This window comes from Cygnus atratus, chromosome 5 (genome assembly GCF_013377495.2).
Source record: "Cygnus atratus isolate AKBS03 ecotype Queensland, Australia chromosome 5, CAtr_DNAZoo_HiC_assembly, whole genome shotgun sequence".
NCBI classification, from domain to species: domain Eukaryota; kingdom Metazoa; phylum Chordata; class Aves; order Anseriformes; family Anatidae; genus Cygnus; species Cygnus atratus.
In genome coordinates, this window is record NC_066366.1 from 30,828,831 (window position 1) to 30,939,928 (window position 111,098).

Consider the following 111,098-nt stretch of genomic DNA (forward strand, 5'->3'; position numbering starts at 1 on the left):
TTTAAAAATCTAAAACATGATTTTAGTATTATAATAAAAAATGTATTATTTTTCAAAAGGTATTAAAATGTTCTGTGAGAAAGTTATTGTATGTTAAAAAAAATTATTGGATATAAATTTTGAGACTTTTTTCCCCCAGTTCTATTATTTGGGGAGGGAGGAAAAAAGGGTTAAAGCGTAAACCTTAGCAGCTCCCAGTCATCCTGATCTTACAGATTTAATGGGCTGCCTATTTCTTGGAACTTGTATGTAAGAAAAGGGTATTTTGGAAACTTCAAATTTATGCTTTAGAAAAACAGTCTCTAACAGTACTTCATGCTTGATCTGCTAACAAAAAATAATATTGAAAGGTATGCACAAGGAAAGGGAAAGAACATCAGACATGTCCAAAAAAAAGGTCAAAATTAATTTCTTTGAAGCCTATACTCTCTTCCTAAAATCTGTAACAAATATAAAAAACAAGGGAGTCTTGTGACTCCACTGAGACCAAGCTAAAGAGCTAGGTGACTCAAGCTGTGCTGTAAGATTGCACCTCTTTCAAGTAACAGGAAAGAGTATGATGTAGCCCATTTAGTCTTTAGTCCAATAAGACTGGAATAGGCATTAGCCAAAACGTACAGATTTACACTTATTTCTAGTTGTTGCTACTTAGTGGTACACATATGTATTTTGAAGGAATCTGTTTAAATGTAGCAGTCATATTTCATGCTTTATTTACTCAAAGATTTATTATTTTGCATCAATTTGTCAAATTCATTGCACTACACAGTGTATTTATAAGCCTTTTCCCTTCACAAAAATTTGTGAAACTAACAGCATTTGTGGGCTCTCCATTCATGCCTTGTCTTTCTCTTTGGTGTTTGTATGCTTATCACAGAAGCAACAAATGTAATCATTAAATTGTATAGGGCCAAAAAGGTACTTAAAAATACATATTTTTAATTATTACACAAAGCTGCCTTTTGCAGTTTATTACAGACACTGCCATGTTTTTTGTTTTTCCTTAATTTGGCAGATCGTTAAGGATAAGTATGTCGTTGCTCCTGTTTGGGGAACCATTTAGTATGTTTGTTTCTACTATTCTGTAAAAAAAAAGTTACTTGGCACATTTTGCTTGACACTAACTTATTTCATTATTTCTCTTGAAGCTGCTTTCCAGTCCATGATGAATGGAGGCAATATTGGAAAACAGATCGTCTTAGTTTCTAAGTAAAAGTCATTGCTTTGGGAAAAAGAATTTGATTTTATCTCTAGTAGTGAGGTAGTTTTACTTATAGTAATTTCTACTTTATTAAAAGAAATATTAAGTTGTTCTGTACGTACTGAAAGCAGAGATTCTGGGATGCTAAGGCAGAACCCATGGTAATAAACTGAATAGAGCAGGAAACAGGAATGCAATCATTTATACTAGAAGCTAGTAATATATTTGACATGATTTGACAATTGCAAATAATTCCTGGGCATAGTTTTGAATTTAGATCATCTCAGGACTATTTCCAGTAAACATTTTGAATGCAGCCACTTGGTTTTGGACATTAGAAGAATTTACTAGTGTAGATATGTGCCATTCCTATGCTAGTTTGTCTCAGTGCCCAGGAACTTCTCTAGGAATTTTTAATTTACTAGTATAAACTTAGTCTGACAGTCCAGTTAATCTGGCTAATCATCTTAGAATTTAAGTGTTCTCTTTTTTCAGGTAATTGCAATAAAACATTCAGTTTCTAGAATTCAAGCTCTATAATGTCAAAGGTACTTCCATTTTGCCCTCTGGAACAAATATCCACTGATTACCTTTCCCATTTCTCTGTATTGTATCATTATATACCCTATTTTCAGAGTACTTGAAACCTAGTTCATTTACAATTCCATCTGCACACCACCTGAGACTTTCATTGGAGGCAGGTTCAGCTCTAGGGCTAGCTTATTTCGGTGTAACAATGCTCTTTTACCATCTCAATGGGGAAACTTGAAAAAATGAGTCACCATTTCCAAGTTTGATTAACTTAACCTCAAGCCAGATGAGAGTGATTCAACTAAGTATGTCTTCAAGATGAAGGAGCAGAAAAGGGAACAGATAATTATCTCAAGGACATGAGAATATGTACATTTAGAAACATTGACCCATTTATTTAGTGAATAGGATCATGACACATTTTGACTTACAGGTTTTGTTTTTAATGTTTGCCTTTATGAGAAGTGCCTCCAAACAGCAGGGTCAGCTGAGTTGTCTAGAGGATGGATCCTCTAGATCTGCTTGAGTCACTGCCTAGGTTCAAACTAAATGGAATCCAAGAAATAGGAGAGAAATGTTATCCAAGAAGTTTGGCATTAGAAATCCTTTTGCATACTGTGGAAAGTAAGACAACAGATATCAACAGTGCCTAATATAACTGCAAGCAACATGAAAAACACATTTCCCAGTGTCGAAGCTGACCCTGAAGGAAGAAAGCATTCTGTAGTGACTGATGCTATAAACTCTGAAGAAGAGACAGACATCTGCAATACAGCGTTAGATGGTCTAAAACATTCAAGCACATGTTTTTCAACTACGTTACTAGTGAGTGGTTCACTTTCAGCTAGAGTCTGAACCCAGCGTCAACGTAACTAACTCAAGCAGCATTAACAACAGTGTCACACTGGGACAGAAACCAATTTTTTTTGTGGAATAAAATCAGTATAATCATTGTTGGCAAATGAAGACAGACAGCAACAGGTGAATGAAATTCAATGAATTCCTGCTTTTTGACTATTTATAGATGGTAGTCACTCTTGAAATGTGGGCAATGCAAACTTATAAAACCTTATAATTTGTGCATATATTAAACGAGAGACAGGAGAAAATACAATGATTCTGAGCACTCTCTCCAGGCTTGGATTCCTGTCACATCAGCTGGATTTAACTGGAAGAGAGCTAATGGGAATACAGCCTTTTCAAACAGAACCAGCTGCTCTAACGTGTATGTTGGTATGCCACGTCATCTTGTTTTATTGTCACCTTTTCTTCCTTCTCACATGTACATACCTTAGATTGAAACAGCATCACCCTGTAGGCTGTTATGCAATGCACACCCTATTCTGCAGTAAAACGTCTGCCAGGCAGCAGCTTGGCCTTCATGCACTTTAACACACTTATTCTGACTGAATAAACTTCCTACTCCTAAATCCTAGTTCATGCCTGAAGCAAATATCTAAATGTAAAAGAAAACAACCCACTTCGCCACACAGGTGACCAACAGTAAACAGCCCACACCCCAACTGTGAAGCTGGTCCTACCTGTGGATCCATTGCTACTGCTCCTAAAAACTGTATCAATGCAAGAGTATTTTTACAAGTGAGAGTAGCAGCATTGCCATTGCTGCTGAGCTGAAACGGTATCAATTTTAATTAGTAACAAAGTCCTCCACTGATCAGTTGTTTCAGTTGTTGTTTGGTTTTGGTGTGCCTATTGGTACATGAATGCATATGGCTTTTTAGGCGTGTGGTGCTACCACAATGTTTTTCTATTTCCTTCCACTTCTGAAGATTAAGTGCTTTCTATACACAAATTTCAACATCCTCTAACTTGCATTTCCCTATATTTGGCTTCCTCCAATCTATCAATTTTATTTCAGCTTCAACAGCCTGTTTTGAGAGAAATATCTTTTAGTCTTAAAACTGAGAACCCTTCTGTTTTAGTTCAAGCCTGCTTGAAATGAAGTATATCATAGGGTAGTATCCAAAGTATTCCAATTACTTTACATACCCGTGTATTTCAGAAGAGACTTCAACTATGAGCTGTGGTGAACATGTGTTGTATGAATAAGAAAGCTATCATAATAACCACTACTGAAAAGGTGTTAAAATGTTTTCCTTTCATATGCTATGGGTGAAGGTGTAAGTCTGACATATTTGTGTTTCCAGAGTTGTATTTGCTTGTCCAAAGTACAAATTTTGTACTTTTGACCAGTTTGCTAAAGAGCTACTCCAAAGTGTGCTCATATCTGGCACTATATGAGTTGACACACCTTCCAGGAATGACACTCCTCTAGGAGTTTACTTTTCACAACTGAAAATATGAGAAAATATGAAATTCCCAGCACTATTATTTTTACAGCAATTGCTTAGTAATCCACATGTGTTGCAAGCCTAATAAAGTATGATGATGTGAGTGGTGATCTAAAGTGAGATCATGCTGAGATATTGATTCTTACAGAAATAAAGGCAGCTTGATTGCTGCAGCATTCCTGTAGATTAGGTAATCTATAGACAGGAATAGAGGTTCTGTCAGCATTGGTCCAATGACTATAGGGAGGAAAAAAAAGATGGGGAAAAAAAAGATGGGGACAGTCATAGTAGACTTCATCATCACTTCACCCAATATTTAGGATTCTCATAGAAGCTTTTCTGTATTTGTGAATCCTAGCTCATGTTACATTTCCAGGATAAATAAAAATCAAAAGGGAGAAAGTCTTTTAAACTAAGTGCCTGTATTTGTAAATATATATATATATATACACGTATATATTTTTCACCTTAATTTCTTAGTTACTGTAATAGTGCGGCTCTTCAGCAATCAGATATTTTGCACTGTAGGAGAGGTCTCATTTAACAGAAGGTAACAAGTAAGTGCTAAGAAAAATCCCAGCCACATCGGATGTAGCAGATAGTCACAGACTGCAGAAGGACCAGCACCTGTCCCCAAAGCCTTACCTCAGTGATAGCGCATCGTAGGCTATATGATTTTAAGCAAGGGTAAGCATGAAGTCAGAGTGGAAGGCATGTGACCACAGTAAGGTACTAGAAGTTCGACTAAGCAATCTTTATAAATAAGCATTTCTTGTTGCAACTAGCAATAAAATTTAAACAGCATTGAACAGACATCTTTAAAAATATTTCAGTCAATGTTATGCTTGTTTATATTTACTAGTTTTATGCACTCACATTCCATCTCTTTTCCGTTTATACTGTGAAAAATTGCTGTTGGCTGTGCTTTAGTGCTAAGCCATACAGTTTAGCATCAGGATTTCATAGAAAATGTCAGAGACACCATGAAGAGAGCTTACCAGCCCCCACATAGGTGGGTCCCACTACCGTTTCAGTTTATAGTAGCAGTTTTAGCAAAAGTGGAGACAGAAGGCAGATGCCTTTCAAATAGCTTCATCCCTTCCTTGTATATTTTAATGCATTGATAGGGGAAGAAGCAGATGCAGGATTACTTAGTCCCGTTGTTTCTAACATTGCTCTCCTCTATTGCTACACTGCCTTTCTTTTCGCTGGCTTCATTTCAAAGGGGGATATGTTTATACAGTCCATAAACAAGCTGCCGCAGGATGAAAGATCACAGGCAGAAGGCATTATCCTGCAAGGCTAACAACAGCTGGAATAAACTCCGAACCTAAAAAATAATTTGTGACATGCAACTGGAAACTCTTTAGGAAAAGCACAGAATGAAAAACAAGTCAAGACTATTTAGCCACATGAATTTTGCAACCACAAAGATAGATTGGACAGCAAAATTCAGTTGTGCAGCACTCCGCTCTGGGTGAAGTGGCAGTAAGGGGGTGGCTGAACAAGCCAACAGCATTGAAAGAAAACTGAAAGTAGCTAAGTAGTGTTTATGCAATAGGGAGGTGCAATTTATTTTTATAGGAGACTGTCTGAGGGCAAATGGTGAACAAAAGTAGTGAGGTTTTTATAGGACTCCGGTCTACCCTCTGCTCCCACCTTTTCTGGGACTGGCTTCTCCATATCTCTGAGTACAGCACCCTCAGAGACCCTCTCTCCATCCCTACTCCCAGCTCTGGAAGATGGAGCCTTTCCTCTTCACCTCCACCCTGCCCTGCCTGCTTTCCTTGTTTCCCAGGCTGGGGAAGGGGCCAAGGACTCCTGCTGATGGGGGGTAAAGTCTGAACAGATGCCAGCACAGTAGCCTTTTCTTCTCCTGGTTCTGGGGGTGACTGGGAAAGGGCAGGACGCTGTCTACAAATGCTCTTCCTCCTGCGATGGTTCTGCCTTTATGTTCCACTACTACTACAGAGTGGTCATCTACTCAGCAACAGCAATCCCATTAGAAAGCTACATGGGCAGCAAGCAGCACTTCAAACTGGAAGGGCCTGTTCTGTATCCTCAGGGCAGGCAGCCTGAGCAAGCCTTCGGTGCCCTGCAGGCAGCTGTCTCTCACCTCTCTGGATATCTAAGCCACTCCAGAAAGAAGCTGTTTCCTCTTTGATTTTTTTTTTTTTTAAGATATGCCACAGAGATAGTAAGAAAAGCACATGGAAAAAGCCTCTTCCCCCATCCCTGCACTTCACACCGTAGTGACTGCTGAGAGCTTTTTATTGGGATCACTGGATCAGACAGGTCTTCACTAATGACAGTTATAGGAAATTATGCACAGCCATGACATTCCCCTAGGAACTTCCCTCTGAGAGTTTTGCTCAGATCTTAGAGCACTGGTAATGCATGTAAAATAATTGCCTTTCCTTATTTATATTACTCGTTTCACAGCATCTTGCATGTTATTCACTGATGAACAGAATTCCTTCATAAGCAAAGAGTATCATGAAGAACAGTTACATATGCTTTTTCTAAAACTTCAAAACAAAAACACATTACTTCTCAAATACATTTTGTTGTTTGTTTAATCTCAGAACTCTTCCTTCCAAAAAGGAAATCCATTTCAAGTGCACTTTTAGAGTAGTTTCAAATGGGAGTCAAGTATTTCAAGTCATCTTCTCCAAGCAGATTAAAAATCAAAACCAGAAACAAAACAACCCAAACCTGCAGGGTATTTTAATAGAAACCTTTATACTACACTTTATACTACAAAAGTTATTTTTTTTCCACAGATCTTACTAATGTCTGCTGGCAACATATAACATATTTCAGTCTGATTCCACGATCTGTTACTTGCTTTGCTCACTCATTTTGTGTAGCTCTTATTTGTCCCCTTAACGAGCAGTTTGGAAAGAATACTCTTGACTTCAGAAGACCTATGTATTCTTATGGTTAACCCCAACAGCCAAGGAGTACTATTTTAAAAAGAACTATATGCTAGAATTAATAAATGCCAAAGTAATTTTCTTCCATTCAGGTAAGAAAATTAAACTCTTCTCATTCAGAATTCATCCATAAACTGGAATAACATGTCATAAACCATGCAGCGCTATGAAATCTTTCTTACACTACTGCTGATTGATGCAAAAGTTAGAATACATGTTATCTTCTCATGAGAAATGCAGTGTGTCAGGGAGCCAAAGAGCTTAATTTCAATAGAGGACACAAACCAGGCAATTAATTGGGTCAACACAGGGCCAGTTATCCCTGGAATATCTCACTTTAGTCTACAATGTTGATTAGTGCCTTTTGAGCATCACAGGGCAACAGAGGAGCAAAGGCTTTTTTTTTTTTTTTTTAATGGAGTGGCTTGCAGATTTATTATAATAGCATCTGTATATGTGTCAGAGGTTATCACTGTTTCCCTTAAGTGACTGGTGATGTGTTCTGGGAGATGGGCTATTTTATGAAGCCCATATATATATGAAAATATAAATCCATATAAATATAATTTTAAGGGAAAGCTCACATACTTTGTGATTTTTGTTATTCACAGTTAAAAGTGGGCAACCACATGCTTTTATGAATAAGGACAGTGAAATTAGAGGCTAACCCCAAGGCTTGTACTTTAAGAACTTTCAGTATTTAATTTATGCAAATGAGAGCTGTTACTCTTGATCCTATTATATTGTCAATCGCTGAGGAATTGGAATTAAGGAATAGTAAGATTGTCAGATTTTAAAACTAATGAAAGTCTTAGTTGTAAGTAGCATTTCCTTCTAATTCAATTTGCTCTTTTACTATTTTTACTGTTTCTAGTACAGTCGCTGTCTTTTCTAATATACCAAAAATGTTACTCCTTTTTCTTAATAAACCAAAAATAAGTTACTCTAAATTACATGAAGTACTTCTAATGTTCTACTCACAGCAGTCTTGTGAAGCAGGCCAGAGTTCTCCTTACGTTACAGATAGGGAAACTGAGGCAGGAAGCTTAACAATCACCTTAAGGTGTTGTTATATAACAAAGAACTATTGTTAAAATTAGGAACTTCACATTTTACAAGAATATAATATTAAAAAATTGCATTTCCCGGAGGAGCTGAGAAGAGGAGCAGAGGAAATTTGTAATTACTAAAGACACAGCTCTTTTGGCTCTGGGTCATTAAGTTCTTCATAAATGTAACTGTTCTATCACTTTTTGACTTAGGAAAAAACAGAAACAAAGAAATGAGTTTCCTAGGTCACTTGTCCGCATGTTTGACTGAGACCCAGAAATACAGTCCTGAGGCCCTAAATTAGGCATAATATAGCCATTAGATCACAGGATTCCTTCTGTCTCTCCCAGCCTGATAGCTTCCTCTTCATTCTTTGCTTTAAAGCTGAAGTCTGACTACAACTGGGAATCGCAGCAACATTGATCATTCACAGTCCTTTCACTGGTCGAAAGTGGGAAAATTAGCACCTCAGGAGTGGGAAAACAACTATTTCCTCCCAGAGAGGGAGTATGTTAATTAACCAGCACTCTCAGGATAAGGCTAACACCATGGCTCAGGTAAACATACAAATACGCATACACTCACCTAGTGGCCTATAAACTGCTCATAAAAAGCATTATGAACTGAAAAAAGAGTGTGTAAGCATAGGACTTACTGGGAAGGCCACACAGCACCTTTGCAATAAACATTAATTCATGAAGACATCTGGTCTGGTCTTGTAGTTAAGTCTCATAGAAATATATGTAAATCTTGAAATCAAAAGCGAAGTTAAGCATAAATCTTGGAGCTTCTTATCAAGATCTATTCACATTTGTCCCAGCATTATAAAAATCAAGAGTGTAATGAATAAAAGTAAGTATTACAGCAGTAATGAGCAAACAATTCCATTAGTGATCCATACAGATCTATCTAGAGATTATTACACAATCTACTGTATAGTTCTAATGTATAATGTATAACTGTATTATATAACATGTATTATACAGTATACTGCGTATGTATAATACAAGCATATAATACATATTGTTATACATTTACAATTTATTACAGTTCTGTAGCGATGCAGGTGCAGCTTCAAATCTTACCACTTCACAGCTGGGCTGTATGGAATTCCAGCAACACAAAACTATAGGTCGTGTCTTGACAGTTGTAAGTTGACAAACTTGGACTACTTTATTGTATTTCAGGAGCTCTGACAGTTTTTCATTTCTACTATGTAAGTTCTGAGCTCAGATGGTTTAAGTGTCCAGGTTTTATAAATCAGAGCTGAGGTCAGCACCACCAGCCACGTTCTCATTGGGGAGAAGAAGAAAGCCAAGGTCCCATAGGTTCGCTGCAAGAAATAGCAAGAATAGACCTGCCAGGCCAGCAGGAGTGCCATTGCCAGATGAATAAGCACAGCCAAGAGGCGTCGGACGTGATGGATGTGAGAATGGAAACTGTGACCCTGGCACCGCAGCAACAGGCACCAGCACAGATAGGCCATTAATGGCATGTTGAAAAACAACATCTGAAAAGAAGAGTAGAGGAAAATAAGACAATGACCAAGCCAAATCTCCTGGACAACACACATCTGTGCATAGAAAGATACGAGCACATAAAACTGTCCCATTCTAAGGGATAACTGCAGTTTCTATAGCTGGAATCTCAGGATGCACTTCCAGGACTCTGCAGCTGATACAACTGGGTCTGCCTGTGCCTCAGTCCCGGGCCAAGTATTCCTGCTCACTCCTTTGCAGTGTGTGGCACTGACAAGCATCTGACTCTTATTGGAACTGGTTCAGGGAGTTTGACTGAAATACTAGCACAGTAAAAAAGGATGGCTTCTGTGTGAGTTTAGCTCTCTGACCCAGCTCACTGTGGTATAAAACAAGTGTTAGCACTGGCACAAGGGAGGGACCCTGACAGAGGCAACACTGACTTGCTCTGGATTAAATGGTGAGTAACTACACCCTGTCTTTCAGACTAATGGCTGCTGGGAAAACCAGAAGGTAGCCAGGTCAGACTGGTGGGAAAACCAGACTCAAGTCTACTTAGAGAGTGACACCTACTGATCCTAAGAACTATTAAGTGTGTGAGAGCTGCCCAGGACATTGAGTCCCTTTTGCTTAATCACTGCAACTTGTGTGCGAGGACCCAAAAAAAAAAAAAAAAAAAATCAGACAGAGGGGTAAACCTGTAGAGATGGCCTCTAATCCAGGCATCCAGAGAGTCCAAAGCAATATCAAATAGAGGAAAATAGAAGTTTGAGAAACCTATGCAAAACCTCTTTCTGTTCTGCAGTTTAAATCTGAAGAAAGGTTAGAAAGAGCTTGCCATAGTCAGGCATGGCCTAACACTGACTGATCATCTCTATTCTTCCAAAACTCCTTTCTTTATAAAACTATAAAAAACAAATAAACAAAGATTCCAGAAGCAAGCTGTTGGTCACTGTTTATCTCTAAATACATACCTGTAAAATCCCAACCACGTATGTCAGACTGCCCTGTAAGAAGGAACCACCAACAAAGACCCCGAAAGAAAAACAGGCCCCCAGCTGGCCATCTACTAGTTCACCTACAAACCATGGTCCTAAAAGAAAGAAAAAACAAACAGAGCACTATCAGAAAATATAATATAGACATAACTATTTTTCACTAGTCCTTAGTACAAACTGCTTAACTGGGGAAAATTATTTCTCTATTGCTTGTCCGTAGTAATAAGTCTTATCTTTCACCTACAACAATCTGAAGAACATTCTTGATGTGAATGAATCATGGCCTTTTGGTATGGTCCATTAATGAGTTGTGGCATGCAATGAAAATATTTTCGATTTCATCTCAGTGACAACTTGTGACACCACAGATAATGTTTTCCTCATGAGAGAAGTGAAAACAGATCCTTTCAAATGCTGGTCCTTCCCCAGAATTACAATAAAACTTATGAAAGACAGTCAGAAACAGCCCCAGCTTGCCTCAGTTTACAAGTCAAAATGGTCAACCTGCACTTTTATGCATACTATACTCACTTCCATGAAAGTAGCTATTTTACTAACATATTATCAGAGGCGAAACAGGCTAAAATTCTTGATATCAGAGCTGAGATGTATTAGTGACTTGTCACATGAAATGTACATTCCGTATGCTCATTTTATACGAATGTACAGATCCTATTCATTAAATGAAACCCAAACTAAACTTAAAAATACTCACTCTGTTTTCAGGATAGTTTAATAACTTAATTCATTCTAGGATTTTAAGTCCAGCTCTTAATGAGCAAACTTATTTTCCTTGGACATTAACTTCTGAAGTTCCACATCAACTTCATAACTTAAGTAGCTTCTCCCCATTCTCCAAGATGCCAGAAGTCTATTTTTCCATCAAAATCTGATGTGTAATTTAAAAATAGTAATGTTACGTCCTTCAGTACTCTAGGTTACTTACCCAAAATCGTGTATAAATTCAGAAGCAGAATTGAGTAATATAACGTGTTTGTTTTACTGAAGACGTGAAGGGAAAATGAGGTCAGACTCAGTAGTCCTGGCTTTTCTAAACAGAAGCAACGTTTCAGAAAAATAAACTTGATTCAGGTTGCAACACACATATAATATTGGTCTTTCTGAAACAAATCTGCATAAGTCACCCACTCAGTCTACTAACTAAGAAATGTAAAAATTATATTTAATATGTCTACAGAATAAATGCAGGGTAGTGCATTTCTACTATTACTGTGATATTTGGAAATAAGAAATTGATAAATTTAACAATCTATGTTAATAACAGCAGAAAAAGCTGCCATTCTAAATGAGTAGTACAGTTACTGTATGCAAATAAAACTGCATGATGCTTATATACCCAGAAAATAAAGTTAGCTATAATGAAAAACATGCAGAAAGTTCAAATTAAATGAAAAATAAGAATTCAAAACAGTAGCTGTGCAAATGCAAAAAAGGCAGGTCAGCACAGACTAAATTAACTGGATATTTGATTAGATCTGCTTGGTACTTGATGAAATCTGACAGTAACTCAGATAAAATGAAGACTAGATGTTAAAATGTCAACATTTGACAAGCATGTCACACTAGCAAAAGAAATCACAACCAACATTCATCTAACCACAGCATGCAATTCATAGATTGGGGAAGGCTCCAAAGAGCCTTCCAAATGAAGCTAGGTTTTAGAAATTGACCTATTACAGGGCTGCCCTTCCCACAAAGCATTAACTCCCAGATGGCATGCTTGAACTTTGGAAATCAAGAGTTCTAAAGTTTGTTCACTAATCTGTGAAACACTTTTCATGGTCTACAGGGACCTAGTTGATCATAAAGTGCTAGCTCTTTTCATTTTTAGCTGGTAAATCCCATAAATATAACTGAAAACTTTTTCTGTGTGAGAAGTTGCTGTAGTTACCTCAGGATGCTACGTGACTATGGGTGTAAAGGAAGGGAAACATACCGACATGAATAGGAAGGGAGGTGGTTTCCAGAAAAATCTCATTAGTAAGGTGTGGTTCAAACAACTGTTTAAAGGATAAGCACTACCACCTTAACAGTATTAATTTTCAATTATCAGATTTATAATGAACAAAATATCAGGTTATGATAGAACTGATCTTAATTTTCATTTCAGAAAGACACAACCCTGTTCATGTTGTTTGCAAAGATCAGCAGAAATTATTCTTGTAGCAGGAAATCTGTTTCTCCAGTCAGGTGACAGCAATACAGACAGAATTGTGCAACAGCTGTAGTGAAACAAGCACATTCACATAGAACTGATACAAAATAAAACTCCTTTCCCAATGTATCAGATTCTTCAGTGAGAAAATTAAAATGAAAGCTTTAGACTTAAATTGATTGATTTGTTTTTCAGCAGATATCTGAACAAGTTTTTAAACTCTTAATTGACTTTATTTGCTATATCGGAGATTTTCTTAGAAAAAACAGCATCTTCAAAGAACCTAATCAAAACACACAGTACTGGATGTAAAATGCATATGGTGAAAATCTACAATTACTTATATATTGTTAGTGTATGGATAAATACTAAATAGTTTTAGGGAAAATTAGATCCTCTAAAACACAGATAAACATTGATTCATACCTCTGAGTGCTGGTTTTTGGAGGTATCTGAAAGCAACGAGCAAGGCAATCTGAATCAGCACAATCAATCCAAACAGCATACGAGCCTGAAAGAAACAGTTTTTAACTCTTTGCCCACACTGGAGTTTTTCCAGAGTCAACCCATGAGCATGCCTTTTGGACAATAACAGAATGATAGAGATTTCTAATGAAACACATTCAAAACGTCTTGGTACCATTGCACTAAAGAGTAAAAGAAACTTAGGGTTTCTAAAAGTTACTGGACTTGCATTCACTTGCATCTTACTGACTTGGATTGAGTTGGACGCATGACAGCAACATAACTACATCTTTCAAAAATGGTGCTTGTAAAACACATCCATTGAAGGAGTATAAATACAATTCCTATATAAAACATTTTCTGAATACTGTCCTGTATAGAACTGCAGTTAAGACATTGTGGAGAATATTGTTTATCGATTAACAAAACTAATATAGTATTGTAATTGGCTCAGAATTACTACCTACATTAATATAGACTTTACTATGTTATTCTGTAAGTGCACCTTAATTATTATGACATTCCTTCTTTCCATGTACTGAGCTGTAACACGTCTGGATATAGTCTGGAACTTACTGAATTAAGTGGGAATTTTGCCTTCCTCTTTGCTAGCTATAATGTCAGCAGCTGATGTGAGACTTTTTTGGCATTCTTGCCAGTACACATATTACAAAAGATCATAGTGGAGTTTTCTTTGACTTAAATGTTTTTTTTTCCTATTATCTCCACTACCTTGTTTTCCATTTCTTGCTTGCACAAAGTGTGTGTATACCTGTGCCTCAAAATGGACAACTGTTTAAATCACAGAAGGCAACTGCTTGCATGAACCACTGCGGTACATTCACACTTGAAGCATGCACCTTGAGGAAAGCAACTTGAAATACTTGTGAAGTTCCAACAGTGTCACATCTGATAAAAGCAAAGTGCATTCAAATCTAGTAGGAATTTGGAAAATTCTTCCTGAAGTCTCTGGGGGAAACCAGCACAGAATGACAGATGTTTTGCTGAAAATACTTACTAGAACATAGTGGTCAGTAAGAAGAATAACAGATGGCAAAAAGCCAAATTTAAGAGAAAGGTTTTCTTCCATTGAAAATATATGACCCCGTTTGCTAACTCTTCCTGAAGCATCCTAAATTGATATAAAATAAGAAAGCAATTAGGAACTGGTAGTGCCAACATAACGGATTTTAAATAAATAACACGAAAGTCAAGTTAAAGTAGCTAGTCAACATCTACAACTTTTCTGGAAAGATCTGATTAACATGGCAGTATGCCAGGCATGCACATGTCAAATACTTCTACCTGCAAAACACTGATTATTGACAATTTGGTAATTTCAAGCAAATTTGTGATTGTGATATTATACTCTGAAAGTGATGCATATGAGACCATTCAGAGATTCAGCAGTTTGAGGGTGAGGGTTTGTGAGGCACTGGAACAGCTTGCCCAGGAAGCTGTGGATGCCCCATCCCTGGATGGGGACAGGCTGGATGAGGCTTTGGGCAACTTGGTCTGGTGGGAGGTGTCCTGCCCATAGCAGAGGGGCTGGAATCAGGTGACCTTTAAGGTCCTTTCCCACACAAACCATTCTGTGATTTTATGATTCCAGCTTGTGAAAGACAGTGACTATTTTTTAGCCACCACAAACACTTGTTTTCTGAAAGCTCAATTCTAGCTAATAACCTGTCTTAAAACATTTTAAAGCTTTGTTGTACTTAGTTTCAAGCATATTTGCTAGTTACAGTACAACTGACACAGTATCATCAAAAACTCAATCCCCTAGGGCATTTTCATCCCCAGTTCTGCTATATTTCAACAGAATTATTTTATATTTGTGCATGTATAACACTGATACCTCATTTCACAGGACAAAATAAACTGTCTATTTATATTAAAGAATTTGGTATGTTTACTCTGATTACACCCAAAACAACAGCATTTAGACAATCCCAGAAACAATGTATACCAATCAACTGTTCTTATTTTCTCTACAGGTAACCAATACAAGTCAAGACTTCATCCTCCTCTCTTCCACAAAATTATTCAGTAACTGGATGTAATAGTGACTTATGGCTGGAGAGGAAATGAAATTAATTTTTAGAAAATTCCATTCAGTTATCTGAAAACGAGCACACATTTGCAAAGCACATTATTGCTATGCAGGCCTGCATAACAGTCTTCAAAAGTTACTCAGTTTTGCGCATGTTTTCATTGTCATCATCAAAAAAAATTGATTATAAAATCTATCTTTTCCTAGATATAGCATCACAGAAATCAGTAACAAGCAAGGAGACAGAACACTGACAGTACAGAGAGGCCATAGGGGTGGGGAGGGAGAGAAGCATTATTGTCTTTGTCCTGTGCGAAATAATGCCTGGCTTGGTTCCACCAGGCAGGACAAATCTGACTTTCCCATTACTATTGTACAAGTGTGCAGAATGTTAGAACAGTCTGATGGGTTCTTTGACAGCCACTTGAAGGGACAGAAATACAATATGTTCCAGAAGCAGAAGCAGATAGACTAAGAAATGCTTTTTTCCCCAGCAACCTAATATCAGTTAAGTTTGATGTTCTGGGAAACAGAAACCATATTCAGTAGCAGCCTGTAAGGAAACATGAAAAGAAGTTAAACAAACAAACAAAAATAAAAAAAAATTAAGAGACAACATTATCCCAATACTTTATTAATGTTTTAGTGCTCAGTAATCAGTCAATTTCATTTAATAAATCGGCTGGTTTTTGTAATCAATCAGACAAATACAAAAGCAAGTCTGTTACCATGTATTTTGTTCCTGGCTACGTGATGCAGAAGGGTGATGGAGAACACATGACAATGTAGAGATTCAACACACACAATGCCAATGGGTATCTTACCTGGACAATCACATCTATTTGATGGGACCCTTCACTGTAATTTTGCGGGTTCCACTTCCGCACGTAGAGAGGGCCAGATGCCTGATGAGCATTCCCCAAAAGAACTCCATCTATATAGACTTTGACAGAGGTAATGACAGAAGGAGAGAAGGCCAGAATTCTAAGGATTGAACAAACAGCAAAATAAACAGATTTGTTACAGTACTTGCAGATTTGTCATACGTTCCCAAAGAGAAGCCCCTAAAGATAATGGTACCTTATACTTAAGAATCCAAAGGAGATAGAAGTGAAAATGGTATAATATCTGTAGGCAAAAGGCAATATGCTAACTCTTTCTTACAACTAAGAAAAGAAGTTCTATAAGGTATTGTACAAAAACAACAGGATAGAAAACTAGGTTGTTGAACAGACAAAAATGGAGATCCTTGGGTCTCGGCAAAAATAATCTTAGAACTCTTGCTGTTGAAACATTTGCTAATATTAGCCAGATGCATTGCCCTACACACATACAGATGCACACTCAAATAGCTGGAGATATTTTCATTGAAAATCGCCAGTCTCTCTCTGAAATCTTTTGTTGTTGAGTGCAGAGTACCTTTTTTCTTTGTTGTTTTTGATTCTTTGCTAGTCAGAGTACGTTACAAAGACCTTCCAGTCTTTGCAATGGAATTTATGAGAAATGGAGTGGAACGCAAGACTGGTATTACAGATTTGAGATACCAACAAACATGGTATCACTTGACAGCGCTTATAACCAGAGAAACAGTGATACTAACATAATCTCAATATACTGCACACCTGTCTTTCACTTCTGCTAATACAAAAGGTATTGGGGAGCACGTCAGTCAAATGAAGGAGTCTCTTACTGTTATTGTGAGCTATTCTACCAGTTCCTATATTGAATATAATCATGAGAAAATTCAGATAGGATTCTAAATAGTAAACTGGAAAGTAGGCAGCCTTAGTAGGACACTGCTTCCTAAATGGAGAAGTATGACAAAGTTCTTTTGATTGTAATTCTACGTATTCAATATGCACGTATATTTTATACCTATTGGTCTAATAGCAAATATTAGGTATTGAAAAGCGCATAAAGATTTTGCGCACAAAAAGATATAAAAAGATAAGGTAGAAATGAAAAGATGGAGACCTTTAAAACAAACAGGAAAACTGGCAGAGACATAGATTTTAATATATATTAAATATCTAATATAAATATTTGGAATATACCAGGGTTGTAATACTGAAAACAGAAGAAAAGGATAAGAAATCTAAAGTGAACAGAAAAATAGACAAAATCCTGAAATAAAGGAAGGCAATGTGAACATGTGAAATTGATGAAACAGATTAAGTATTAATCAAACTACCAGCTTTGGCCACACAAAAAAGGTTTCAGTGGAAATAACCACATAAACAAAACAAATAACAATTAGTGCTAAATAATCTGCTTTTAATCACAGTTATGATACAAAGTGAGTTCTCAGGAACAATTTTGCAGAGAAAAGCAGTTTCTGAGAATAGTAGATATTTTTTAAGGCGTATGTTATTATATAAATACACATATATACCATGACCACAAAAAGACACCAACTAATAAATATAGTGAAATACTGCCAAATATTGTAAAAAATCAGATTACAGGGTACCTGATATGAGTGGAGTAAAGAATTTTTACTAGTGGTTCATGAGAAGAACTACTGTAAAGGCGGGATTTGGGATTGGTGATGAGAACTGCAGGCCATTCTTCAAAGGTAAGATCTGTGAAACTAAGGAGGTCATGATCAAATGCAAGGATCCGGTACCTAAGAGGGAAGGAAGATAATTTTGTTGATATAAGTATTGCATGCGCAGCAGATTCTCATGCCTCCCAAGTTCCTAAACAGAACTTGTTTGATTTATTTTCCATTTATTCTCTTTTGTACTTGATCATATGTTGTCACAAACAGATTTCTACACAACTTTGATTTAACAGCAATTTAAGATTTATTTTATAATTTTAGAGTAAATCACAACATTAGATTATATAATTCATAAGAGTATGTAATCATCAGCCAATTTAACAAAATGATTCAAAGTAATTTACTACAATTAAAACAGTGACTTAGTTAAAGATTTGAGAAGGGCAAGGTTTGCACGAGAGTTACTACATAGCTGAACAAACTTGAGCTGACTCTGCCACAGTAACTGCACAGATGTTTACCTCTGATGAGGTTTACCTGCTTATAAATCACTGAAGCACTACTCAGAATTGGAAATGCCATGGTCTATTGAATTTTGCATATGAATCAGATGAACGTTATGTTAAAGAATTCAAATATAATGTCCATTTCTGCAGTGTAAGGGCAAGCACACTAGTCATGGACAACGACTTGTGTGCTTTCTCCTGTACACACGAGTATCTTTTGTAGCATTACTGCAGAAAAGCTGATATACTACCATACATTCCACGTAGCATCATATGCTTTTTCATATGCTGCTACAGTAACAGCAGAGGTAGATTGTTTTTATTTCTAGAATTCCAACAGCTAGTCCAGAGCACAGTACTTGGAAGTGTTGATGCTGAATTTTATCACATTTGCCTACTTTGAATACTAAATACGTATTAGATGGTATATTTAGATGCTATCTTTTTAGTTTATAAATATCAAGAATGAATCAAGACATTAGTTTGCATAACTTATTAACACACTGTTGCTATCAGGAAAATGCCCAAAGTTACATAGAGATATATTTCAAAAACATTAATAGTAATAATCAGACAGATCTAATGCTTTCTTCGGATTCTCCAAACAGCATAAAAGGGAATTAAAGTAGGACCAGGTAGGTTCCACACAATAATTTGCTCACACAGGATTTGCTTACCTCCTATTATCCATCCAGTCTCCCAATTCCAGTTCCAGAGTGCCACCATGGTGTTGACTGTGCAAGGCTGGCATCAGTCCACCCATTGTATGGAGATGTCCACATAAATAAGCTGTGGCAGAACTAATAAAAGAACATAAGAATTGTGATTATTTGGGTGGGGAGGAGATGCCAGTGCAGAAAACTATAAAGTGACAGACAAGTATGCGAAGAGAAGCAAGAAACATACTTTACACTGAAAATTTGCAGGAAAAAAAAAAAAATCTTACCTCATTAACGTTCGTATTCCTGGGGCTGGGGAGATGATTGTTGAGGTGGGATAATGGCCAAACCAGATAGTATGATTGCTGTAGAGGCTTTCTGTTGCCATCATAGAGAGCTCTTGCATTTGACTCTGAAAAAGACAGGTGTTTGGAAAAAAAAACAAAAACAGAACAAAAATATAACTGTTTAACTATTTACCATTTAGGTTATTTAGAAAGAACAGCAGAAGAAATGCAGAAAGAAACTAATGAAGAATGCAATTCATCTGTTATCTATAGAGAACACCCACAGTTGCTTCAATGAACTGCACTGTTAACCTAAAAATCTGTTGGAAAAAAATGAAAAGATACTCAAATGTCTTGCAATTGATCAGAAGAAAGGTGGGATATAAAGACCGACTTCAGTAAATTATATTTCTATCCTTTCTACTGCTTGTTTATATAACCATACACTTGAGTTGATTTTACAAATATATTTGCCTTGCAATTACACCCCTATTATCTCCTGACTTGCTTGACAGCCTTTTATAGGCATGACAGATCCCAGAACCATGCACCATACGATTCAGTCATTTAACTGCAGGAACTATGATGCTGAATCTTGAAAATATTACTCAGCCATTGCTGTTAATATTAACCAAAATTTTTCTTTCATTTGTTTGAACTCCAGTCTTTTTGACATCAACCACATGAACCAGTTCAGAGAGACTCCTAATACCAATAGGATCTCAAAGACTTAACAGAGGAGGCAGGAAAACTAAAGCCAGAGATGAATACAAATCTACTTCTTCACCATTTTGGAAATCTTTTAGTATAAAACAGAGAAAAATCAACATACTATTCTCCTTCGTACCTCAAAAGCAATGCTGTAATGCATGGATAAAGTAAACAGAAATAAAAGCTATATTAAAATGGATTCGGTATAGCATTCTGAGTTACTGCAACAGGTTTATGAAGTGAAATTAATATTTCACTTGCCTTTATGAATTTGGGCTTTAAGAATGTTTTTACACGATATATCTATTAGAAACCCAAGCTATACAATCAAATCAATGATATAAATGCTGTTTATTTTTCAAATTCCTCGCAGAGGTTTAATCCTTAACACAGTTCCAAGTACCTACTGCCCCATGGCTACCTTTTCTCTTTACCTTCAGATTTGTGCAAAAATCTGCAAATTATACTCTCTGGACTCCTGCTGCTGGTTAATAAGCAAGCAAACACTTGATTTATTGCAGCCAAGAACTGGAGCTCCAGACTCAACCGCGTTTCTTCTCTCCTTGAGAGTTTGTCTGCAAAGTTACTACACCCTACAGACATGCCTATGAATTACAGTAAACAATGAGAACACTACCGTACTTGGCACTCCTACATCATCTTTTATCTAATTATCACCAAGTACTTTACAAACATTTAATTAAATGTTGAGTCTCCTTTAGACAAGATTAGAAGAACATTCTACTTATCATTGAGGCAGTTACCACAGGTAGAGTATGACATCTGTTTACCAGAACACAATAACTATGCAATGCTTCAGAACAGTATCCCCAGAACAACAAATGTACCAACAAACTACAAAGAAAAATGGAAAGGGGAGCAAAATGTTACCTTAACTGATATTTGATTTAAAGATTGGGATTAGTGTTATTCTTTTAAGAAAAACAGTAATCTTCATGGTCTTGGAACATCAGGATCTCACTTTTGTAAATGACATATTTCTTTTATCAGTGGAATAATGTGAAAGAATGCTATAAATTAGTGCAACTCTCATCTGCAAACATTAATAGAAAACATCTAGCAAAGAGAAAAGGTGTGAAATTGGATTTTTATATTTTTTTGGAAAAAAGCTTCACAGCAGATAAAGAACATATTAATAAACTTGTCTAAATGTTAAGAAACTACTGGCAGAGCCCTAAAAAAAAACCAAACAACTAATTTGACATTTTTATACTGGATTATTTCTTGACAGAAAACACTGATACTCTACATGTTAAGAGAAACATTCATTTTTCTAAACAAAAGCTTCATGTGCATATTAACTTAGAAAAGTAGAATCTTTCAGATGAGCACAAATCTTTCAGACAATTTTTCTTTGTAAAAGACATGGAAAAAAACAAACAAACAAACAGATTCATACACTATAAAAGTACCACAGCCAGCAAAACAGAATGCTAAGATTTCTAAAATACCATATTTAAAATCCCAAAGAAATTATAGGGTCTCTTTGGGCCTGGGCTGAGTGTGGCATCCACGCAGATGAATGAATAGTTCCCAAAAGAGGTGGTGTGGATATAATGGAAAGAGCCATCTTTACGCCAGGCAGAGTATTTCCTGAAAAAATAACACAAAAATATCGCTGTTAGAAAAGCTTGCAGCAATGACAAAGATGATGTGTACGAAACACGCACAACTTCTTGCGTTAGACCTCCATTACTTCAGTACAGTCTCCTCTTAAAAATCAATGGCATTGAAACGCCTGTACTTCAAAGAAGATACATTATATTTCTAATGCCATAAAGACCCTTTCACAAGGTTTATTTTCTCAAATTAATGTTACTTTTAAGAACATCATGAACTTTACGAGAACTGGAAGCTCAGTACCATAATCCTTAGATTTCAGTCTTTAGTCCCACTTAAGTTATGTACAACAGTTGAATTATCCTCTGCTCATGCTGTGGAAGTAAAACAGGAACCAGTGGTTTTGTGTAAAAACATTGTATTCTGATACAACTACTGCCTTCTTTAATTTTAATCCATAATGAACAGCAGGGAGTTGAGTAACTGTTTTCCCTGGCCTATATTTTTACCCGTGCAAGCTACAGTGTTCTAGAGGTGTGCAGCAAAGAAAGAAAAATTTGTTCATGTATCACATAGCGGCAAGCAGACATGGATTTTCTGTGGCTCAGACAAAAAAAAGACATTGTCTTTTTGACTGTTTAACATCATGGGGTAGCGGAGAAGAAAAGGCTTCCACAAGACTCCATTTCACTCTGCCATCTCCCTTCTCTGTCCTTAGTGTGGGGCACATTACCTAGAAATTCTTAATCTTGGTATTTTATTCATCCATAGGATTAAACATGCATTTAAATAAAATTGTTCTTAAGATAGTTCTACCTTTTAGTAACACTTAATAGCTTTTGAAGATTCTTAGAGCCTTTCTTCAGTCCTAGATACTAACTAGGATAAATCTCTAATGAGTTTCTTTATCTTATGATGACTATAGTGAAGTAAAAACCATAATGCGAATACATTTGTTTTGCAACAAATTGGTAATAAATAAGCAAAGACTTGTTAACCTGACATTTGCACTCAAATTCTTAGGGTGAAATTTCCTTTTCACTCTAAGGATAATCTCTTTTGCTAGCACTGCATCTTCAGAGTGGACTAGAGAAAGGTGATCCATAGCTCTTTCCAAACAGTAAACGTGTCTAGGCCAAATCCCAACAGCAACAATTCAGGGATGATCCTGCAGATTTACTAGTGCTACATCTTGCCATGTGATTCACTAGGACTTGTGATAGCAGCCTTAAATTAAATAGACCAGAGTACTGATAAATACTACACTGATATGTTGCCACAACTGCAGCAAAAGATACAGGGACATGCACTGAACTAGCCCATGCAAAAGCCTCATCAGTGCCACACATTCATCCCTTCATGGTAAATCCACATCTGAATTCCATGTTCTGCAAATAAAGCTGTTGTAGGATACCATCTCAGTGAATTTATGGGAAAATAATCTGCTCCTGCTGGGCCATGAAGCAAATTGGTGAACCATCAGAAACTGAAACTCTGTTGTTATTGTAGAATGAATAGGTTAAAAGCCTGAATTCAAGGAGAAATTTGATTTTTAAGTCCTCCCCTAGTTCTAAAGAGTCAAAGCTAAATGCACCACCAAAATTAGGAAACAAGATTTTGTGTAGAGATGTCAAGGGCAAGAAAAACCGAGGAACTGAACTTGAGTCACAGCTGAGGCTACCTCCCCAATGTAAAAGCAAAAGAGACAAATGACAAGGTGAAAGCTTCCTGATCATTTATAATTAAATCTCCAATGAGATATTAAGTATTTAAATTCCTCAGAGAATTTAAATTCCTCAGAAGGTTTGTCCACCCATCATACTTTGTCTGTATTCTTGCATCTCTATTTCTACTTTGGGTTTTCTAAAATCACAAATTACTCAGATGTGAAGAAGTGGCTCAGATAAAATTTAGGCCCATATGAAGTGAAAAGCCCTTGAGCATGCAGAAAGAACCAAAAAACTGTGTTTTGTTACTTTTTCCATCTGAGGATGAAAAGACTCTTAAGAAATATTAGTTTTACATAAACGTCATAAAATTGTACACATAATGCACAGAACATTTCCTAGACACAGGGACGCTTAGAACACATGCGATTACAAAACATATAGGGATAAGAAGTCTGAGAAAAGAATTCTCTATTCTCTGAATTTATCCTACTCTACTAATTGGCAATGGGAACAGCAAATATGGTCTTGGCTGTACAGAAAGTCAGTGAGAAAGCATTTGCGACAACTGAAAACAGAACATTGTTTAGCAATTTTGACCTTCAATAAAACGCCATGTGTGGTAAATAAAATACCTGTAGTAATTCCGAACACTATCCAGGTGTGGAATGTTGAATGAATCTGTAAGGGAGAGAAAAAGGAAGTGAGGACACTTTCAGATCAAATTGAGTAATTTGTATTTTTATGTCCTGATGTTGAGATAAGTGTCTCAGCAGACAACGGCAAGCTATATTTAAAAAAAAAAAAAGCATAATTGGTAAACAGACTATCCAGGTGTGCAGTGAAAACATTACATACTTCATGCAGTTAACCTGGAAGTGTGAATAGTTTTCTCTTTGAAGTTTCACTTCAAAGACAAAATTGTTGTGGAAATGTAAATTGTCATTTAGCGGCTAAAAGCTAGACACATGACTACAGTTTGGCCACAAACCTTTTCAGAAGCTTTTCAAGTTCAGTGGGTTATATAAAGACCTAACTCATCTAGGGAAAATAAGGTTGCAATAGCATCAGAGACTAGTGTATGTTAAAGAACAGTTGTACTACAACTGGGGTCCATGTCTCCACTATGGTTGGTAACAGAAGACTTCTAGGGAAATGTGATTAAGTATTACGGGCTATATATGACAAAGGATGTACTCCTCGCCCACCACCCCAATACTAGGCTTTCTAGTTTTGCCCTTCCTGTATAGAGCAGCTGTTACAAGTTTATTAGTTTGCGCTTGAATGTTTAGAATTACAACTATGACACATATAAACTTCCCTGAGTTCTTTCTACTAAAAAGAAATAGATTTTGTTTCAACTGCTGAGCATGTGCTACTTTTTAAACTGAAACTGTTGGAGGAGGTCTGTGAGAAGTAAATTAAAACCATTTCTTCAGTAGGATAAGGTTACAGGTTGCCCTTGCATTGAAAGATGGGGCATACAAACTAATAACTAACATCTAAAGCTACATTCTACCAGTTGCCATGCAGAAGCAATAAATGAAGAGTCTTACTTCCCTGTTACTAGAACTTCAGTAAGTAAAAAATGTAAACAAATGTGCCCTTAGTAGAGCAGATACTTGGATGGCAAGTCTTTCTACTGACTCATAACCACCACTAATATGCGAGCAACTTCTAACAATTTACCTCTGTATTATAACTTACTTAAATTATCTCTATAATCACAGGAGAGGAAAAGACGTTTCATCTCCTTCTTACCATGATTGCCTTTGATGTCTATCCACTTGGTTTTTTCCATGACCCTTGATCTCTTCAGGATCGACTGGTAAGTTTTCCATTCTACTTCCACCTGCTCAGATCCCAGTTTATCTTTCGTCTTAGCATCTGTCAAGTCACCTGTAAACGTACAACGGTGAGATGTAACTAGAGGTCTACACAGTTCTCACATATGCTGTAACTAGTCAAGAATGCAATCCAAGCTTCCTAGTGTAAGGCCGCAGGCCTCCTGTGTACAGTCTGGACATTCCTGTCATCTGGTTACTGTAAGGGTAAATGCCTTCTAATGAAAGTGCAGGAGGCTATTCAAGTGTCTATCAGACGTGTCACTACAGCACTTTTACCGATGCCATGCTAGAAGAAATTGTTATGCATTCCTTCTACTTGAAAATTCTAGTCATAGAGACATCAACTTCACACCTTCTGTATTCCCTTAAGCTCCAACTAAAGTTCAAACCATTCTCAATTTGTTCGTATAATAACGCCTTCCTGCAGAGTTAGTTAGAAGATGAACGCTATTTCTGAGCTCTTAACTTAAAAAGCAAGCAGCAGATAAGTAACTGTAGAAACATAAGAAGTCTAAACTTAGCACAAAAACTCTAAAACCTCATGTGTAGCAACAGCTCAAAGATCTTTCAATTTGCTTGCCAAAACTTAATCCATTTCAGTAACAGTAGTAAGGTATCAAATGAAATGGCAAGGTTTATTTCACCTGTCTTGGTATGTGTTCAAGCAGAAACCAGCAATAAAAATCTTATGTTAGTTCACAGCACTTTTCTATACACATAAGCAAGAATTGTTCTGATACAGAATACCTGAGAGATAAACTGACTCTTAACAACAAGTCAGAGATACCGCTCACTTCTGTAACTTCACATGCAAAGGATGACATAAAATCACTACTAGGAAAGATGACTACTAATCACAACTAAGGTTTAGTGACAAATACAGGGTGACAATAGCTATATTGCATGATTATGTCTTAGTTATACGTAATATTCTAAATTCACCACCAAATTCAAGATATTAATCAAAAACAAATCCTATTGCATTTACAAGTTAATCTCTTCTGCTGCTAGCAATCTACTTTCACCCACACTTCTACTTCCACTGCTTAAGATACCTTATAGCTTTAAGGCTTTATTTTGAGATCTGAGAATTTTGCTTATTTGCTCTTCATTTGACAGCACATTCAAGAGGAAATTGACACTTCTGAGATGCTTACCTGTTGCTAGAACAAGTGCTGGCTGAATTACATCAATTGTTTCAGAACAGAATTTTTCAAAGTCAGTAGCTCGTTTGGGATCCCGAAATCTACTTATATGAATATCTGACACCTGCAAAAGAGAGAAAAATGAAACCCTGTCCCAAACAGCGGGTTACTGCCGCCCAACACTGTCTAGAATGCCTACTGGGCACTATGTAAGAAAAGCATTTTTCCTACAAGAAAGGTGAAAGAGCCCTTAATACAAGGTTATAGTACAGAGATAGTAATTTAGTTCACTTTCAGAGGAGATGTTCCTGTGGATGAGAGGAAAAACAAGGCAGGAACCACTTGGGGAAGAACTTGATCCCATGGCCTAAGCTAGACCTGTTGAGTCACCAGGGAGCTCGAAGCCTGTTTCCCACAACATAATCTGGCACAACATTGGATTTAGTGCTTGATTAACTTCCAAGTTAGGCCAATGATAAAGCAGCTGTTAAAGGGCATGTCTGAAAGAGAACAGAGCCACTTGAAAGTAAAGGCAAGTCTCAAATTAGCTGTGCTGTGACCTATCCTTGGGAGAACTCCACTGGACATAACATAACCAGAGAGAAGATGGCAAGAGAAGTATGGAGCTGGGCATGCTGCTTGTCAGCATAGCTCTGGAACTGTTATATACTGCTGTAGTCGACTCTCTTAAGATTAAAAACTCAAAACAGAGGCTTTATCTACCTTAATTCAAGCATGCCTCTCATTTTGAAATCCGCTCTGCAGTAAAGATAAGCCCTACGTCATTTAAGGAAAAATTACTGGAAAAAAAATTAGAAAATACACAGCAATTGGAGAGAACAAAAGGACTAATAATACACTGGCTTACATGCTGAGTGGTGCCTGCAGCTAATACATGTAGGGAAAGTGCTCTTGAGTTTTAGAACAGAAGGGAAATAGCAGAAGCAGCCTATTGCAGCTACACAGCACTTCTGTGACATCTCAGCTATCAATTGCCTGCAAATATGTAAAGGCTTATGATTAGTTATACACTAAGTGCTCGAGGAATGCTGTGGGGAGCAGCGTCAGGCAGGAGCCCACAGAAGCACCCAGGTGTGACAGTTCACTTCCAAGACCATGCCAGATTAACAAGTATCTGACATCCAATCTGGAAACAAGGCTACATGTGCGTAAAACCAACCAGGCATCACTCATGTACTAGTCCAGCACGTCCTGACGCTAAAAACAAAAAGCCACGTGTAATATTTTCTCCGTTGCAACTTTCCTGAACTTTGGAAGAGGAGAGTGGCAAGCAGAGGCTGGATTTCCTAGCAGAGCGTTATATAATGCAGGACAGGGTACTGATGCAATATAGGAGATAACGCAGTTATTAGGAGAGCTTTAATTACCACGTACACCTTACCTCTCGGGCAGCCTAGCAGGCTGCCCGGACACCTGTGTGACAGCAGCGGGGAGCGCTCACCGGGGCGGAGGTGCCGCAGCTTCTGGTCAAACCGAACCGAGCCGAGTCAAGCCGAGCCGACCCCTCACAGCTCGGTGGGCTTGGGCAGCGCCCTCCGCCATCACGGAGCCTCCTCAGCGCTGCGCCCCCCGCCCCGTCAGGCCGTTACCCATCCCCGCTCCCCGCTCACCTGCACTGCCCACAGCAAGTTGGCGACCTCCGCCCCGGGGGCCGGCTGAGGGGCTCGGGGACGCCGCCGCCCCGCCGGAACCGGGCGCGGAGACCCCGCGGGCGCGTACCAGTCGAGCAGCAGCGCGGCGACGGCGGCTGCCAGCAGCACGGCGGCCACCCTTAGCATCCCGCCGCCGCCTCAGGCGGCCTCCGCTGCCCGCCGCCGGGCAGCGCCGCTGGCTTCAGCACTTCCGCCGCCCGTCGGGCCGCCCCCGCCGCGCCTCTATGGTTGGCTGGGAGGGCCGGTGCCGGCCCCCTGTGGGGGGGGGGAGCTCCCCGCTCCTTCCCGGGTTTTGCCGGCTCTGGGGTAAGGAAAATTCCGCCCGCCAGCGTCCTGCGCGGGGAGCTGTCGCCGCAGGGACAATAAAAACGCGAGGAGAGGAGATGGGTGGCTCGTCCGGCTGCCCTCCCAGCCCCTCACACCGACACCCCCTCTTGGCTTTCTGTCACTGCTCAGAAAGCTGACTGACTTCTTTTGCTCGTGACATACTTAAAAATTCATTTTAGGGCCTTTAGGACCTATTTTTTTTCTATATACATCATGATAAACCTTGCCAGGGCAACTGCACGGTTTCGTGATTGCTAATTTATTCTTTGCTCTTTCACTAACTGCTGTCTGCATTTGCTGTTTACTTTTTGCTAACAGTCTTAGCCAGGAGTTTAGCTGAAAAAGCTTCTACCACATGAGTTTTCTTTGATATTTAATGTAGCATTATAAAGTTTTCAGCCTTAGAACTTTCTAATTCAGTATTATTTTTCATTGTCCTGACACTCCTCAGATAACTTCTTTTAGGACAAAGACTTAATTTTTAGCATTGATCAAAAAAATAAGATTTATTAACATATTACACCCTTTTCCAGATGCTCTTTTTTTTTCATTTTATTTTTTATTTATTTTTTTGTGGAACCTAATGTGTATGTATATATATATTGTTGTTTTTGTTTGTTGGTAGGTAGCTCCCACCTCGTTTGTCTGCTCAACCCCCCAAACAACAACTTGTAACCCAAGAGTTAGCAATCGCTACTCCTGGTAATCTTCCTACTTTGCTCAGTTTCTTCTTGAAGCTCTAACATTTTATTTTAGCTCTAGCAAACAGGAGTGCCAAGCTTCAGCATTCTGTCTTTATTACAACTTATCTGAATTCCCATTTTGTTCTTATTCTCTCTATTATTTTAGTATCCAAGGAGATTTTACTGTTTTGTGCCATTTCTGCCTGCGTATTAGTGCAAACTTGTTATTTCAAAGGTTTATTGCCACTTAGTTTGCTGTCTCCTACCTAGCATTTGTAGATTCCAAGTCTTTTTTGGGGGGTTTTAACTCCTTTTTTTTGTTTGTTTGTTTAAAAGTCTATAGTCTTGTTCATCTAAAGCAGGTGGTTTACATTAGCATAACTTCTTCTAAAAGTCTCATAGTTAAACAAAATTGTAACAATAGTTCAGCTAAAAGATGCAGCCACGCAAGATGCTTGCCTCACAGCAGAGGGGACTGCAGGCAGTCCTCTCACTGCTTCAGCTTGTTTGTTGCTGTTTTGGCATCACAGCCTTGTTTCTCTTGCAGGACTACATCAGAAACTGGATTATACAATTGCTGCTGTTGATGCTAAAACATGAGGAGGACTCTTCAAAATTCGTAGCAGTTGCAGTCTAAACTTGGCTGTTGTACAAACAGCACTACTGGTTAGCAGTCAGCTGTGCTATTAGATAGGGTTGGGTACAAACTTGCAACACATTCAGATAAAAACAGATGAAGCTCTGTATTGATTTTTAATTGGCTCATTGGCAACGAGTAAAACTACAAAATTCACAGTCAGTTTTTTATATTCTGTGCCTAAAGTTGACGCAGTCGCAATATATACACAGTAATTCTAAGTGACAGATTTCAGTAAGATAAATGTGCAGTGATTTCTCAAAATTACTCCCAAGATTTCTATACACCATGTTAATTCTTCAGCTTACTTTAAATCTGCTCTGTTCAACACATCTAATTCAAATTGGGCACCTCTATTGGCCTTCCACAGGTACAGTAACCTAATTGCTACTAAATTAATATTATGCCATTTTCATGTAAGTTTTCCTAATTGTTTGACTCTTCTTGATATAGAAGACTGACCACCTGATGTGTCACCTGCTTTGTCAGTGGAATGTACAAAGGAGTATTCGTAAGACTGCTTCATCCTTGATTTATATACATATGAATATCTTTGAAATCATAAGTACTTAACAGACTTTCTGGCAAAGATTCAAGGCCATGTTTTCTTGAATCTTTCTCATCTGGTAGCATGATACAATTTTGCTAAAATGTGCCCCAACATATGATTGTTCTCCTCATGCTCCTTTAATCTGCTGCTGACTGTATTTTAGGTCATTAAGTAAAAAATGAGTATGAAGCTACCATGTAAAGGTACAATCGTACGTTCTTAAGGCATAAGAAAAACTTTGGGAGTATCTCTGGCCTGATACACTAAGGAAAATCTAACAAATATACCTGAAATGGTCACCTGCAAATATTATTCCATCTGTACCGGTATTTGAGGAATGTGTGAGTTGCTTGGAGGCTTGAAGCAGTAAGGCTGTAATGAAATAAGGCAGTTTTCTTCACAACAGAAATATTAGAAATTCAATAGTTTGTTAGTATGTATGCCTGCAAGGTCCAAAAGCATGCCTATTTGCCTATATTTTTCCGCAGCCCCAGAAAGGTACAAACAGGGGAACGTGCAACTGAATTGTTTTGCAGCAATTTGGAAAACTTCCAGCAGCGCTTAGGCCAGCTCTGTCATGTATGGGTCAAGTCCCTAAATGCCCTCATCTTCTGTCAGAGAAGCAAATCTGGAATACACCGAACAGTTATAATACACTGTAGCAAGGTGGGGAGGAGAAATTTTAATTTTGGAACAAGGTATGTGTATAAATGTACTGATGTCTCCTATGCTTGTGTGAAAGAGTTCATAAAATTTTGCTTTTCTGTAACCCAAATGGGAGACATATGCCCCTAGTCTGCTGAAGTATGAAGAATCTGCTCCAATGTATTTTAAGGGAATACGAAAATTATTAAAACTGTTATCCATACAGTGCTGACGGACCCAGATCGGCCTCCCGCGGGAGGAAGGAGGCTCACCGCCTTGCCTCGCCTCCCCTCATGGCGCCCCCCGGCTCCCTCCCGCCCTCTACCGCCCGCGGGGCTCCCCCCGCACCCCTCGCCCCGGGGCTCGGCCGGGCTGGGCCCGCTGCCGCGGCGCTTGCGCAGGGAACGGGCGGCGCCTGCGCGGCGCAGCCGTGCCGCGGCGGGGGGCGGGCGGTGGAGCGGGCCCGGGGGCGGCGGAAGCTTCGGTCGGGCGGCGGCGGCGGCGGCGGCGGCCGCGTCTTTCGCTCTCAAAATGGCGGACGGAGGCGACGGAAGGCTGGGAGCGGCGGGCGGCCGGGTCCCTGCGCAGCCCCAGGAGCGGGCCTTGGTGAGGCTGCTGCCCGGCGCGGTTCCCCCTGCCCCCGCTCGGGGGCAGCCCGTGCCCTGCCCGCCCTGCCGCTCGCTCCAGCTGCCCCGGGGGCTTCCGGCCGCGGTGGAGAAGCGGAGCGGGCCGGGCAGGGCAGCGCCATTGTGCGCCGGCACCTGCGGGGGGACAGCCGCGTAACGGCGGCGGGGAGCGGGGCGGGAGGGCCGCGGCCTGCCCCGGCCCGGCCCCGGGGGAGAGGAGGGCTCGCCGCCGGCTCAGGCTGTTGCTGCCTCCCCGGCCCGGGTCGTGGTTTGGCCCAGGGGTGGTTATCCCAGAGCTAACTTTGAGGAAGCCTCAGGCTTTCCTGCATCCCGCAAACGTTTTGGGGTGTGCGTGTGTCTCCTGTCCTTATTCTGATATTGGTTCGTGGTTAAAGGTTATCTTACTGCAGAGCAACTGAATAAACGGTCGTTGTTGTGCGGTGTGAGTAAAGCGACAGAAAGGGAAGCGGAGAAGGGGTGTGGATGCGGACAGCTATCTGTTTCTATGCTGAATAAAATCATCCTCGCTTTTCTCCGCAAATTGCTTTAATCATGGATTTAGTGTTCACTGAGCACTTCTTAGCATTGATTTGTCTAGAGGTAGTAGGTAAAGGGCTATGTGGGCTTTCCTTTACAACCCTGCAAAGTAACTGTAACTGTTGCAAACACTCCTGCTAAAGTAGGTTAAAACCTGCTAGCTGTCAATTTGCTAACAGAAAGTTTGAATTTATATAGGGAATCTTACATTTTGTGTTACTTTCTCCTGTTGTAATAAGAGCAACAAATAACCTGTATATTTAGTACAGTGTTGAAACTTGGGATACTGAAAAGCTGAGCGCAGGGAAGCCTGTAGAATGATGGCATCCTTTAGGTCAAAAAGACCTCTGAGATCGTCTGGGCCAACCTTTAACCTAGCACTGCGCACCGTGAGTGAAAAGAGGAAGATGTAAATAGGAAGATACTCAGGGAACTGTTCATGTGGGCAGCAGTGCTAAGCCACCAACCGTTGCATGTCTTACTTTTCCTCAGAATTGTAAGGATCAAATCCAAGGGATGCAGTCTGTGCCTCCAGAGCCGTTTCTAAAGAGAATTGTATTTTGTGACTGTAACAGACCAACATGTGGATTTTTTTCTGCATTATAAACAGTTTGATTTTAAACTATTAATAATGTAATCTGTTTGAATTATAATGTCAAAAAATGAAACCTGAGTTGAGGAACTTGTTAGCTTGAGAGCCCCATATAGTCAGAGAGGTACTGGGGGCAATTGTCACAATTGGTGGCGAAGCAATAAGCAATCTGCAATATGTAATTGCATTATTTGGGAACATAGGAGGCTGAGTTAGCCCCAGCAACGAGTGAAACTGATAATACTGGTACCATGAAGAGTACAGGGAAAGATGTTGAAGAGCTCCTCAGCTGTTCAGAGTTGATACTGGTCCACTCAGTTGTCTTAGTTTTTATGTTGTTTCAGCTAATTGAGAGTCTCTGTGCCAGAACTATGATTTCAAGTTCCAAGGGAGTTTGTTGGCATTGCAGGTGACTGCCCAGGCTCCATTGTTTGCCACGTGTCCTAGTGAACTGCAGGAATTTTCAGAGTGAGTATGGGGTGGGGGTATTATCTTAAGGGGAAAGCAGAGCTAGGGATTTAGACTTAAATGGGGTCTGACAGCATTTATTAAGTCAGATTGCAGACATGGTTATAGTTGTGCCGGAGACAGCTGCAATCTGGAAGCAGTGTGTCCAGTTTACTGCTGTATTCAAGGTGGTACTAGTTAGATGGAACTAACATATCCTCTCTGACTCATGTTTTCACTGCATAGAGCTGGTCTAAATGTCCTTTTGCTGTGGTGCTAGGATCACAAGCAGACACAGCTGGCTGAATGGAGTGGCTAAAGCCTGACCAAACACATCAAATCTGTCCCAGTGTCAGTACAGTCAGAAAGACTTCTGCTCTTCTTTCTCATCTCCAGCTTTGAGGCAGGTGGTGCTTGTGGTGCTGGGTTACATGTGGCTGTGTGACACTTAGACTAGTAAACCTTCCTGGCACGCTGGGTGCTCAGTGCAGAATTACCCGAATGGTTCTGCAGGAGCCAGCCTGAGGCTGGCATGGATGGGGATGACTCAGGTAACCAGCGCTTCTGCACCCAGCCCAACTCTGTGGTTTAGCCTGTGCACTTAGCTCTGACTCTTCTGGTTGGGTGATGGTAGTCGGGAATACCTGAGCTGGTTTTTCACTGCACTGGCTGCAGTCTTAAAGGTCCCATCTGTGCCTTTTTCTTCTCTGTAGTGGCTGTATTGCTTCTTGAGCTGAGCTGTCCCTGAAAAACATACAGCTGCATTTGCTATACTGGCACTGACCTAGTTGTAAACCCTGTTACCCAAACTTCAGTTCCTTTAGTTTTCTGTTCCTAGCAGCATCCCCAGTTTGGTTGTCTGACTGATGGGCTGGACTTGGCTCGTCTAGTAGCTGGCTAGCAGGCATTGCCGGTGGCCAAATAAAAGCCTGCTCTGCAGGCTGGATCCAGCCCTGTGGTTGTTTGTCCATCTGTATTCCAAGCAAATTCCGGTTTGACTCCTACCTGCTTTGGTGGCTGCTCTCTGGAATATATCACCAGGGTTTAGGTATTAAAATACTTAAAAGATTTCCATTCATACTAAATCTTCAATTTTTGATGTATGAGTACCTTCTCGGTAATACTTGTGAAGAAAAGGGATTTTTTTTTTTTTCAGAAGTCTTTTGTCATCAGTCAATATTTATATATAAAATGTAGCTGTAAGTGGGATAGCGATGTAAAGGAAGAGCAAAGCTTTTTTATTAGGGTATCTCCTTCAAAGTCAGGAAAGTAACCTGATTTTTAATTTTAAATTCATGAAGCAAAGCATGATACAAGCACAGGCACTTGTGTGTTCTAAAGTATTTCAGATCTTTTTATATCGTTCAAAGCTATAATGTAGTTGAGAGAGTGCATGTGAGGAGCCTTGTGTTTGTAGATGTGTTGTACTCAAGTACTAATAGAGGGTGGATGTTCGTATGCAGGTTATTTCTTGAGACTAATAAAGTGTCTGTCAGGTGTCTTATGTTGGAGTTGCAGTGACTTCTTTCAGTTTTAAATCTGACAGAGTTAACAGGGTTAACACTCGATGACGTGTCCATGTAATTTTACATCAATTCATGTAAGGTAAATTAGTTTAAAACATCATCGCTAGGTAAACTGGCGTATCTCCAAATTGCACGTAGTCCAAACCACTGCTTTTAGAACAGTGCAGCGTATTAGCATGCCCACGAAGCAGAGGCTGTGAAGTTGCGACAGGTAACTGGAGCAGCGCCAAGGTCCTGCCCATGTCCTTATGTATTTAGTATTCTATTGAAGTGCTTCCTTTTTGTTGTGGCATTGAGCAACGCTGTGGTTTTTCCTTCCTTGTCTGCTTTCATGTTTGCTCGTATTTCTTGGTAATTTTTGTGCCTTTTGTTAGTGCAGAAGTGAACTGTGATTGTGAAGGTACGTCAGTTTTCCTCAAGTTACAGTTGCTGTATGCTGCTGCGAGAGGTATGTGTCTCGTGGAGAGCGGAGCTGCGAGTGGATGTTGCTGATAGCCTGCGACTGCCTAAGTGGCTTCTGGATCCCAAAGCACTGGAGAAGCTAGGGATAAACAGATTGTTTTGAAAGGTGCTGCGTTATTAGTGCTGAATATTGATGGATTCATCTGAATTCTATAGCACATTAACTCAGTGCAGAATAAAAGTACATATACATTGGATCTTAAAATTCATGATGCTTGGAAAAATCGAATGAATGTATATCACAAGTCTGAGTACACAGGAATTAATACAAAAACCTGGTATAAATAAATCCCCCACCCCAACATAACTATACCAAATGGAATTGCTACTTTATAAATATCCACTGTGGCTATAGTTTTTGAAATTAAGTCTGGTGCTAAGAAATTTGGTAGATATTATGTTCCCCAGAGAATAGGAGACCACAGCATGGATGCTAAGAATCAAACAAGGAAAGGAACAAAGCCTTGTCTTTGTTTCTCTAGAAACAAAGGGATCTCGAGTCTGTTAGATGAAGAGTCAGAACTTAAAGAAAAGGTTCTATTTTAAAGCCTCTTCCAGAATACTACAAATAACTCTGCAAATATGATTTTGCTATTTTTCTAGGGAGAATAATTATTTTTTTCAAAGTATTTGTTGTACATATTGTTTTGCTTTAATATCTAGTATAGAATTCCTGTTTCTTGTCATGTTACTATGTTAATTATCCACTGCTATCAGCCTAAGTCAGGTCTGACGCAAAAATTGGGGATGTGAAAGGTGTTCAGATTCCACGTCTCAAAGACTTGGGAATTATTTCTAGTTTCTTGCTACTTTGTTTTGCCTGTGGAGCCTACTTGGTAGTAGCCTGCTAATTTTGCAGCCTGTTTAAGCTAGCATGTCCAGTTGGCAGGCAGTTTGATAGATAACTACAGGCCATGATTTCACTTGAAATAGCTGCTTGGGTGCCTGTCTGCATCCAAGTGTTTATCGCAGGGAACTGAAGCTGCGCTCATGCGAGTTTGGAAATGAGCGTGATTTAAAAGTGCCACGTGAGAGTCGGGGAGGTTGAACAGACCAAATCTGCAAGGTGACACCCTGAAGGTGACATTGGTTTTAGCTGTCCAGCAGCTGAAACAGTAACCGATCGTGCTGCTGGTTGATTCTGTTTCTCTGGCGGTTCTGCGAATCCGGTAGGTGTTGGATACTACAGGAATCGAGGTAGGTTCTGCTGTAGACCAGGCTTTAGTACTCTGCACTGTTATTAAGAGTCTCGTTCCCAGTGGGTGAACACCTGCATCATTAAAGCATCTTTTAACATTAATTGGCACCCTGCTTTGGCTCAGGGGCCAAAGTTTAAATGAATGTAGAGATCAAACACTTCTATTATGTCTTCAGGTCAGAGTGGATGTTTTATTAGGACAATGTTAAATAATTCTGAATGTTACCCGTGTTGTGCCAATAGAAAGTAACTTTTGAAACCAGACTTGCTGCGTTCAGTGTAATTACTGATATCCAGAGCAGGCCAGGGTTTGGTATGTGGCTGGTTCCCAGCTGTGTTATGTAAAGGAGGCATGTTACTGACTTGTCAGAAAGCAGATGTTTTGTAACTGAGTTCGAAGCAGTCATTTTTTTTTTTGTAGCTTAGATTCTCCGCTAACCCATTGGCTATACTTTGTGAGAGTAGATGAAACACATTGTGAACAACTACATGGTGCTACTATGACAACACTGGTCATCTTCCAGTTTCATTCCCTGAGCAGTGTTGAGTGCCTGTCCGTCCCCCTCCACATTTTTTTAAGAGAAATTTTTCTATTTGGATAGTACGCTGGACAGAACTACAGTTGTGTATGTACAGGCTACTGGAGAAAACAGTATGTTGGCTTGTTTCCAGCAATTGAATATAAGGATTAGGTGCAAATTATTGCAAGATGACATTTGTATAATCTGTTTGGTACTTCAACAGTTTTGTATTGGACACATGGTATGGTGACATGAGATGATTTTGATGTTTTTGTGCTTCATGATGTGTTCAGGGTTGTTTATTGTAATTGTCTTGTTTATCATTACTCATCCCCTATCTTTACGGATCTGCAAAACTGAAATCAGGAAGAACAATCTTTTATTTTTTTCCTGAGATAATAGAACTTTTGCACCTAACAGCTTTTAATTTGACTTGAGGCAGGGAAGAACAAATCTGCTAATTGGTTTCTTGTACTTATTTGAAGCCTCTTTTTTGGAGAATAAGTATCTTTGAAGTTGAAATTGGTTGCCTTGTCTCCTTGTTATTTTTACTAAAAAAGTGCTTAGGTGTTCCACACTGCAGTTGGATCTTATTTTCAGTGTGTTAGAAAACTGATAATTTTAAACTAAAATAAAGAGGAGGAAAAGTTGATCTAAAAATTTAAAACCAGAACCTTACAGGAAAATGTTAGTTAAGAATCTCTTAAAGTTTGCTTTCAAAGGCAATTTTCAGTGGTCTGCACGCTGAAAGAACTTCTGCCTGTTTATCCTTTTGAAGTGTCTTTCATGATTGCTTAATTAGACAGACACTGTCAGATTCGAAGTTTTCTGGGATCTGTTGTTTTGCTAATCTGTTTAGTACCAACTGTTCTATGCATTGAAGTAAAACAGCCTCTTACATTTGGTATTTCTGTTGAATGGCACCTGCTCAAAATTAGCATGTTCCCAACATTTTATACATTTACTTCTGAAATTCTGCTTGAGCCTGCTGTTTTGACAGGCAGCTGGTATTGCCATCTCTTGCTTCACAGACTTATGCTGTGCACAAACTAGGCTTTTTTTTTTTGTCTGCTTCTTTAAGCTGGAATATTGGACCAGGTATGGTTTTTAGTTTGTGCTACTGGCAATGTTTGTTCCTTCAAAATTTGCTATTCAATATTTTTAAGTACTAATATTCCTTTTTTTCACTGATGACATTAATGCATATTTCTAAAAATGTAGTCTTGAAATGTATGCAGTGAAAGACCAGCGTGTCAATCAGCGCAGTTAAAGTAGAGCTGGCTTTTATGGTATTGCCAAATGCAAATGATTAGTTTGAAAAAGACTTGAGAATTCAGAGAGAACTGTGCTCAGAATGGAAAACAAACTGTCATGGAGGTGATGGCTACTGAATTAACTAGGTAGTAAGCCTGTTGCAATGACAGAGACATTCTCTCATAGTGGTGTGAAATCTCATTTGACACTTGATCTATAGGTGAAAAGTGACTTGAAAGAGTTTACCTTTTTTTTCCCCTTTTCACTGCATACTTGGTTAGCTCTCATTCCTGTCATTTGTGGTGTTCACAAACTAATGCATTTGAAATGACAGATATTCTGCTCTTTTTATAGGAGTATTTGTAGGCAAATAGAATTCTTCATCCTCTGACCTTTTCTAACGTGATCCTTCTGTTTGGAAAAAGCTCGCAAACTGCCATTTCAGATGTAGGACAAAACTGCATGTTTGGCTGGAATTGACGTTGGTCAATTCTTTGTGCTTATGCATGTGAAAGGCATATTAGTAGTTTGTCCTCATGGAGGAGGACATGTTTTGATACAGGATAAGGGATGATCTGCTGAAGATTTTTTTTTTTATTGTATTGTAAGGTATCACTTCTGTAATCACAATCTTCTAGAAGGTCGTTTAAGACTACAGATTACTGCTTTTGTTACACAGAGTAGTTCAGTTACTTGGACGTGGACAAAATGGATGTTATCTCTGCTCTTTTGACAAAACTATTCACATTCAAGAAACGTGTTCTTTCAGCTCCTGGTTCCCATCGCTTCCCTGTTTCTCACAGTTTGAGAATTGTCATCCTAAGAAAGGTGGCTGCGACAGGAGCAAGTGAGTAGAGGAGAAGAAGAGACAGGGTTGGGGAAGGTTAGAGATGCAAAGTGGAAGGGAAGAGAGAGGAGGCAAGGAGTGTCTTTGACACATACTTCACTGGTGTCAGGTCCCTGAGTGTGGCATCCGCCCGCTGTTAGCAGCACCTGATGGGCACCATGCAGGTTTGCTGTCTCCCCAGGGATGCTGGTATTGTGTTCCTGCCATGGTTTCTTCCCTAGCTCCTTCTGGTGGTTGGCTTTGGTGGTTTATTTCTGGGTCATATCAGTGCCCCCATGGTTCCATGTTATGGCCTGTCTGTTTTTTCAAGTAGGTTTTCCTAAAAATGAGCAAATGAGAGCACGCGACCTCTCAGGACCCCCCACGCCAGTGCTGGGTGGAGAGCTGCAGGGAGCGCCTGCTTTCTGCCTGCAGATGGCTTGCACGTTTCTTGAGCTTTTAGAGACTTCCAGCCCCCCTCACTCCATATGATGGGAGGAAATTAATTTAAGATGATACAGTATTTTATTTCCTCTTCAACAGCCAATATATGGTCAGTTAAGAAATCATAAAGAATTTACTTCTCCTAGGAGACACAGAAGGAATGGGATAGATTGAAATTTAGTGTGGTGCAGCTTTCAGAAATAAGAAAGAATATTCTTATTTCTCTTTCTGAACATGACGACTATTTATTGGATGATGTACAGGTTGAGTATAAATTAATGTCTTTACCAGAAGGCAACCAGCCCACTTGAGAGAGTTCTCTTCCCTTCTTTCCTCTCGTTCCCTACTTCCTGTCTTCCATTCTCCAAAGAACATTTAAATAGAACTAAAAGCTTTGCGTAGGAATACTTTAAATGTTTTTGGGTTGGGCTGTGAGAACCCACTCTACACTTCTGGCAGATTTTCAGGAAAGCTTAGCCCCATGTTTCTTGGAGCTATTATGTGTTCTGTTCCAGCAACACAGAAGCTAAACTTACAGCATCTCTTGGGAACATCGCTTATTAAGACACAAGAGCAGCAGGCTGGGAGTCTCTTGTGCTTTGGAAAAACAGTGTGCTGAGAGGTCACCATCCCCAGCTCCACTTGGAAGCAGATGCAGTAACCAGGTCATCTCATTGTCTGTGGCTTCTCTCTTCCATCCGTGTCTGCATCTGTTGCAGTTTAATTTATTTTTTCAGTGTTAAAGAACTGTTCTAATGCAGGTAGCAGACCTGAGAGCTGTAGGTCTATACATCTGGTATTTAATCCTTATCTCTGTCGATGCTGGGGGCAATCCATTGATTCGATTGATGTAGGTTTTATGTTAAGTCAGAAATCAGATTTTTATTTTTTGCCTTTTGCATATAATGTCATGCATTTTTGTCCTTTAAAAAAAGTTGAACGGTCAGCTTCTTTGAGGTTTCCCTCCAGTCCAAACTCTTCAATGGTTGCTTTGCTCGTTTTCTACTTGCTGGCCTAGAGGAAGCTCCCCTTAGAGCTATTTGTGAAGTTGCATATATATGTTTTTTTCTTCCAAAAAAAGTCTTTGGGGATAAGTCAAGGTTGTATATGAAAAGAGTTTGTCCTTAGAAGGCCGGATGGGTGAATTTATCTGATTTGAAGGGGGACGGGGGGAAGCACTGTTTCTAAACAATGGGAATAATGTGAAAGAATATTCAGACTTGAAGGATGAATAGATCAGTTGGAGAGAGCTGTTTGGAGAGCTAGAGTAGTTGCATGTGAAATTAGGGTCTTAGATTTTGGCCTGAGGTTTTTAACTTTCCTAATATAAGTACGTTTATTCTCTTAAAATACAATTTCATTTCTTCAGCCTGGTTTCCCAAGGATATTCAGTTTCTAAAATCAATTGTTTCTTTCTCCTTCAGTAGCTTTATAACCCTGATGAGCAGTTCCAACAAAATTTTACTGAAGTGTAACAATTTCAAAGACAATTGGGTATGTTTTGTGGCTATCAGCAGGCTAAGGAACAAATCCCAGATTTATTTCCCAGCTAAGACAGGGAGGCCTCTGCTGCTGCTCTTCCCTTTTGCTGGCAGCTGAACAAACATCAAGATTTGTGTATTGGCTAGGCTGCAGACATCCATGTAGCTGAAAATTAATTAAGTACGCTGGTAGCTCCACAGTAGCATAGCACTTGCCAACTTCTGCCTCATGGTATCCTTAACAGAAGACTTCAAGAAAACAGAGGTTACTGTGGTGGCTAATGAAAGGTGAGCAACAGGCAAATTTTTGGGAAACCATGCTTTCTTGAGTTTTATTGCTCACAGAACTGACGTATGATATGGAAAAGAATTCTGGATTCACAGTAGAACTGCTTAATCCCATTTTCTCTATGTATTTCTTTATGCTTATCCATGGGTGTACTTTTCTTGCAGTGGTGTGACGAAAGATTCGACTTCCAAGCTACGTTTTTACAGTGCTTGGCAAAACATGTGCCAAATATTTACTCAGCTGAGATGGACCCCCTGCTGGAGAAACAAGAAGAAATGGTTCAGGCAGCAATACTCTACCCCCTGGAACGTTACTTGTTTGGGGAAGACCCAGGTACATTTCTAGAGAAACTACAACAGAGTGAAACCTCACAGCTCTGTGGGAAGGTGTTCAAAGGAGGGGAGACAACATATTCTTGCAGGTAGGAATTGAAGGTGTGTTATTATGAATGTTTTCTTGTGGGATAATGCAGTAAGTGGATTTAATAAATTTAGTTGCTTTGCTAACTAATTGTTGCTTGTGTCATGGTAGGTCTTTACTTTTCTGAAGCAAATACCGCCATCAGTTTTCAAAACAGTGAAAAAAGTGAGCAAAATTGTGTATAAAAAGCAGGTTATGGCAGAGAAATGAGAAAGGAAATGGAAAGGATACTAAAGGTACTGAAAGCCATTGATTAAAAAGATTGGATGATAGGGTCTGATAGGGGTCTGTACCTGGGTCTGAGGGATAACAGGCATGAAAATCTGTGCACTATGCAATACTCAACCTTTCAGAGCCTGCATCGGAATCCAGCATTTTTGAGCATCCTCAGTCCTCTGCTCAAGCAATACCTGTGTAAACAATGGTCCTTTCTCTCCTTGTTTCTCACTCTGGATTATGTTAAAAATGGCAACTTATTGATTTGGTATTATTTTATTCATTCACATGTCAGATCTTTGTGGTGGATTTAAAGTTTGCAACTGTTCTGGCTGTTCATTAGTCTTACTATGATGCAATTGTCATAGTTTGTAGTTTTCATTTATTTTAAGCCTAGAAAATTGTAGCAGAAATGCCAGAAGAGTATCAATAAGGATAAAGAATATTATTATGAATAAAAAATAAATAAATAAATAAAATCCAGCCGTTAGAATTTAGGAAATGTCAAAAAGAAGGCTCTCTGTAAAAATAATTTGTGAATTATACTATTGGTTTTTAATCAGTTATGTACTATTATGCTTTTTCTATAAATAAGTTAGGCTTGTACATGAAAGGAAAATGGTCTTTGAGTAAGTTCTTATATTTGCTAGAATGTGTACACTTAACTGGACAGTGGGTTGTTGGACAGAACAAGAAGGACGTTAAAGTATTAGAATGAGTCCAGAGGAGGACCACAAAGATGATCAAAGGGCTGGTGCACCTCTCCTACGAAGACAGGCTGAGGGAGTTGGGTTTGTTCAGACTGGAGAAGAGAAGGCTCTGGGGAGATCTTATAGCGACCTTTCAGGAAAGCTGGGGAGGGACTCTTTGTCAAGGGGTGTTGTGATAGGACAAGGGGGAATGGTTTTACACTAAAAGAGGGTAGATTTAGATTAGATTTAAGGAGGGATACTGTGAGGATGGTGAAGCACTGGAACACGTTGCCCAGAGAAGCTGTGGATGCCCTGTTCCTGGAAGTGTTTAAGGCCAGGCTGGATGGGGCTTTGGGCAACCTGGTCTGGTGGGAGGTGTCCCTGCCTGTGACAGAGGGGTGGGAATGAGGTGACCTTTAAGGTCCCTTCCAACCCAAACCATTCTGTGATTGGGTGAAGGAGAAGGATGGTCAAGGCGTCTGTTTAGTATTGCTGAAACAGAAATAATCCTGTTAGTAGCCATGCAGGGTTCTTGTATGACAACAGGCAAAGTGACAAAGATGTATCTCTTGGGGTTATCTCTTTTTTTTTTTTTTTTTTTACTTCCTGTCTTGCAACAGCGTAGTAGTATTTACGAGATACAGTACTTAATACTGCAACTGAGGTTAAATATGTTTGCTTTAGGCTTTTAAAATGCTAAAAATAATATGCTCTGAAACATTAAAATCTGAATGTATTGAATTGGACATTCAAATACGGCAGGCACTTCTGGCTTAAATTTTCTGTCTTTTAACTCACATTGCAGTAGGTTTATGGTAATGAATGGTAGTGAGCCCTTAAACTGTTATAGTGAAGATAATCATCTGAAGGTTTGAGAGGAAATTCATTCTGTAATCAGAATTATACTATTTTAGTTGTAAGGAAGGCTTGAACTAAATAGTGAAGAATGGCATAAAACGAAGATTGATGTGTTATCAAACACATATTCATATTTTGCTTAGAATGACACGAAATTTAAAGAAAGCATGACCATGTTTGAGGGTGAAAAAAAGCAATATAAAGCTTACATGCATATGGAGCACAGAATTGCACACGTGAATTGTAATTGCTTTTTTCAGATATGAGTGCTTGACTGAAACTGTTAAAATTAAATCTTAGAGTATATATTCTTCAGTTCAATTTGTAAAGGAGTTCTACTTTAGATACTAACTTTTAACTGTTTATAAAAAGTTTCAGAGGTAACCTGGCATAAATGTAGCATAGCAAACTAGCTACAATTGCTGGAAACCATAGTAAAGGGAACTTAAGAGTCAGTCTTGTTTTTTTTTAATAGCTGTTCATTCCTGGTGAAGATATAAATGTTAACAACAAGTTTTAGAAAGTGGAAATAAAGCATGTTTCTAATGGAATTTGAAATGGCAGGTATTTGGTTCAAGCCTAAAAAAAATGGATTTCATACTTCTGTGATGTGGAATAGTCAATGTTTTTCTAATTTGAATCTGTTGTTAATCTCAGTTTTCAGAATAACATTTTCTTTTGTGCGCAAGAGTTGCGTGTTTGTTTTAGAAAGTTTTCCAATTACCATTTTTGTTGCAGAGACTGTGCAGTTGATCCAACTTGTGTACTCTGTATGGACTGCTTTCAGAACAGCATTCACAAGAACCACCGGTACAAGGTAGGAATATCTTAAGAAATTTTACTCGTAGATTTAGAGAAGATTTTACTTGAAGATATAGGAAACTGCATATAAACTAATAATTTTCATTCAAGAAAAAATCTAATTTACTGATCAGTTCAATCTTTCTCACGTTTCTAACTACATAAAGCCTCTTTAAAGAACAGTAAGTTTATAAGTTAAGAAAATCGAAGGGTAGGAAGTGTTTATGAATGCATATGTTGTTGTTCTCTTTGGCAATATCACATAGTATATGCCAGAGCAAAAAGCTGTGACTGAAAATGACAGTCCTATTGCAAGTCCTTTTCAGTACTATATATACAAGAGTACATTCTGTTTGGAAATTTAGAATGGATGTGTATGTACAGAGACCGTTATTTCATTGCTTCTATCACTGATGCAGTCTCCACGTTTCCACTGTTTCTCCATTTTGATATCCATAAACTACTTCAGGCTTAGAGCATGGACTATAAAAGTTAAAAGGAATGTTAAGCATCAGATTTTTAAGGAGTTTGTTGTGGAACTTGATCATCTCTTTCTGATATCCTCTTGATTCTCTTTGAGACAAATCTGTGTTATCTTTGAGAGAGTCCCATGCTTTAACTACAGAAAGATCTTTTAAATAATACTTCACTAAGTCGCTGCCTAAGCTGTTGTCTACTGTTTGCTTTGTAGGCCCATTGTTTGCTTGCCCTCCACACTGATACCTCTAATTTTAATAGTGTTGGAAGCCAAAACAGAGAACAGCAGTGTTATTTTTAAAGCTTATCTAACTCTGCTGCAAGGAGTGAGGAAAATGTACAGAAACATGTATTCAATTATCCTTCACTACTGAAAACTGGGCTAGATTTTATTGCGTTTTTTCATTTTATTAATTGGCATTGTCCCTTTCAGAGATTTGCCCTACTTGTACTATTAATTGGTCATAAATCCCCTCTAAACACGTATGTTTCACTGAGAGTTTGGAAGAACGTCCCAGCAATCCCAAAATTATTGGGGAAGAAATGAAATATTTTACTTCTCTGCATAAGTCTACTGATCTGAAAATGTGTTGTAAATATTTATTCAAAGATGTACAAAGCTGCCTTGCATATGCGAAACTTCCATATACCTGTGTGCACACTCACGGTTTACGGAGGAATAAGATGGTAACCTGGGAAAACAGCCAATAATGATTACAGAGCAATTTGGAATCACAGCTGAGTTGAGATGCCAGTTTGGTATCCTGTTGTATTTTCCATATTTTTCAGTAACTTAAGGCTGTTTTCTTCAGGCAAAACAGCATCCTGGAAATAGTAGCAGTTGTGCTGCATTTTCATTTTAAAGACATGATTTAAAGGATGCAGATTGTATTCTTCAAATGTTTATAGAATAATTTAGGTTGGAAGGGACCTAATGAGGTCACCTAGTCAACCTCCTGCTTGAAGCTTGTCTAATTAGATCAGGTTATTTTAAAACACATCAAGTAAATAATGAATTTTTGAATGTTTTTTATTGGGTCACTTAGTGTTTTTATAATTATTTTAGAATTGGGGTTTTAGAGTAAGCTATGGATAATTATTTTTGCCTGAGTTTCATCTGAACTTTCTGCCAAAATGAAGAGTCAGTATTTCTGCAAGTGTAATTAATGCAAGGTTAAACTTGCAAGAATGTATTTAGATGCTGATTAGGTCTTATTTCCTTTGGTTAGGACTAGAGGTACTACTAAGCTGTAGTACCTGTTTAACACACACATCTTGTAAAATTATTTTTTAACTTTTCTGAGTAATTTGTAAAGATGGTGTTGAGCATCACCCCTATAATTTTGCTAGGAAGCCCAGAAATACTATTTTGCCATTGATGAAATGCTTATTCATTAGTCATATTTTTTCATCTACCTCTTGTTAGATTTGTTGAAGATGCAACAGTAACTGTATTTTCCCATTTATTTCCTGCTCAAAAAGTTTCTATTTTTTTCCTTGCTTCTTTGACAACTTTCCTAGCTAAAAAAAAAAATAAATTAGTTGTGGTAAGTCTGCAGTTTACACAGGCACCCTTGTATTTTGTAGGTAGGTATTTATACTTGTGTTTGACTTAAATGTTGCACATTTTTGTTTGTGTCTCACTGTTCATGTACACAGTTCATGACTGAAATTCATGCCTTTTACAGATGCATAGTTCCACTGGAGGTGGATTTTGTGACTGTGGGGATACGGAGGCATGGAAGGCTGGACCAGTGTGTACTAAACATGAGCCTGGAGCATCAGGTTCTCCAAAAGAAGTAAGAATTTTGCTTAAAGTGAAAGAATAAATATTGTAAATACTAGGAATTCTAGGATTTATACAGGAATAATCTTTGTTTCTTTCTGTAAAAGTACATATTGTATGATTCAAGTGGCAGGTCCAATTGAGTTGAATGAGGATTTCCTTGGTAAAGGTATTTATTGGGGTAAAACATATATTGTCTCCAAATAAAAAGTAAAAAAAACAGAGCAGCTCCAACAGCCTGTCTCGTCCATTTCTGTCTCTGATTCTGAATAAAAATGTCAGTGTCTCACTTTTCTTTGTTATCTGTACTATTCAGCTATTATTTACAAATAGATTTCTATTGGATAGTTTAGTTACAGTACTCGATTTTGATGATACTTTTTTCCCCACATTACTGTGTTACTGAACAATTTTTTTTCTCATTTACTTCTGGTGAGCTTTCTATCACTAGCACTGGAAAATAAGTCTCTTGGTTTAAAACTGACCTCAAGCTAGGATTTCTCATGCTTATTGTACCTCAGAAAGCAGTATGTTAAAAAGAAATGCCCCATCTTGAAAGCCATTTTCAAAAAGAATGTCAGCAAATATGTTGCTTCAGGTATTTTTTTTCCTGAGTTTTGCATTCTGTTCTGACATGATTAGGAGAAAAAATTAGTTATGGTATGAGGTGTGCATTAGTTGAATACAGGTTTAATTAGGATTTTTGTAAGGATGCAAAGTGTTCTCAGTTTTGCACAGCTTGTTGGCATGTATGCAATATGGCCTCAGAAAAACAATCCTTTTAAGAGTCATCTGTTCCCTATTTATTACAAATTGTCTTTGCTAAGCCAGAAATAATAATAATAATTAAGAAACAAATAAACCAACCAAAACAAACAAACAAAACCACTTTTTGCCTGAATATATTCTTGAAAACTGAGGTATTTTAAAAATTCGTCAAAGATGAGATGAAAAAAACCCTACCTTTCTAGGCACGTTTGGTTTAAATAACAAATTGGCCGTGAGTTATTTTAAACCTTGCTATCTGAAACATAAGTTGTTTATTCTTCAACAAACTTGTTTCTTGAAGCATACTTGAAACATGGATTATTATGCATTTTGGGGGCATAATTTGAGCAAATTCTTTCACCCTTTCAATTTACATTAGATGTATCTTAATTTCATTCTATTGTGACATTTATTAATAGAGATTTCATTGGAGATCTCATTTCATCAATTAAATGTTCACCTAAGTGAAAAGTATTTAGCCAAGGTATTTGCAGTCTTAATTACAAAGATCTATCACGAACGTATTCAAAATTATGTACACAGTGATATTTGTATATCATGATTTCACTGGCAGACCTTTTAGATTATATATTTGACCACAAATTTTTATTCTAATGCTTAGCAGGTCTGTTTTTCAGAGCTTTGTAAGCAGTTTTTTATGTTAATGCATTTACACTTCTCTTCTAGTACATTGCATCGTATGGTCACAACAGAATTTTACCTGATTTTTTTTTTAGCAGTCATAAATGGGTAGATGTCACTGCATGGTTGATTCAGGAGTTTTTCAAAAGTGTCATTCTTAGGTATTTCTGAAAGAAACAGTTATGTTTCCTCAGATGATTCTGTTCAAGGAGTATCAAATATTTGGGAGAAAACCTGTAGAAGTAAGCAAAACAGGAAAAAAAAACACTTAGATTTGGACTGCAAACTTTATAATATCATCAGGTGTACAGAAAGCTTTTTATCAGCTTTTTAAGAAATTGAAGTTTACTAAAACATTTGGTGAGGCCTTTCACAGCCTAGATTAAAAATGAATGAAATGAATGATGAAACTCTTGGAATACCAAGGAGAACCCTTGGGATGAAATCATTTTAGAAAGAATTTAGGTGCGATGAATTTGCCTCAAAATCATGAAAAGTATTATTTCCTGAAATTTTTCTAGTAATAAGGTATCCTACCAGCCCTTCTTTAATTTTTAAAATTTCTTTTGCATATTAATGTTATCTCCTGTTTTACAGAACTCTGAATGTCAGTTAAATGAAGAAGTTATGGAACACTCTAGGAGGGTGTTTCCCTCCGTGATAAAATACATTGTAGATATGCTTATATGGGAAGAAGAGAAGGAACTGCCTCCGGAGCTCACAATTAGGTAGGGAGCATTCCAAGCTTTCTCTCTGAGGTGTTAAAAACTTTGATTTTTTTTTTTTTTGGGCCTGTTGGCATTACTACATTCATGCAAACTTATTAGTGCCTAAAGCTCTGTAAACAGAGGATTTTTGACCTACAATTATACTGAGAAAAATGATAGTTTATGGAAAAAATAGTGTGTGTGATTGTGCTTCAAATGGAAAAAAGACTGTTCTGTGTCAGGTTAAAATGACAAATGGGATCATAAAATGGCAGAGGGAACAATAATAGAATATTCAGGTAATGTATCTCTCTTTTGTACTTGGTACGTGGTTTATGCAGATTATTCTGGTACAGACGGTAAGGGAGTTTTGGGATGTGTCTTTAACATGAAGAAAAAGCTTGATTTTTGTTATAGATTTCTCTCAAGCTTTTAAGTAAGATGTTGCTTATATTGGATAGGATGTTATTTACATTTTTATTTTCAGTTGTATGATGAAATATTGGCTTTTTCCCAGTAGAGAGAAGGTAGACAGCTACTACTGTGTCCTTTTCAATGATGAACATCATTCTTATGATCACGTCATCTATAGCCTTCAAAGAGCACTTGGCTGTGAACTCGGTGAAGCCCAGTTGCATACTACTGCCATAGATAAAGAGGTTAGTACATACTGGATGTGTCAAAAGGTCACTTTTTAATTGTTAGGAAGGGCCACTATAATCTTTTGATCATAGAATCTTCCTTTCTGGGACACGGGTGATCACGGAGAGACAAAGTCATGTTGCAGAATAATTGTTAATCAGCACTTGTAGAAGTATGCCATTCTTCAAGAAAGTTTTAAAACTATATTAATTTTTTCTTCTTGAGAAGGGAAAGAGCTGATTTGCCTGAAGTTGTTCCTTTTGTGTTTGCCATATTTTCTTTACTCCTATTCTTTTTCTTTTCAGATAAGAGATGTTCTTTAGACAAATACTGTTAAAACATTAAAGGCAGTAATATGCGTATTCAGTTATATTTAATGAGAACTGTTGATACTAATGAGAATTTTGCGGGGCTTAGTGTTTTTCCTGGCTCAGACTTCATGTGAGAATCTTAAAGCTCCAAATTAAGCAAATAAAACTAAGAAGAATCCATGAAGGAATGTGGGCGAACCTGTCAATTTTATTATTTTGTTTTTCAAAACAGTGTCCCACTTAATGTAAATATTAAGGTTTATTCACACCTCTAGTGGAAGGTGTCCATGCACATGGCAGGGGGGTTGGAATTCGATGATATTTAAGGTCTCTTCCAACCCAAACCTTTCTGTGGTTCTTTAGTATTTTTCCTCCTGCGATGTGGGGGAGAAGCATGTTCAGTGTGTGGCTTAACTGCAGCTGTATTTTTTTTTAACCTCACAAAAAAATAAAACTTAGGTATTTGCACCCACAAACTTTATTTTTCTATAGCTGAATATGTATTTGATGTATATTTACCTATAGAAGATCTTACTAATATTAGAGTTCTTTTTTAGTCTATAAACAGTGTTTTCTTTTCACGTCTTTCTTTGTTTAGGTAATGGAAATCAGTTGCATTCTATTTGTAGTTGCTTTGTCAGTCCTACGTAATTACAAGGTTTGTCTTGTAGTTACAAGGTTTGTAAAATATGTACCAGGTATGTAACCATATATGATTTATAGAGAAACTTTAAAGGTTACATTTGATGTTCTTTGAATTATAAGGGTTTGTTTTGATTGAAGCCTAGAGTTTAGATCCAGTGTTGATCAGACATCTTACGAAGTACCCAATACAGCTTGGGACTGGGTCATATTGTTTAGTTTTTAACAGATCCACAACATACAGCTACTTCCTCACATGTGTAATTCCACTTTGTAGAAAACTTGTTTTGGAAGTCCATACCTCTGATAGCCATTGAGTGGAATGTGAGGACTAAGCTGATGCTGTTCTTGGCTTTATTGAAAGAACTATAAAACCATACTTTTAATTTATCCTCCTATTCTTTAACAGGAATAAGAAATAGTAGGAAAGATTGTAGAAAAGCAATTCAGGATTGAGTGTATTTTGTGTTAGGAAGAAAGTTAATCTGGCTTTTAGTTACAGTATTCTGTGGAAATCCATCTTGTCTGTTTTACTCTGTATATGCATTTTCATTATCAAATAGTATTGATTATATCAAAAGTTCACATTAGGATGTTCCATTGCTAATTCAAATAATTATCTTTAGAAAAAAACCACTGTGTTAATTTTGATTTGCTTCTAGATGTCTAAAAGCACTGTAAGTGATGTTGGCCCCAGTTTCCACAAACAATAAAACATACCCGGGATCAGGCTTGTGATGTTTTGGTTCTGTTTTAAATTGTTCTTGTATTCAATATTTTCTTTAAACAGGGTCGGAGAGCTGTTAAAGCAGGACGTTATGCCTCTTGTCAGGAAGCAAAAGAAGAAATCAAGGTAACTTCCTAAAATACTTACTCATTTAAAAAAAAATCAACCTCATCATTATTACTATCAAAGACTTGTCTGTTGTACAGTCTTAAAGTTGTTATTTTCATGCTTTTATAGCCTGTCTGCGAATTTCTTAAAATTGAACTTATCCTATCACGTTTGGTATGGATACATGTCTTCAGAAAAGAAACATGATAATTTATTTTTTGCTAGGGTTTGCTGTTAACATGTGCTTGGGGGAGGTAATGGATGTTGGAGACAAAAATGGAAATTCATGTTATCTTTTACATCTGCTAATTCTTACCTGATTCCTAGAGGCATTCTGAAAATGTTTCTCAGCGACCACTTCATGTGGAGGTTCTGCATGCTGATGTTATGGCTCACCAGAAGTTTGCCTTGCGCCTTGGCTCTTGGCTGAATAAACTCATGAGCTATTCAAGTAAGTATAACTAACTTTGTTAGAACGATGCCACGTCAGAATTTTAGTGAGTAATTTTTTCAAAAATTTCTCTTCAGCACTGTTATATGTGATACCCCCTTATAAAAATATGAGCCTTCTCATTTCCTCTAGAATTTTTTTCATCCCCAGTTTCAGCATCACATGCCCTATTTTGGTGACTTCTTTTGCTTGAAAGCTGCAGTCCCAGGTACTGGTGTAAAGCTGCAGAACATCTCTGTCAGTGAAAGCATACGTCTTCTACTTGACGCAGGAATTAATTCAGGTCTGATAGCTGTTAATTAGACACTATCAGTTAAAGAAACAACAAGAAAATAAAAAAAGGCTTAGTTTAAAAATTGGTGCAGTAGTGGAAATATTATTTTAAACTCATAGATTGCTCTGGTGCTTGATAACATGTCTGGTTTTAAAGAAGATTACGCTTAATTTCTTGGCTGAATCTGTCTAATTTTGATTAATATTGTGTTTTGTCATATCTGTGTTAAGCCAAACTAAAGCCATTACAAAACTTTTCACCTTACAAGCACGCATAGATTAAGCTCTACTCACTGCCTTGATACGTTAAATCTGTGGGTCTGTTTTAGCCTCTATTGTAAGGTTAGATAATAAAGTAGATTTTTTTATCTTTTTCTGAATGCTTTCTTCCTTTTCAATCTTTCCCTTAAAATACAGATATCAGAATTGTATTTTTTTTCCTCTCACAATATATATATATTACAAATTTTAGTTATTTCCAACTATACGTTTATTTCACTGATTGTTTTGTTGCTGGTTGGAGTTCCCCAACCTGTTCTTTTGATCAGTACAAATTCCTGACTGTGTAATTGTTTATTTCAAGGTGTCTAGTGAAGTACTCTGAAAGCTTGTTTCTTATCTACATTTTTCTTCCTAGATAACTTTTCTTAGTTTTATGAAGTTACTGCATTTAAAATACCAACTGACAGCTGGGTGTTGACTCATCAGTATGAGTGTAGACAAGTCAATGTCGGTGCCCCAGCAAATCCTGAGAATTTTAGTTTTTTTGCTGATGAAATGAGCTAAAATCAAAAAAGTCTCCCATGTTGTATGCAGCATTTTGGCCCAGGAAATTGTTGTAGGTTAACTGGTGCTTTAATATGTTTTATGTGAGTCTTCAAGCACAAACACTGAAGTGTAACGCTCTTCCTGTCCTTGCTCTTCTGGATTGTATATGTAAACGGTTGGAGAACCTGATATTCTGTACTCAGCTGGAACTTTTTGGTAGTCTCATGGTTCCTGTGTCGTTCCTGGTTTTGTTTCATGTGGTAGAACAGCAACTGAAAAACATTCTTTACTATTTGTTTCCATGCTGTCAGAAACTTGTTTCTGATCCTTCTGAAATTTTTAATGTAAGAGCTCATTTCCAAACTTTAGTAACCTGTGGGGACTCTGATGTGTTGATCCAAAAAATTGCTTCATTAAATACTGTATTGACTGATAGGTGAAAAAAGTGCAAAATAATGTCCTGAAATCCTAGAAAAGATTGCATTGCAGGGACCTTGGCCTAGCCTGTGCATTTCTGTGCTGGCATAGTGAGAATCTGCTCTGCAAAGTTGTCTAAATGCTGTTCATTTTAAAATACTCTTCTTCACTGGATCAATTTAATAAAGTGAGCAAAAATAATAGGAGAAAATTAGTAAAGATAGTGTATGTAGGAATATGTCCACTGAGAGGGCCAGTTAAGAACTAATTTATAATTAAGTGCCTTTTTTCCTTTTTTCCCTTCTTAAGAACAGAATTCCATAGTTCTCTTCTCATTGGTTGGTGTCATTTAATTGTCAAAGCATTCTTGTACAAATGACTCGTTTTATCCCTATAGGTGACTTTCGACAGATCTTTTGTCAAATATGTCTCAAAGAAGAAACTGGATCTGGAAAGCCGTGCTCCATAAGCAAGTTGATGCTTTGGGATGCAAAACTTCATAAAGGTTGGTGTATCCATGTTCCTATAAGCTGAAGAGGCAAATTCAAATTCATCTTTTTAGGTATTTAACCAGTGTGTAAAAATAAGTGTTATGCATGTGGCCCTACATTTCTTTATAGTTTTCATATTTCATGCTTTCTGATACAGCCTTTATTTTTAAGGCTGAGATAATTGATATTTTGAGTACTTACTTGCGTTCTAATTTTTTCCTGCTATATGTATTTTGAACAATCTTTTCACAAAATGTAGCTTAAATGTGAGTGACTTGATGCCTGATGTGTTTTAAATAGATACCTTTTAAGTGTTAAAAGTAAGAGATATGATATGAATGACTTTGCCCATATACTTCATAACTATTTCAAGGCTTTTAATGATTTTTAATTACCGTTTCCTTAATCTGTGTTTTCCACAAAAAACTACTATTTTTTTTTCAATAAAGTGAAGTAAGGTGTATTGGTTCTTAACAGGGGCAAGGAAGGTTCTTCATGAACTTATCTTCAGTAGTTTTTTCATGGAAATGGAATACAAAAAACACTTTGCTGTGGAATTTGTAAAGGTAAATTGTTATTTGCTTCTTATGCTATGAGTTTTTATTAGATTTGTAAAGTTTCCCCAAAACCTAATAATTACTTCAATAAAAATAAGTTATGAACAAGAGCTTCAACTACTAGTTCAGTGTTTAAAGAGTATATTAAGTCCTGTGTCATTAGTTTGTTCCTTATGATCATGCAAGATGCATATTATGAATGCAGTATTGTTAGTGTTATCTGTATAGTTTGAAATAGCAGTTAGAGTGCAACCGGTCAGTCTTTTTATGAAATAGATGCAATAGTTAAGAGAGACAGAATGTAAGACCAGGATTTTTTTTTACTGTTATGAGGTTTTAATTAAAATGAAGATGACTGACACTTCATGGTTTTCCCGGGACTGAAACAGAACAAATAAGGACTTAATTATTCATTTTACACTTTTGTAGACAGCTGTTGAGTAACTGTCAGTGCAGTTCACTAGAAAAGGAGGAAGACTTGGTTTATAATAATTTAATGTCTTCATTGATTCTTTTTTCAGATACTTAATTTCTTGGAGAAAATTAGTTGTAGGGGATTAAAAAAACAACTTTGAAGTCTGGCAGAGCAGTTAATTTTGTGTTTATCTTCAGTGCTAAGGGCACATGTTAAATACGCTGTTGCATTGAGAACGTTGTGGCATTTTTGTTTGAGCTGCTTCTGTTAGAAAGGAAGAAGGATACTTGAAATATAATTCTTGCAAATAAAAAGTGAAACACTTAAATTTAACCTTGTTTTATTTATTTAATTTCCCCAATATTCTCTTTTCCTAGTATTACAAAGCATTGCAGAAAGAATACATCAGTGATGATCATGACAGAGTTCTCTCTGTGACAGCACTCTCAGTTCAGATGTTCACTGTACCTACTCTGGTATGTGCAGCCTGTCTACTCTAGGAATGTAAAGTAAATGTAAGAATTGCTAGCAGTGCCACATGCACTGTGTGGTACTGTACTTGACAGAGTCTTTATACATTGCTGAGTTGAAAATGAATGATTTTGACTTTTAAGGTCAATATGAAAGCATGAGCCTGAGTTTATGTGAGAATCTATTACAGAAGATAGAGGGAATGCAAATAAGTGGAAGTTCTAGGCAGCAACATTCTCTGTATTAACTTTGTATGTCGAATTTACTGTTCGTGTTAACCTTCTTAAGTAGCGTTAAAAACTTTTTTGGTGTCAAAAAATGATTAAATGCCTTTTTGTGTGAGTGAAATATGTTAAGCCCTCTGGGGATAAAAGTAGCATACCTGTATTTTTAAAGGTTATATGTTTCTTTCAGTCCTTTTCTATGTGATCTCTCTAGAAAGAATGGTATGTCCATTAGATTGTTGCTGTCAAAGTAAATAAAACGTGCCAAGTTGATACAAATCATTTTCATACATAATAAATACTATGAGAGCTTTTGTAGCTTTTACAAAATTTTTAGCTGACAAATACTGGATTCAAAAGAAAAAAAACCTGACTGTTCTCTCCAACAGAAATAGGGAAGAAAAATGTTTTCATTTTAATTCTTCTAGGCCCGCCATCTTATTGAAGAGCAAAGCGTAATTACCACTATTACAGAGACACTCCTAGAAGTCCTTCCAGAGTATCTAGACAAAAATGACAAGTTCAACTTCCAAGGTTACAGCCTGGACAAACTGAACCGGGTATATGCAGTAATATATGACCTAAGGTACGCATAAAGTCAAGAAGCTTGAACAATTCTTAAAAAACTGGAAGTAGGATGAGGTGTTCCAGTTCAGGAATCTGATGATAAAACTGTTAAAAAAAAAAAAAAAAAAAAAAAAAGAGCAAAACAGTCAACCCCCCAATTCCTCCCCCCTAAAAAATACAATGGAATTCTAAGGTTTTATTTTTAAGTGGAAAGCTGAAAGTTTTTAAATACTAAAACTATATTCTGTATAGAGTTTTTTAATGATTCTCACTGATATTATTTCAATTAACAATCTTGTTAACAAAATACATCTACTGTGAGACAGTATGGGAAATTGGGCTTCTATTCACTATCATTCTGGGAAAGCTGTATAATCTTCATCTGCATGGTGTTTTCCAGCCTTAAAGGTCCCAAGTTACTCTTGCTCAATGAACTGAATAACGTAAAAGCAAAACACCCAAAATATCTTGGACTTCAGAGTCTGTTAATTTGAAATAATGGAGTTGCACCAAGCACCTCTAGTATTTGGTGAAAACTAAAGGAAGAATTCGAGGTGGGGAGAGTGATGTAATTTGATGGTGTTGAATATATTAATACAATTAATACTTTGAATTCAAAAATAAGCAGAAGAGAAATCTGAGCAAAAGAAGATAATGTTTTCTTTGGGGACAGGTATGTCTTAATCAGCAAACCTACAGTATGGACAGACCGTCTGAGAGAGCGATTTTTAGAAGGATTTGTTTCTTTCCTAAGGATTTTAACTTGCATGCAGGTACAAAAATTTACATAATATCTTTCTAATTTGCTCTTATAAAGATACCACAATGCTTTTGTTTGCTCATCTTTTTGTCCGTAGCAATATTGTGGATATAAACATATGATTAAGATAATAAATTCTTCAATCCTGTCTTGGGTGGGTGAAAAAGTAATGTTTACTTTATAAAAGTAATGTTCATTAATTTTAGGTACATCTGAACAATCTGTATTTTACCATTTGCTTATGAGATTTTCTGTTGTTTTAAGCCTGTGATCAGTGATCTAGCTTGAGTATTTTGTGGTATCTCTATTTCAGGGAATGGAGGAGATAAAAAGACAGATTGGTCAGCATATAGAGGTGGACCCTGACTGGGAAGCAGCCATTGCTATACAGATGCAGCTAAAGAACATTCTCTTGATGTTCCAAGAATGGTGTGCCTGTGATGTAAGCAAATTGGTTATCTGGGGTTCTTACCCACATGCCTTTTGTGAATATTACCGAGGAGTTTTTAATTAGTAGCTTTTTAAAGAAGCTCAGTGTTGTACAATACAGGCTTCCACAAAAAAAAAAAAAAGAGGCTGAAAGCATTAATCTGTGTTATGACACTGAGAAAGGGGATCCCAGGATATAATTTGGTTGACAAAACTGTAGAGTATCAGACAAATCACAAAGAGGAAGTACTTCTCACCATTCAGTACTTTCTGTATTAGGTTCATAGTGAACTGTCAGTTTGAAAAATTTGAAAGCACATGGTGTTCATTTTTAATTGCTAAAGTGGAAGGCAGAAGCTTTGCAGTAATTGCGTGATTACCCTGTAAATTGTCTTACTCAGTACTGGAGTTAATCCCTGTGCTGTGGGAAAGGAGACTGTAAAAATCTTTTTTAAGCTGTTTTGGGGTGAGTTGCTATTATTTTTAGTATGGAGAGAAAGGAGGAACGACAACTACAATCAGGAACTTATGATGCAATTTGGAGTACAAACTAGGCAAACTGTTAAAATTGTTGAGCTCAAATAAGTGCATAGATATCAGTGTTTGACAGAGTAGCTCTTTGAACAGAAGCATATTCTTAGTTAGCTTCAGCTGATGCTCCATTGCTCCAGTCCAGTACTTCTCAGTATTAGGAAACAGTAGTAATTATGGTGTGGATTTGTAGTAACTGTTTGCTCCTTCAGAAAAAAACAGGTGAGCAATTTTAGTGCATATTTCATCATTTTTGAATATAACTCAATGCATTTGTTTTAAATTCTAGGAAGAGCTGTTGCTGAGGGCCTACAAAGAATGTCATAAGTCTGTGATGAGGTGCAGCACAAACAGCAGCCGCTTACGGGAAAAGACAGCGTTTCACTTGTGTGGCCATACTCTGGAGAGCAGACCTTACAGAGTGTCCTTAGATCCTGTCAGCATACATTTACCGCTGTCTAGGACTCTTGCAGGTAGGTGGTGTTTCTTTGTTTTGATAGCTATTTGAATTAGGTTTCTCATCCGCCTCATTTCTTTTTTCTAGAAAGCATTTAGATTAAATGCTTCACAGATCAGTTGCTATCTGACTTTCTGACACTTTCACAATCAGGTGACCTTGTTCCCCAGATACCCCATAAGGGAAAATTTTTTCGCAAAAAAGCACTTGCTGTGTAGGTTGGAGGATATTTTTTACACAGGAGAGAGAGAAGAAAGCAGACAAGAAGGAATCATTTTATATTTTAATAATATAACATTACATCTTTAGTTTTCTCTAAACTATTTGAATTTCTGTTTCTAATCCTACTTAAAATGCCTAAATGAACAGTCATCACTTCTGTATCTCAAATTTATTTTCTAGCCGTATATATTTTAAGCCTGTTAGAATGCCCCTTCTAAAAGACATACGTTTGCAGCATTCCAGGACAGATTTCCAGTCAGAATACAAAGGACCACAGCAGTGGGTGATCACCACTTTCTCTACAATACAAACAAAATCATACACTGTTGTTAAGCTGCAGATTCTTCTTCACATCGTTTGCTACCAAGAATATAGCAAAGATGGTAATCTGTTAAGCCTTGTAGTCTAGAAATTCTGTTGTTACTGACATTACGCAATTTAAATGTGAAATTAAAAGCTTGTTAATACTATTTATCTTTTCCGTGTAAATGACTTTAATGAATTCATTAAATGAATAAATTTATTCATAAAAAGGATGAATTCTAAGACTGGTAAGAACTGTTGTGATAATGTAATAGATCTTCTATCTTAAAAAAATAAAATTATAATAATGGAAGTAACAAATCTTTCCTAAATAAACTTTAACTTTTTCTTTTATTTTTCTGAGTTGCACGCAGTTTAGCTAACTTTTGGAATTGGTTGGAAGACAAACTTGAATGAATTTGATATATTTTATATTTTTTTCCTATTTGTTTTGTAGGTCTTCATGTACGATTAAGCAAGACTGGAAGAATATCAAGATTACATGAATTTGTTTCTCCTGTAAGATTTACTTACTTATTCAAATGCTGCTTGTGATTTATACTCCGGGAAGCAGAAAGCTTAAAATTACATCTTATAACTTTCATAACAGGTTATTTTGCAACTTGGAACATGTCTTTGTTTGTTAAGACCTACACTTAAAAATCACTGACTGACTTATTTTTCCTTCCTTTTTTCCTTCCATCTTTCTGTCTGTTTTTATTTTACTTCTAGGAAGAATTTCAGGTGGACCTGCTAGTAGAATATCCTTTGCGATGTCTTGTTTTGGTTGCTCAGGTTGCTGCAGAGATGTGGAGAAGGAATGGACTCTCTCTGATAAGCCAGGTACTCTCTAGGTTATACGGCAGTGACTTGGTCCTAATCATGTATGCAGGTGTATCTCAGTATTGTTTTCAATGGTAGCTTCATTCAGTGTAGAAATAGGTCGTGGGTGTTACTCCTACGAAAATTTACTAAATAAAAGGATTTCTAGATAGTAATTTAGGTAACTTGGTTTTATTTCCAGTTTTATCAATGGCTTTGCCTGCCTGTATTAGAAAACTGTTTTGATCTTTTAGTACTGCTTCTGACTTCTGTGAAATGGTAATAATTTTACTGATGTCTACTATAGACTACTTTCAGATCTGTTAAAGAAATTGTTGTATAAGTACTGTTGCTTCTAACAGAAAAATTTAAATATTTAACTATTTAATCTCATATCAAACTTCTGAGTACTATATAACTCGAAATAACAAACGTTCGATAATACTGGTGGGCTTTTCTGTTGCAGGAGTCTACCCATAAGTACTTGTATTGTGCCTCCTTTGATTTTACTTTTTTTTGTCTTTGGCAGATTTTTTTTAAATTTACCTTTCACAGAGCCCTTTGAAATCAAAGTAAATATTAGTAGCCCCCCGTAGAATTTGTCGGTCAGAACTGGGGTAGGAGAAAGAAAATAAGATTTTTAATGAGTAGAAGGCATTAGAATTATGTTATTTTGGAGTGCGGCTGTGAAAAGGTTAATATGGCATAGATTTTCTCTGAAAAAGTGAAAAACCATTTTTCACTTCTATCAAAGTACATATGTTCTGAAAGAGACACGGGACTTTCCCTTACCTTAATAAAGATGCTTTACAATTTGAAAAAGTCTCAAACAGGCATTAACTGGTACAGATTTGGTAGTGCGTTACTTCAGCATTTACATTACTTCTCTGCTTAAATTTTGTTTTCATATTTCTCAGGTATTCTATTATCAAGATGTTAAATGCAGAGAAGAGATGTATGATAAAGATATCATCATGCTCCAGGTATAATGGTCTGAATCACTTTTTGCTTGACTCACAACATGCTCATGTTTTTAATCTTAATTAAATATGTATTGTTGTAAAATATTTTCTCATTAAAAGGATATTTTTCATAATTAATGAAGAATTGTAATGGTAACCGATATTTATATTTGTTTTTTGTTAGATTGGTGCATCTCTTATGGATCCAAATCATTTCCTGTTGCTCATACTGCAGAGGTATGAGCTTGCTGATGCATTCAGAAGGATCAAACCCACCAAAGATCAGGTAAGTGTCAAGTATATCTGCTAACGAATTTGTTTGCTTTGAGTGCATGGAACATTATTAGAAAAAGTAGCTACTGTTGATCACTGCATTTTTTTGACCACATTAAGTCAGTCAACACAGAACCTAGTGGTTAAACAAATCGCACAAAATCACAAAATGATTTGGGTTGGAAGGGGACCTCTGGAGGCCATATAGTTCGATCCCCAAGCTCAAGCAAGACCGCCTAGAGCAGGTTGCCTGGGACCACATCCAGGTGGCTTTTGGAATATTTCCAAGGAGGGAGAATGGGGAAGCCTTACCTCCAAGGATGAAGACTCCACAACCTCTCTGGGCAACCTGTTCCAGTGCTCACTCACCCGTTCAGTAAAGAAGCATTTCCTGATGATGAGACAGAAATGATTTTATATTCTCAGTGGAGGCTTTCTTACTCAAAATTAGTAAACAGATTTTGCCCTCTTTGGTGTGCTTTGTTCAAAGTAGCAAGGCAGTTCAGAGAACAGCATTACTGGCACAGTGTAAGATTGAATAAAAAGACCAGAGCAATGCCTGTCCCATCTAGTATGTGCCTTCTCTACATATATTTCCTTAGGTTTTCAATTTTTTTAGTGGTAAACTGTTTACTGATTTCCTTGTTAATAACGTTTTCATAGGTCATCTGCTAAAATACAGGCAAATGACTTCTCTACAGAGTTTATATATGTAGTATTTGTCTATTTTTGATGAAACTTGCTTCAATTGTTGTGCTACTTCTTGAGGCTTGAATTTTGATATAACCCTTCCTTTGAGATACATTTTTCTGTTAGTTCTTTTCCTGCATGTGAACCTTGCGCTTCAATTGCATAATAATATCTATAATATCTTTTATATATCTATAATATCTCTCTCCAACTCATTAAGAGGGAGGGTTCTTCTCACAATATAATGCTTCACTGAAGCAGTGCATCTCAATACTAAACTCACGCTCATTTACAGATTTTCCTGTTAATGTTTTTTAACTGATTTCTCTCTTTCTTGTAGGAATTGATTAAACAATGTAACGTACTAATAGAAGAGATGCTTCAGATTCTCATCTATGTTGTGGGTAAGTTTGTTTTTTCTCTCTACTCTGGTAGTAATGGATAATTACAGCTTGGAAGAACAAGCTTGATTACTTCAGCATAGAATCTGATATGGAGAGTATACTGGAAAGTGCCTATTTTAAATAGATGGTTTGTTAATACAAACGTTTATCAGCTGGAAGCAATAGGTTTTACATGGTGAAAAAAGCTAATAAGGTAATTTAATAATTTCCTATTAAGGTGGAACATGAGAACAAACTCTCAGCCCATTTTTTTTAGGAAGCTAGGCTAAAAACAAAAAAACTGTCTTGTCATCTCTCAGACACTTGGAATGTAAACATGTTATCCCCAGATTTTGCTTTGTAACTGTCATATATGCGATTCTTTTCCTTTTGATGTACTTTGGTAGGAGAAAGATATGTACCTGGAGTGAGTAATGTGACAAAGGAAGATGTTGTTATGAGAGAAATCATCCATCTACTATGTATTGAGCCGATGGCGCATAGTGCAATTACCAAGTCCTTGCCTGAAAACGTGAGTCCTGTGTTGCTACTTTTTTTTCCTTAAATTTTTCTATTTTTATGTCCTTGTCCTGTTTATCTTCCATTTCTTTGTATGGAAGTATCTCATTTCTAATAAAAAGTTCAGATGTTGGTTTGAGAATTAAAATATAGCATGACAAATGGTGCTACCTTACTGATGTAATGGTAAACAACATAGATAGAAGCAATGTCTAATCCGAAGGGGTTCATATGGGGATTGTGCATTTTGATGAAAAGATGGATTGATTTTAAAAAACAAAAACAACAAAAAAAAAACCACTATATTTATACATACCTCTTCCAGATTCAAGAACAAAAGTTTTAAAATTTTCTTTTTTGGCGCAGTTAGGGCCGGGCAGAACAGAATCCAGCTGCCCTGTTTGCCATCAATAAACATGATCCTCTTAATTTGATCACTTCAAGTTGTTCATTGAAAAGTCAGGTCAACTTGTCCATTGAAAAGTCATAGCTTTCAAACCCTACCATTCTATTCTAATTGTTGAAAACTTATGCACAAGGGAGAGCTGTGGCTTAGATTTTATAGACCGTGCAAGCTTTCAGGGCCAACAATCAATGCCCAAAACAGATTATTTGAAAATATAATACCCTGGTTTATAATCAGAAACCAATAACACGTGATCCACACTGACTATTTTTAGGGAGTGAAACATTTTTTTCCCCTCCGTTGAGGTTGAGTAAGGCACTGCTCTGTTCAGGGAGATCAGCTTTGTTATAAATCAAATTTTACATGAGCAGATGAAAGTATTTGTTATCTGTCTTTGGTACTTCCTTGTAACTTGCCAGTTGTGAATATCTGCTTTCTCAGTAACAATGGGCAAAATAATTAATGAATTAGAGAATTGTTCTAAATCTGCATGTCTGTTTTTGTTGTTCATAGTATAATACTGAAGATATTTGAATCATTATATACTTATGCGAAACTAAATTTTTTACCAGGAGAACAATGAAACTGGCTTGGAGAATGTAATTGATAAAGTGGCTACATTTAAGTAAGTTCTTAATACTGTTTTATAAGTACCTTGAGCATGAAATTAGATAGCTTATGTGGGCTAAGCAAGCTGTATGACACTCCATTCAGCTAATGTTTTCTGTCTTGAAATATGCACACTTTAGAACATATGTAAGAAAGAAAAGTATATGGAATATCTGAAGCTGCTCCTTCTCTCCTTTTACTCCTCTCTTCAAATTCAGTTTGAGGAGCCTCAGGAGTTTAGTGATCTCATGTCCTAGTGGGAAAATCTTGAAAAGTTCATTTAATTTTAAAGATGGTTGGGAACCTTAACAACTCATTGTACTTATTGATGATCACCTAATCATTGGTTTAATGTCATTTATTTATTAACGTGCTACTTGGTATAGCTTTCAGATGGGAGATGTTTTTTTTAAAAAAAGTACATATGCAAAAAAGGAAAACAAATGTGACAGTTAAGAAAAACCGGTTCAAATGTCTGCTATTTTTTTGTCACAAGAATATCTTGTAATTTTAATTGTTTTAGAATACCTTACTTCAAATCTTACATTGGTTATGTTTAATCAATGGCGTACCTAGAAATTTTGCTGTGGGAATTATATGGATGATTCAACATATATTCAATATATATATTCCATATTGTATGGATATGATAGTCAACAGTCTTCAAAATTAAAGACTCAAAACTGTACCCACTCTATGCTCTTTAAGTTAAAAAAGTAACCGTCACCTATTTCATTGACTATTAGCATTTCCTCAGAAAATAAATCCTGTTACTGGTTTGTGTACATTCAAAGATGTGCTGAACATACATTATTAATCTGTATGTCTTGAAATACTTCTTTTAAGGAAACCAGGAGTGTCTGGCCATGGAGTTTACGAACTGAAAGACGAATGCTTGAAAGAGTTCAATATGTTCTTTTATCACTATACTAAGACCCAGCACAGTAAGGTAGGCAGTGTAAGAATCGCTCTCAAAGGCAAAAATAGCACGTGATTATCACTGTCTAAAGAATTTTGCTGAATCAAAGGAGTTGATGGAATGTAAAGAAACTGATATAGGAAAGAGTGTATACAGCTAACTTGAGAACTAAACTTCTAGTGAAGTTAACATTGATACAAATTGATGTGGTGTGGCTTGTAATATTTTTCCCATGGTGACTTCTGTGTTGACTCAACTGCTAAGAACAGAATGTGCTGAGAATTGTCCTTAAATTTGAAGAAAGCAAATATTGCTTTTATCAATTTTATTAAAGAAGGAAGTATGGGCTGCTATTTATCTTTACTACAAAATGAAATGCAAAATTCAGTATTAAACAGCTTTCATACTGGATTCTAGTTGCATGACCAAGTATTGACTATGTATCTTGCCACATTTGATAGATTAGCATTTCTCATTTTTTCACTGCATACTCCTGTAGACATGATAATAAAACAACACTACCTTTTCTGTAGGCTGAACATACACAAAAGAAAAGAAGAAAACAAGAAAACAGAGATGAAGGTAAACATTAGTTTCAAATGTCTCAAACATAATTCAGTAGTGCATGTAGTTTTTTACATAAAATGAGCTTTGTGAGACGTATTGTGACTTGCAATGGATAGCCGAGTTCATACTACATTTGTTGTGATTTGTGGTAATGGTAATTAATTAGCACCTGACTTTTTTTTGTAATTTAGGAATTTTTGAAATGTTATTTTAATTTCCAGTAGACAAATCAACATGGCATAATAAACATTGATAAATTAAACAACTTAGTCTTTATGGCTCCTATTTATTCACCATAAGTTATTTTTGTGAGTAATTTCTGTAGCACAGACATGATACACAGTAGTGTCCTCTAGAGAAGGTTGCTGCAGGAACTAATGCTCATTACCCATTCTGTAAATAGCTTGTGTTTTATAAACCAAAATTTGCTTATTTAAAAGCTGCAAACTTTTACTAACTACATGCTAACTACAAACAGAATACGTTTCTGTTGCAACACAAACGTTATTTTCCAGTTTACTTTTACCCGCTTAAGGCATGAGCATTAGTTGACTTGATCTGAGGAAGACTTTGTAAACAATTAAGTAAAATAAACAATTTAATAAAAATCGACTATTGACAACTTTTGTTAATCTGAAAAGATAATTTTTCTCTTCCCAGATAGCCATTTCAGTTGAATATCTTAATTTTTGCATCCCATCCTTATTTAAGTGTTAACTACTTAGAAAATGTATCTGATGCAAAACAAACTTCTTGTATGTTAGCGATACATAAATGACAAGAGGCAGTGCAAACTATTAAAGACTTGCATTTAAAGATTGCTTGTGTAGCTTCGTTTGCATGTGTTTATATAAGAACTTATTAGAAGTACTTAATTTTACTAAAGATAAAACCTGACTTAGGCAAACAATTGGATTTGAGCATATTTTTATTAATTGAAAAGATCTAATTGTTCTTTCACTGGTAGTAGTATGCTTCCTGTCTCTACTTTTTGCTTGAATCTTTGATGAGGTGCCAGTACATTTACTAATATTTTCACATATCCACATTTTCTAGCATTGCCACCACCTCCTCCTCCAGACTTCTGTCCTGCATTCAGTAATGTGGTGAGGCTTTTGAACTGTGATGTTATGATGCACATACTGCGGACCATCCTTCAGAGAGCAGTAGAACTTGAAACCCACTTGTGGACTGAAGCTATGATCCAAATGGTATGGTTAACTTTGTTTTTCCCATGATAATTACATTAAAAGCTTATGATCAAAATGTGCAGAGATTAACTTTGAAAGGTAAGAAATGACTTTTTGATCCCCAAACTTCTTTTTATAAATCTTATAGATGTTTATAGGTTTGTATGTATCAGTAAAATAAGATTGATTTTTTTAATATGTGCAAAGTTTATTGTAGTGCAAGAAGTACACAAGAAAGTTAATTACATTGTGTTGTTATATCTCTTTTCATGTATGATCTTTGCACTTATTCTTGTTTCTGTGTTTTATCGTGGATATAATAAGCCTATAGTAGAAACTGTATTAAACATCCTTATTTCATGTACTGGTTTTCCAGCACTCTAACAATGAATGAGAGCTAACATTTTTATCTTTTTAGGTGCTTCATCTCCTTTCTTTAGGGTTACTAGAAGAGAAGCAGCAGCTACAGAAGTCTCCGGAAGAAGAAGTAACCTTTGATTTTTATCACAAAGCGTCAAGTATGTTTTGTTTTCCTTGAAAGAGCAGAGTAAATCAGACTAGCTTGATTTTTCTAAGGACAAAAATAAATTAGAAGAAAGTATTTAGCTATTTTAGTCAGAAAGGATTCACTGTTTACTTTAGAATTGAAAACTGCTGAAATATTTATTTGAAATAATAGAGAGAGAGGTTTGGAGTAGCTTGCTTTGCTACCACTTGACAGATACGTTGAAGAAGAGATTTGTTTATCTTCTTGTGAAGGAAACAAAAAAAGTAATATGGGTGTTAGGTACCACGTGGTGGTTCTTGCACAAAAGTATTATTGAAATAGAAATTAAGAAAAGACAGTGGATTGTAGAGAACTGTCTCCATCTTTCATACACCTGAGCTATGCAGTTATTGATTGACCTGCAAGTTAGTCTTTTGTTATGGTAGTGATAATAGAAGCAAAACTTAATGGCTATACAGTGTGCTTTTGTTCTTTTTCTTTTCAAAGTCCTTAGAGAGCATTTCCAAATCTAACATTCAATTCTAGGGAGTGGGAGTTGGAACATACATTTTCTAAATAGTTTTCCATTGTTTGTTCATCTTACCTAGTTTCTGCTTCATTGTGTAAGAAACAAAAAAATTCCTTTATGAAGGCATAATTGTCACTTGAGAGTTGGAACAGAGATCAGAATTGTGAAGTAAAGCTTCTTGAACTGCCTTTATTTAGTTTTTCAAAAATCTTGTGTAAAGAGGTGTTACTGAGTCTGGAAGATACTCTTACGTCACTTTTTTGTCATTTTTTTTATTGAGCAAGAAGTATTATTATCAAACTGAACGTATTTCTGTTTTAAAAGCTTCATGATCATTATAGAAGTAGACTAAAAGTTTTCATATTTAAGTTGTTAGTGAGAAAATTCTTTGTCAGTTTTAGTTTTGCTTTTGACAACGCTTAGAGCCTGTTCTGGTTTCCTGTGCGTAAATACTAGACTGTGATTTCGTAGGCTTCTTCTGGACTTGAATCAAGGTCCATGGAAGACAGCATGTGCAAGGCTTCAAATATACAAGGCACTACATTTTAATAATACTGTAATAAATTTCTGCCCTGGTAAAAATAATTTATTAAACATAACCAGAAAAAAAAACACACACATTTATACATTTCCATAACTGATATAGAAGTAATCATTTCTTTTTGGTAAGAAAAACCTACTGAAAAGGGAAAAGAGAAGGTTATTTGTAACATTTTTGTCTTACTTCTAAAAATGTCTGACAAATTCAAATGGAAAGTGCTGCAGAGGAAATCTAATTGAAGAGAATGGTCCAAATTTTAAAGCATGCTTATTTTTAAGAACGCCTAAAAAAATCTTATGAAATGTTACCAAGCTGTGAAGAAGAAAATTAAGAAAATTGTACTTTTGTGACAGGAATTAACTTATACATAATGAACTTGTTAGCAAACTAATGTAAAATACAAAAGCTCCACTGATTCTTTTTGAAACTGAAGGCAATTCTGGTTTTTTCCTCTAATTCTACTCTTGGAAATAGGAAAAATTATTAATGTACAATGGAGAAAGATTATATACTACATTTATCTGGAATAAATGGGTGAACTTAAGACAGAACGGTAACTACAGAGGTTGTGTTCATAAATGTGTGCTATATAATTAGCAATGTTTTAAGGCATGTTCATGGTTGTAGATACATTAAGATGTTGTGTCGTCCCTCCACCCCCCCACTCCGAATCCATGCATTTCTGTTTTCTTTCTTTGTAAAGGAATGGGAAGCTCAGCTTTGAATGCTGTAAACATATTAATGCTTCTGGAAAAATTAAAGAGAATTCCTCAATTAGAGGCACAGAAGGACATGATCAACTGGATACTGCAGGTACACAATGGGGAGACAAGCATGATCTCATTTAGTAATTTAGAAAGCTGTTATGAAAGGTGTTATAATTCCTGTATATGTAATCCATTAGTGTTTGCAGTTGCAGCAATTTCTTAAGAAGCTGAAACTGTTGGAACACTTCTACTCCATTTGTGTATTTTTACATACATATATTTTACATACAACTATTTTTTTATTCCTTATATTTCTGTTGTGAAATAATAGCAAGTTATAAGTAAAAGTTTATAAATCAGGAATACATTTTAGGGGCAGCTTGTATTATGTTTTTAGTCAGAATGATCTAACTAATGGCCACATCGTACATTTAATCTATGGTATTCTTCCAACCATCTCACTGCCTTTCCCCAGTAAGAGATGGGAAAAACCTCTAGAGCTATGACACCGTCCCCAACATAGAAAAGTGGGCTGCTGCTTCTTCTTAGCAGTATTAAGGCCCTCATCCATTTGGGGCGTCAGTGGCCTTGGTTTAGTTGGCAAACACAGAACTCTTGAGAAAAAAGTAGAAAAGAAGGTAAAAATCCACAGCAAAATTCCAAAACTACTTTACTACTGAAATTGGTGCAAATTTACTACTGAATAGGGTGGCAAATTTAAAAGATTTTCTCCTGAATTTCTAAGGGCAAAAGTAAATATGTACTTAACATATACTCTTTTTAATGATATACAAATTTAGAGTATTTAAAATTATCAGAATTTCAAGTTTCTTATTAAAGGTAGCTCGAGGAGTAGAAAATAAATTTTTTAGGCTTGGTTTTAACTAATTGGGTATAAGCTGGAAAGCTTTCTGTTCTAGACGTTGATTTTTGCTGACTGCAGACTATTTGCATGGGATGACCATATCTCAGCTACTTGAAATAAGCTAGCAGTCTGTCCATTCTGATGTACAGATGTCTTTCTGATGAAAGAGCTTTATTTGTTTAGCAGTATGAGCGCTGGAGGGCTGGTAAAGTTGGGAGAATTTTACTTCATGCTGAGCACTACTCTTTGGCTGCAGGACCTCTTTTTATAGTTTAAGAGTATGGCAGTTGATTTCATCCATTTGACAATCGGAAAAAGATGTAAAATTAAAAATCAGGGGCTCTGATCTTACCTGTAATAACAGCCAAGTTGCATTTTATTATATTTTTAACCTCTAAGCCTCTCACCCTAGATGTTTGACACAGTGAAGAGAATGAGAGAAAAATCTAGTTTGACAACAGTAGCAGCTACATCAGTCTCAGAAGCTACAAAAGGTGATGAGGTAATAGTAATAATAAAGTTCAATAGAAATCTTGTATGTAATATTTTTAATGGTGTTTTGAAATAGGTACCTAATTTTATTGTTTTATGACAATACCATTGTAGGTATTACTTTAATATATTGCCTACTAATAGCATTTAGACTCTAAGAGGAAGGGACTTTGCTTTTATTTATTTCTGCTTTTATCTTTGTGGTTTGATCACCTTTTCTATTACGTTGTCATTGTACAAATACACTTAAAATGCTATGTTGTAATTTGCATGAGCTAATAAGAGGCTAATCCACTATGCCTTGATTGCCTGATAAAGAAATCAAACTTAGGTGATTACTTTGTCTATGCATCAGTCTCTACCCCCTTCCCTCAAAGTAATCTCTTAAACCCAGTGATCAAGTGAGACAGTGGAGTGGAGATTTTAAAGTTTACTGCAGCACTACCTATTTTTTTTTTTAACAATAGGCAGCTGAACAGAAAAGAATCCATTTACCTTTAGATAGTGTGCGAAGACAGGCCAGTTTGCTCTTACACATTCTGTTTGGCAACAGCTTGCTGCCAAACAGCCCCTTGTCCAGTCATCGCATGTGTAGCTCTAAACCTATCATAGAATATGCCATGTTTCTTTTTTGAGAAAGGTGTCATATGATAGCTAGAAAGGCAAGGGAATGAAACACGAGAGTCCGTAAGAAACCAATTTGTTAGGTCCACTACTTATAAAGCAATTTCTTGTTACTTCATTTTCTCAAAAAATAATGGCATCCTGAACGGAACCTGCATATAATATTGAATTTGTGCCTAAAGTATTTGAATAAGAGGAATTAGGTTTCATATATTTTAATTATATCTACCTGTATTTTCAATTTCCATGTTTCTAAAGTATATAAATACTTTGTTTATAATTTTTGGAAATGTGATAGATGAAGAAATACTGGAGGAAGAATAGTTGTCCATTCTACAATGAAGAAGAGTAGTGGAAAATACTGTCCTCAGATGCATAAAATTTTGCCACAGAAATGAAGGAACCATCTATTTGCTTTGATCTCTGCAAATACTTCAAGATAAAAGTTTCTTAAATTTCCGTAAGGGAGATAAGGAGTACACAGCAGGGGCTTCATTTAAAAGTTTAATTTATGGTGGAAATAACAACACTAGTAAACTTGGTGTTCACTAAAGTTTCCTAAGAATACAGAAGGTAAACAAAATGGATCAGGTGTCATTGATCCTATCTTTCTGCAAGTTACGGTTCTAGTGACATCTTGCAGGTCTGTCAAAATCTCTAAAAAAGAACTTTAAACCAACCAAACAAAAAAAAATGTTATCAGTTAAGGAATTTGATGTTAGTACCATATATATGCTTATAATTGGGGACGGATTCTTCTAATTTTTTATGTTCTGTCTGTGATTTGGTGTACTCAGACACAGAGCACTCAGGATAAAGAGAAAGCTGAGAGGAAGAGAAAGGCAGAAGCAGCTAGGCTACATCGTCAGAAGATAATGGCTCAGATGTCTGCTCTGCAGAGGAATTTCATTGAAACCCATAAACTCCTTTATGAAAACACATTGGAAGCACAAGGGAAAGAAGATGCTATTATGGAGGAAGAAAGGTAAGAAAGAGCAGACATCCAGAGCTCTGGTGGGGAAGAGTTCATTACCTAAAATGTGATACTGCCTTATAAAAATACCTAGTGTACGGTCCAGAAGATAAATTGTCAGCACAGTCAGCAAACTTGTTTCCCTTTTTAGTTTTAAGTCCTCTGTTAAAGAATCGTATTAGAAGTAGTGCATGTTTGCTGATGTTAGAACAGTGGATTTGCTTTTTTGTAGATCAGCATAAATTAAACAGTAAGAACGTTATTTCTTCAAATTGTAGGTACTTATCATGGAACGTTGGAAAATATCATTAGTAATCTGTGTAGTTGACACCACTGTACTTTAGGAGATGACTGTCTTCCTTGTACAAAAACTTAAATGTGTAAAGAATCTGATAACGCATATTGGCTATGGTTAAGTTGCAATGAAGAAAACATGCTTCTCGTAGCTCAAGTTGCTGCTATTTCTATTCACTGTTTTTTAAAATCTGATTTTATACTGAAGATGTTTGGTTTATATTGGTGGAAAGGAAAAATAATTTAAGAGTGAATTGGTGCTTTACAGACTGGATAATTTAGTTCTGCAATATCCTGTAATTACATATGCCATAATAATGGCAAGTGAATCCTTTATTGTCGTGCAGGTCATATACAATTTAGAAATGATTATTTCCTCCTGTGCTGCTTTAGGTGGCTAGGTGTATTATAAGCTTTTTCTTTTTCCTCTGTTGAGGCTTCAAATATGTAACCACATCATTGCTTGTATTGGATAAACCACTTACCTATTATGATAAATCCTAACTTCAAAGTCCTAACTTTAGTGTATATTTACAGCAATTTATGATAATGTGTTTGTAACGTTTGTCTCACTCTCTTCTTAGTTATTGTGCTGAATTTATTTGATTGGGTTTTTAGATAACTACTCTTGCAATGTTAATATTTTTTAAATGAGTCAGTTCTAGAGGAAAGACTGCATTAGCAGGCAGATAATTGGAAATGGAAGCCAATTACAGTTGAAGGAGAGAAGACCTTTTTTTTTTTGACATGAGTGGTGGATAACAAGGGTAGTGTTGCTGCGCATGGTAAAAACAGCCAGGTGCAGAAACGTCTCAATTTTTTATACCATGGACTTTTGTTGATGCGACTATTTCAGTAGGCAAGGTGATAGAGTACAGTTGACAATCGATAACCGCTCTGATGCTCCAAGCAGAGCTTTGAGTTTTGATATGGTTTATCATTTTGGGGGAGAATAGTTTAAGGGTAGCTATGTTTATCTGTTTTAGCAGTGATACTACTTTGGTCATATGGATTGCTTCTGTTCTAGAGATTCTTCAAAAATATACCTAATACAATTACAATTTTGGTCTAATTGAGGCTGCACAAAACTAATCAGAAAAATAGAGAGATCTGAAAAACAGCAACAAGAGGATTCATATCTCTTCTGTGAGCTTCAGTTTTTAAAACAATCTTCAAATCATTGCTGAACTTCTAGAATAAGAAATGTTTTTAAAATAGATGGAAGTTGATTGTGTCACAAAACACTGAATTCAATAAAGTTATAATGCATCTGTAAGATTAAAATATATTTAATTCAATCTGTATTGAATACAGTTGCCTGCATGTACTGCTGTCTGAACCTATATCAACGTGTTATTTAGTGTTAAGTGGCTACCACTTTCTCTTTTTTAAAAAAATACAGCATTTTAGTGAGGATCGAAGTGTTTCTTCATCATTTTGTCATCGCTTGGTTTTGTAAAGCACTTTGGTATAATACTGGAGATGCTAGCAGCATGTTAGGATTTTAGATGCCTGGAAGAGTAAGTCTGTTTCGTTAGAAGAAAAAAATGATTACTTTTGATCCGTTATTTCATGATTTTTCATCTGTTATTGTTATGTTCTTACAGCATGTCTTCAATTGATTACTCCCGAATTGCTTTGGGTCCCAAACGAGGTCCATCTGTTGTTGAGAAAGAAGTTCTGACATGTATTCTTTGTCAGGAGGAGCAGGAAGTAAAGCTGGAAAGTGCTGCTATGGTATTATCTGCCTGTGTCCAGAAATCAACTGCCTTAACTCAGAATAGAAGCAGAATTCTTGAACTCTCAGGGGGTAAGCAATTTTCTTCTTTTAGAACACAAGCAGTTTTGTACCTAGAGCCTTGTCTCCTATGAACCTTTTTAAACTCTGTATTCAGTCAGATGGCTAAATGGCCAGCTCTTACTTGTAACAGTTTAACATTTTTCACTTTCCTAAAATCCATGCTTTAAAAATTAAGGATGAGAAGTGTATGAAAAATTATATTTTTCCTTAGGATATCAGAAAATGCTTTAGTTATTCTCACAAGAAGATATATAAAACTTCAAGACCTAGTGGGAGCAGTCACTTTCGAGGGGGGAAAAAAAGAATATTAACAGTTCCTGTTTATTCAAGTACAACAGTAAAATTCGACAATATGGAAGAAATACATGAACGTTATCAGAGGCCCGTATGGTAGTGTCAGGTGTTTTTTCATGTCCGTAAAGTAATAACTACATTTAAAAACAACAACAACAAAGCATAAGCAAGGATCATGTAACATTGTTCAAGAATGAATATAATGAATCATACACAACTAGAGCTGCATATTGGAAGCAAGAAACACAAAGACCAACCAGAAATTTTTGTAAGTAACAGTTGATTAAGCGTGAGAGAGATTTTAGTCAATTATTTAATAGGAAAGAAAGAAAATAAATAGAAGGAAAAGGGAAAGCTGAAGTATTCACTGACTTTCTTGCTCTCTTTTTTTTTTTTTTGAAAAAGAAAATTCAGGTGTTCTGCTGTTGACTTTAACAAAAAAAAAATAGTTCAGAACAAGATAAAAGGTATTGCAACACTATCTAGATAATTTTGGTGTATTCACCTTAGCAACTATTAAAATAATTTTGAAAGTACTCTCAAAACTTTGTCTTCAGTATAATCTTTGATTATCTTTTAAAATGCATGGAAGATAGTTGAGAGCTCAAAGGGCTAAGAAGAGCAAACAAGTATTTGTCTTAGTGAAAAAAAAGTGAAACAAGGAAGTACTAAAGTTCTGACTTCAGAGAGCTTAGATGCCTAGAAGTACATTGAATGGCAGTAATTATTACAGGTTTATAAAAAGTATAAAGACAAAGGGATAAGAAATATAAGGCATGGATTTGTTGAGAGAAGATCCTAGTAAGCCACCCTAATTCTTTGACTAGGATAACTGATTTTGAAGGTTAGGAAGACGCAGCTAACTTATTCTCATTTTTATTATAACTTATTTTTCTGTCCAATTTAATAACAGTCTAGCCAAATACTTAGGTGAAATCACCCCAGGGTGGATGTACAACAAATCATAAAGCTACAAGTGTGATTCAAGCATACTATAATATTAAATAATAATTTAAGCGGGTTCTGTCTTGTGATTACTTTGTTAGAGTGTTGATCTGGAAAAGCTCATGAAATGCATAATGTGATTGTGAACTGTGGAAAAACAAAATCTGAAGGCTTATGTTCTATGTATACTGTCGTTCATTTCTATTCATATTGATTACAAGTTATGTTGCTGTTCTTTCAATATTTTTTTCTGCTGTGTTTTTCTAGATACACTAGATCCTCTCTTCATGCATCCTGATTTACCATGTGGAACCCATACAGGAAGCTGTGGCCATGTGATGCATGCAGCCTGCTGGCAGAAGTAAGGATAGGTCTTTGCAAGGTCTTTGCAGTTTTTCATATTTATTGATCTATTTTCTGAAACACTTAATTGCACGCTGAGAACACACAATAGTAAGTGGCTATTGAATTAAGAATTCAAACTATGTACTCATCTAAAAATGAAATATGGCACGAGAGAATTTATTAACCGATGAAGAAAAGCATCATCAAAAGGTATCAATTGCCTTCTATGACCCAAAGAAGAATATGTAAGGAGTTACCAATTTACGCAAATAAAACTGATGGGGTAAAAATTGTCAAGAATAAGAAACCCTATCTAGTAGATTTCTTTTTAACAGTCCCATGACGACCATTAGGAGTCGTCCAGATGGGTGTTCTACAACAACACTCCATTGTCTCTGAAAGTCTGTTACCTGCTCAGTGCTTAAAGGATGAAGCTGAGTTACGCCAGTGAGTTTTTAGATGAAAATCTGGCATTTAGACGAGGATATGAATGGTTAAATCTACCAGTGTAGAGGTTCCTCTCCCATGGTGAACAAACTCTTAATAAAAAGAAAGAGAAGAATTGATACAGTGGTTAAAAGCTACACTAGATATAGATTGTTTGCAGGTGCCCTGTATTTAAATCAAGGATGTTGGATTAGAATACAGCCTGAAATATTAAGACCAAGTTACTCAGCCTGCATAATATGGTCATCCTTGTTGCCTCTAGCTATATGCATATGATTACAGACAGTAAAGCTGATGTTCTTTGTGTTTTGAGTACACGTAGATTCAGCAACTCTAAAAAAAAATAAATACTGTGAAATAATACTAGAACTTAAATACCACTGAGGTGTTATAAACAGAGAGTTGGGTCATGCAATGAAGTTACTTCATGCTGTCAAATGATATAAACAATTTGTAGAGGCTGTTTTTTTATACTTGTGCCATTTTACTTTAAAAGCTTGACTAAACTTCAAGTGCTTACTACTTACTTTTCTATATGTACATTTTTATTAAAAAACAAAACACATCAGTACAAAATAAATAGGTGCACACACTTAAAATGATATGGAATTATGTTCCTCGAGTATAATACATCTGCTCTTGGCAGATCCATCCACATCTACGTAGAATCTAAGTAGTGCTACACTGGAGCTCAGTTCCCTTGCTCTTTTTAAGAAAAGATGACTTGCTGTATGGGTAAATGGGATTAAAATGGACAACAGGCTCTTCTCATACGGGATGACACAGAAGGTTTGAGTATAGTCTTTTACTTATTACATAACAGACATTCTAACTTACTAATATTCCTCCAAATGATGCCTGCCACACTGCGCAGAGTATCTGTGCAGCCTAAAAATACTGCAAAAGTACTCTATAAAACAGTACAAGTACAAATGAATGGAATATCTTTGTAGTTGCCATGTATGAGAAAGAAGAGTTGCTTGCAATAAAATAGTTGTTTGAATTTGGGGAAATAAATGTATATTGTGTGTGTATATATATGTAATGAATACTGTCGTAAATATTCTGTAATTATTAGGACTTCTGTTGATCACCTCTGTAAACAAATTTTCTCTTATTAGATAAATAAGATGTTATTTTAAATCTTAAGATGTAATACTCAAAAGCAAAATAATAACTAGTAATTACCTTAGTGTGAAAGTTGAATAATTTAATGTGTCTTAGATCCTACATGTCCAGTCCAGGTATTAGTACTAAATTCAATTGCTTGTATTCAGGCAAGCAGATTCGAATGTTGGATTTTGTTCCTAATAATGTCAATACCACTGAGACATTAATGAAATCTGAAGGATTACTTCATTCACTGAGGGAGCAAAATGTAAACCTGTAAAAAGATCATAGTTACTTCTCAGTTTCCTGTTGAGTTTAAAGTAGATTGTGTGATACTGTAATGCAAATTACCCTCTCTTCTAAAGGAAGGCTGCAGTTTTGTTGTCTAGTCATGAGACTTGGTCATTGCCACAAATAGTTGATTATTCATTCATGAAATGTTACCAGTAGGTTTTCCTAAAATTGAAATGTGTAAAAATGCTATTTCAATTTTTCTCTAATGAGTTTCTTATGAAAGATATTAGATACCGTCCGTGTTTCATTGCTTTGAAGATGTGAGAGAATAGTAGAAAAATTAAAGACTGCCGTGTGTAAAAAAAAAAAAAAAAAAAAAAAAAAAAAAAAAAAATTAACAAAATGCATTTTAAAGGATCTTAAAAGCAAGAAAAAGTTACCATCATTTTGACTAAGTTGGTATACCACACCTTTTTTGAATGAGTTCAAATAGATGATCAAAGGTTTTATTTTACTTTCCTGTATAACCATATGAAATAGTTATAAAAGGAAAAGACTCGTTTGTTGGCTTGGATAAGTACTTGTAGATAATAACACTTTTCATTACTTGAGCATTTGTTTTCAGGTCATGTTTGAGCCATTCCATTTTCTAGCAATCCCCTTTTCAATGTCATAGGTACTTTGAAGCCATGCAGCTGAACTTTCGACAACGTCTGCATGTTGAACAGATATTTGACTTGGAGAATGGAGAGTATCTTTGCCCACTTTGCAAATCTCTGTGCAATACCGTGATTCCTATTGTTCCATTGCAGGCTCAAAAAATAAACAGGTGAATTTCCAGACTGTGTAGCCTTTAAATTTCTATATCTACATTTATATGTATATGTATTTTTTAGAAGTGTGACCTTGGGTTGGGTTGGCTTTTGAAATTTTAGGAAGGAAAGCTCGGGCTGACCTTCCTAATCTGTATAAAAGACTGCTTATCTCCTTATTGACTACTCACCCAAATATGCTTCCTCTCAAAATCCTTTTCTAAAGCATTTCTGGGCTAACTACTTTTGGAGTGTACACCAAAAGAGAAAAGACTTAGATATAGTACAGCTAATAGTATACTATAGCTAATGCTTGTTTTTGTAGCATTTGCTCAAAATTTACAAAGTGTGCAAAACTGTGCAAACATGGAGTTACTGTGTTTTGATCTATGCGGATTTTATTTTTAAAGATTATTTGTAAAGATCCTTTGCGTGTTGAAGTAACAACTTCTTTGCATTTCTTTTTCTCAGTGAGGATGCAGAGGCAGTAGCTCAAATTCTGTCCCTAGCTAGGTGGCTGGAAATTATCCTAGTCAGGATATCGGGCTACAGTGTGAAAAACGCAAAAGGTTTGTTTATTATCTTCCTTTTGAAGCTTTTCTGTGGGGTATCTAATATTCCAGTGTGTGTTTTAAGTAATGTCAACAGAAAATATCAAATAAAGGGTACATTTTGCTATCAATCAAGACAGTATAAAATAAAGTTGGGGTTAAAGGCACAGCCCTTTCTAAGCTGATACCTTGATTTCAAAGTGCTCTCTAGAAAACTCACAAGTTTTCTGATTTCTGTTAATTTCCTGCTGCCTTCCCTGTAGAAGAAAGTTACATACATTTGGATAGGATGATTACCAATTAACACTCCAAAGTTAATTAATTTTTTTGAATAATAGTTTGTAGTAAAAAGGAGAAAAAATAAGTTAAGGGAGCCAAAATGAAAACATTTATGACTGCTTAGAAAACAGAAGTTCCAGAGAATCAATGCTTTCCTTGCAGTCCTATGGTGCAGGAAAGTGTTTGTTTTTTTTTTTTTTTGTGGCTTCTGCTATAGTTTCCTTGCCAAGTCGAGGAAAAAGTAGTAGCAAAGCACTACTTCTAATCTTCGTGTTTTTGAGAATAGAAGAAAATGTTAGGGATGATTAGAAGACAGTCTTGCTGGTGAAGTCTGTTAATAATTATTTTCGAAACAGTTAAAAATACAAGTCTCACTTCTGTTAGACTACTATAAAAACTGTAACAATTTCTTTGAATTCTAATGTGGATCTAATTTCTCCTTCTGGAAGGAGAAAAACAAAATGCTCCGGCTTTCGTCAAGAAGGGATTGGGAAACTCTGCTTTAGAATTCAATTCTATCCTTAGTTTTGGAGTTCAGTCCTCGTAAGTATTACCAGAAGTTCTTTCTACACTATATTAATTCTCCCTAAAATAACTTAAGTATGTTTCAGGATACGTATTGAGGGAAAAAATTGAATTTTTTGGTCTGAATATGGCCTTACCTGTACTTCAGTGTTCACTGCATGTCAGATCTATACAGAGCTAGATGGACCTCTTTTTCAAACCCAGTCTGACATTTCTTATTCTCTTAGTACAGAACTATGACTCTAGAATCTTCTAATCCACAATACCAGTGATTTTCACCACTTTCTGTGCTTCTGGGCATGTTAGTTATACTCTGTCTGCCTGAATGTTTCTGCTGTATGTCTGTTTCAGGGATAGCTTTCACTTGTTTTCAGATGCAAATGTATCAAGGTACTTGTTTACTACTGAATGCTACTGATTTTGTTCTCCTCTGTACAGACAAATGGTCTTTGTATTCAATAATTCTTTCATGAATAACCTTGATTTTGTTAGTGATTGATTGACTTCTAAGTAACAAGCATTATTAATAGTTCAGAAATTATCTTAATTCTTTGCTTACTTTTGCAGAGCCAAGTACTCAAGCAGTATCAAGGAGATGGTTATTCTGTTTGCAACCACCATTTATAGAGTTGGACTAAAAGTTGCTCCAAACGAAGCTGATTATCGAATCCCTATGATGACTTGGAGCACATGTGCTTTTACCATCCAGTGTATAGGTAAAGTGTAATTTGGGTTTGCTCCTTTTTGTGACTCAGAACTCTTAAGATCGTTTGCATTGTAAAATTGTATACAATCTGCTTCTATAAATTAAAAATTATCAATTATAATGATAGTTCTATAGAAGGAAGAAAACATGTAATAGATTAATAATATTTATTATATGTAATTACATGGATAATAACATGATAGTCTTTAATCCAATATAAATAAAAGGATGCTTTTGTTACATGGTAGTTCATAAAATATCTGATTAATGTATGTAGTGCCAACATTAGTGAGTTTAACCTATGAGAGCTGAGAGCAATCATGTTCCATGTTACTAATTGTATCATTAAGTACATTTGAATATCTCAAGGCTGACAAAGATCTTTGACATGCATGCACCTTCTGTGCAGCTAAATATCTAACAACTATGAAACAGCACTTCCTCTTTTGGATTTTCTTCAAAAAAAAAAAAAAAAAAAAAAAAACAAACAACCCACTTTCTTAACACTTTAATATTTTTAATTATCCTTGAATCAACTACATGGCAGGGTTCATTATTTTCTTTTGTCTTTATTCCTAAAGAATTCTTATACGGTTTGTTGAAGAAATGTGGTCTTTCATATTCTGAAGTTGCTAACCATAGATGTGGTGGAAAAAAAATGAAAGAATGTCTTATTAATATGAATTACCATTCCTTTAAATCCATAGTTAGGAAGATCTGACTTCTTTTTTAAAAGCCTATTACAGCCATTTATGTGGCAAGCCTTTGGAGCGATTTTAAACTGGATTTTTTCAAGAAAATTCTAAATGAGTTGTTTATCAGAATTATGCTAAGCTTTAAAAAGATAGACGTATACTAAGAAGAAAAATTATCTTGCATTAAGTTAACAAGTTAAGTTTGTAAGACAAACACAAATTTTATATTAGTTCCTGTAGAACAAAGCAACTTAATTTTTTTTCTGTGTTTAATTTTAAGAAAACCTCTTGGAAACAGAAGGCAAGCCTTTATTTGGATCTCTACAAAATAGACAGGTATGAGCAAGTAGATTTGCAATACGTTTACACATATGTTGTCGAAACTGCTGGCATCAAGATCATTCTCTGTTGAGAGCTGTCTGAAAATACTTAGATTGATAACATAAAAACCATACTGGTCAACATGCTTCTACTTCATATTTAATTTACTTATTATGAATTCACTTATCGATGTTTTCTATTTATAGGGGTATGTTCTTACTGATTTATTTCACTGTTATCTCTTCCTGTCCAACTGTTTTCTCTTGTGCTCTAGCACAGTGGCCTTAAAGCATTAGTGCAGTTTGCAGCTGCTCAGAGAACAACGTCACCACAAGTCCTGATTCAAAAACATCTGATTCGTCTTCTAGGAGGTATTGTATTCCTTGTCTTTCCTATCTTTTGTGTTGCAGAAGTTTCTGTTAAAAGATGGCGCACGTCATTAATACAGCATAGAAGGAAAGGACAGACTACTGACAACAACGCTAACTTCAGTTTCTCTTATGTTCCCTTATATCACCAAGTTTTGCTTGAATTAAAGTAAATGATAGTTCTGTTGGCCCAGCTCTGTATCACTGAAGACCACAAAAAAGTTTGATACCTGTATTTTGGGTAGAACTGGGTTGAGACACATACCTGTCCCCCATGTTTCTTGCTAATCTGTTTAACGTGGTGGCCTTTGTGAATCCCATTATTTGACACGCCTTGTATTTATTTGACGTGCCTTGTATTGGACAGGATGCTTAGGTGTGGTACAGGTTTTCAGATTCTGCTAAGTTGTGTTAACATGGTGTTAAGGGTGAGATGAAGAAATAAATGAAAGATTTTTATCTCAGAATTTTGAAGAGGTTGTCATGAAAATTGAGCTGCTTGGGCATGTGGAAGTTGCTAAATAGATGCAGTCAAGTAAGTGATAAGCAGTTAAATAGCTAGATACTTTATCACTTCAGAGGCTTAGACTTTTTTTGATGAAAACACAAGTGGTTCAGGCTCTGACACTAGATTCAGATTTTGCAGTTCATTCCGAAAGAGGAAAGTGCATAACAAATACATAATTAATATCTTTATTTTGTAGTTCTTCTACCAAACTTCAAAATGGAAGACACTCCATCCCTCTTAGAAGTAGATATGTTCCACGTTTTGGTAAGTAGGTTTATGTTATTCTTCCTATTAATACACTTCTTTAGAGTGTAGGTTTTTGTGTAATTTTACCCTGTGGGTAGTCCTGCATTATCTGTTCACTTGCATGAATTAAATTATTACATATGTGCACTGCATATAAGCATATTATTACGTATGGCTGCTACGTAGGTGTTTTACGTCTAGTTCTGCTGTTTATCTATTTTTCAAGTCTTTGTCTCACTCTTGGAATTTCATGCTTGTAATCTCAATCTTTTTACCACCTACATTGCTATCAAACTTCCAAAAAAACCTGAGAAATGTACCAGTTCTTAGCTTATGTTCCCCTCATTTCCTCTTTGTCTCAACAGGCTTCTTGTACCTTCTCATTCATGTTCACTCATTTATCTTCTTTTGTCTATTTCTTAGCCTTTTCTTTCTATTCTTAATGCAAATCTCTATTATAGCTTTTTCTACCTTAAAACAAAAACTGGTTTGCGCTGGTTGCCTTTCTAACCACTGCTTAGTCTCCTTTCTAGTGTTTTTTTTAATGTGCTGTTTTCTTATGTGATGAACCAGAAATTAAGCTTTCTAGGAAACAGACAAGTTATCTATAAACTGGCAAGTACAATGGAACTGTCTGAGTTTCCTACATGCTAGTGGGACACAATGTGTTTATTTTCAATGATTTTTGGTTATACTTTGTGAATTAAAACTAGCAAGATGAATGAATGCATTTTAATTGACTACAGGAATGAAATGTAACCATATAGTGAGAATGTGAGTTATAATAATTCATATCACCCATGTAATTATTACCAAATTTTTGTTACTTTAATATTTACTCCTTCCCTTTCACTGTAGGTGGGAACTGTGTTATCGTTTCCATCTTTATACTGGGAGGATGCTGTAGACTTGCAACCTTCATCAATTAGTTCAGCCTATAACCACCTCTACCTCTTCCATCTGACTACACTAGCACACATAACACAAATTGTTATCTCTTCAGCAAAAGGTAGGTGTGTATTTGGGTTGTATTATTTTAACATTTTACAAAATTTCTTAAAAATAATGGATGAACGTATTGATAGTAACCATTGGTGTCTTCCAGGTATGAACTTTCTCATAATAGATGACATTTAGTGCTAGGTAGAAATAACTTTCTTTTTTAAAGTAGCTCTATATCATTTTCGGAGCATTTTATTATATAATTTGTGTGTTTTGCAGAAGAAAACAAAACATTTATACATCAGTGCTTGATCAAGTCAGTCATGTAGGCAGCTTCCTACACTCTTCACTCCTTGTAGGAGAAGCAAAGCACTGCCCAGCAGCAGGACTCTGAGCTGCACAGTGAGAACTAGCATGGATTTTGGAAATATACTTTCCTTTACCCTTCAACCTATTTAATGCCTACATCCGAAGTACAGAATCTTCTATACTAATAGAGAGGAATTTAACTTTTCTCTGTATTTCATATTACTGTTAAATACTGTCAGTAACCTACAGTTAGTCCTAGCTACAATTTTGCTTTTTCTTGAACATGACAGGAGGGGAAAAAAGAGGAGGAAAAAAAAAAAGGAAAAAAGGAAACAATTTCCTGTAACTTAATCCATATACGACAATAACTTCAGAAGATTGTGGAAAGGAAGCAGTTTTTACATGAGGTCGAGCAGAGGGGCACTAATCAATATTATTCTTTATAGCACGCAGTTTTAGGAGAACACTTTTTAGGTTAAAAACAACAAATAGAAAAGAATTAAGCAAAATAAAGATAGAAAAGAATTAAGCAAAATAAAGTGGAAACATCTCTGTAATACAATTGAAAAAAAGAGGTCAGACTATGTAAAATGAGATGTGTGTCACAAATGAAGTGCATTTACAGTGTGATTCATCTTTGTGCAGAATCCCCTACAGCTCGATCACATGACAACAGTGAAGAGGCATGTTCTGCTCAGTCTTTCTGTAGAGAGGTTTGCCAGTACACTAGTGGGTAAGTAGCAGTTCAGTTATAGTATTGTGTTTTCTAGAAACACCCTAGGCAATAACTTGTAGGCAACAGAGTAAATTCTTGGTCTTAAGGATGAAAAATTACCTACGTCCATTCTGGAGGGCTATGCAGTCACAAACTGTGTAAAATAAAGTAGGGAGAGGTTATTTTTTTTGGCCTTGAATTTTTTAGATTTCTGTTACAGATTTCCCTTCCAAACAGAAGGAAATAATTCTACTATAAAAGGAAGGGTGAATAGTGCACAGCTAAACAAAATTATTTATTTGCTTGAGTGTTAGTGCCTTTCTTACCAGACTTTTGATGGTTATAGCTACAGGCTTGAGTGGTTTGTTATCTAGATAACAAAATAAGCTAGAAAATGTGGATGCACCCTCTACAAATTCTGCTTTGATTTATCTTTGTAGAATCATAGAATGTTTTGGGATGGAAGGAACATTAAAGATGACCCAACTGCAACCCCCAAAGGCTAGTTGCAAAGATATGTTTTTCTGGGATTGACAGTGCTGCCACATGTCTAAAAGCTTATGTCTAAATTTTTAAACATTTAAAATTTGGTATTTAAGTAATGGGAGTAATTTTTCACATGCACGATAGTTGCTGTGTGTTTTGGTAAGTCAGGTTACCAAATATGGAATTAATTGCCAAAGCAATCCAGCTGAAATTGGATTTCCAATCTGAAACTTTAAGCGTTTTAATTTCTGTGTACACATTGTCTTTAACTCTGACCTATCTGTGCTTAAACAGCATGTTCTGAATAATAATTTTGAAATGATGTTATAATACAGCTTTACGTGTTGTTCTTCAGAAGGTTGCAGTTAATATTTGTGTGAACATCCTGTTCATGTAAATGTGAAATTAGCTATGTTTGAAGTTTTTTGAAAACAGGGACACTGTAGGTCATTTAAATGTACTATCAAATGTAGACTAAATGCTGATAGCATACAAACTGCAAGAACAATTACTGAGATGATTATTACTCCAGTATTTTTGGTCAAAAATGGGACTAGGATAGCTTAAAACAATCTGAATTATGAGGCACATTAATTTTTTGAACTCTGCTAATTTTGTTGCACATGAAGAGTATTTTGATTTTGTTTTTGTCTGCTTTTTGTTTTTCTTCTGTTTTTTAATTGTTCTTGGATTGCATTATTCAGAATGTTAATGAAAAGCACAGTCACCATTTCAAGGAACTGTGGATTTTCTGTTATAAAAAAGAATAAGCATCAATTGTTGTATGTGTCATGCTACATTGCATAGTTTTTAAATTGGGGTATAAAGAGTTGCCTACTGCTGGACTGCTTATTATTAGCAATTCATTTTTTTTATATTCCTGAGAAATATCAGTTGAGATAGTTTGAAGGTGTAATATAAGTGTTCTACATATACTCAATACTCATTCCTTAGGTAAAAGGAAAGTTTGAAGTTAGGTGCTGCCGGCTATGTTTTGCAGAATTTGGAGTACATCAGTGCTGCTTCTACTCAGATACAATTCTACCAGTGCTAGCCAAAATGTGAGAGTGCTCTGAGGATTTTCATTGTGAATTACTGCAGATATTTCTCATTTGTGTATTACAGTTGCTTTAGTCAGGATATTCCAGGCTGGCTTGTATGGGATTGTGTTAAAAAAGGCATCATGCCTTACCTTCGTTGCGCTGCTTTATTTTTTCATTATTTGCTGGGAGTGTCTCCACCTGAGGAGCTACAACAAGGTAAATATGAGAAAGCAAATGTATCTATATCCTGAAGTTGTTTACTCTTTTCCTGGAGTAATGGGGTTTTAAAATATTCTTGATAACAATACCTAATAAGTTAAGACTTTGAAAGAAAAGGAAATACTAATTTGTATAGGAAAGGACAGGTATGAGAAGTTGGGTGGTGTAAGCCTTTTTTTTTGGCATGGGAAAGAGCTAATTCTGAGTGTGTGCAAATACATGAATTATCAACGATGTATAGGTAGTATTTGTGGATACAAAGACAGTAATTTAAGGGTCATTTATCTGAGAAATAGCCTGGAGTATATTAAAAAAGAAAAGAAAACCTTGTGCAGTTGCTGATGTTGGTAAATATTAAGACAGATGTAGCAAAATAAAGCCTTGTAGAAATAAAGCGTGTTGTAGAGCTTAAACCTCTTCCTTAAAGAATTCTAATTCGTTACAGATACTAAAACAAACAATTTTTTTGTCAAAATGCAGGGAAAAACAGTCATCAACTGCTTGGAAAGGATGACCCAAACTGTTATAAACAACTGAGACACAATGTAGTCTTAATTTATATAAACTGAACTAAGTTTGAATTTGATTAGGATATGCAAGTTAAAATCTCTGCACTTTGGGATATGGTCTTGTCATTACTGTCAGTCTGGAACTTCCCTTCTGTAGGAAGGATTCTCTGTGGTAAAGCCACAGTTCCATTTTCTGCAGCTAAGAGCCAATAAATGACCACTCAGCAAGCTATTAACCTCGCACAACTTTTTGTGTGTTAGCATTGATTTGATCATAGCAAAATTAAATATCATTGCAGGCCCAAAGTATAGTGAAAAGATAAAATATGATAACTAGGGAAATCTGCTGTACCAACATGTCTTATATATTGTGCAGTGAAATGGAGTTTAAGCAAGGAATTCTGTTTTAATAATGACTTATTCATGACTTAATATAATAATAATCAGTTTATTCACAGATGTAAAGCAGATATTCAGCTAATACAAATTGTCATGGCCCTGATTAAGTCAATGGAGTTACAGTCAATTATACTATCTAAGAAGCTATATTCTAGCTGGGAGATAGGTATTCAATGGAAGAAGAATCACAAGAACTGTATTTTCAGTGAAGTATTCAGCAGTGCGGAAACACTTTAACGGTTGCTCATATTTTCTTTTTCTTTTGCAGTTTCTGAAGAAGGGCAGTTCAAGGCACTTTGTAGTTACCTTTCTCTACCCACCAATTTATTTCTGCTCTTCCAGGAATACTGGGACACTGTAAATCCACTGCTTCAAAGGTACTAACTGAGAATGGACAGGCCATGTTTTTGCAGTGTAATGGCTTTGTGGGAATCAGGTCAAATTTCTTAATAATGGAACTCAAGTTCATATTAGAGTTGTAAATGTTCATTTGATGTGCATAGGCATACTGAATCTTTAGAAGTACTTAAACGTAAAACATATTCTCTAGTAATTTAAACATGAAACTACCATAGACTACAGAACTAGCGCTTGCAGACATGCGTGAAATTGGTTCATGTACAGAGAAGTTATCATAAACCTTTATGTGTTTGGTATACAGTTTGCTGTTCTTTGGTCTATTTTTGTCAATAGCAAAACTGCTGATTACACGAGCTATGAAATGAGAACACGGAAAATTTTATAGCCTGCCATATGAGGCTTTGTACTTCTTATCTTCTCTGGATTTCCAAAATAAACTGATGAATGTAGAAGTTAGCTTAATGGTTAAAAGGTGCATTTTTAGTATTATGTACATTGCGATCTGACAGTAAGGAAATAATTGCTAAAATTCTTTATTCAGAAACCCAAGTTAAAATAAACAACTACCCACCACCCCTCAACCTTCATCTCTGAGAATAATAGAATAATCCTGCTTTATTGTGTTGGAAAATGTCTTCATGTATTTACTGTGACTGTTTTAGCCCATGGTAGCATTATTATTCTTGGTTCTTGTCAGAATTCTCTGGCATAAATTAGCTTTTTGGGTTTTTGCCTCTGTTCTGTTTTGTTGCCTGCCTTCCCTCAATTAGCTGCCTTAAATAGCTTCCTACACAGAAGTTTGCTATAATTGCATTTGTAGTGTGTACAAGTGATTATAAATTAATAGCATGTTTGCAAGTATATTATTAAATAAGTTTGTCTTATGTTCCTACATGTTTGCACAAAAACATCACAGATCTCATAAGACAGCACAGATCTCTTGCAGGTTCTTGTGAATGTTAGAAAGAGATCGCCAGAGGCAGGGCTAACAAATCCATCATAGTGTTCCCAGCCAAAAACAGGTTTTGAGTGAGAAACCACCTATTTTATGTAATACTAACAGTTGTCAAGTCATCGTGTGAGTTTTTTCCCCTATATTTTCTGAAGGAATCTTATTTCAGAAGACTAAGCTGAACAGTTGTTGAGAAGTGTGTTAGATGAAGGTTACTAGATTGACCATCTCTTACAGTTATCTTTGCTTTCTCCTGCTTTATAGAAATAATACATTTTAGCTACCAATTCCTCTGTTTTGTAACTTGCCAATGTCTACTATTTTTTTTGTTAGGTGTGTTTGGCTATTCTAAGCAAGAATTTAAAAAAAAAAATCTGGCAGTAATGCACTGTAAAATAATCATTGGGTGATGGTTATTAAATAAAAATAATAAATGTGTTCTTAGTAGACAGTATGATATTATCTTATATTCTATCTTTCAGTAGATATATTCCAAAAGGAGCTATGCATTGTAGCCCACTTTTACTTTATGAGAACTTACTATATCAATACATCAATAAGGACTGCTCGCATTTGTAACTCAACTCTGAGCTTTAATATGCAAGGAAATACTGATCATTTTAAGCATCGTTTTTTCATCTAGTTTTTTTCTTTTACATGCAAACTTAAAATATTCTTTTCCTGAAGCAAAACCGTAAAGAGTAGCAGGTTTTGCTTGCTAAGTTTAAGCTAAACTATCAACATTTTATCTATGCTCTATGTTTGCTAGAGCAAACATTTCTTCGTAGTTTAGTTTATGGATACTAAAGTTATATTATTATCATATGCTATTTTCTGCAAATGTTTTTGAAATAGGTGGTGTGCTGACCCAGTGGTGCTAAGTTGTTTGAAGGGGAAAAGCATTGCAATAAGGTTAGTAGTTTTTTTTCTTCGTTTTTAACTTAAAACTGTTCAAAGAATTAAGTGCTTGTTTGTGAACAAGTTAGCAGTGCTTGTTTTCTTTCTCATGCTGTACTGCCAAAAGTCATTTCTCTTTAAGTGGTTTTATATTATTCCTCACACAGTGAATTTTCATCAAGAATATACAGTATTCTGTTAACCAGGTTATGTAGCTTTCTCTAAGGAAAAAGAAAAGCTAAGAAACTTGAAATGTCTTTGTACATATATATGTTAAATATGCAATTTAATTTTGTCATCTTTGCTGAAATTGCTGGAACGGAGAAATGCTGAAGCTCCCATGTGAAGCCTCTCACTTGGGCTTCTAGGACTGAAGAGCTGTTCTGGAACTGCAGAAGTTTGCAGAATGGACCAAAAGCTTAACAGGATAGTGATTTATAGCTGTCCATTATGTTTTTTTTTTGCTGTGATAATAATTCTTCTTGTAATATTTCTTTTTTACTTACACAGATATCCTAGGAAAAGAAACAGTTTAATAGAGCTTCCTGAAGACTATAGCTGCCTTCTGAATCAAGCATCTCAGTTTAGGTAAGATATGATATATTTAGTTGTCTCGCTGGGCGTTTTGTCATTTTGATGTTTGTGTAGTTACTGTAACTGCTGTTAAAAGTGTATACAGAAATGATTTTGTGGAAGTGAAGGCACTGTTGTGTTTATACTGGTCCATAGTGTAGCAACTGTTTTAAGTCTGCTGTACAGCAGCTTGCTGAATGAAGTTCCTTGTGTTTGGTAGAATAACACATCAAATTATTGTACCTTAATCTGCTGATCATTTTTCACCAGTGCAATGTAGGTTTGATTTGGCCCATAAACCTGAAAAGTATCGTTGCACTGGACACAAGAAGCCCAGCAGGTTGACACTGTTTTATGCCAGGAAGAGTGAATCAGGATAGTTCAGATGAGGAGGGACTTAGCAGATCATCTAGTCCAGCGTCTTGCTTGTAGGAGGTATTTTGCAGATGAAATCTTTGAAGCCATGTAAAAACAGAGCCAGAGGAAGTAGATATGTGAAACATGGTTATGACATAGTATATGTCTTAGGTGTGACTTTTTTTAGGAATGTTATTGTTTGTTAGCTTTTCTTTGAAAGATAAATTTCTGAATTGACATTCTGGTTATGCTTTCTCTAGATGCCCACGGTCTTCTGATGATGAACAAAAACATCCAGTATTATGTTTGTTCTGTGGGGCTATGTTGTGTTCCCAGAATACTTGCTGTCAAGAACTTGTGAATGGGGAGGAGTTGGGAGCCTGTACATCTCATGCTCTTCAATGTGGAGCTGGTGTCTGTATGTTTCTCAAGTAAGTAGCTAGCCAGAATTTAACTTATTAATGAATAAAAGGAAATATTTGAAGGTAAAAAAAAAAAACACAACACTGTCAAAGCACTTGACTTTTCTGAGGTGAAATAACATTGCTTTGACCTAAAATGTAGCATAACAAAAAGTTATACCACTGCTGAGAGTTGTCGTGCGTTCTCTAGGTTCTGAGTCAGATCATGTACTTTATAGAATGAGTATAGAGTTCCAGGTGTAAAACCAGTATGCCTGTTTTCCAGGTGATGTGACTAGTTTATACTGCATGGTTTAGTTGGGCTAGAATTTTCCAAGTAAATTGGAATTACACGTACCATTCCCTTAAACTGGGATTTTCAAATGAACTGTTCTATGAATTTAGTATCTAGAGATTATCTCCTGTGAGTAAAACCAGTCTATTTTGAATACATATTTTTTCTTTTACTACTTAGGAATGTGAAAGAAAGAACTGATCTTTATCTAGTTATTTTGTTCTTAGTTCACAAAATGGTTGAATTTCTACTTCAGAATAGGATTAATTTCAGGTATAGCAGGAGCTATGTGGAGCTTCTGTGTGTTTAGAGGATTATGTATTGTAACATTTTTTATAATGAGGTTAAATGGAAACCTGGGGACTTAAATTCAGAAGATCTTATGGTACTATCTTCCACAGGAAAGAACTGTAATTTGTGGCTGTTCTTTAAGGCTGTGTAAGTTTAAATGACACTGTAAACACAGGCTCAAAGTTCTAGGATTGATATTTTTTCAGCAGTCTTTATCTGTCAAGCCTACTCTACTCTTCTCTCGATTGAGGTGTCAGAGGCTAAACATCTGTGACTCTTACTATAGTTTCCTCCACACTTAAGGAGCCCCAGTAGGAATAGCGATCCAGAGGCCTGTAAGTTGGCAAAACCAGAACACCTTTGTAGCTCCAGATGAGTATTGTCCTGCACAATGTAATCAGAGAGTTACTGTAAATTGACTTTTTTCTCATTCTATTACTTATGAAATACAGACTTGTGCACACATACAGCTGTAAATGGAGGGAAGTACATTCTTAAGACTGGCAGGCTAATCAGCTGAATAGTGTTTGGTATGTTTCTTGTGTGACTCATGGCTGCTTAAGCTAACCACAGAAGTGACTAACAAGAAAAAACTCTTCAAGTAGAGTAATGAAGTAGCTAAGCACCCAAGCCCAAACTAGGTGTAGTTGGGTGCATACCTGTTGCAAAGTCATGGCTGTAAACTCTGAAGTTTTCCATAGCATCTGGAGTTGCTAGCACAGGCAAATCACTGTAATGAGATATTTGTTTTAGACTGGAGTTGTCTTCTGCCTTGGAGGGTAGATGAATCCTTTGTGGATCTAGACCAGAGCAATACAGTGTTCAAAATGGAATGCATGCCTTTGGGATATCCTTGAGTTACCTAAACTGGTTGTGGTATGGAAAACCACCTAGCTCCAATAACTTCAGGAGCTTTGTACGGGTTAATTCACTGTTTTCCTTACCTAGAACAGGACTTACACTGTCTGAAGATTGCTTCTGGTAGCTATTCTAATTCTCATCCCACTACCCTACAATGTAGCATGGAGTGTAGATACGTAGATATTGCTTCATAACTCAGCAAAGACCTATGGAAATAAGGTCCCATTATGGCTATCCTCATGTTACAAAATAAGCTTGATATTTCCTCCTTTTATTAAACTCTTAAGTGCTAACAAGGATTATATATTTAACTTAAATCAATTTTAAAAATTGACTTTGGTGATAGATAAGTCTCCTTGCTGTTGGTATTGAGGTGCTAGTTTAGATCTGGTTTAGCTCTATTTAAGCTAAAGGTAATCCATGCTATGTAATCTATTGTAATTCATACGATTCAACTATTAAGTAAAATAGCCCTACTAGGGATTGTATGCAACAGGGAATTTGGTGCAAAGCTACAGGGATACTAACTCCATGTTTACATGATGTATGAAGTGGAAAATACTTGCACGTGGTAAGTATTTAACAAGGAGTTGATGCAAAGTAACTTGTACAAATCCTAGCTAATTGAATCTACTATTGATTTAGATCCTACCTAAGATGTCAAAAGTTGTAGCTTATAGAAAAATACTGTAAATTTCTGGCAATGTTGAAGATACTTATTTTAGATGAAACTGTTTTTCCTTAAGAATCAGGGAATGCAAAGTTGTCCTCATAGAAGGTAAAACCAGGGGTTGCTTATATCCTGCTCCCTACTTGGATGAATATGGAGAAACAGATCCAGGACTGAAGTAAGTAAATATTTAGCTTTCTTGATTTCTTCATTTCTATTTTGGTGTCTGTCTGTCTTATACCTATTAGGCACCATGTTCTTCCTGCTAACATGTGGAGCACAAATACGTATCTTTGTCTGGTGAATTTGTTTAACTTCAAAATCCTGATGACAGTTTCTAGTCAGGAATGGGTCATTAGTAGTGGAAAAATCTACTTGGTTCTGTTAAATTTTCTAAATTTTCACAAGAATACTTCTTATACTTTTAATCGGAAATTTGCAACTGCCATTGCTAAAATGTCATCTTGGAAATGACAGTCACTGTTTGTTGTATGTGAATTTTTTTTTCCAGTAGACCTGTTGGAGTTTCTGTTCATACAATTATTTAATTTTTACCGTCTATTGTCAATACCATTAATGCTAGACTATTACTGGAATAGTTTGTCACATGATATTCTGATATGCTTATTTGTATATTCTCCCTTTCCTTCTATGAAGAAGAGGCAATCCCCTGCACCTATGTCGAGAACGTTACCGGAAGCTCCATCTGCTATGGCAGCAACACTGTATCATAGAGGAGATTGCCAGGAGCCAAGAAACAAACCAGATCTTCTTTGGATTCAATTGGCAACTGCTTTGAGTCTCCTGATTTTAGGGAAATCTCTTACCTTTGGCAGTGCTTTGGAAAAGGAAAGGAGAGTGGCAGTAAATAATCTACTCTAAAGTGGATACTGTAGTTCAGACACAACTGATGGATTCTCTAGGTTTGATGTAGTACTGATACATTGAAACAGAATTTCATGTCATATGTCTTGCTCTTTTTTTTCCCAAAAAAGGAAAGCCACCTTGTATAATTATTATTTGAACATTCAGGTCCAGAAATATTTCCACTCTGACAAGTTGTAATTGTTTCACATATTTTGATGAGGACACCTTCCCAAATCCTGTGCTTCAGGGCACACACATTCTTTTCTTGCCTCAAGAGTATACTTAAATGATATTGTTAAGGAAAAAGTTGCTTTACTTTCTTTGTGTTCTTTTTCCAAGCTTACTGGAACTTTTTAATAGGTCAAGATCTGTGGCATAATATTGGGGTGGAAGGTGGTGCCAGGTCTGTAGTAGTCTGTAGCAACAGGTACAGCAAACATGAAGTTGTGCAGAAAAAGCCTGCATTCTGCTATATCCTGGGATTTAATGAAGAGTTTTCCTTCATAAACTCTTTAAAGGAGAAGTGTGCATAGAAAGTGCATGGGGGAATTACCATCTTGCTTGTTGCATCAAAAAATAAAGTCTGTGCTTTTCGCATTGCCAGAACTGCACTTTATCTAATGAATTTGTCCTCTATTAATGTTGTAAATCCGAAGAGGTTAGAGCTACGCTGTTTGGTTAGGTTGTGGTTAGTTTTACTACTTTCAGTTTGTCCCCTGAGGTTTTCCCTGAGAGCCAAACAGGAAAATATTGTTAGATAGTTGTAGTATATCTCTGCAAGTTATACAGGAGCCAGAGACTTCAACAGACTAAACAATCTTCAAAGCTATTGCTAGTCTAAAATCAAGGCCCTAAACCAGCAAGTTTTAGAACTGGGAATAAGTTTGTTTGCCCATGTTTGGGGAATTTACCACCTTTCATACTCTGTCACAATTGGAGTCCTATCTGCATAAATGAAAATGTGTTTTGGGGGTCATGTTCAGTGCTAGTTAGAGCAGGAAAGAAAAAGAAGGTGGCTAAGTTGTCCCTTTTCCCTTTGGTAGTTAGTAATACATTGTGATTGAACTCTATCAATGCTATGTGATTGTGTTTCAGTTCTAAATGTTCGTTGTTCTGTTTTCTGAATTTCGTTTTCTGAATTTCAACTATAATATACACGAGGGAATTTGTAAGGCAATGAGTATAAATGCTTTCCCAGGATATCCCATTTGTGTCAAAGCTTGAAGTTGTCAGTACTCTAAATTTCCCCTCCCTTTGCTCTTCGGATTTTTTTTGTGTCATGTTAATAAGGCTCACAAGGGGAGGTTTTCAAATTGATATCTGAGAATCTGTCTTTGTGATTTTTTTCTTACTGGGTAGACGAGAGTAGAATCACAAATAATGATTTGGATATAAATATAGCTGTTCTCCTTGTTTCTAAAGCTTTTAGAGTACGTGTGAGTGCACTGAACAGTACCAGAACTTGTCTGAAAATGGGAATACAGATGGACTCGAACATTGTTCTGATTTCAAATACTTGTTAAGAAAAACTTCCTCTATAATCCTTCCCTGGTGATACAAATAGTTGGCTTCGGTATGTTTTCCAGGTTTTGTTTCGTTGCAGTTAGGACCATTCTCCTTATATTGATTTTTTTTTTTTTTTTTAAACCTGAGTATACAACTCCTTAAAGACAAACATCAGTTCTGTACACATAGTGAATTTAGAAAAGCAGTTGTGATGAAGACTTGCATGCACTGGAGATTTCTAAGGTCATCAAAACACTTCTTACCAAGAAAAACGTTTTAAAACTAGCAAATGTATGTCTCATTGATACCAAAACTGTATTCACTTTTTTCCCTCTGATATTTACCTTTTCATTTATCAAAAACTTTCAGTTACCTTGCACTTCACTGATACAAAAATTCTGATATATATGTAGTGAGATCACTCTTACTTTGATTTCTGTCTGAACTATAATATATTTATAAGGACACGAGCTGGTTTGATCAGGTGAGCTCCTGTTTAAAGCTCTAGAAATATCTTTATATCTGAAGAAGTGAGAGAAGAAGGGGCAAAGTTGCATTTCTCTGTATGTTTGCACATACTAATGAGCAAATGTGCTCCCGTACCATTCACTGACTAGTGTGGTCATCTTTCATTTCATAAATTACTATGCAGTTTTGTTCACTGTGAGTATAATCTGTATTTAGTGATCGCAAGATGCTTACGCCACTGATTTCCGTTCCATCCAAGCTGACAGAAGAAATTTGATAATGCACATACTGGTATCTTTAATTGCAAAAATGTAAATTTGAAACTTGTATAATGTTCTTGTGCTTTTGAAATATCTTGTATATGTATATTTAAAAAAGGAAATAAAGTAACTTCTCTTAGATTATTCAATTTTTATTTGGAGGCACTTCGACACTTCACAGCTTATCTAACAGGAGTGTTATATCAGGGTCTGTCAGCATGGAAAAAGGGAAGAGTTAATAAATGACTAGGAAAACCATACGAGTTATCGCTGTAGTCCATATCATCATTGTACCAGTGAGTACTAGTGGCATGATTTTTCTTATTTAAATAAATATTCCACTTGAAACTTGTCCTAGTATTTCAAAGATGCAGCCTCCTGCAGTGTCTATCTCTGTTTTTCAAAGAAGTCTTAAGTACGTAATGCAATATTCAGATGTCCTTTTACTGATTAGTTAGTGATTCTGGTTTCATAGCTTCTCAAAGAAGAACTTGCTGTATAGTCTGGCAGATACTTAACCTCTTGAAAGTAGAATTTTGTATTTTGTCTAATGTTCTGTGTGATACATATGGAGGAAAAACTTTTAGTCCAGTGCTACACAGACAGACGAAATCTTATATATAAAAAGGTAAGAAGTACTGGCTAATTCTGTATTTTAGAAGCTGCTGGCTGGCATCGCTTTTGTTGTAGCTTCAGGCACCACTAAGCTTGCAGTGTTTGAGTGTTAATAGTGTTGCTCTCTGTGCATATTCTTAATTTTTAGGAACTAACTCCTGAAAAGCTCAAAGGTAGGTAGATTAAAGTCTACTAGCAAAAGTGTTCTGAAAAACATTAGAACAAGAATCCCATTAGTTATGGGGAAAAAAAAAAGGAAAAAAGCCACAGCACCATTTCCTCTAAGAGATTCTTAGAGAATTAAGAGAACTATTAAAATTATATGTAGGAAGATTTTGGCCATTGTGCACTTTCATCAGAGATGAAAGTTGTTTTGTTTCTGTGGCACAATCTTAATAAACTTAATAAATTAATTTTTATCCGTGTTTTGCAGGCAGAGCCTAAGTTTGTTTTTTTGATGCAGAAAACAAATGGACAACAATGAAAATGGACTCCTATATAAGTCTCTCAAATCCAGTCATTTCTAGTCCCAGCTACATAATCTCTAAGTTTATATCGTATTGTTGAAAGTGTAGATTAAAGAGGAGCTGTCACGGAATGTTGCAAGAGAGGGCAAGTGTTTGTCTAATGTTCTGTGTGATACATATGGAGGAAAAACTTTTAGTCCAGTGCTACACAGACAGACGAAATCTTACATACAAAAAGGTAAGAAGTACTGGCTAATTCTGTATTTTAGAAGCTGCTGGCTGGCATCGCTTTTGTTGTAGCTTCAGGCACCACTAAGCTTGCAGTGTTTGAGCACCTCCCCTTAGAGGGATTATATGCATTGTTTATTGCAGTGGTGAGTAAGAGGAGAGGCCAGGTATAAAGTTAAATATCAAAAGTTGAGTTTACTGTTTTTTATATAATTTGCTCTTGAGTACAGTGCCAAGAAAAGCAAGACTATAGTTTGTGTAATTTAACTACAGGTTGTCAAACAACTTAGAATCTATCAGACTTCAGAGGTTTCTGGGATTCATGTTTGAATGAATGAGCCTGCATAACACGTTTTGAAGTAGGTACTGGGGCTGTGGATTTGATGAATATTTCAAGTCCTTGCTTTATTTGTGAGGAGCTGTGGCTGGGCTTTTTCAGCAAACTACAGAATATAACGTCTCCATGCTCATAAAAATACCTGAAATGCAGTAGTAGCCTCTTTAGGTACGGGTATTGAGACAGTCTACTGCTTGGAGAAAGACCATCCCAATCCACCTTAACTTCTGCTTGGAGGTTTTGCTGAGTATACTGTGGCAGCCTGAGAAATCCATCGTAGATGATTTAAAAAAAAAAAAAAAAAAAAGACTCCAAACTTCTTTCATCCACTTTTTCTTTCTGTGAGTCATGCTTTTACTAAAAGTTGCAAAACCTAAGTATTTCTGTCTTGTGATACTGAAAAATGATCTAGGAGTATTTATTTTCCCTATTCAGACTTACACAGAACTTCCCTGGGCAGTTGGATTTACCCAGACAGACTGTGCACAACAGTGTGACTCCAGGCAGTCTACCTCTGTTACTTGGCATGCAGGAGCAGGGCAGGACAAGAGCATCCATTTAAGTGATAGTCTCTTCATAGCAAATAAGGACTCTACATAGGTTACATGAGCTTCATGCCTCTATGATTCTTTCCTAAACTACAGACTACCCTATGCAGAGTCTAAACTGTTGCCATAGCGGGAAACTGATAGCAGGAAATGTGTACCAAATGATTTGTCAGAGTTTAAATATCATGAGTTGTGTTGTAGACAACAGTATGATCCATATACCAGTTAAAAAATCATTTTGCAGAAGGGAGGATTCCAGCTTCTAAGGAAATGTACTGGTTTTTTATATTTATTTTGATACAAATGAAATTCTAAATATGCTGCATTCCTATATTAATCATATTTTTTATGATCAATGTAAAGCAAGTGTCTTCACTGATAATCAAAGCTTTAAGGGAGCATCTTAACTGCAAATTTCTACAGGAACTGTCATAGTGTCTTCACCGGAAACTGAACATATTTCTTATGAAGAAATTCATAAAGAAGATAGTTTTATATAGAGGTGAGTTCCTTGCTCTGGAAATGGCTGGAGCTTGTTGCACAAATGAATTGTGATTATTTCTGACTGGAATAAGCATTAATAACAAATAGGATAAGTGTCCCACAAATCGTATTTATTTCTGTATCTGAGCAGATGCCTCGGCTTACAGGCTTTGCTTGCTAATGCTATCTTTGTCTTTATAAACTGCAAAGAATTAAAGACAGAGTCTGTGCTGCGACCTGAGTTTGTTTTCTGGATACAGTGGCTGTAATGTTAAACACTCCAGGAAACCCAAATGATTGTGACAGGTGCTATAAAGCAAGTTAGAGATTTAGCATGCACTTTCGCTGAGGAAACTGATACATACAAGGCAAAGAAGAAAGCATTTATTTTAGCACTTATATTAAAGTAACAATGATCAGTCAATATTGCTGAGATTTTCAAATTGATAGATTTAATTTGTCCTCAGTACTGTGAAATGAGCTGTCATCCTTTCATAATATATCTATGTCCGTGAACTCTAAATGCCTATGCAGCATAGAAATGAGCAATCTAATGTCGAAGTAATTACTAGTAATAATCAAGACAGCAACTGTTCCCTGTGAAATATATCCTGATACTCAGTTAATTCCATAAATTTTCACACAGCCAGTCATTTCATTAGCTTTTGCAGTTGTCTGAGAGAGAAAGGTTAATGTAGCAAATATTACTTAGTTTGTTATAGTAAAATGTGTCCTCTTCATATGAAAGTAAATGAAGTGTGTGGACCAGGGGAGATGTGTAGCCAGGTATTTATTCCACTGCTGTTCTTGGTAATGTGTTACAGCACTTGCTGCATTAAATTTCTGTGTTATTTTATAGAGATACTCAGTTTGGATGATCATTTCAATTCCCTCTTCTTATGAATCTATTTTTCAGAGCAGGTTCTTGACAAATAGGGACCTCCGCTAGAGAGTTATCAAAAGAGTAAGCTCACAGCTGTTATAATTCTGCAAGCTAAATAGATAATCTAGAGAGATTTTAAATGGCACAGGATGTCGAGTTTCATCTGCTTCTACAGGTAAATGTGTTTTGCCATCAGGAAAATTTTCCTAAAATACAAAGTATTATCTAAAAACATCATGCTTTTATTTCCTGTCTTAAAACTATTTTCATCAAGCTGAACCATTTCTCACTTTATTTTCAAAGCATTTTTTTTATTCCTACCTAGTCTTCTTGACTCAATTTTTCCTAAAGAAAACAAATCTCATTTGTTTTCCTTTTTCTTCTCTGAGCTACTTCTGATTATCTTACACCATTTGTTTATTAAGCAGTCTAGAGCTGTTTTTCCAAATGTAGATGGACTGAAATCGTACTAAGGAAATGACTGCTATTGACTGAAGCATGTGGCACTTTGCTGATCTGAAAACAAAAATAAATGCATTTTTATTGTCTTCCATTGAAAAGTCTGTCTAATTTGCAGTCTGTCTAATATGACTGCCTTTTCTTGTGGTCCCTCAAAGTACTGAAATTTTCTATGTTCATTCTTTTCCAGTATTGTATCAGTTAATGTTAGTGCTTCTAGTAAGGCTCAGGAAACTGTTGTGCTCAGTGTTCTGCAGCAACAGGAGACCACACCTGCTTCCTTTTGGATTGCATTTCCCAGATCCACTGACATTGATTTTCTTTCATGGTCTAGAAAGAAACAGGAGTTCTAAAAAGAACATGAGACAAAGAATGTTCTTTTTAGAACATGAGACAAATAGGTTTCTCTTAGTTGAATGAGAAATAAAAGCCAGAAAAACAAACAAAAAAACCCACAATAATCTTACAATATAGCTCTTTGAAATTTTGCTATTATCACATTGAAGGATAGGAAGGAAAGAAGGAAAGAAAGGGAGTCGGGATCGAGCCTAAGGACATTAGGTAGACTTAGAAACAACACAACATACTGGTGCAGAAATATTTTTGGCTCTCAGAAATAGTTGAAGGAGTCATACACCAGCTTATGCAAAAACTGACATCTCACAATAGGGCTTTATACTAGTATCAAAATTCTCTTAACGTTTTCACAGAACTATCCATAAAAATACTATCTCAGTGCTCAAACAGTCAAAAAAAAAAGTAAGAAATAATGGGAAATATTAGGAAAAGGACAGAAGACCTATTTAATTCATAACATCCCCAGTTCTACACATGCAGTGTTACTCATTTAAAAATAATTAATGGAGAAGAGTTACAAAAACTATCAAAGATAATAATTTCCATAGAATAAAAGATTAAGTATCAGCTTCTTTCACTTAGAAAGGTAGAACCAAGGTAGATGACATTAGAGGATAGTAAAATCAGGAATGGCGTGGAGGGAAAAAATACAGAATGACTATTGGTTGCATCTTACAGCAAGAATTAGGGGATACCTGATTAAGTTGTCAGGGAGTCAATAAGCAAAGATAAGCACTTCTTCAAGAAATGCAGAATCAAATTGTATGAAATTAAAATTTCAAGCTCATTGATGTATTTTGGATATCAAAACTACGAATGGGTTAAAAAAAAAAAAAAGCTATATGAATTCATAAGAAAAAAGTCTGTAGAGAGCTTTTAAAACACATTGATAGAAATACAATCTTTGTCAAACTGAGTTCACAAACTGCTGTTTCCAGGAAGTTAGGAGACAGGCAAAGAACTATTTTCTAATGGTCTTGCTTCTCATGTGCCTTTTGCAAAACCTTTGCTATGGGTTGCTACTGCAGACAAAACCCATCTGTCCATTTTTATTTTTAACAAACTTAAATATAGGCCTAATTTTTTCTTAGCAGTGATGTGATTGCATTTGGCATTACAATCATGCAAATAGCCTGCTTGACTTACAGTATAGACTTTTCCATCACGCAATTTATTTACAATATATTCTTAAAGTATTATTCTAGTGTCACAGAAAACGACAACGTTTGGACAGGTAAAGGAATTTTTACTGCAATTTTTGTATGATTGCAAAAGCAGAGTAGTTCTGCTTTGAGTATCACTGTGACAGGATAACTCCTTTTACTTGATTATATACAAAGAATGCATGAGCTTTCCAAAGTTATATTCAGGCAATGTATTACTCACAACAGTTAACAGGAAATATTTTTTATATGGTCTTCTATCCTCTGTTCTGTATCTGTATGTTTTTCTGCTTACAATCATACTATTAATGATGAATTAGTCATATGTTATCCTGCAACTACAAGTATAGAAATGCTTTAGCTGCATACATTGACAAAAAAAACTTTGAGCGCTATCCTTGGAACATGATGGGAGAGCTCTCGGTCTGTCTTTCTTTGTTGGTTCCAAAGGTTCCAAATAATCTCCTGTATACGAGCCTGTGGGTCTACGTAACTACTTTTGAAACTGAGCTCTTTTAACATCAGGGATCATTGGTATTTGTTTTATATCGGGTATTTGCTTGTTTTTAAATGTGTGTTATCACATTGTACTTGTAATTTTAATAAACTTAGCATGAGCTGTCAATTAGTTTTCTTGAGCAGAGGGAACTAGCTCTCTTAGAAGCACCCATTGGCTTTCAGGAGATGTATGGCAGCTGGCTTTCTCTAAGCTATAGGGAAAAAGGAAGAGGTACTTCATTTAAAAAAAAAAAAGTCAAATACACTCTACTAACTAACTTAAATTGGCTTCAAATCAATTTCACTTAGCTATTAAGTTTTTAGAAGGGCAACAACATACATATATTTGTATCCCAATATAAACTTTTAAAAAGTTTTCTTTTTACAGTTTTTTCTTTTCTTAAAGATCTCTTTTTATCCAATGTAGTAATTTCTTTTGAAATTTCCCTGCTGCTGGGATTTCAATAGATGTGTCAATAATGACAAACTTTGTTGATATAAAGTAGACCAGTCCTATATGGAACAGTCTGATATCCAAGCTGATAGTCTTTTTGTGTATAATCCTTATTCTGACATGTTCAGATGACAGAAATATGTAAGTCGGAAGAGACAAAGTGGGAAAATTTCAAAAGATTCTGTTGTGCAGGTATGAAAATTGGATTTCACAAGAGTGAAAATACATCTGGCCAAAGAAGTATCAATATTTTGTTCCTATGACCAGTTTATCTTCTGGTCAGTTGTCATACCACTTTTTCTTTCTTCCTCACAAGTAAAAAAAATCTGGTGTCAAAGATTGTAATACAGCAAAGCAACACTTGTGACATGATTTCTCTGAATGGATTGTCTAGCTAGCTGCAGGGATAGATTTTGTTGCAACATTGTTTTTGCCACAGTTCGTGTTTTGAACATCAATGTTGGGATCATTCAGGCCTGAGACAGTGGAGATCTGGTTGGCTTTGCCAAGGTTCTTAATGATATTGATGTTGTATTTGGCCGTTTCCACAAAACTGTTTTCTAGTAACCAACCATCTGATTCACCCTCCAGGTCTCCTAGCAAAAGAACATTCTTCATTGCTGTTTGTAGGTACCGGACACCAGTAAGCACGGAGAGCTGTAAGAAAAGATTAGTGGTTAAACAGAGCTTAAATTACAGCCTCAATCCTACCACTGTTTGCTTTCTGACTTGTTTATTTACAGGCCTATTATTTAATATTGAGTAAAATAAATACATTCTTTATCCCAGTGTTAGAGCTAACCAATCTCCCAGTTAATTACATGTTTTAGAATGAAAAATACCACTCAGAGATTTTGTTTTTTTTTTTCCATTCTTTAGGTACCATTCCCACTTGCATGTTATTAGTGCATAAATACCTAGAATTACATGGGAACACTGCAGGCTCAGAGGCTAATCGTAAAATGAATGATCACTTAATGGAGCCATCAATGATTACGGAGGGGAGGTGTAACAAAAACCAAAAACTTGTCTGCTCATTTCTATGGAACTTATTCCACTGACCTTCATTAAATCAGTATTGCCTTGAAGGTTTTCAATCATTCCTGTGTAAGCTGTATATGTCATACATGCTGATGCATAAATGAAGAAGGATGGCCTACAGAAGCGGCTCAAGTATAAGTTTAGGGAAAAGCTGCACTTCCAGCGTGCTCAGCTTGTCAGCACTGAAAGGAGAACAGAGAGCAGGCTTGCAGCTTTTTCCTGTGCTGCCAAAATCTGTTGTTTTTGCCATCACCACCCAATCTAGCACTGCCTAAGGACTATTGTGGCAAACTATTTTAAATAGCGTTAATATTTATGCAATAGAGTAATAATCAGGAAAATCTAACTATGATTAAAAATAGAAGAAACAGTATTTTAGCCTATACTATTGGGGTTATCTGCATGCAGATGACAATATCCAGACACCTTTTTTTTTTTTTTACAGGTGTCAGTAGACAGACTGCACCTTTGAAGGTGTGTATGCTTGCTTCTGATATGCTAATTTGGACTGCATAATAAGCAATCTGATCTGTATCTAAAATGTATCCCATGTTTGCAAGTACTGTTTATATGGTAAAGCAATGTAATATAGAAAGGAGGCTTTGAGATGTTAATATCTATGCTTAATTTTTACTGTAAATAAAATTCATGTATTCACCAAAGGCCTGCCTCACATTTCTGATATTCTTTCCTAAAACTGCCTCAAAACAACATTATACCTTCCACCTAATTTCCTTGCTGTTGCATTACTGCATGTGTTACCCTGCATCTGGTCCTGTAAGTGCTTCAGGGAAGTGAATGTGCCATAGTCTGTTGAAAAAAGCTCTGTAAACATACAGAATCATGTTAATAATTTCTAATAGTTCTCATCTTCAATGAGACTTGCTTCTGCTCTGGGCTTTGAGAAAGCTGTCTGTACTAGAGAAAGTCCTGCAACACTCCTGAAGTGCTGATGGACTTGTTGTAGATACCACGCTGCTTCTCACACTTGCCATACGTTACACCATAGTTATTTCCCATCCCAGAGAGCAAGCATGTTGGATGTATCTGACACAGACCGTTTTTATAAAACTTACCTCAAACAACCAAATAAGCAATGCTGCAATACCAGTGGATCTCATAATAGCTGTGTAGTAATCCAGCAGGGCCTCTCTGCACCCCTTCACCCAGATATTGAGCTCCTCTGTCAGGAAATTGTAATTGTAGTGAGCACTGTTGTTTGTCAGCTGGTACTGGATACAGGGCCGTGGGGAACTTGGATTGCAGCAGCTGAAGGGTACTCCATCCACCAAGAACTTCCCATCAACATTACTCTTCAGACGGCTGCAACAGGATAGAAAGTTTGGGCATTATAAATCTGGTAGCAGCAGCAGAATGTGTCCATATTTTTTCTAAAAGGATGTAATGAAAGTCTGCTGCAATGTGGGCCTCTCCAATGTAACAGAAGGAAAATGAGAATATATTTGCAACTGGAAATGTTGCTCACTGCAGGAAAACTATATTTTTCATTTGCAGTATTTTTATGTGTGGGATCAGTGTAATGTCTCATGACTTTTGGTATTGTATGTGTAAGTTGCAGATTTGGTGTTCATGGAGATGATGTCTTTTTAGACATCTTTGCACTGAGAATATTAAAGACAATTTTAGAATTTTTCTGTCGTGGCAAAACACTAATGGAAGTTATGGTCCTTGAAACCCTGTGTCTTTACTTCTGGATTGATTCTGAATGCAAGCATTTCTAAAGAGAAGCTAATGCAAGAACAACTATACATGCCATAGGAATCACTAGAAATTGTCCACTGGCTAGAATATATGAAAGACAACCTAATCCCAGATATCCAGCTTTCACTATTCGCTAATAGAATTTTTAATGTTTTGCAAGACATCCTCAGTTGTTAGTCTTATTTTCCTTTTTTCATACAGATATCCTAAATATCTGAAGGAAGGAAGGCATCACAGAAGCTGTTCAGGTAAACAAGAAGCAGTGGTCACTGTGGTCCAGTGGTCCTCCAGGATTTGGGGACTAAATGTATCTTTCACAGGAAACATAGGCTGAAAAGAATATCAGAATTTGTGGCTGTCCTGAGGTGGCAGAATAATCACCTTCACTTTATTGCTGTGGGCCTTTTCTCTCTCATTTTTGTTTGGTATAATTTTATGTCAATAATATTTTCCTCAAAGATATTTCCAAATAAATGAAGATCATCTGCTGTTCTCCACTTAGGAGAAAGTTAGGCATTAATTCCTCCATTTTTTAATGTCTAGCTCTTCACTTTGTGGCCTGGTAACAACAACTGGAGGAAAAAAAACACAAAAGAGCCCATGTAGTCCACAGAAAGCAGAATTAAGTGTGCAAGCAGTGTAACTGGCATAGGCAAAATGACTTACTGGTAAGGAAACAAGGGGAGCCAGAGAGGTACAGAAGAGAAGGCCAAAATGCGGGTGGAGAAAAGAAACCTTACAGAGGGAGAAAAGGAAGGCAGGCAACTTGTGAAAGGGAAGCTTTTACCTAGTCTAGCAAAATGCCCTGTATACTTTTTTTTTTTTCCTTCCTGCCATATATGTGATACTGAAGAAACTTCTTTTTACTGAAAACAGTAACGGTTTCCAGACTTTGGTTATGTCCCCCTTGCCCTTTTATTTCCTCTACATGTAGCAAACTAAGTAAAGTAGTCTTGATATTGTTAGAAGGGAAGAGCTCAGTAACAAAAGCTGAGGGAGCGAGACATTAACCACATTGCTGTAATTCAGATATGGCATTGTAAAGCTGAACTTGCTTATGAGACTATATAAAAAAAGATGTTTTTTATCTAACTAAAGGAGTGATAGGATTGTGCTGCTGTAAACTGCTTCATCCTTGTGCCATTTCCATTGACTGACTCAATTTCTTGTGACGCTGTGGTGTTGGTAATGCAGAAATAAAAGAGGAGAGGGAAAGGATTATGAAGGAAGGTGAAAAGCTCAGTTTTGGAGAGATTCCTTTTGAGTTAAGTATGAATCTTCAACTTCTTTGCCTCTTAATCTACAAAGTACTAACTGACATACAGTACAAGATGAAACCAAGAAAAATTTTCTTCTGCTTCCTTTCAGAATGTTACAAGCTGGACTTCGATCCCAGTGATTTCATATGAAATATTTTACTACCAGATTTTGGAAATAATAGTATAATTTGGTTACACAGCACCAACATTGATTCTAGCAATCAAGATGGGATCATCTAGTTTATATGCAGTAAAAGAAATTCTGCAGTATAATTATTTCCTTCATATACTTTTCCATGATGTCTTCTGTCTGCATGGGGCAAAAATTAAATGACTGTGTATTTCCAAAATGAAGGCAGAGCACAGGTGACCCTGCAAATGAAATATGAGTTTAAGACCCATGGAAAACATTGCTGTTTCTATGTGGCTCACAGAAATACAAGGTAGTATATTTTACCTTTGTACTTACAGTAGGATACTACTCTAATAGTGGTCTAGAAAAAGTGTCACTTCTGCTATTATTTACTAAAAGTTGTTGCATTAATTAAAGCACCAGTGTGTTTCTGAACATGCCTATGATCACAGAAACGTTAGCTCTTCTTGAGGTAGCCCTGTTAGCAGTCATTCAGAATGATCTTTGAGAGAAGTCTTCTAGCCACGGGATGTCATTTTAGTAAGGAGGGAAAAACACTGCTAGAATTTTTGGCTGCTGGCAGAAAACAAGCAGTTTTGTATTCTCTTTAAAGTCAATATGTCTCAAGTTCTTTTGACACTTCTGTTACGTACTTTCTGTTCAATACAAATTTGTGTTGAAGGAGTTTTTTTTCCCTAGAATTTTCCATCAAGACTAGTAAATACTTACTCCAGAACTTCCTTGGAAGCCATATTCAGGTAACGAGCAGATACCCACTGAACTTCAAACCAGTCTCTAAAGCCATTGTTTCCACAGCACTGGAATCCAATTTGCAACATATCCACTGTTTTCTTTAAGAAACATCTTCCAGGTATGTCAGTGTCCTTATAGAACTTAATAGCATCCCTCAATCCCAGATAGAGAGATTCTTCCAGTTCGTTCCTCATGGTATAGCACATGAGAGCACCCAACAGGATGCAGAAGGTGAAACAGAAGGTACACATGATATATGGGAGCATAACTAGTTTCCACCGAGAGAACTTGTTGGCATCTGAGCAGTCATAGCAGATTTTGCCACCCAGGAAGTTGATGATACATGCTATGACCCCTACAGAGATCAGCATGTTGGGGACAGAGTTAATGTCTCCTTTTGCCATCACTTCGTTGTGCTTCTTGATCTCTATTTTCAGAAAGAGGCCAAGACTGAAGAGAATGATCCCACTCACTACAGAAACCCAGTTGAGGATCCATAGGATCTGAGCCAATTTGTCCCTCTTAGTTTTGGTGAATTTTACTTTGAGGACAGCCATAGTCAGATCAGCACTAGGAAAAGAAGCGTAGGTCAAGGAAAGCCCGTAATCTGCTTAGGAGCATGTGTTCAAGGCATGCAGCAGAAATCTGAAGGAGAGAGAGAGAGATTACTGTCTGTTTGACTGAGTATTTATAGAGCCTACATAGAACTTCCTGTACAGCCTCATGCACTCTGAGATATGCCATGAGTGTGTTCCACATCTTGCTTAAGTTTCATGCTACATGAATCTCTTAGAAAAATAATTCTAAGAGCTGACTAGAGCAATTAAAAAACAAGTGAACCGTAGGACCAATGAACTCTGCCCTCCTATGGACTTTTGTCTAAAGAGCAATTTTCTGTGCGAATTTTATGATGTCTACAAGTGAGCTAGTCTGCTGTCTTTCCCTTCTACTCATTGCTGGTATTTTCCTGATGATTGTAGGAATTTATAATTTGTAGACTAATGTGTCCTGGTCATATTTAAGTTTAAAAGCTGCTAAGCAGAACAAGCAAATGCAGCATAACCACATAAGACTTTTTTCGGGGAGTCTGGGCGGGAATAGCACCAGAAACATAGTATCTTGTGTGTTTTTAGACATTTCATCATCTATCTTATTTTCCCCAGCTATTAGCCAATCTAAGAAACCATCTTTCCCAACATTTTATCTTACTTCTTTGTATCATTATGGTTTCTGCAAGACTACTACTACCTTCTCTTTTGCACCTATCCAGTTATATCAAAGTCACAGGTAGAAGCAACTAATAACTGCTTTACATCCAAGATATAAAACGTGTTAGTGCTAGAGACTATGTGTTTTCAGTCCACATGATGTGGATTTAGAACTATGCTGCAGTACCTCAGGATTAAGTGATAAAATGACACTTTCTTCACACTGTTCTTCTATTGTATGCTTCATCCCTTGTTCAAAAGGATCATGCTCTGCTGGTACAGAATTAAGCCTCCATAAGAATTCAGCTGACAGCCTGTCTGCTAAGCCCGGAGACAGTAGCTTTGATTGCTTCACCAGTTAAGCAGTTCATGACTTGAACTTAAATAACTGTAGATGGCTGCTGCAATAAGTTTTTTTTCTTTTTTTTTTCTCTTGATACTCAGGTCTCAGAGCACGCAACGGAGAGAATGTTATTGTGAAATTACTGATACACAGTTCACATTCAATGGCTAGTGTATACAGCACTCTTTGTTTCTGTGAAATGTATGTATATATTTGCAAAATGCCTTTAAATTGTTAGGCATATATGTAGTTAAGTGTCACTGAGAATGACACTGAATGAAACATACTTGGTGAACATCTTTTGCTTTAACATTTGTACAAAATTTGTAAACAGGCCTATCTTCACTTAAAAAATCATCTACTAAGGAGGCACTTGACTTTAGAAGATGTAAATTTGAGGCTTCCTGTTATATTATTCTAGCCATGAAGAAATTTGAAGCTGAATTTCATAAACACTGATACAGTCAGTCTTGTGTAGTTATTCTGGTATAGATCCCTCTACCATTCTCAGATGTCTAATGTTAAAACATGAAACTGCCGTGTGCAAGAGAAACTCTCCTAGTAAATCCTTGCCTCTGATAATTCTCAAATGCTATTTCTAGCTTCTTTGATGCAATTTTATTTACAAGACCAGATTCATGCAGTATTCGTATCCATCTACAACAGAGATACCCACGCCACAGACTTCCAGCAGTAGAACATTTGCCTAGCACAAGCTATTTTGTATGAGCTATGCTGACAGAGGTAAGCAGAGGAATAGCTGGTTGCTGTAGCGGAGCAATCACTCCTTGACTGACCCTACAAAGTTTGCAAAAAGAATCTTTAGGATAACTGCTTGCACGATGTTGAATGCATCGAGTCTGGGACAGAAGAACAATTTATCTGTTCCTGAGAAATTAGTCTGTGGGAAACACCAGGCAGAAGATCTAGTCTTCCCAGCTTCTATGTGGATATTTCTCCTAAGATAACTTTTTTACAGTAATAATTTATTAAGTTTATTTCAGATAACAGGAAAACTCTCTTCCCCTTATAATGAATTTTGTAAATATACCATATGTTATTCCTTCCCTAACTGTTCAGTGAAGTGTTGAAAATATTTATTCAACGCTGCCATGTAGTAGCAATTTTGAGCACTATGCAGAAAGTTCTTCCATCTGGAAAAACTGAAGCGCAATTTTGAGCTGAAAGTGTCATTGTCTTACTCTGCAGGATGTATATATTCTCCTTCGAGTTAGATTTGTGGGTGGGATTACTGTAAAACCACACATGCTCCTAGTAGTTGAGTGGAACTAATCCCCCCCAAGTTCTTGAAAACACACCTCACACATGAGCCACTCCAGTGGTACGAAGCATACACATATGGGCTCCCCCCCCGCCCCCACTGGCAATGGGAAAGAAGGCTGAATTTTATTTCTTTGAACAGAAGAAGCCCAATAAATGTGGAAATCTATCCCATATTATCTATACTGTTCTCAAGCTTTTCTTGTCTAACTTTGAACACAGGGCTTCCCTCAGCATACTTGTAGCTTTTAGCTTTCAAGATGCTACTTATTTCCTTTGCTGTCAAATATCTGCAACTACATAGGAAAAGACATACCACAGCTATTTATTTGCTTATAAAATTACTTATTGAATGCAAATTGTCCCAATAAATTTAGCTTGCAATTTTGTCATAAACAACGTAAATCTTATCTCACCAGCTTCACCAAAATTGGCCCTTTTAGCTAGACACACATTCTTATCTGTAACTTATTGTAAAAGAAACTACTAACCTGCTTCAGAGGCCAGAATGAGATCTCAAAACTGGCACCTTGCTGAAAGGCAGAAAATACCAGAAACAGGCATTCTGAGGAAGAGTGAAGTACTGGTTTCCTGATGTCTATGTAGTTCTGTCTTTACACTGACTCACCAATGGAGATGAAGGCTTCAACTCTCCTGCCTGTGCTAATCTCTCTTGCATCTCTAATCGTATTTTGAGGTTCTTATGCCACCAGGTTAAATCCTGCGAAACAGGCCAATTAACTGAGTGTTAATTGAGACCTCACTAGCAAAATGGATTTATGTTAACATATTTTACCCCTCAGGGGCTTGAGCTGGTAAACAACAGAGGCTGTTCTACAGTATCTACTAATGTTTTATTAGTTCTTACTTTGTTCTTATCAATAAATACAGGTCCAAGAGAGAGAATAATGAAACTGTGGTTCTGGGGAAGGGAAAAGCCATCTTAGGCAACCACCTTGTACATTCATTACAATGTGCCTTATCTATCATTCCATATTTTGTTGCTTTGTTTGGAATTTGTTTCCTCTATTGGCTATGACTGTGTCCAAGAAAGGAATTAAGTAACCAGGAGCAACTGGATCATCATGTATGGCTCTCAGTAGATTCTAGTTTAGGAAACTTTCCAGGTTCAAGAGTAAGTAGAAACCTCTTTCCTAGATTCTCAAAAGCTTTACCCCAAGCCAGAAGCAAAAGCACATCCTCCTCCTCTGGCATTTCTGAGCTCTTCATTTATTGGATGGACCTGGTTGGACTGAACTGGCTACGGTAATGGCAACAAGTTGAGTTTGCAGCAATGCTTAATCGGGTTAGTGGTGATGTTAGTACCAGAACTTAGTCACTAAGCAGGACCAGGTTTGGTCTATAGGGTCCATAATATCAGCACAACAGAAAGAGTTTGGTGAGCAGAAGTGACTGCAAGGGACTGTGCACCAGAGATTGTAGTGCATATGAATATTCTCAGAAGCATAAACTCATTAGCTGGCCTTTCCCAGCTAATGAGAAGGAATAAATCAATACTGGGTTTTGTAACTGTGTATTCTGGGAATATGCTTGGGAATTCTGGGAATATACCTTGTTTGTGGTCTCATGCTTTCCTAAGGATAGACACCCCTTTGTATGCATCAGTATTATCATGCTTATTGTCAGGGAAAGGTGGAGGATTAGTTATCAATACAACTTGGTTTATCAAAGTCTTGAGTAAAGCAGAGATTGCTATATCAAACTACAATACTAATAACTACAACTCTTAAGAAGAAAAAACAATTAAGATGCGAAGCCCCCAGTTAAAGGGAGCTTATAGAAAAGATGGATAATGACTTTTTATGCAGGCAGGTAGTGATAGAACAAGCAGAAACAAGATGATCAAATATGCCCCAAGTGAACTGAATTTGTCCTATGCACGTGGATCATTCCTGGTTTGGACTTGTTGCACTTGTGCAGACTGCGAAGAACGTATTATATCTGTTCAAATGTGCAGCATAGTCATCAGGTCTTATATAGTCCTTGTGGACAGCACAAGTACACAAATATATACATTTTCCTGGGATTTTTGAGCTATTGTTCTGGATGGATTATGTTGTATTAGAAATCCTGGACAAATGTGTGAAGACCTATTTTCTGCCCAGACAAAATTTACATGTGGAAAAATACCACATCTGTGGAACTGTAGACTTGTGTTTTCTCTGAGTCTTAGGTGACGACACTATCGCTTCAGATACCTACTAGTTAAAAAACGCATTTTACCTGTCTCTGCAGTGTAAACCTACTACTTGCGTGCATGAAAGCAAACAAGCAGAAGGTGGCAGTGCTGCTGTATGTAGTTTTTTCTACTATGCAAAGTAAGAAGCTTTTTTTAATTTGTGCTAGAGAGATGAGATCAGAGGTCACTCAACCAGCTAATGGAAGCTCAGGAATTCATCATTTTAAGAAATAACTCCAATCAAATCTTAATGAAATTAGGATTCAATGCTACTTGTATTTTTTTGTCCT

General features: G+C 36.5%; 4 protein-coding genes across 6 annotated transcripts in view; 2 read left to right on the plus strand and 2 right to left on the minus strand.

Moving 5' to 3' along the window:
• The window catches only part of PTGR2 (prostaglandin reductase 2), a 15,047-nt gene extending 11,883 nt beyond the window's left edge, over positions 1-3,164 (plus strand). For both annotated transcript variants that reach the window (XM_035539632.2, XM_035539633.2), the window contains one exon: positions 1,149-3,164. In XM_035539632.2, the coding sequence (XP_035395525.1) occupies positions 1,149-1,213 (65 nt within the window). In that variant the 3' untranslated portion in view covers positions 1,214-3,164. The remainder of the gene's footprint in view (positions 1-1,148) is intronic.
• Positions 3,165-9,181: 6,017 nt separating this feature from the next.
• TMEM62 (transmembrane protein 62) lies at positions 9,182-27,999 on the minus strand. Of its 2 annotated transcripts, XM_035539630.2 has the most exons (14): positions 27,738-27,999; positions 26,119-26,230; positions 24,876-25,013; positions 23,750-23,795; positions 21,339-21,480; positions 19,156-19,280; positions 18,887-19,009; positions 17,671-17,826; positions 16,025-16,184; positions 14,166-14,279; positions 13,109-13,193; positions 11,453-11,557; positions 10,483-10,601; positions 9,182-9,540 (listed from the first exon to the last, which is right to left on the minus strand). In XM_035539630.2, exons 1-14 carry the CDS (start codon positions 27,903-27,905, stop codon positions 9,214-9,216), a joined length of 1,920 nt encoding a protein of 639 aa, XP_035395523.1. In that variant the 5' UTR covers positions 27,906-27,999; the 3' UTR covers positions 9,182-9,213. The 2 variants fall into 2 exon arrangements, with proteins under 2 accessions (XP_035395523.1, XP_035395524.1); XM_035539631.2 differs by lacking the exons at positions 23,750-23,795; positions 26,119-26,230; positions 27,738-27,999 and having other exon boundaries at positions 24,876-24,955.
• Positions 28,000-31,072: 3,073 nt separating this feature from the next.
• Positions 31,073-94,519, plus strand: UBR1 (ubiquitin protein ligase E3 component n-recognin 1). Its single transcript, XM_035539635.2, has 47 exons — positions 31,073-31,227; positions 40,989-41,245; positions 43,749-43,827; positions 45,977-46,087; positions 48,082-48,212; positions 48,712-48,850; positions 50,577-50,639; positions 50,949-51,072; positions 52,928-53,035; positions 53,499-53,587; positions 54,371-54,469; positions 55,117-55,274; positions 55,929-56,028; positions 56,329-56,457; positions 57,265-57,448; positions 58,415-58,476; positions 58,690-58,800; positions 59,697-59,762; positions 59,926-60,027; positions 61,045-61,108; positions 61,495-61,619; positions 62,585-62,637; positions 63,468-63,570; positions 64,074-64,122; positions 65,164-65,318; positions 65,716-65,815; positions 67,558-67,667; positions 68,839-68,928; positions 70,340-70,527; positions 72,417-72,619; positions 74,117-74,210; positions 76,662-76,814; positions 77,269-77,366; positions 78,077-78,170; positions 78,720-78,868; positions 79,834-79,889; positions 80,149-80,245; positions 80,947-81,014; positions 81,855-82,005; positions 82,893-82,980; positions 84,574-84,707; positions 85,887-85,995; positions 87,786-87,842; positions 88,338-88,415; positions 89,018-89,188; positions 91,352-91,453; positions 91,933-94,519. Exons 1-47 carry the CDS (start codon positions 31,153-31,155, stop codon positions 92,072-92,074), a joined length of 5,268 nt encoding a protein of 1,755 aa, XP_035395528.1. The 5' UTR covers positions 31,073-31,152; the 3' UTR covers positions 92,075-94,519.
• Positions 94,520-101,161: 6,642 nt separating this feature from the next.
• Positions 101,162-106,333, minus strand: LOC118244529 (photoreceptor outer segment membrane glycoprotein 2). Its single transcript, XM_035539591.1, has 3 exons — positions 105,753-106,333; positions 102,986-103,232; positions 101,162-101,525 (listed from the first exon to the last, which is right to left on the minus strand). The coding sequence occupies exons 1-3, from the start codon at positions 106,331-106,333 to the stop codon at positions 101,259-101,261; spliced, it is 1,095 nt and encodes a 364-aa protein (XP_035395484.1). The 3' UTR covers positions 101,162-101,258.
• Positions 106,334-111,098: the final 4,765 nt, after the last annotated feature.

Excerpts from the sequence above, each read along its gene's own strand:
- TMEM62 (XM_035539630.2), bottom strand. The coding sequence starts at position 27,905 with ATGCTAAGGGTGGCCGCCGTGCTGCTGGCAGCCGCCGTCGCCGCGCTG. Across the intron at positions 10,602-11,452 it reads GAATTTATACACGATTTTGG|GACCATGGTTTGTAGGTGAA; the intron begins GTAAGTAACCTA and ends TCTTTCTTTTAG. Across the intron at positions 9,541-10,482 it reads ACGTGGTTGGGATTTTACAG|ATGTTGTTTTTCAACATGCC; the intron begins GTATGTATTTAG and ends TCTTCTTTTCAG.
- LOC118244529 (XM_035539591.1), bottom strand. The coding sequence starts at position 106,333 with ATGGCTGTCCTCAAAGTAAAATTCACCAAAACTAAGAGGGACAAATTG. Across the intron at positions 103,233-105,752 it reads GCTTCCAAGGAAGTTCTGGA|CCGTCTGAAGAGTAATGTTG; the intron begins GTAAGTATTTAC and ends ATCCTGTTGCAG. Across the intron at positions 101,526-102,985 it reads TGCTTATTTGGTTGTTTGAG|CTCTCCGTGCTTACTGGTGT; the intron begins GTAAGTTTTATA and ends CTTTTCTTACAG.
- UBR1 (XM_035539635.2), top strand. The coding sequence starts at position 31,153 with ATGGCGGACGGAGGCGACGGAAGGCTGGGAGCGGCGGGCGGCCGGGTC. Across the intron at positions 82,981-84,573 it reads GTTTGCCAGTACACTAGTGG|TTGCTTTAGTCAGGATATTC; the intron begins GTAAGTAGCAGT and ends TGTGTATTACAG. Across the intron at positions 89,189-91,351 it reads GGTGTCTGTATGTTTCTCAA|AATCAGGGAATGCAAAGTTG; the intron begins GTAAGTAGCTAG and ends TTTTTCCTTAAG.